Here is a 121,896-nt window from a genome sequence, read left to right on the forward strand (position 1 = left end):
CTTTTAAATAAATGTACTTTAGTATTCCACAGTATGAGTTCCAATCACTGCAACTTAAGTGTAATACAACTACAAACACTTGCTGTCATTTTTTCCTTTTTTTTTTAAACTATAACAAGAAATATTTTATGATTATACATATTCTTTCACTTTACACAGTAAAGAGACATGCAGAGGTAATATGAGATATTTTAATATGTGGGGAGGAAAGAAGAATGTGATGTTGTTAGGATCAACATACTTATAATAAAATTATTAGAAATAACAAAAATACATCAATAAGGGAGTTGGGATCAACTTTAAAATTGTACTAGATAGATATAAAATATAGTTTCCTCACCTACCAGAATAATTTCCAATTTTTTATATATGAGGAGAGGGAGAGAGAGCTAGTACCACTTAGCCATGAGAAGAAAAATTCAGGGGAGATTTTATGAAATTGTATAAATATCAGACGCAAGACAGTAGAGAAGGACAGAGCCAGACTATTTCCAATAGTAACAGTGAAAGTTAAAGAGGATAGTGGATCATAAAATAATGGAAATGCACTCACATGTTAAAAAACCCCCTTTTTTAATAGCAGAGAAGAACACCAGAACAGGCTGCCCAGAGAAATTTTGAAGTCTTCACTCTTGAAGATGTTCCAACCGACCTACACACGGACATGAACGATGTGCTGTAGTTGACCATGCTTTGAGCAGGGAGGTTGCTCCCTTACCACCTCAATACTCTAGGATTTTATAGTAGCTAATTAATTACTTGAATTTATACTTACCAAAGGAAGTGCAGTGGAATTATGAACACTAGCAATAAGTTTGGTAGGTGGACAAATCTGAACAGCAAATATACTGTATCTCTTTCCAAAACAATCAGTCCCACCCATTCTAAAAGAACTTTGAAAGCAAGAATTAATTTTAATTTCTAGGTCTAACAAGTAGCACACACATGTCATCTTAAAGTACGTTCAAAGCAATTTAGCTGTATATTTGATGGTATCCAACTTTAGCTATTGTTAACACCATCTGCAATGGGTTGGCCTTTACTAAACGAAGAATGTGACAGAGCACTGAGATGATCTAATATTCTTCTGTCCCATAGGACTTCTACTACCTTTTCTTACCTATTTAAAGAATTTCAGTGTTGATCATTCTCATTATGTATCTGAACTTCCCCAAGTTTATGTTGAATTAAAAAGAAGTTGCCAATTAGCTGAGACAGAAATTACCTTTTCATGATATATATCTTGATAGCTTTGCCATAAAAAGGGAATTCCACTTCCATGTGAGAACAAACAGGCAAAGGAGGTGTCACTAGCAAGATGCCTTCTAAGTTGAAATGTGACAAATCTTTTTGGTTTTACTGCCAAACTTCACATAAGTTAAATGTAGACTGGTTGTTATCAATTAGGTGCAATCTGTAGATGTTCAACATTGCAGAAGAATTACAGGTTGTTAGAATGTGCCAAGATGCCTCTGAAGAAAATTCATTTGAGTCAGACCTGTGTAAATCACAGGAGTGACGTGTATCAAATGTAGACATTTTATGTCGACATGAAAATTTAAAGGGACCAGTTTTATTTCTGGTTTCCCCAGCAAAATAAAATGAAGTCATAAAGAAGAAAATTTAATCCATCAAAATAATGGAGAGCCATCAGAATTATAAGAAGAATATTCCATTGTTTCCAAGAAGATTTTTCATATTTGGTCAACACACACATTCCCAAGGTGGATGAGCCTTCCCCAGTATTTTTTAACATCTTACTTGACCTACATTTGAAACCAACACTGAAATACTCACATTCCTGTGTTTGCAAATTAATAAAATTCTCCTAGAAGTTTCTAGTCCAACGTCCTTGAAAGCACTTTGATGATGAAGAAAGCAGTAACCAGCTGCTGCTTCACAGATGCTGAAAACGCATGGAACAAATGATACTGATTGTAATGATATGTTGCAGAAGCAATAGCAGTGGAGCACTTCTGTTGAAGACAGCCTTCCTGTTAAACAGAAGACCAAGCACAGACTCTTCCTCTTGTTCTGTATAATATGACTGCTACAGATTGCAAATCTCTTAAAAAGCCAACAGGGTTTCTGACTGAAATTGAAAAGAAATTAGAAGAAATCCAGCTAAGGGCCAAACAATACGAGCTGAGACTCCTGTGTTAGTGGAAATTATGTAAAGCTTTCAGTTAACTGGTAGGAAATAGGAATTGCAATCAGACAACACCCAAGTAGAGATTTCTTAAATTTAAGTTAATTTACTAATGTTAATTTATTTTCCTTAACTTCTGCTTGAGAGTAATTTCCACTGACAGCTACAAATCTTTTGAGTAAAGCTTATTTCCTCTGTTCTAAGAGAAATATCAATTTTTCTTAAAACACACAAGTATATTTGATTGAAAACTGGAGATTTTTTGCTGCATAGAAAATGCCAACACCAAAAAAAAAAAAGTAAAAGCAAAATAAATATCAATCAAGAATTAACTAGTCAAGAACATGTGTTCTTACACAGTGTTTGTTGGCCTAGACTAGAAACATAATTTGACATGGTGCAGAATGAAGTCATACTAAAATCTTGGAGGAAATACAGGATGTTAGCCATCTTAAGAGAAATAATTAATTGAATCTTGCTGCAAAATTTTACACATTTGGAAATAATGACATTGATTGTAACACTTAACATCTTTTAAAAAAACATTAGTTGTACTGAAGTAAACTCCTTTGTGCAGTTTTCAAAATTTATCAGATCTGTCCAGTGAAAATAAATCTGCAGACAGTTATTACAATTGCTGCTGTAAATGACAGTTCTCCAAAGAAATATATAACTTACAAGCTAGGAATGATGAATTATTTTCAAACATAGATTTTATACTCTACACAAAGAAAAATTACTGGGTAGATAGTTTTATAGAAGAGAAATTCACATTTCTTGGTGAGAGAGTATTACAAAGTTTGGATCATCTCTGAATGGTCAAGGAACATTGGCTAACTAGAGAGAAACTCATTTAATAAAAAAAGGGAGGGTAAAAAATGGGAATAGGTGAACACTTAGGACAAACTCAGGTCACCAAGAACAGAATGATGTCATGAAAGACATCTAAATTCCAAAGAATTTATCTGCCTATCACAAAGGCTCCTAGAACTCTGATATAAACTACAACTGGAATTTTTCATTTCTGAACATACATTTAACCCAGTCGATATTACTCAAAACTAATGAGATGAGCTGCATGACTGAGCAATATCATCACTGTGTCTAAACTTTTTAAGGGAAATCAATCAGATAAGAAGCGGAGAGCAACATTTTCTGTCAAAAAAAGCCTCTTTGAGATTACTGACAAACCTGACAGATAGTCTTTAAAGCTTATTAAAGTCCAAGATGCAGTTTCTGCAATAGCTGAACCAAGAAAAGAACTCTTCAACTTTACTTTGACTGAATTATGTCACAGCTGGGGCAAGTTCAATCTATAAACACTTAACTCACTGACAACAGCTAGAGAGGTCAAAAGCCCTTCGGAGTGAAATGAGAAGCAACAACTGTACTGTCTATCTCTGAGAGAAATATCACCTCACTGTGCTGTCTATGCCTGGTTTTGGACAGATGATATTATATGAGTCTCCCAAAATAAGATCAGTTTTGGTAGGTCAGCAGGTGTATTTTCTGAAAGGCCAAAAGTGCTGCCAGACTTTATACGGATCCTGACAGAGGCAGACAGAAGCTGAGTCTTAATTTAAGGTCTTACAACTTACTTCTATTTCTGAGTTGTAAGGACTGTATCTGAACTAGATGTCTTTTGATAGGACTCACTTAATCTATATTCCACTTTTCCTGACAATCTTTTTCATTTGCTCATGGTATAGGAGATGCAATAAAACTTCAGTGACCTTAAATAGTTTTGCTTCATTCAGGAAAATTCCACCTTGGTATTCACAGCTGAAGGTTTTCAAAGCACAAGCTCCATTTTTCTGACTTTACTGTTCACAGGTGGGCCACTTCCTAAATTCTGAAAGAGCTGATTAAAAAACTGAACATGGATTTTTAAACCTGCTTTCCATTATTTAATTAGCATTTTCATGGGATCCTTTCTTAAATTTATCATAACTGCAGATCCTGCCCTCTGCCTGGGGACCCAAAAGCCCATGCTAACCTCTGAAACCAGGCAATGCAGTAGAAGCTAGGTGACTATCCAAAGAAATACAGAACTACTTAGGTCTCTGACAAAGTTCTACATAGTAGCTGTAGGAGAAAAACTGTTAAAGATAGTTTTTCCTTTATTGTGGTCAATTTTAAAACGTTTTAAAGTATTTCCTCCAACCACAAGGAGGAAACTACATTTTCATACAAGTCAAGATTTTAATTTAAAAAGTTCTGTTATTTATATACATATATATATATATATATATATGACTAATTCTTACCACATCTGAAATTTTTAGTGCTTTAATTGATTCTTCAACTTTTAGGAAATTTGCTTAATAAACATTATTATGGGCAGACAAGGGAGATAGACCTCTAATGACTGTATTCAAAAATTAAAGAAAGGAGGACATATGAGTCAGAATTATGAAAAAATGCAAGAAACTAAATCTAGTTGTTGGATCCATGTTCTAAACTTGAATTCATTCAATTATTTTTGGCACAAAATATGGCTAACTATATTATTTAATAATGAATTGTCCTAACTATGCATTCATCTGGAAAAGGGACAGAAAGGTCTCTGGCACAAAACAATCAAAAATCTAAAATCCTGGGGTCAGATGTTTATTTCATTAAAGCAGTGACATGCAAAATTAAAAGACAGTGATGAACATAGCCATGACTGACTTAAGAGATTGCTACAGACAGCAATTCTGTGACCTTCTCTTACAATCTTTTTCAGTGTTTTTGCATCACACTGAAATCCACAATGTACTCCAAGAAAACAAATATATTATTCTACTAATTACAAAATAGCTAGACACAGTGCACATGCTCTTCTGACTAGCTTTTTGGTGTTAAATAGAAAAAAGTTAAGATCTCCTTAAAAAAATGAAAAGGAAGGAAAATGAGACTCTCTTAATTGCCAAATAAAAGAAATAAGGTGCTCATTTTTTGTTGCTATAAAAACGCTATCATAATTAAAGGAAACTTAAGTGATAAAAAGCCAAAAACCAAAAATTACTTTCATCACCCAGATCAAGTCTCACAGGCACAATTCTTACACAGAGTTTACCAAAAAGAACTAATGAGGATTTTCCATTCATGCAGCTATTAACCTGAAAAACTCAGCTGTAATTTAAGTATGCCTTTTTCCTTCTTATACTTCTAGTAACTTTCTAGACTTTTGATAGTCATCCAGGTTCACTAGTACATAGCAGCAGCAAGTAGCTACAGCAAAGTTAGTATCTTTTCTTGTAAAATAATATATTTAAATTCATAATAACTTCAACTGGAGTAATTATTGTGCTTCCAAATACCATAATTTAAGCAACTAGACATATTCCAAAGACATATTTTTGGACCATACTTGAGCACTTTTAAACAGGATTTGGAGCCCAGTTTCAAGCAAGTCTGAATTTAACTTTAAGCAGCTCTGACCTACCCGATGCACACTGATCAGGATTTTTGGGGTCGGATTATGATTTTGGTTGGTTTTGCTGTTATAAGAAATCAAAAAACATTTTTAAAATAAACCAGCACATAAGCACGTTGTAAGAGATGCTAGAATAGTATAAATTCTTATAAATGTTTAAGTGCTTATGGTAAGCACAATTCTGTGAGGTGTTAGGACCTTGCACAAATATATGAAGTTATCTGCTTGTCTCCTTTAGGCAGCTGGTGCTATAAATTCTCTCTCAGAGAGAGAAACTGTGGAAATATTTATGGTGAGGAACAAGCTTTTGCCATGCTTTATGCTCTATTACAACTTGCCTTGAAAGCAAAAGAAGTTGCTCTCTGGTGTGTTACTTATGTGTAAGAGAAAAATAAAAATCCAACTTTGCAAAAGTGAAGCTTAACATTAAAGAAATAGTTATCCGGTGAACATTCCCCTTCCATTAAATGTATATTAAAGTGCCCATGCTTTTAAAAATTACTTATGAAGCATAAAGTCAAGAACTGTCGTGAAACATGAAATACCATAATCGGTACATATCATGATTATAGAACACAAAAACATCAAAAATATGTATCTTCAATGCTGTTCATATCACTGAATCTACAAAGTCAGTGACAGACTTCCAACAGTGCTACTTTGGGTAGATGAGGCCTCCCAGCAGTAGAGATTTTTAGCAGTAGCCTTTCCTATTACTGTTCAGTCTGGGGAGCTTGTGCTAAAAAAGTTGATACTATCCCTTTTTTTTCATTCTCTACATGGTTGCAAACAGAAGAAGTCTCCAGGAAAAAGAATTAGCCATGACAGTGTTATGAACACTGGGTACAGTAAGAGTTCATGAAGTTTGGGGTAGAAATAACTGAAAGGTTAAAATAGGTGTGAGGGATATCCACCCAGTTTTTCACAACACGTGAATAAGAAATATATTCATATATAATACCTATCAGTAAACAAATCTCAAGATGTAACTTTATCTATATTCAAGATCCTAAACAATCTGTTGCTACAGGTTTACATCTAGTTATACTGAACATTCCCCATCTACACAAAAATCATCCTATTGGGGACTGTTGTGTCAATTCTAGTATATGATAATCAAAGCTTATTACTTTGCCAAAACAATTTATTTTATCTGTATTTGGCAAAAATATTGTAACTTATTCAATTAACAGATACTATATTTCCATGGGATGATCCCTAAATTGATTTTTTTTTTCTCCCTGTAAATTAAATCACAAAGGGAAAGACCTGTGTATATCAGAAAGCATTGGAAGTTACACTTATAGACTGCCAAAAAAGCACACAGTAAGTCAGAAATGAAGATATGCTCAGTCTTCTTAAAGGGTTATCTTGCCTCTTAAAGGAACTAAGGTTTAACTGAAGACTAACTTTTCTTAATCACCTGCTAATATTGCCATCATCCTCATCATATCAGTTCCTCTCACCCATTAGAGCAACAGGAAAAGTGAACTCAGACACAGCAGCAGCAGGGGTACCACTGTGTTCTATTGACAATAGGAAAGCATGACGGCTTCAACATGAAGCTCAGAAGCTCACCATCACTGGTCTAGAGTCACGGGCAAGGCATACCATTGAATCATGTGGGGAAGATTGCAATTCTGCTGCCTGTACACAGACACAAATTGCTGCTGCCTGTGCTGTGTCTGTTCAAGGGCAGAGGAAAAGTTGCAAAACTCCGAGTCAGTACCTTTTACCAGTGCTAAATTCATATTTTGGAAAAAAACCCAAAACAAAAAACCAAACAAAACAAAACAAAGACATAAAAAGGCAATGAGTATAATACACTAAATGAGATGCACTACTCTTGCCAAACTATTATTATTTTTCCTTCAGGTTGCAATTTTTATGACACTAAGACTCTGGTGACTCACACCACCATATTGTACCAACAATGCTCTCAAAATGCAGATTGTTAATGACTTCTTTTAGCCCAATATAAACCTAGGAAATAAGTGCAATTCAATGGAGTATTTCCAGTAGTACCATAAACATCTTTCCACATAAGTTTAAACTAATGGCACTCAAAGTTTTATTTTGTCCCTAGTTATTGTCATACAGAATAGCTATGATTTAATATTTGGAAAAGTGTGGCATTCTGCATATGGTACACTACTTCACAGATTTGAATGTGTATCAATAGAACACAATAAATGCTTTCCTTCTTAAAATATATTTCTAATATTTTTGTGACTCTACCATTTTATAATATTTGCCTTACTGTGAGCAAAGGCAAAATGTAATATTTCAATTTTCAGGTTTAAAGTTCCAGGTATATTAAGTCTATGCATGTTATTACATGAAAACAACAGGATGACAACAAGTTATAAAATAAGTAAAATTTCTCTAAGTTCTTAATTTCACTGTATATTTAGTGCAAGGTTTTGAAGCTTACACTTCACTACTTACAGCAAAGGAACCTCAACTGCTGTTTTGTAGGTTGTATTATGACAATAAACTTTGCAACTTATACAGTTAAATCAAGATTTTTCATTAGACACTGAACTATAGAAACTCAACTTATATAATGTAATAAATGTTAAAAGATTATGTAGTTTTTTCAAGTATAGGAAGATAAAGGTTTTAACACTATTTTTTTTCTCCAGAGTAGTTAGCCAACAAAGAGATTTAAATTAATGATCAGAAACTAAATAAACTCATATGAGAATTAAGGAGTACACTTTCAGAGTGGGGTTTCTTCTTTAATTTGAATCTTCAAACAAGGACGTAGGAGATATTTAAGATCCTTACTGAAGGTTATTTACAGATACGCCTGGCACACAAATCAGCAAGTGGAGTTCTATCACCTAGGATATGTATGAACTACTGTGGCTTTAAATGTTTACAAACAATTTTGAAATTATCATGGAAAGTATTTTAGATGCTGAACTTCACTCTCCCCAGTCTTCCAGATACAGATGTGAATTCAACAAATGTGACATGCATGATTTTTACTAATGAGTTTATAACATCTTTTCTGTAAAACCTCCAAAAGCACCTGAGCAATACAGAAAATGAAGATCCATTTTCAGGAGAGATTCAGGCTCTTAGATCTTGACAGGGGAGGGAGAGAGTTACCAGAAGGTGTGTGAGGGACTGAGGGACCCAGCTGGCAAAGGGCTTGAAGTGTTGTGAATGAAAGTGACCACAAAATAGCTTAAGCAGGATCACCTCAACAATTGGTACATAAGCATGGAAGCACTTATAAAGCAACAGTATGGAAAAAAGTTCCAACCCTTTCTGGGAAATCAGACTGTACACTAATGCCTGATGAATGGGCAACAAACATGAGGAATTAAGAGATCTGTGTGAAGTTGCAGCACTATGATCTTGTTATGACCATGGTATGATGGATCGTGTATCTATAGTGTTTCAATGGATGGAAACAGGTTCTTTAGGAAGGATAAGCCAGGAAGATGAGGCAGTGGAGTTGACCTCTATGCATGGAGGCAACCAAGAGTTTATCAATAAGCATTAAAGATCAGATCTATGTGAGCTGATATTGAATATCTGCTCTAAGCAATCTGGCAAGGAAGAACTAGTGGATGAGACCTTCTGCAGAAAGGTATAACGTGAGCTGTGATCATCTGTACTATTTTCACTCAGGGAAAAGTAAAAGATGTTCCATCAAAACCAAACAACATGCAAATTGCCTGACCACTGAGCCACGGGTAGAAAGAGAATAGCATCGTGTTAATTTTGTGCCTTTTTTCCCCTCTTTGCAGATCAGATAAGGTTAGTTAATAAAATCTGTTTCTATCCAGATACAATGTTAAACCACAAGTACATTTCTCAGTGAATAATCTACAGGTGAATAAATCACCTAGGTCTAGTGAAGCACATGTAAAACATGTAGTGTAAATGCTTACTTCCTATCAGTTTCTGGAGCCAGATAGATATCAATTTAAGAACTGAACAGGATGTTGCATGTCAGAGAGAAGTATTGTTCCTCAGGTTTCTGCTAAACCATACTTTTTTTTTTTCAAATCAGCGTAGGATAGTATTACACTAACTTTTTTCTTTTAAGGATAAAATTAAATGCCAGTGACAAGAAATAATATTCACCATCATTGTACTTAAATTTCTCTGATTAGGTATGAAATCATCAAATGGAACAGGGAAAGAGCTGTTACAATGTTGCTGGCAATCCTACTGTAGTACACTACCTGCTATACTGTGGCAGATATACAGTGACATTAAAAAACATTTTTATGAACTTTGATGGCAATAGAACAGTGTAATCATTGTAAATGGAGTGTTTAAACAGCACCACCACTGTAGAATGCAGGAGTTACAAGAGTTAATCACTGGTTATACTATTGACATGAATAACTTAGAAATGGGGTTAAGTGCTTTGTTGATATAAATCCATTTTGCTTTTTATTCTCTAAACAGGATGAAGTAAAAGTGATTATTTACCATCTCATTTGCAGCAGTTCTTTGTCATCCCTTTCATAAATAGTATTCCTGCTACCAGTAGTTTCTCACTTTCAGAAGCACTTAGCACAAATACACTTCAACAGAATAAATTCGTAATTCTTTTTTACATGAAAGGTCACACTACAGCAAGTGTTCTTGTTAAAACATGATAATTGGATATCTGTGAATGCTTCAGACAGACCTTATTTTGACTCTTCTGCTTAGTGCTTAACTAACTCATTTCACTTCTGAAAGTGACAAATGAACCCTATGAATAAATTACAAAACATCTAGTTATCTTATTTACCTCGCCAAAACCACCATACACATCTGGGAAGTCAAGAATAAAAAAATGAAGTTATAGGATATAGCTTGAAGCTTCTCTTGTTAGCTAACTACAGGTCCTTTTAAACTTTGCCATTCACAGTAAAAACTCCTACCACTGAATTACTCATTGCCTTATTGATTTTAGAGGACCTAACGCTCCAAACTCAGAGAATTTTCAAGGACTGCAAATACATTATGTGGTAAACAAACAAATTAAGAAAAGAATAAAATGTGTTCTATAATTTCCTAACTTTTCTTTTTTGTCAGAATTATTGCCCCAAATCCCTTTTTAACCTATTTCAATATACAATTTTAATACTGCCTTATTATTTGTAACCTCTGCTCCTTATAACTTTAAAAGATACAGTATACATAGGCAACTACAATCCCCCTGTGTTTTTCACTATCCTATGGCTAAAACAGTCTAATCCATATCTTAAGATTTTTGAAAGTGAATTTGAAATATGCTAGAATAATGGCAAATTACTAGAGCAGACACAGAAATTATTTGGAGAATTTTACAAGTTTTATTACACACAAACAAAAACCAACCAACCAACCAAACCAACCAACGCCCCCAACAAACAAAACACCCCACAAAACAAAAACCAACCAACCAACCAACAAAACCCCACCACTCTGCCAGAAATTATCATGAAACCTTAAAGCTACAATGTTTCTTATAAAAAATGCAAGGATGCTGTATTGGAGAGAGCATTCCAATTCTAGGAATATATAATACAGAAAAAAGTGGACCATGTTACACTAATGAAGAAATGATAAGAGATATAGAGAAAAATAAAGGTGTAGAAGCGAATGAATGGTTCATAGTATCTGGAAACAAACTTTTGTATGTTGTATGCCAGAAAAATATATGCAAAATCAAATATAACACCTCTTGCGTACCTACCTGTAGCAGACGAAAACCAGAAGATCTCTGGTTGTTACTGTTACCATTCAAAAACAGATCTTCTATTCTCTTAACTCCAAAGATTTTTGCTCACATGAAAAAAAGCAAATGCTGGGCTCCAGTCTTGCCCACAGATATGTGTATATGCACCTAATCATCTATGCTGGTATTTCTTCTGTTAATGGGATACATCTTCCAATGGGTGAATACGCAGTCAGTCATGCTAGAACACGATTTTTATGCAACTACTGTGCAGTTCAGTTTCTTGCTGTTAGTGTAGCCATTTGGACAGTTCATCTCGAAATACAGCGACTGCAAAGACTAAAGAGGGGTGATCTCTCATTAGTTTTGTGACTATCAAAGACCATATGAAAAGCTGTATAGAACATACTTCCTGCTGACCCAAGTTTTATATGGTATAACAGAGAGAATAAATATATTTCTGTGTTTACTTTTATTTTTGGCCTTAAAATTGATTTGCCAATTAAGTCTCCTTTCTAACTGGAAAACTTACAAGAACAGCAAGTACATAATTTACCATAGGTGTCTATATGAACCTCTGATTAAACTGAGACTGATCTATCAAAGAAAGCTCACCAATTCCCAAAAGCACAAGGCCATCTTCCATGAACTTCCAGAGTCATCTTGCATTTTCAACTTAATGTTAATCCAAAAAGTGCATTTCTTTCCTAAAGTGTATTAAACAAGATACAGTTCCATTGATATTGGAGCTAATAAGCATTCTTGATTGTGATTTACAGGCTAACCAGGAATATTAGGAAAGAACATACAATTTAAAAACAAGATATGTTTATAAGAAGTGATCACAGAAAAATGAAGGATTATAATTTTTGCGAGGGTGAAGAAAAACAGAAACCATGGTTCTTTTCACAGCTGCAAAAATGATGTTAGACCTGCAGGTAACAAGGTACTATCAGTAGGTAGGGAGAGCTTCTGTTTGTTCAGCATGCAGGGGTCACATCAAGAAAGGTCTTATAACCACAGATAAATATAACCCTTTCCTACAAACTCACAGTTACAATTAATACTGAGATACATATCTGATATCTTACTCTTTTAAAAAAGTAGCCAGCTGTCTCCAAGATCCAGTATTGTCAGACACTTAAACAGGATGCACCATTACAAAATTTATTACTGATCTTTGCATTATCTGCCTTTTGACACCCTTTGTCAATAAAACATGCCTAGAATTTGGGGATTTCAGTAAGCTAATAACTAATACTAGTAACTGCTGTTATTAGTATCAAATATCATGACAGAGAAATATTTACACTTCTCCATGTGAATTCTCTGTAGATACCAAATACTCCACCTCTAGCTTGAGTTCTCTGCAGTCATACGCCAACAACATTTCTTCTAAGTTTGTGACATTGTAACATTTAGGACCAGACATGTCATTGTCTGGCCAACGCAAAAGTCTCAGTGAGACCCATTTTCCAGTCTCAGATTACTCAGAAAAAAACTAACTTTGCTATGGTTTTTATTATGTGCATGTGTACACAGATAGTTTTACTTTAATGAAAAGTTATTGCTGGTCAGTATCAGAAGTATTTTGCATTTATATTCATTTTCTACATCTGAGGTCTTTTGGACTAATACTAATTAAATATTCTGTCTGCTTTTGACCTAGGAATGCAAGAAAGTTGCATTCAGACCTTTTAATTCTCAAAACAATTGTTCTGTAGGAGATGGTATATACAGAATGTATTTGATGACTCTACTTACATATGTCATAGATTTGACATCTTTGGGACCCTAAGAGCTCAGAATCCCACACATGGAATTTCTCTACAACAGAGACCCATTGTGTTTGTAAATTATTGTAAATCTTGGCACGTACACACAGGTTACATTGCATTTTCATTTGCAGGCTTAGTTCATCATTTATCATACTTTTCAAAATAAATAAACAACGAAATATACCATCCACAAAAATGCCTTATATCTGTATTTTAAACTATAATTAGCAATTAATTTTTATATTAGTAAACCCTACTATTTCACCACATTTTCACTATTCTAGTTCAATATCTGATGATCAAAGTCTGCTGTTTTCTAAAACTGATATATGTCTAATTATAAGTTTCACTTCAGTGACCTCTTTTGGTTGATAAATGCTTACTGATTTGATGAGCCTAATCTCTAAATTATTACAAGAACTAACAAGTTAGTGTTTAAAATGGGAAGGAAATGCTATTCAGCTTCCCTTGGTAATTAAAACCAATTTTTCATTAGGCACTACAGCTCTCACAAAAATATGTAAAGTTAATGACAATACCTAGCAAAACGTAGAGCTTGACTATTTCTAATGAAAAATTATGTAAAGAACTGCAATTAAGTCATCGGAAGCATGATTTTGCACAATCATCATGTGGAAAATACTGCAGGGATGATCTTATTCAATATAATCAATGTCATATGTAACTGTTTAGCTTTTTGCACCCATTTTAGTATGCTGATGATAAACAATTTCCTTACCATTCTAGAAATGTTTGCCTGTTTATGAAAGAAAATTCGACAACAGGAAAAAATCTAGATGATTGCAACTGACACATTTTTCTAACACCAAAATACTGTTGGTTTTTTATGACTTCATCCACAAAAATACTCAAGAGGTTATGTAATCAGAAATAATGCTGCAGGGAGAGTTCCAAAAAAAGGACTAATACGTAATTGCCCTTAAGCAGTAGTTTACTATCAAAATATCACAATAACAGTAAGAAACATTTTTTTTTTTCTCTTTCAACTTACCTGTGTAAGGAGGAGGCAAATGAAACAGCTTGACCTTTAACCTGGACATTTTCATATCTTGCCACCAGTTTAGAGCCAATATTACATATTATGCATAAATAAGAAATCGAGTCAGATTCAGAAGCCAAGTTGGTCATGTTCGTTGTACAAAACTGACAAAAAGTATAGAACTATACCACGTGAGTTAACTTCTCCTTATTTTCTTCAACTTTTGTTTCTAGTCATGCTCAACAACCCCATGAATGTAATAAATATGAATTTGTTGCACATTCATTAAATATGGGGACAAAAAAGCTCTTTGCCACTTTCCACCAGTGAATATATATGGCTATATATGTGGCTCTTCATCATTTCCCACTAATAAACATAATGTTTCCATAGTCAAAAGTCTTGTGTTACATTATCTAGAATGTTCTATGACTTTATTAAATATATTGACATAAAATACATTAATGAAATTACATTTTAAGATAAACATCATGATAAATGTGTACAAGGTAGAACTCGCGAGTATAAATGCTGAGTAAAGTTGTTGATTATTAAAATGGTTCATGCAGGGAGCAGCAATATTGACAGAGAGATATTTTTTACTTGCAAGACAGAGAGAAAAAGTTGATCACTTCAGGTTAAAAGTATTTATGCTAAATGTCAAACTCAGACATTTATTCATTACGTAAATAAATGAGAATAATTTTCATTACAAAAGATCAGAGAGAAAACCAATTCACTCCAATCACTTACAGATCATGTTGTTATTGAACTTGCTTATACTCACTTTTACATCCTAAATGAAGCATTTTTGTTGAATATTAGATTCTTTTCTAGATGAACTAATAAATCAGGTAGACAATGCAGGTTAAATATAAATCTATTGAAGCAGGAGATAGAAATGAAAAAAAGTTAAACTAATATTTAGCATACCATTTTTTAGAAAAATCTAAATTTAGCAAACATATTCCACTGTGATGTAAAAGTGAATTGAGAATTTTAAAATAGTTGAGGTTGGACTGGACCTTGTTATCTTCTAGTCTAACACACTGTTCAAAGCAGAGACACCCCCCCATATGTATGTCCAGTCTCTTTAAAGGTCCCCCAGCCAACTTGATTCTTCTCTACAGAAAAGTTCTTGCTACTCCAGATGCTCCCCCTGGACTTAAGAACGTGGGACCCTTGAGGGCAAATCCTATAAAGTCTGCACTGAGTATCCTCATTTTTCTGTCCTTTGGTGCCCTGCACCCTTCTCTATTCAGTAGTAGACACATATTTTCCAAATTCTTTCTCTTTTTCTGCCAATAAAGCTGTAGAACTTATTTTTGCCCTTCACTCCCCTCACAAGCTTCAATTCCATCTAGTCTTTGTTTACTCCAAGCCAGTTCACACATATTCAGGCAGCATTTCTCTCTTCTCCCAAGTCCCTACTTCCACATCCTGTATGGTTTTGACTGAGCTTTCTTAGGAGCTTCTTATTGACCAACATAGGCCTCCCATCAACTTCTCCTGATTTTCAGATGGACAAGTCTTGAGTTTAGAGGAGGTGACCCAGCAATCATGGATCCCTCCTCTCTCCCAGACAATCACATGGGTTTGTCCCAAGCAGAGCTCTAAACAGAACAAAGTTTATTCGTCTGAAACTCAAAGTTGTGATCTTATTTGCCCCGTTATCTTTTCTCAGGGTCCTGAACACCATCAATTTATGGCCACTTCAGCCAAACACATAACAATCTTCACATCCAGTTCCTAATTACTGGTACCAGGCCCATTAGAGTGCTTCACCTCATCAGCTCCTCAGTCAGCCTGTGTCAAGAAGGCATCACCAGTTCACTCCAGATGTCTCCTGGAATGCTTGTGACCTGCTGTGTTGCCCTTCTAGCAGAAAGGAATTTTTAGATTTTATGATAAAAAACTCTGCATTTCCCTTGCCAGAAATTGCCTAACATGTTTATTTAAAAGTAATGATTACAATTATAGATGGCAACTCTGAACCAACAGGTTAGTGGCCACCAAATTTGACCATGACTGCATATTAGTAATATCTTAGAAATTTTAAATTAGTTCAACTGAATCCAATTTTAGCAGTTCAGAAAAATAGCTAAAGGCTAAAATTTCAATAAACAGCAGTATTTACTCATGAAATCTGTGAAATTATTAGTAGCTCAAGTTTCTACATATTTTTCAATTAGGCATGGGTAAGCAATGGGTAAATGCAATCTTTGTCTCACATTTTGGTCAAGAAAACCATTTGTCAAAAACATAGGTGAGATTTCAGATTGTACCATCCCTTCATAATACCAATAAAGACAGTAGTGGGGATTACCCCCCAATAGTCCCATTATTTTGAAGGGCTAGATGGTTTGCAGTGGGATACAGCAAACAAGGGTTCAGTAGATGGTGAGGAATGTTCAGGTACTAAGTAGAACAACACTGGCAAATCACTATGTATTCAGAAAGAACCACTATCCATGCAAAGTAGCAACGAGTCTTCTGGTTGGATCTGTCACCCATGGTGGCTCTGTTCTTTGCATATATGTAGCACTTCCACTTAAAAAAAAATTTAGATCTCATATAGAAATATCATGTATATTCAGCTGCCTCATACCCAAATGTACAGCATAGAGGGTAGGAATCCTTGCTTACTTTGCTCACTTAAAAGTCACTCACAACTCCATGTCCATAGCAGGCAGTGCCAGTAAAAATGAAAACAGAGTATGATATGGGATGCATGTTGTAACACGTCAGAGAATCAGACAAGTAATTGGCAAGTAATTATTCTTTGAAAGTGAATCAATGTGGATACAACCAGGAATGGCAGACAGCATCCCTCAAAATGGAGAGACAGAGTAATTTCAGCTGCAAATAACACTTCTCACCAAAACTTGGTGTCTAAATGAATGACCGAGTTGAAGTCATAATGTCTGGCAAAAGTTATTGAAGCAGCACATTTATCAAAGAACATAGCTGATGCTGATTGCCTTTGGGAAAATGACCCTCAATATTCAAAATACAGAGTATGCAAAACAAGTGCTAAACATAGGGATATACTAGGCTAACCCATTTTAATTTTTTGCTTGGAAATGACTGAGCCTTATAAAATACACAACTCTGGATAAGATGAACTTTGATTCCAGAGCAATACAAATAATAATGGATATTTCACTAACAATGCTATCTTCCATAAAAGACATCCCTGATTAAAACAGCATTAGACCTTGTGGTATTGATCTTTGTAGACCTTTATGCTCATCTGTCCAGTGGGCTGTTGCCACAGTTAATCCTGGCGCCAGTGTTTATAGACTTGTTCAAAGCTTGCAGAAAGCACTGGATAACAACAACTCACCCATCTGGATTGTCAACACTAAAGAAGCTGACGTATGCCAGAGTAATTTGGCTGACTCCAACAGGCCCTCACTTATGGGAATTACAAGGCACGCTGGCATAGAGGTACGTAATTTGTCCAGAAACTTAGCTGATTTCTCCTGGACAGCTTCCATGAGAACCTCCAGTGTGACTGCCATTCTGTGCAGTTACGCTTGAAAACTTTCATAAGTATCTGGCTGAACTTCTGAGCATCAGTGGTGGCACAGTCTCATCTGCAGACAAAGGTAATACAGAGCAGAAACTGTACGATTAACAGACTGCAATTACTCTTCCTCAGAGCCTGTGAGACAGATGTTTCAATCATACATGAACTTCACATGCTTGGGATGAAAAAGACCTGACTGTAATTGGTATAACTGAAGCAGATACATTCTGGTTAGATTGCTGGCATAGGTAGCAGTAAAAAAAATATGTTGCAAGGATACAATAGCCACTAAATCATAACATCACTCCTACACTTTGAATAACAATCAAAAGCATTGCAATAATCAAGAGAACACAAACATTTTAACATTCTGTACACCATAGTGCTAATACCATATGGATGGCAGGAATAACATCACAGAACACTTTGTGTTGGAAAGGACCTTAAATATCATCTAGTTCCATACCCCTTGTGGAGGAAACAGTAGACTAGCGATGCCAAGGACCAGTGTGGCAAAGCAAAGAGAGAATACCTGGTGGGTCCTTTGTAGGTTTAAATTTCACTTCACAATACGGAATTTAAAAAACCTAATTCCTTGTGCCAGAATGCAGGAGGAAAAACCCAGAACCACACATTATGTATGTGACTCAGCTTGCCACGTTAAAAGAATACTAGAGCATTTCTGTATATAAACGCCTCTGACTTTTGTGTTTATTTAAATTACTTACAAAATAGCATATCAAAAATGTACCTCACATCCAAAACAGAGTAAAAGTACTTCATGGACTTGTAATGTTATTGTTTCACAAGGATTCACAAGATTCTTAACAACTGAGGTTTATACTCCATTATGAGAAAAAAAGCATTAGTAGAAACAATTCAGATGAAAATGCAATTTTTTCAAAGAGAATGAAATGTAAAAAAAAAAACCCAAATCACACCAAAAAAACCACCAAAAAAACCCCCAAAAACTAAATAAAAATTAACATTATTGGATAAAAAAATATTGCCAAGTTATTTTGATTTTTACAAAGAGCCAATTTACTGTACAGTTGCTCTGAGAAAGAGAAATTGTGGTAGAGTTGGTTTCATTCCTCTTATAGGCCCACGAGAACAGCATGTCAACTTTCATCATGCAAATAGAGGATTCAGCTGAGTAAGAGAACCTGTACTGACCTGTGTGGAATAAAAGTACAACTTCTGCAGAATTTATGGATAAGACCAGTGACAATACTGGTAGTAACATTCTTTTACCTTATCTGGATTTCTTTCATGTAATAGCAAAGAGAAGAACTGTTGCTCCTCTCAAATGCAAGCCATGGTCAGTCTTACGATTGTGTAATAACAGAATTCACTGCCATTTAGAGGCCTTAATCCACTAGCAGTCCCAGTAGCATCAGTCAAGAACTTGCAAGAGACAATACTTCTAAAGAAATTCTCCTGCCTTAGTGTTAGTTGTGCAAAAAAAAAAAAAAAAAAAAAAAGACTCACCTCAGCACTATCAAAACCACATGAACAGAAAAGATGAGTAGAAATCACAGGAATGTTAGCAGACTTGCACCGGATAGCCGGTTTCATAGCCTTTCCCAGATATCCTGTACTCAAATAAAGTTCAAAATTGCAGTTGTACCTCTTGCTTTTTCCTGTATTTTTTCTTGGCTGAAATCCTCTCATCTGCCTGCAAAGAAAAGGGGCCCAGTCCTTCTTATTCTCTTTATTATTCTCATAAGAAGTTTCTGCTGTTGGTTGGTTTCAGGATAATTGACAGTGGCTCATCCACAATAATTTTGTGCACTAGGGACTTCTCTCAGAACCACAAATTTTTATATGAAAACAGAATATTTCAAACGCTTTTTAGAGAATATAAATTTAAGTGCGAAGAGAGACATAAAATTGTACTTGAGTTTCCATGACCATGTTTTGGTAGTGAGGACAGAGGGGGCTACAGGGGTGGCTGCTGTGAGAAGCTGCCAGAAGCTTCCTATGTGTCCTTGAAGCCAATGCCAGCTGGCTCCAAGACAGACCCACTGCTGTCCAAGGCTGAACTCCACCAGGAACAGTGGCAGTGCCTCTCTGATAGCGTTCTTAAGAAAGGGAAAAATAACCCCTGCACAACTGCAGCTGCAGAAAGGAGTGAGAGCATGTAAGAGAAACAACTCTGCAGTCGCCAAGTTCAGTGAAGGAGGTGGAGGAGGTGCTCCAGGTGCCAGAGCCGAGATTCCCCTGCAGCCCGTGGTAAAGACCACGGTGAAGGAGATGTCCCCCTGCAGCCCACAGAGGTCCACAAGGTAGCAGAGATTCACCTTCAGATCATTGAGGACCCCCTGATGGACCAAGTTGATGCCTGAGAGGCTGTGACCCCGTGGGAAGCCCAGCCTGAAACAGGAAATGTGGGTCCATGGAGAGAGAAGCCCTCACTAGAGCAGGTTTGCTGACAGGACTTGTGACCCCACAGGGGACTCATGTTGGAGCAGTCTGTTCCCAAAGGACTGCATACCATGGAAGGGACCCATGCTGGAGCAAGTTTGTGAAGAACTGCAGCCCATGGGAAGGGGAAGCTTATGGAGTATTGTCTCCCATAGGAGGGACCCCACCCTGGAGCAGGGGAAGAATCCAAATCCTACTGCTGACGAGTGAGGAGCAGCAGAGAAAACATTTAATGAACCTACCAAACCCACCATTCCCTATCCCTCTACACTACTGGGGGAGAGGAAGGGAAAAAAATGGGGAGTGAAGTTGAGCCTGGGAAGAAAGGAGGGTTGGGGACAAGGTGAATTTTAGATTTGGGTTTATTTTCTCATTATCCTAATCTGATTTTATTGGGAACAAATTAAATTAATTTCCCCTTGTTGAGTCTGTCTTTCTCATGACTGTAATTGCTGAGAGATCTTTCCCTGCCCTTATCTCAACCCACAAGCCTATATTTTTTCTCCCCTGTCCAGCCAGGGTTAACCACCACAAAGATATAGCTTTTTTATGAAGTACAATTGAATTAAGAGAAACAAAATAGTCTAAAAAGATATACATAAAATCAGAGCAAAGTATTCTAAAGGGAAACTGAAGTTAATAATGCTTAAAAAAATGATACAACGATTTCATCTATACTTTAAAGTCCAAAGTTATTATTTAGGTTATGATACTAATAAGGTTTTCTGCTTACAGATTTATTGTGAAGCCAACAGCAGATAAAAATTTATCTGTTGTAACCAACAGGTCAATGTTTATAATTCTGCTGTTCAATTTCTGCCTAGTAGTCTAGTTTTACTCAGCAAGTTCATTATCACCACTGCTTTTTTCTTAATTAAGAAGCTAATATTGCTTGAGGAATCTCCCCTCCTCCTCTTTCCACTTTACTGATTAATTGGGAGTCCCTTAGTAGACTTACATATGGACTGTTTTGCAAAAGGTCCTTCAGAATAAGAAACTCAGTTGTTGGGGGGGGGTGGATGACACAGGTTTTAGAGGTTTTTCAATTATTTTTAAACAGTAAAAGGAACAACTCAATTAATTCTAAATATAGCATATTGGTAAATTATTCCTACAACAACAGACCATTTCATTGTATTATTAAGGACATTATGTACATTTCTATGCAGTTTCTCCAAATGAAATTCTGAAATGCCTTTCAAAAAAACCAGCAGAGAATATTTAAAGTTTTTCCAACAGTGAAATTAATTGTTAACACAAACAAATGCAACATTTCATTCTATAAACACATAGACAATAATTCAATAGAGAACTGAAATGGCTACTCTGGATCTTGGGCAGAAATTCACTAAAATTCATTTAGTTTGTGGGGATTTACCCCCACTCTTCTTCTTGTACATTCTCCAGGCACATATACAGACAATGACTTCACGTTCTCGAAATATTTGGAGCTGTGCTCCTGCACAAGCTCAAAGTTGTCCTATTATAACCATCCTTGTGCCTACTTTACGCTAAATTAACTTGCTGATTCAGCAGGGAAGGACAACAAAATGGTGCTAGGCAAGAGTCTTAATTTCCTACAGTCAATATAATGAAGCATGCTAATTACCTCTGATATGTCCTGTGAACAGTTGGTAAGTTCTTTCCATTATTGCACAGAGAATCTCCACTTCAGCACCTGCTCGTTGGATTTGGGGTGGGAGTGGTTTGGAACTAAAACATTTAGGGAGTTAGATGGACAGTCTGTATCATGGGGGTATTGAAAGCAAGTACCCACTTCCTTAAGGAAGTTCCAGGATCTGGTTCCAAAATGAGCAAATGTATGAGCAAATACAATTGATACAGCTAACACCCAGGAAAGGATTAGGTTTTCAGATACAACTCATAATCTCATTACTTCCTACTGAGTGGTTGTAGCCAGCTTCTTGGCAAATGTACTTGCTAGATTTTATAAATCCTTTCTGGAATATTTTTACCTTCATTTGTATATCAGTGCTAATCAAAATGCACAGATCAATTTATACCTCCATTCTATTCTTTTTACTGTGTCCAATATCACAAGAAAAAGTTTCAGGAAAAAATAAAATCCACGCCTGAGAAATTAAAACAGTTTCACCTAGGTGTCTGACACAATACAGAATGCATACTGATAACTCTACTGCTAAAACTCATCTTTTAATAAAATTCATGCCACAGATTTCTTCATTCTGCTACAAAAAATATAATATATTCACTTATTTATCAACTGAAGAGGATGTTATGTTGTTATTAAAAATAACCAAATGTTTTAAGTAGCCTGGAAATACACATTATGCACATAACTCCATGTTTTTACACTCTGCAGGTATAAGAAGGAGTCTGCATTCCCTCCTCTGCTACTAGAGGATCACACAAATGAACAACTACTATGAAGAGTTTGGGTTTGGTTTTAAATCAGTCTTCCAAAGTTTCAGTATGCGTGGCATTCCTTCAAATGTCAAATATCTTCTAACTGCACTCTAAAAGGACTAAAATACAGCTGTTTGCTTGCATAAAATGTACAAGATCCAAACTAAAAATAAAACAAACAAAAAAACCCCAAACCATCTTTTAAAATCTGAAGTAGTATGCCATTGGGCATATTAATATTGACCAAGTATTTTTGTGCTATTTTACAACTCATTAAAATGATTTATTAAGGTTGCTTTAATAGTCTCTCTTGCATTGCAAAGTTTTTCAATTCTGATAATAGGGGGAAACAAAATAGACTTCATACCTGGTTTATTTATTGTTCAGTCAATACTAGGCATTAGGTTCAAACACTTGCATATGGCAGTTACAGTAGTTACAAGGCTAAATGAAACTATTACAATTGTTTTGTAACCCATTCCTAGAAGAATTCAAAATGAGTATGGGAGAAATTCCAGGCACATTGTCACCTGGATTTTATTTACTCACATATAACACGTGAGATTTCGGACGTTAAAGAGTTTTTATTTTGTTGTAACTAGATGTAATGTAGAAGCAAGAAGAGTTTCTCAAAATAATTGTTATTGTTCTGGAAGCAGTACCAGGTTACTGCTTACTATTTAAAAATTAAAAAACCCCCACAATTTCATAAACAATGATAAACATAGAAGCTGATATATTAAAACATTATACATTTGTACTAAAATTGAAAGTTGCAGAATGAAAAGGAAAATATGTAGACATCAGAGTATTAGGTATGAGGTATGATGAAGAGCTGTACTCGGCCACACACATTGCAAATCTGCAGTTTTGTACAAAAGTTTTCTGCCTGCTCAGAGCAGTTTAGATAAGTCATTGAATTTATAGACATATGCTCTTGATTTCTTAGCAGTCTAACTAGAAGGTTCTACTAATTACCACTAGAACCACCTTAGATATCCAACAAAACTTAAAATTAGCAACCAGTTCAAGAAGCAGTAGAGTATACTGGGGGGAACACCACAAGTCTGCCCCGATCTTATATTCTTTCACAGATATGGGCTTGTGTCTCATATTACACAATTAGACAGACACTGTAGATGGGCTTTCCAAATGATCCAGGCCAGCTGTACTCATTGGAACTGTTCTTTGTATTAAATAAGAGAAGTATCTGAAAGTGAACTATGTGTGATAGACACTGATTACCTGTGCTATAGCTTCAGATAAGCTCATTTCACACACACAGTTATTGGCTTGAGAGCTTTTTCCCCCGACTCCTAATGCATACCAGAACATAAAAAGAAAAGTTTGCTGCCAACACAGCTCCAAAGCACTCCTCCAGTGCTTTATTAATTGAACAAAACTATACAAATATGTAATACGAGGGAAAAATACAAAGCAGCAAAAAGAGATTGGATGACATATTTTGCCGTGAAACTTCTTATCAGGAAGTTACTTTTGCAAGGTAGGCGCTTGTCCAGTGATCAGTGCTCTGATCACTGGTGCACCAGTGATCAGTGCTCAGTTTCCTAGTGGTTTGCCTTGAATAGCAGGATGTTTGATATCCTGCACTAAGCTAAAAGATAAAGCAAACATGAATTACCAGCTAAGAGGCACACAGCCGCTGAATAGGTGGTTTGTATCACTGACATTAAGAGATTAGCTACATTTCAGCTGGCCCCTTTGCTTTCCAGATAAGGCAAAAAAACCCAACAAACCCCACATGGCATGTGGAAATTTCTACATTTTCTTCCACAGGGTAACAGATACATTTCAAAGACTTTTTAAAGGAAAAACTGAAAATTACTTTTCTTTCTACATTCTTAGCAAGCATATTTGACTATGTTATATTCGTAGATGAGAAAAGTCCACTTTCAGTAAGTAAATGAAGACAAAGACAATACTATGTATTAATAAATATTTCTAGACATTAACTCTGAATAATGCAACCTCATACAATGGACATCAAAATACAAACTAACGATTTCAGCTCTAACACAGTAGCAGCCTAAGCTATCATTAAATTTCAAGATTTTCAACTCTTTAGTGAATCAAGTTTTGATCAAAAGCTATGATAGATCACATCTTTACAACAGTCTTTCTTACTTAAGTAGATTAGTTCCTTTTCTCGAACTGCCTTAAATGGAAGTAAGGCTTTATAAACATCACAAATGGACATCACCTTTTCTGTGACCTTTGTTGTACCGACCCATCAAAAGGAACTAATCTGCGCTGTTCTGAAAACATACAAAGAAACAAATTATCCATGATAAAGAAAAGTTTTAGTTCTAAACAACAGATGGGATTAGGAGGATTATAGAAAAGGTTACTCCTTAATATGAGTCATTTTAAAAGGGTGAACTCATCAGCCACTGAAGTAGTTTCCATTCAACCTGTAAAATATATAAAGTGGGCACAAATGGAGAATGTATTAATTTACAACTGGAAAAGCTTTCTTAAAATTTGAGAACTGCTGAACGTCTATGCAAGCTTTAAATAACCAAGAATGTGTATCTCATCCTACATGTTAATTCTCTCTCTCTCTCTTTTTTCTCAAGGTTTTCTACTCTCTGTTTCAAAATCTCTGCAAGAGGTAGAAGATGAAGATATGTTGCTAACCACACTAAATCTAGGAAAAACTCTTCAAAATGGAGATAGAGCTATGAAGAGAGGAGCTATACCTTTGCTGAAGCATTACAAGACAGAAGACAGCATTGTCTTCAATGAAAAGAATGATGGAAACATGAAGTTTTTGGTGAGTTCAGTTTTACGTTTTGGCTTAATTATAAAAAGGAAATTTCTTTATACCCCTTTAGAAAACAAGTACAATAATTTAAAGCAACAACCCGGTAAATATACAAAAATATCAGTTTAACATACCATAGTCAAGAATAAATTTTCAGCTGTAAGTATCTAGTGCCAGGATTTTGAATGTGTAACTTGGACAGTTGAATTAAATCTGATTTTTACAGAACTATATGTAGCCAAAGCTTGTGGGGGAAAAAAGCCTATATTTTTGTTTGATTCAGCATGTCCCTATATGCAGCAACAGGTTTTTAACTTCACCAAACAGGAGGCTCATTATTTCATTATGTTTTTTATCATTAAAACTTTTCAGCCAAATATGTAATGCAGGTCATTACTTTTAGCATATGATCTTGCAACATCAAGTAGTTGCACTGCGAAGTATAAAGTATAAAATTTGAACACAACTGGCTGTGAATAAAGATAAACCACTACTCTTGTTTTCCCTCAAAACAGGACACAGGTTCCAGACGTGATTTCTTAAATCACGTTAGGCCAATCAACTTAGGTAGAAAACAGCTACTGAAGGGAGCCATGGCTTTTCCAGCTGATGCTGAAATTCGAAATATTGGGTCAATACAGGAAAGAGAAACCACAGATGAAGAAAATTCAGCTAAATTCCCTATAGGAAGAAGAGATTTTGACAGTAAATAAATTTTATTTTTACGCAAAAAATCATTTCATTCTGGTAAAGTATAGTGCAATGTCAATATAGCAATTTGATAAAATTTCATGTAGAAACTCCATGTCTGTTGTGATTCGGTGCACAGGGGAGGGAGCATTTTTTAAATTACTGTTTTCAGAGGCCATAAGAATTCTCATTCTTTGAAGACTGAAACCTTCAGCATTTTTTTTTTCTCCTGTAGTACTCAGGTGTATGCTGGGAAGAGTCTATCGACCTTGTTGGCAAGCATGAAAACTACTGATCTGCACCACCATCTTTGAAGATTACATATTTTATTTTGAATTTAATGTAATTTGAATTACTGTGTTTTAGTGTGGCTATACATATGCAACCAAAAATAATTTCCCATCTCATTGTAGAGGGATACATAATTCATTACCAAAAACAACAAATTGCAATTACTATCAATGTGTTGCTATTATAAAATAAAAGACTTCAGCATAATCCAGACTTGTAATAAGTTGTCTAATATTGTACACAGGTTACTTTCAGTTATTTCAGTATGAAAGGACACAATTCATGAATTTCACCCTTTTTCTCACAAAATTCTACAACTGTCAACATACTATGAATGTCAAAACAAAAACCTATAGTCGAAAAAACTCAGTTAATTTTGCCTGACCAGCAATCAGCTTATTCTTACTTGAAGTTTTGGTCTGTTTTCTTTTTCCACCAATTTTGGTGTCCAATTCCTTCTGAGAGTTGTTTGAAGTCTTAAGTCTTTTAGCATTTTTTTGCAAAGATGGTTCACTTTCCTTGTCACAGATTACTTTGTCATTATTCAGATTCAGATCCATCTGTTCATTCTTGGAGTTCTTGTTCCTTGGCTGACAACTCAGCTTTCCCATTTCTGTACAACTTCTAGTCTGGTGAAGACTTTCAGAAATAGTTCCAAGCACTGGTACATCAAGACATGAATTTGTACCTTCTGTCATGTAAGAATATAAAAAAAAATTATGTGCAGAAATAAAAAGTTACCTGGGAATATACATCCTTTTTATACCAAGACTGCCAGGTTATCTTTTTTAATTAAAACTAATGTTCCCTCAATAAAACAAAGCTATACTGGCCATGGCAATTACATTTGCTATGTGTTCATAACCGTATTGCCAATTTGAAATGACATTGCTCAAAAACATGTAACAGCAACTAACTTAGGGAAGTGGATTCATAACTTTAAGATATTGGAAAAGAGGCTTTAAGGGCATAGAAATGTTATGTACGATATAATTTGTAGTGGATTAAAACAAATTTCTCGTCCCTTTTAATGGCAAAAGTGAAAATTCACTTGGTTTACTTTTGTAAAAAAAGAACAAACCTTATGTAACATAGGTAACACATAACTTTTTTACCTCAAGATAGCATCAACACGTAATTTTGAAACATTCATATTTTCAAAGTGTTAGCATTACAATTTTAATTCAAAGAGATTTAACTGACTATAGCATACACTTTTTTTTCTTGAAAACATAGTTATACTTGAGTTCTACTAAAGGCTTTTTGGATAACATTTGAAATATTAGCTCCCACATTTACTTAATCAATCCTACCACAACCTACCTGTCCCATATCCGGCTTTCAAATGTTCCTTTGGTGCAGGATGTTTGCAGGTTGGAATTTCAAGGGAACGATGACGACTCATTTCACTCAAATCACTTTTATATGTACATGCAAACTGGGATTTAATTGAAGATTGCTTCATCTGCAAATAGCAACCTGCTGTTAGCTTTAAGTATTTACAAAAGTAAAAAACAACACCTACAAAATTAGTAAAATAAGATTTCCCATTCACTTCACATAAAATACCAGAAAACAGAGTATGCTTACATTAAAACAAACAAACAAAACAAAAACCTAAACAAAAAACTAAGTGTTCATTTACAAAGTTAAGGGTTTTCAAGCATACTCATTTATTATGCTATTAAAAGTCCTAGAATAATTAAAAAACCTTTTTTTCAGCTCTTTCAGAAATTTACACTATTAGAACTTCAACTTAAGGCTTTCTGCCTTAAGTTAGACCCTTCTTTTGACAGGCTGCAGACTACTATTCGAATTTCATAGCTACTACAGTCAATTTTTATACTTCTATAGGTCTTCATATTTGAGATGTCAGTTCATAGATGCCAAATATAGGATGAGTCTCTCCACTTAACCAATTTATACATAGAGGAAAGCATAATAGCAACACAGAAAGTGAATGATAGATAATATAAACTAATATGCTATTCTCTATACTTATACCTAAAAGTGGAATACAAAGTATTATTTCAGACTCTCATTTACTCACAAAGCCATTTCAACACTGAATGCCAATGTCTAACTCCACGTTTGTCAGACACACCTATAATAAATAGCCTAAGTTGCCAGAAATTTACAGTACTGAAGAACCTGTATCTGATTCTGCTTGCTCATCTCCACCTCCTAGTCTCAGAAGCAGGGAACATAGTCTTATAGCACAGATAAATCAAAATATTTGCCTCAAATATAAAAAAATTAAATGAATTTTTTCAGTATATCCATACATAATGGAATGAGCGGTTACAGGTCAAATTTTCACAGTTTACACTTAAGTCACAGCTTCACATCAGCTTAGAATTTTAGGTCAAGCTTTGTACTTTCTGTGCAACTGATCATAAATGCTGTAGATTCTGAAAGTCAAAATCTGCCTCACTTCAATTTGAAAGTGTACTGGATTATACAAATTATGTTGAAACATATAGCATAGAGTAGATAATTATAATAAATCCAGATTTTTAGCTAATACTTCTTTTACAACAGCACAGGTGAATTCAAATAAATTTGAGTTGAACAGGTGCTACAATACAAACATCAGGAAAAAGAACAAGAAACATTGTTACAGAAGAAATGTTGCTATATAAATGGATAGTAGGAGTAATTTGTTGAATAAGAGGTTTATAGCCACTTTTCTGATTAAGAAGATTGCATTATGCAAGTCTACTTTTCTTCTTAACATAAGCATGATTAAAACTTTCAGTTCTGATTTGACCCTTAGAGATATAATTTTCTTCCAACTCAAATTCTCAGATTTAGACAGAAGGAAGAAAATGGTGTTCTCAGAAGCCTCCTTTCACAGAGGATTCCATCCCCAAAATTCAGTCACAATTTATTCCACTTTCATCAGATACCACTTTCACGCATATAAGCTAATAGACCCAAGCTTATCACTGAAATGCAACTTAATTATCTCTTCACGATACTGCTGTTGGTTGGGTGAACACACCTAGTCTATTTGCAAAAAATATTTTCATTCATTTACAGAAACATAGTTGATCTTTCTAGTTTAATATGTCTCTACATATGTAGTTTTACTTTACACCTCGGTATTCCCTCCAAGAGTTAAAACATCCTAATTCTCCCCATTGTCCATCACTCCCAACCTGCAATTTATCTGTGCCAGATAACAGACTGAGAAAGAAAAGCAGATTTAACAGCGTGAGCCAGCTAGCCTGACTCTCAACAATTCAAACATTTTTTCAGTGTTAATCTGCTCTATACTTAAAACATTTACCAAAAAAATAAGACCACATACATAGTTTATACATTTAAAAGGTTTTGTACGCTTCAAGATCATGCCTCAGCTCACTGACTCTTTAAGTAGAATCATCGAATATCCTGAGTTGGAAGGGACTAGCAAGGATCATCAAGTCCAACCCCTGGACTTGCACAGAACAGCCCCAACAACCACACTACGTGCCAGAGAGCATTGTCCAAACACTTCTTGAACTTTGTTGAGTTTAGTGCTGTGATCACTTTCCTGAGGAGCTGTTCCAGTGCCCAATCAGCGTCCAGGTAAAAAATTTTTTCCTAACATCCAATCCAACCCCTCAAAAAGCTCCATGCCATTCCCTCAGGTCTTATTGGCTGGTTGCCAGAGGGAAGAAATTGGTGTCTCCCTCTTCGCTTCCCCTTGTGAGGAAGCTGTAGACTGTATATATCATTAACTTTATACTCTTTTTAAGGATAGGGCAGCTGTCTAGTCTAAATTTAATCAACATCCTATTGTACAATTACAATATTAAGACTACAAAGGACTTACATTTCCTTTAAGCTTAAGGTTACTGTAATATAAATGAAAAATATTTAATCGTGTTTGATATGTTTCTGAAGAACTTCATTTTAATCCTCTAAAAATTCCTCAATTTTCAGTTACTGTTCAGCAAATGACACATCAAAAATTATGCAACAATAACTTGCACAGATTTCTACTGCATATTCACATTGTAAGAGGCAAGTAAGCTACAATTTGTGCTAAGTTGATGAATCTATAATAAATACAGCATGAAGAACACCAAACATGAGCAAGCAAGCCTGATAGTTACCATTCTATAACTAACAATAAATCCAGTTTTTTTTTTATGAAAAAAACCCATCAGGGTTTCTTTTTACCACTCCCATCTGACACTTCACTGATTCAGTTTGCAAGGGTAGAATATGTGGAGTCAAAGGACAGCAGTCAAGCTCAAATACTGAAAAACTTGCAGCATAAACCCATGTGTTTCAGCATCACTGAACCTTGAAATATGCCTCAAAACTTCTCTCTGTATTGCATGACATACCATTTAGTCACTTGCAAACAGTACACAAAGCTCTACAAAATCAGACTGTTGATGCTAATGCTAATCTAGAGGGTATATTTAAAGGGTGTGAGACACAATTTGTTGAAGGAGTCAAACTTTCTAACTAGTGTAGAAATGTATATTCAGTAATCAAAAGAACTGTATTACATTGGGTGAGCTAGCAATAAGCAAATTTTAACAGCCTGAAGGCAGCACAAAGGGGCACAAGCCTAACACTGAACTAGGAAACAGAGCTTCACTGGAATGTTTTTAAGAAAGATCAGCCTAAAACTTGATTGAAGCACACATAATGAAGGCAGTCAGCAGCTTGAAAAAGCTCTTAGAATAAAAAAAAAAGCTTCAAAAAAACCTCTTAGAAAAAGCTCTTAGAGTTCTCTTATATTAAATTCCCTGAAATCTACTGCTTTAAGAGCACCACCCCAACAATCCACAGCTCTGGGAGAGAAAAAATGTTGGGAGATCAGTTTGCTAATTGAGTAGTTGCACGCAAATGGCATGCAATGAACTCAAGATTTAGTATCCCCTCTCCTCTTCACGAGCAAGTGGGATGTTGCTGTTATCCCTACACAAAGAAAGAAATTCTGCTGCATTTAAGAAAAAAAGGGTTCACTGTTATCACTGTTCAGCTGGAAGAAAGTATAATAGAATTTAAGGCAGTGTTTCAGCACAAGTTGGTCAATTAGGAGTCTTAATGAGTAGATAATGCAGGACATTCTTTCACCTTGATATCTGTATCAAAAGCAATTTTTCAGTTGTTTGAGATGCCCATATAAAAGATTCATTTTTATATGAAATATTAATGGTGCATGCTCTATTTATTTCTGAAAGTTAGATTATAATCTATTCCAGATCTCCTTCCAGCATCTGCATGCAGACAGTACTGCCAATATTTAGTCACTAAGAATGTTGAGATTTGGGTTTTATACACTGGAATGGCATAATAGAATTTGAAAACCTGCATCAGTAACAACAAACACATGTTTTTATTTTCTAGCCAACCAACTAGAGCACTATTTGGATGAGAAAAAGAGATAAAAAGAAAATTTATTTTCTCCACCCTTACCCTTGTCCTTTTAGGAAAAAAATATTCAAGGTAAGTTGAAAGAGAAAGTTGAAGAAGGGAAGAAGGTCCAAGGGGAAGAGTAACAAAACAATAAATGGTATCATTGCCAAACCAAGGCATCATGTTATTCAAACACAAAATATATCCTGAATAGCCCAGGTTTTAATTGTACCAAAACTATAACTTTATTTTTTTTTTTTTAGCATGACATTGTAACAGCCTTGTGCTATCCCAAAATAACCTGCTACCATTTTGAGAACATAAATCTCAAATCATTTCATTGTTGGCCTTTGAAAGTATTCAAAACTCACAGCCATGGATCCTAAGTAATTTAGGGGTCTTGTAGAAACAAAAATGGTGTTTTCTATATAAATGTGGTTTATCAACTGACACCAAGTCTTTCTTCAGATACTGTGCTGAACATAACCTTTTCCTCCCCTTCTATCCTCTACCAAACTGCTAGTGACTTTAGTGTTCTCTGTTATCCATAATTATAGTCCACTTAGGAAACAAATATTTCTTGGTACAATAGATGAAACTACTACCTGAGGAAGATTGTCTTCTCTATTGCTATGAATTTTCTGTTCACAATTACAGTGGGCATAAAGAAACCTCTTGAAAACTTCCTGTTGACAGTTTTCCAAGTCATAGTTTATTTGTACTGGAGTCACAAACAAGCAAAACAATTCTCTCAAGTAACAGCATTTAGAGAACTAAGCGATGAAAAATAAGAGCAGTGCATGAAGCTAGATATTAAGTCATTTTATAGAGACATGAAAAAGTCACATGAGAAAGGCAGACAGAGATTTTTTGCTTTGTGGAGCTTTCTTCTTGGAAAGATTTCTATACACAGTAAAATTACAATGAACTTCAAGCATGCCAAGATTTGTTAGAGTTCTTAAGCCACAAATTCTTTTTAAAACTAAAACTGCAGTTATGTTCCCAACTGGAGGGAAATAGTGCCTCATATAGGAAAGGTTGTCTCCGGTTACATGAAGAAAAAAAACACGCCAAACTACTGAAAGTCCTTGCAGCTGTTTCAGGGTAAGTGTGTTAACAATGCAGCAGGATTTCTAAAGCAATATATCAAAAGGCCAAAACAGCCTTAAGTTTACAAAAAAAAGATCTGTTACTCTCTTGTATACTGCATGCTCACAGCCTAATAACTTTTGTCCTTCCCTTCTTAACTCCTGAAGTTCTCAGTTTCACCCAATCTCCTTAGTTCAGTAACAGTACTTTACCTACAACTTGAAAGTTTCATTCATATTTTGCAGTGCAGAAGAAACATGAAAATCCTATTATGCAATATTTTTGTTGTCCTAAATTGCTCTTCAACCAAAAAAAAGCAGCTTATTGTAGCAGTTTGTCCATTCCCCTCTCACACCACTAAGCAGGACTTTAATAAACCCACTGAAATCAACAAAATAAGTAGTCAGACAACGGGGTACCTACCCATGTCATAAATAGAAGTATGATTCAAAGAAGCAGATATAAGGCTGGATGAACCCTTTTCAGATAAAATAATTCTCTCCTATACAATTAAGTATTTTACATATTTCTGAAAAGCAGAAAGGAGTGATAAGGACAGCTGACAAGACATAACTCAATAGATGTTCTACAGAACTTTCTGTACTAAAGATTCCTTCTACAAAGTACCATTTACCTGAAGACACTTTACTTAAACAATAGATAACAAACCTGAAACTAAATTGTCTCTCAAAGGTAGACTTTGAAAGGAGTTTATTGCTTTTCTTACCTACTTCTGCTAGAGAAAACGAAACAATGCAACATGGTTGTTCCCCAGACTTCTTTCTCAACAAGGAGTAAGAGCAACAGCATTTCTTCCTAATAAATGCCATTATAGTTGGGTGATCTTTCTGCATTTCTTCCAGTATTTAATGAGGATTGAAAGACAAAAATATTTCTTTGTCACGAACTGTTGCCAGGCATTTGTTTTGGCACAATGGAAATATCCACAGACTGTTGTTTGTTTCTTTTTTAACAGGAATTCTAGTTCATAACTAACTACCTGTTTATTTTATCCACTGCCCATATTTTCAGATACTAAAACACATATACGTGATGCTGTGCCCTAGGTCTAAGTAGTATCAGTCTGCATTCCTCCACATAATTCTATGGAAGTTGAGAGATCAGTTCCTCTTAAAGAAGGAGAGAGCATAATGATTTTCTCTCTCACCATTTTTTTTTAAAGTTTATTTTTAATTTAGTTGTTTCTCTTTTTAATTGTTTCTCTTTTTAATTTCTAGATTCTCCTAAATTTCTTTATTCAGCACATACATATTGATGGGACTCAGCATACAAGCAAACTAATCACCACTAGTGTGTTTTCCTTCTTCTCTCAAATATCATGGAAAACAAAACTTTTGTGGGACAAGTTCTAATGAGAGATCTTAATTTATACTATAGACTAACCATGTAACACCTAGCAGAGGCAGCATGGTAAAAAGGTCCTTAGGGCAGTCTTTTGTAACTAAAGCTACCATCACCAATACAGCAAAAGAAACTTCTCTGAAGAATCACAGATTTTGAAAAGAAACATCATACTGCTATTCTCTTGTTCAAAAAACAAATGTCTGGTATCTCTTCTGAATTGATTGCTAACACAAGTGCACTATGCATAACAAAATTTATAACTGTGAATTTTACCAGCAACCTGTACCCATTTCAAGAGGGTTGCGTGGAATAATAACGAAGACTGATACTCAGTGTATGAAGGTGGTACTTATTACTACAGGACTTCAGATCTATGGTCATGGACAAGGACTTCTTTGTGCTATGTGCTCTACAGTAAGGACAGAACAAAATTTATTTCCACCAAGAGACAATACAATTCGTGACAAGAAATATATGGATTCACAGAGTAAGGAACTGAAATTAGTCACTGTCATAATAGACATCCATCTCAACACAAAGCACTGCTAAGGTTTGGGGAAAGGTTGATTTAAAGGTACTGAAAAGGTTTTAAAGGAGTATAATGAGTTCTGCAGATCACTATAGGAAATCCCTTCAGCCATAAGAAACAGTATAAAAGACAGCTAAAAGGGCTCATCTGAAAATTAAAAAATGAACAATGAATACCGGTATTGCAGGCCAAATGTAAGCAAGAACAGATACCTCAAAGCAGCAAATCAGAAGTAATCAATAGGTTTGGAGAAGTTAAAACAAGTAGGTTTATATGTACCACAACAAGGAACAGACTGAGATACAAACAGTAAATGGCATCTAGTGTCTAATCCCTTTGATTACAACTTTTTGTATGGCAATCTCAGTGCAGAAGGATAGGCCAAAGCCACAACTATCAAGTCCAAGAAAAATACACAGCAGCACCTCCAAAAAGTAAAATGAGCACTTAATAAATTACAGATGAGCAGACATACAGATAGACAAAAACATATCCCAGAGGTGTTATGCAGTGAAAATACAACATGTACAATACCAGCTTCAGTGTTAAATATACCAGGAAAGACAGACATATCACCTCAAGATCAAGAGCTGGGTATCCACAAGATGATATAGAATTAATAAAATATATCAGTTTTGACACAAGAGACACTTAAGTCAGTTGTAGGTGTGTGAACTGTTGATAGCTGAACTTCCATTTGTAGATGTATTCAGCCACAAAGAAGGCACATAGAAAGAGAAGAGAAAGACAGGGATCTAAAAATGTCTTCGTATAAAAAGAAAGAAAAGGAAGGGATAGAAACATGTAAAGGAAATGTAAAAATTATTAGAAAGGTAGAGAGAGAAAAAACCAGAAAAAGACAAAATGGAAGATCAACATTTCAAGAAAGAAAGTAGGATTTTATATGAGAGGATGGAGATCAAATATGAATGGCAAAGAACTATGCAAGTTTTAGTTACAAAAGCCACCAGTTTTTTGGCAACAGCCATTTTAGTTGACTAGAAGGAAAAGCAAGACTAAGGTGAGCACAGGAATACCAGAAGAATAATTCCATACTTCACAGGAATATAGTGTAATTTAGATACCAATGTTTGGCCAATACATACTAAAAAGAATTGCAATGATAATGTGAAACACTCAAACATCTTATCTTGAGTAAGAGGACCCTACACTAAGGGTATAACTGAGGAATATTTACACTCCGACCTGAACGATTTTATTTTCACTTTTTTAAATGGAAAAACATCTTGAGACATCTGATCTCAGTTTGATGCTGTACATGGTCTCACTGGTACAATGGGATACAATGGAAGAAAGCCATCAAGAAGACTGATTGTGGTTACTAGAAGCAGTTAAGCAGCCTCAGTGTTGCTCTAAGATATGACTTGTATAGCCCCAAGCAGCTATTCAGCTCAACATGTTGATCATGTTACCAGCCACACTGCTAAAGTAGGGAAGAGAGTTCACCATCACTAATTTAATCTAGAAAAGATAATACTAAGTAACTTTTACAGTCATCTAAGATGCCAAATTAAGTTTAGGAGTGTGAACCACAGACTTGGTTGTAACCCTGTCACTTGTTCTCTTTGAATTTTGGTTTCCATAAGACAAAAGGTAATTTTAATATAGTCTCTCTCGATTATATTAGGCATCTGGTGGGCATCAAACTCAGTTCTACAAGTTGACTGAAAAATCTCAAAAATTATTGGCTAAAACCAGATGTTTTGTTCTATTTTGCTACAGGTACTTCTATTTCATCAATCACAGTGAAGCAAGGTTAGGACAGGTATTAAATTAACAATGATTATAGGAGTCACAGAACCCTTATCAGAGTCAGGCACCACAAAAGCAGCACAGCAGACCATCATAATGAACTTATGCAAGCAATTCCTGCTCCTGAAGTAGAACTCATTTGACTATTCAGAGACCTCTGAAAGAACTACTATTTGCACAGAAATTAGAGTAGTTAATCTATTTTTAAATTAATACAATTGTTTCCAAAAAAGTTAAAATATTTTTGTAATATGAATCAGTCTCTAAACTCATATTTTCGATTGTTTCTGTTAAAAACCCTATATGTTCCCAGCAAATGTCTCAAATGTGACAGGTAATTACTTTTAGATAATAATTTTTGCACTTTGATACTGAACACAGTTGTTCATGGATCCAGTTACAAAACCTCAATTTAGATAAGGAAATTATATAATTCAACATTTTATGCAAACACCATAACACATTTTTGCTATTTGTTAAGTAAAGCTGCAATTTAAATGTGTTTTTCATATAAAATTAATATAAAGAAAATTCTTTATCAGATTCAATCTTCCATAATTTGCCTGTGGGTTTTAAACTAAATTTCACCATAATTAGTGCATGTGTCTAAAATGCCCATCATTCACTCAGTCCCCAAAAAACCCCTCAGAATGAATTTGGAGCATATTTAAAATGCATGCTGGAAATACTGACAGTGCTTTTCATTTTAATGTCTATCTGCTTCATAGATATGTACTATTGTGTTCAAGGTTACCTCATGTCCAGTGACAGAAAGATATTTTCCATTGTTCTGGAACTAATTCTGATGGCTTAAAACACCCCTTCCCCAGATACTAATTATGTTTGTGTTTTTACATGTTGTCAGTTTGTAAAAAATATTATGTCACTCCTTTTATTTAGCTCACTGTTGATATAACATGGAAGACAAGCTCTGCCTCCCTTCATAGTCACAACATGCAAGTTTGGCAATTTTGAAGAAAAAAAGACTATGTAAAATGCAGTACACTGGAAGACTGCAATTTTCACAAACATTGAAGCTGTTCTTTTGAATAGTGTTGCTCACAAGACCAACATATTCTTGTAATGTTCCATTTCCTCTACAAAATAGCAAACATTAACATCTTTATTTTATTGTTCAGAGAGCAATGTTATGGAAATATCCTCAGAGTGGTGCAAACAAAAAGCATCAAAAGAAAAAAAGCAATGAAAAAGTCATTACTACACTTCTGCAATGCCTGTATCATCAGAACTGAAATCAGGTGCCTGTGTTCAGTTGTACCTCTGTTTTCAGATAGCTTGGTTTATTGCTATGGTCCTGAAATACACAGATGGGTAAATGAAGAGATAAAGATTAAACCAGTATACCTCCATTAAGAAATCTTCATTAGGAAGAGTTTTTAAGTTTAAAGCCTTTCTCTTCTGGAATTTTAGATATTTCCAGTCATATTACAACACTGTTCAAGTTGGGTCACTTACCACAAGTAATCACAATTACAGTTTCTTTAGCTATGGGATACATTTCAGCCAGGTATTTGAGTATTTTAACACTGTTATTTTCATTTTATCTCTATTATTTTAGTGCCTTCATATTTGCATAGCAATTTCTGGACAGTACCTTAATTACTTTCTCTTCCACAGATTTCTGAATACGTTGTCTAAGAGGTTTTGGAGAAGATCCACTGGATTGTACTGGAGATCTAAATTAAAAGGAGATAGGAAGTATTTAGAACATGTAAGCAATTAGTTAAGGAAAACTGTTACCATACCAAGTTCTTCAGGAACAAGAAGGCAAGTACCTTCTCTACCCTCCTAGGCAGCCACATGTACTGTGACAACTGAAGAGAGTATAATGAAACTAAACCTGCAGTTCCAATTTCTGGTACCATTTTGCAGTATTGTTTACAATATTGTAGCTCTGCAGCCACAGGATTGTTATATGTCATGCTGGTGATGAGTTTCCAAGCCACCATTCTATTTACACCCCCTTCAACAGCATCTGGTTGATATTCAATATAATTTTCCTCATATTTACAGATTTTTCAACAGAAACCCACAAAATGTTTCCACCCTCTTACGGTGCAGTATGTAAATAGTTACATCAATGAAAATATTTGATGCATATATAAGGTAAAAAATTACTGATGCATATAAAGCAGGATTTTTTTGGTCTTGAAATAAGAATGAATCTGTGCATTTGTCAATAACTACTTCCCATGGCAGACCAGTGTGAGTACGAGGACAAGCTTTTCAACAATAATTCATTCTTTATTTTATTTATTTAGCTAATTTTATCCAATTTTTCCATAAATAAAATTTCTTTATTTGTTTATTTCTAGCTGCCTGTTGTGAAGAACTTCTGCAAGGCCCTGCAATGGTTCTGCTATTTTAATTGCCGATAGATGTAGCTTCATCATGCTAAAGTCCATGATATGGTTCTGGTTCATGAATCCTCTTTGCAACCCATGAAAAAAATTCTCAGCATCTTGTTTTTTTCTGACAACTGATGTTTCCTCAAGACAAGTGATTGATTAAGTCATTACTGCTTCTTCAGTGCATGGATAGGTTAGTTTCTTCTCAGTGCCCACAGAAATGGGTTTTCAAGAGATTCTGTGTTTAGAACACCACATCAAGATGGGTATTCTTTAAATAAAAGGAAATTTTTAAAAAAGCAAGAAAATAAATGAGCAGGAATTAATTACTGGCTTTAACATTAGCAGGACAGAAAGATGATGGGAAGGATATAAAAATCCGCAGTAAACATGATGTTGCCTCAAATGTTGAATACCTGTTGAACTTGCAAAAACCCAGAAAGAGAGAACCTTTATTGCAAAAAGCCATAAAAATATTTAATCCATGGTCATGCAAAACTTAACTCTAAAACATAAATAGTATGATTAATTACATCAGAATCTCCTTACTTTGATTTCAACATCATCACTACATTTCAGTTCAGGAAGGATATTGAGGTGCTGGAGCGGGTCCAGAGAAGAGCAACCAGGCTGGTGAAGGGACTTGAGCACAAGTCCTATGAGGAGAGGCTGAGGGAGCTGGGATTGTTTAGTCTAGAGAAGAGAAGGCTTAGAGGTGACCTCATCACTCTCTTCAACTACCTGAAGGGAAGTTATAGCCAGGGGGGGGTTGGTCTCTTCTCCCAGGCAACCAACAACAGGACAAGGGGACATGGGCTCAAGCTCTGCCAGGGGAAGTTTAGGTTAGATGTTAGGAAGAAATTCTTTACAGAGAGGGTGATCAGGCATTGGAACGGCCTGCCCAGAGAGGTGGTGGATTCACCATCCCTGGAAGTTTTTAAAAAGAGATTGGACATGGCCCTTAGTGCCATGATATAGTAATTAGAGTTGGACCAGGGGTTGGACTTGATGATCTTGGAGGTCTTTTCCAACCCAATCTATTCTAGGATTCTATGATTCTATGATTTTTATATTTGCTTAAAAAAAACGTAAAATACTATGGTAAAAATAACACACTTCTACCTTGCATACAGCTTCAAAATACAAAATAAAAATAGCAAGAGAATTTTGTTTGAACTTCTATAATGATATCTAAGAAGAATACTTTCCAGTAGATTGGAATGAGGTGCTTGCAGAAGGAAAAATATGTGAAGGATATACTAAATTGCAGATAAAGTAAGAAAAACTTCAGTTTGGTTTAGGAAGCTCTAAAACAAAGGGATGTATTGTAGGGCTTATATTTTCAGTTTCCAAATAAGCATGCATTTCCAAGCTACAATGAAAATATTTTTAATCACAGCCTGTAAAATATGAAACAACAGAGTAGCTGCTTCTCAGTAGCAATTTTTTTCAAGATTTCACTGGAGAGAGATAAATCTACCCAACCCATCTAGAAGTTTATTAAGAGTAAAGCAAAGAAAAAAACTTCCTGCAATGCTGACATTTTGAGAAAAAAGATGCTCTCATATAATCTCAGTCTTCACCTGAAAAGTAACTGTTACTCTCTCCAACCAGAATCCAGACAAAACTACTCACAGTATATTAAATATATTCAGAGATTCATGAGTAATTAAATTTCTAGAAACAACAACAAAAAAAAAGCATTTTGAAAAACCTCAAAATAATAACTATTATATGATCAAGAAACATAAACCAAAAACTATCATATGAGGTGACCAACCATCTGATGCACAAACTCAGATTAGCAAGAATCCAAAGATACTTCCACAGACAGGGGAAAATGTTCTAGATTTCCTATTAATAAGAGATTGACAAAAAAAGCCGCAGACATTCTTGATCAAATACTTGAGACACAGGCATTAACAAGAAAGTGAACTGTAGGGGTGCCTGGGTATTAACAAGAAAGTGAACTGTAGGGGTGCCTGCATAGTGACACAAATCAGAGTGACACCTTAGCTGCTAACAAGTGGAATATTGAAGTGTTCAGCATTTATAAAGCAATTGGAACCTTACAGCTGCTAGGTAGATGAAGAACACAAAGATTTGATAAAAATTAAGGATAGGTGTTGCTTGCAAGTTCCATTTTTATTCCTGAACTAATTATTTAAGATCAAGATTTCAATTCTTAGAGCGAATTAATCCTAAATCCAATTTGTAAAAGAAAACACAGAGATAAATATTTAAGAAGTTATATATTGGAACATAAAATCTAAACCAAATTGACCAATAAAAATTACTAAGGAAAACACAAGAATTATCTAGATTATTATATAAATTCCCATACAGCAGTACATGTTTGCACCTACACCTATAAGATTTGAAGTCAAACAAATGTCTTATCCTTTTGGGCAATATCCAAAGAAAATTAATTCAGCTGAAAAATTAAGTAAGGTAAGTGAAGTCAAAGAACTCAGTGGGCAATATTCTTCAGAAATAAATGGTTTAAAGTCTATTTTAGTTTGGAGAGATGCTTTAAAGAGGGAAAAAAAAAAAAAGTCAAGATTCTAGCTCTGAATAGCAGTGTTTATTTCAGAAGAATTCAGGTGGGCCTCGATTCTATTCACATAGAGCATTAACCTGAATCTGAAGCAATGAAAAAACAAAAGACTGAAATCAGGGTTATTTTAAGTTTGTTACATAATGAAATAGGAATATATAGCTAAAACTATCCACAGGTGTTTGAGAAGTGAAAGGAATATTCCATGGTATGTTGTTACATACTGTTTTTTGAATTAAAATTATTATAGATTTCTTTAGAATTCTTAATAGTAAAAATTTCTTTTCAAGTTTTATCAGAATGTACTTGCTCCTTTCGTTTCATAAAAAGGGTTGAACAACAAATCTAGTGGGACTCTTCAATTCTTCAACTTTTAAGATCCTCCATCTTCCAGTTTAGGCATCTTGAAATGGAATATTAATCTAATTTATCAGTGGAGAGCCCATATTTGAACATAGGCATTCAAATTCAAGAGATGAGGATCTGGAATGTTTGTTGCACAGAATTATCTTCATGGGATTTGTGAAGCCCAGAAATGTACTAGAAGTCCATGTTACAAAAGTGTCTTGAAGTTACAGAAAATGCAAATTAAGAGGAAGAATACTTTTGAAAACTCAAGACTGTTTTAAAAACATTTTTCTTTTACATCTAATTTCACAGCAGAATGCACTTTGGTCATTCGCCTTGTGTAAGAAACATCAACACTTTGTTAGACACTCAGTATTATATCTTTTAAAAAATCCAAACAAACTAGCACAACACAAACACAAAAAACCTTTTAATACTCACCTGAAGAGTGTCAAAACAGAGGTGATTCCAAACAAATCTAAGCTTTCATTGTCATATAACAGATCAGCTTTGTTCTGGGTAGGAGGATGGACGGATTCTTCATCCAGAAGAACTAATAAGACCTTTACAGTATCTCTGCCACAATATGCAGTGCCATGATTTATGGAATGCAGTTTTGGCTGAAAGTAAATAAGAAGGAACATAAAAAACAGGAAAGGTCAACAAGTCAGACCAATACCTCAGCTCCAAAAGCAACCCACATCAGCACAAGGTGTGAGAACCCCTTCCTTCTCCTTTGCAGTAAACATGGCAAACCTCTCCACGGGAAAGCTTTTCTTATCCCAAGCAATTAGTAGAGTTTAGATCACTACCAGCTAGAAGTACACACTAAGCAAGTCTGATGAGCAAGTCACACAGAAAAATATACAAATCTGTGATGAAACTGTGCAGCACAAATTAACATACTCTGGTACACAAACATTTTTTGCTGAAGCCCAACCCCTCTGACTAAGTGAATCTGCTAAAGCAGTTGGTTAAAAGTGAGATTTCCATTAACATTGGACAACAGAGGTACTTTGACACAATTTCATGTTGTTTGAAACAGGGTGAATTCCTCACAATTTTCCACAAGAATAAAGAATTCCTTAAAGAAAATAATAATCCACATCTGGAAGTGCTCAATGCAACAGTCAGCAGTACAGATGGAGAAATCCATAGCCACTGTGGGACTGTAAGAATTGCAAGTTTGCTATATTTTTATTTAAAGGTACTAGGAATTCCATGGAGAAATTTAGGGCTTAGTACACAGTAGTAGTTTTTAAAAAAACTATAGGCTTTCTTATTTACTAATACACAGAAACACTGAATACTCTGACTGTGTTCTGAAGGACAAGAGAAGCAGCGAACAGCATTTATCTAATCAGTTAACTGCTTTTAAACACAGTCTTGAAAAGATAAAATTCTATTTCTCTCTGTATTTGATTACATCAATTAGTGTATGTAGCTTTCAAGAAACCATAGCAACACATGTCAGTCAGCCACTATAAGTTATAATCAATAGCTATAAAAAGCAATTACAGAAATGGTTGTTACTCGGCTTTACAGAATTGGCCTATTTCGGTACTGCTTGATTTCCTCAAAATTTATTCTGAACCTTTACAGTCGTTACATCACTGCAACATAGATTTTTATTAAATGTCATGTGTGTCATGGTAAACTTGTCTTAATGACAAAAGTATAAATTTGGAATCATTTTGACTGATAATACAAAAAGGAAAAAATAATCTTTAGAAAATACCATGACCTCCTAACTACCAAAAAATAATCGTCAGAAATCTCAAGTACAACAACGGTGCCTCGTTGAATTAACTCATGGACAATAATCCTATTGTCCAAGGCACAATAAGAACTCTAGGTAAGACAACAAACCTTGCAATAAAAAAAAAAAAAAAACCTTGTTAATAAGTAAGCTTAAAATCATGAATCAAATTATTTTTTAAATAAAATAGTTGCTCGGTCTTTCAAGGCTAATGACCATTGGCTACTCCAGATTATTCTAGTTACTTCCAGAAACACCAGCCAGATTCCATTTACAGTAGTAATTTTCTTAGGAAGAAATTAATCATAATTCCTATGATTAATCCATAATTCCACTCATGCAGGCTTCAACATGAAGTAGTGCTTCCTGCTGAATAAAGTAATAACTATTCCTAGAGCTCTAGATTCTTATAAAACAGGTATTTGCAGGAAAACTGAGCAATGAGGGAAGAAAACTGCCACTGCCAGGAGAAAAGCAAATATTTTTCTAACAAAGTAACTCTTTTCAGGTACATTTTATGAGGAAGCAGCCTTCCCAGGAGCTAGTGGAGGCATAATTTTCACCTCTATATTTAAGATCATACTGTAAATTTGCACTCAAAGAAATAATTCAACCTCTTACATATGAAAAAACATAACATCCTATCAAAACCAGAACTTAGTCTGAATACAATAACTTTTTCTGAAAAAATATAGCATCAGGGTTTGGGGGTTTCTTTATTAAGTGAAAATCAAAACAAAAACCCCTAGCTCTATGTAAAACTCAGCACAAAGAGTTAATTTTTGCTGTCCTGAGATCATAATGGAACAATACAGATGTTCTCTTTTTTTTTTTATAGAACTCTAATTAATTTGGAAAACTTATGGGACTTTTTCAATTTTGCTTTCTTTTTTCATTACTAAATGTAACCTACTGCTCTACATATTTAGTAAAATGTTCTTCCACACCAAGCTCCACTAAAATATGCCATTTGATATCACTGTCTTAACATTTGCCTAATCTCGCTTTTCCACCCCTCGTCTCTAGGAATCACATGTTTAAGAACAATCATTAAAATATGCCTTCATCACAAATCTTCACAAGACTTCATTTACATCAGCAAAAAGAATTTCCTACCCCCAAACCAAAACAGCATAAACACAACACTGACAAAGGCAAACAATTTACAAACACTCTACCCCTCGTCCCTTCACAATTACAAAAAAATGCTTACACTGCTCTCAATCAGTGTTCAGTCCACATTTTGCCCATTACCTCTCTAAACTACTGTCCTTTTCTCTAATTCCTCAAACCTGCACTGGGCACCCCAAAGGGCTGTGATGGGTTGACCCTGACTAGCTGCCAGTTGCTCGCCAAGCTGCTCCTATCCTTCCTCCTCCTACACAGAACAGGAAGAGAAAATATCTTGAAATAAAACTCACGAGGTGGAGATGGGAACAGGTTGTTCATTTACCACTTAACATCATGGGCAAAACAGACTTGACTTTATGAAATTAATGGTAATTTATTGCCAAGTAATCAGAATAGGACCCCTCCATTCCTTCTTCCCAGACTCCTTTATTGTGCTCTCTACACTTGTCTTATAGGTTTTTAAATATCCTGATTCCTTCCATGATTAAAATGAATAAAATCATTAAGATTATTTAAGTCATTAATAGTTTCATTAGTGTCTTGAAACACCAAAAAACTTATACATTAAATGCTTGAGATTTTTATTTTTATTCCCCTCCCGCTCCACATTTCACCATATTTTAGACTTTTTTTCATATTTAACCTTATTTTGAATGCCTTACCCTTAGAAATACTTGATGCTGAACTAATTAAAACCAGTGTATTTTAATCAAAAATTACTGATACATGTTCTCAAATCTTAATTCTACTTTCATGAGGTTCTTTTGTTTCGAAATTTGTTACAGATTTACTGCCTTTAAATTAGTGGCAAACCCAACACATCTAAGTACTTACATCTATAGTAACTGCACAAATAAATTAAGTTTTGGAGAGTATTTTGTTTACAATATTGAGGTAAGAAATTCAGTTTAAGCAAATCCGCTATTTGAAATCCACAGTGTAATCCTCAAGGATAAGTCTTTCAACAAGTTTAAAATCACAGTGTAGAGGAAATGACACTACTCTGTACTGCTAGGAAAAGATTATACTCTATAGATAGTCCTTTAAAAAATGAAAAAGAAACAAAACAGGCGAAAGACATTTGCTTTCTTATAAAGCTAAATAGTTAAAAGAACAAAAGAAGTCCCATTACCCGTGTTGGACTGACTCCAGTAGTGCTAGCAGTCAAGATTTCCTGTTGTGAATCGATAATATTTTTAATCTTCAAATCCAAATCTTGTACAACTTCCTCTACTGCCTGACAGAAAGGATCCCCATTGCTTCGGCCTTTTATCAAATGCATCTTCACTGTTGACAGAATTCGCCCCCCTGCGATTCTGAAAATAGGCACAGGGTCATCTCCACATTAATCTTGGCAACACTTTAATATACCTATTAATGCTGAACATAGCCAGTCTTCACAGTTAATCAAAGAGAACAGCTTTGATCTTTTAAATCAAACAGCAGTGTAGAAGTATTGTCCAACATAATAGTTCGCTAAAAAATAAGAAAACCCCAACGATTATAAGGTAATGAATTCAGCGTTTAATAATACTCTGAGCTGCAACACAAAACTAACTTTTCCTTAAAGTTCAAAGAAAAGTACATTCTTTAAACCTACAGTTAGTGTTTTGTTCATAAACTGTTAAGAATAAACAACATTTTTCACTCAAACGTGCATTCCCATTTAATACCCTATTAGATTTCTGAGCCTTTTGTGCTTTGTGAAGGTGCTTCAAAATTCCAATTTGCTTTCAATTTTATTTAAATAGATAGTAATTAGACCACATGAACATCACTGTTTGCTATAAAGGTACACTCTATTAATCTCTTTCTTTAGCAAATGCGTCTTGACTAATTAAGACTTTGTGAAAGACAGAATAAACCCCCCTGAGTTAAAAGCTTAATAATTTTGTCCATTATCTGCAGAAAGCATTAAGTTTGTTTTACTATTGCTTGAGTTTGGGCAAAAAAAATAAGGCATTAAGAGAACCACTGAACTCTCCTACATCAGAACATATCTCTTCCCAATTTTTGTTTAGTTAGGTTTATAAACCAGATCAAAGCAGAAATGCAGCATGTTGACTGTAACCTAACATCAGTCTATCTAGCTCAGACACCACAGATTTAACCACACTATGGACAGTACAAAACAACTCCATATTTACTCACAGACCTTGAACTCTTGAGCTGCTGTTGGCCTTTACACTTGAATTTTTAGATACATCTATAACACTGCAAATCACGGTTCTGTCAAAAACCCAAAGCCATGGTTTTATTACTCCAGGTCACACAGCCAAGGGTGACACGGTGACTCATTTTCAACTTCCTCTATGCTTACTGGTGTCCTTCATGCTCCTACTGAATTATCCTAAAAGGTAACCTTACAAATTCCAAGAAAGGTATATTTTGTACGCATTAAATTCTGAAGATGAATTTTCGAATTCTAGTTGGGAGAACCCCCATCACATGACACTCTGCATGTCTACATTCATATAAAATAATTGGGCAGAACTAGGTAAGAATAAGAATTGAGTCAGAGGAAAAATAGCTTGTTGATATTGTTTCCAGTTAAAATACACGGAGAGAACTGGGCCAGGGACTTTACTGTTTTGGCTTATTCTGGCTGAACAAGACTCCTGCAAATAACTTAGAAAACTTGAAGTTAACATGAAACTTTTCTTTTTTTTTTTTTTTCTGGGTAAAACCCAAGTATTTTCACACAATTCTCAGCAATTCCACACTTTTACAGATTAAAGATTATTCAGTTCACATCAGATTTGCAGCTTCATTAAGCAGAAAAATTTACGCTTTTCAGAAATTTAAGCACAATGTAAGCACTTGGCCAAAAGAAAAGTCACCATGTCAAGTCTCTCTGTACAAAAGTCAAGACCCATACAGATCTTAGAAAGGATAGTTAAAAAAAAAAAAAAAGATGTTGTTGTACCACTGCTCCAAACCCCACAATTCAACCTAACCACAAAAGAATGAAAAGTTCAAAGGGAGGAAAATAAAATCCACTGCAAGCTGTCCAGAGGTAAGAAGAGAGCATTATTGAAGGAGAGTTCTGTTTCAGAGATGCACATAGTAATTGTAGCCAAGTCTCCTGATGCTTCTTGCCAAACTGCTCTATTTTCCTCAATCCTAAACTTACACTTTTCAAAATAATATCCTCAAAAGAGAAAAGTATTGTATTAAATGAGGAGTATCTGCTCCATAAATACTGCGCTGAACCTAGAACTCCAAGACAAACAAGCAGGTGAAAGGATTGACTGAAATTCCCTGAGAAAACCAGGTTCAATTCTTTCTGTCTACAGATACATTGACCTTATCTACATCTTCATCATTTCCACACATTTAACATATACATACATGTACGTATGCTGGAAGAAAAGATATTATTATACAACTAGCACTTGGCACCTGCACAGTTAATTAAGATAATTGCTATTCTTCATTTGCCTCATCAGCTGCAAAGGGTCAAACAGTACCTTCTTCCATTACACAGTCTAAATCTACACTCTTATTTCCTATCCACAACAGCCAGGACTGCTGGGTGGGTGGACGAGGGGAAAGCATGTGATTGCACAATTAAAGACTACGTTAATGCACACATCTCAGGCCACTGAATTAAGACTTCACTAGCAGCCAGTTCGTTTTACAATGTCAAATTAGCTTTTTTTTTTCAATTAAAAAATTCATGAACATTTTAGATCAACTGACAGACAGAACAGCTTAACTTTTTCAGCTTTAACCAGCACTAAAAGAGTAGACAGTTCAGGTGGGATTCAGCTCACCTGTCTTGTAGCTAGATAAACACAGATGTCTGCATGTAGATAAAGTGAATCATATACTAAAAATGCCTTATTTGAACCAGTGTTTCTAAAGAGAGTTTAAAAAAATAGTACAATGTAAAACTCTACCTGTTAACTAGGCATCACACAAATCATATCTTCTATCATTGGTTGCTCCTACTAAAAATATTCTCAGATCTTGTGGTCACTTGAACCCTTCTCACCTTAGATCATTTCAGTTCCAGCTCTGATTATTTCTACCTCCTTTTCCTTAGCAAACCATCTTTTCTTATGTAGAGGTAACTAATTTATAAGAAACTAATACATGCTTTGTCTTTTGGTTCCTACTGAGATTACACTTAAATAAGCTGCTCTCCTTACCAAAAATCTAAATGGCATTGGCAAGAGCTCTTCTTACAGAACTGAGGCTTTAGTATGAAAAATTAATATGATGAAGAGCACTCTTATTTATTTTCTAGAAATAGATCTTTTGTGGAACAAACTAAAGTAGCATAAAGAAGAAAAAAAAGTTGAGGAAAATGGACAATACTCAAAACCTGATAAAAAGTAGAACAGGCTTCTGAAGCCTTTTCCAAGAACAGAAAAGAATATATAAATATTCTATTATACTAAGGTCAACATTTTTATTCATTCATTTCAACTTCAACAGAGGTAAAAGACAGATGACAAGTACAGAGCTATCTGACTTAGTAGGAACAAATGTCTTACAACAAAAAACAAACACCTAGTGATCACGGGGTGGGGTGGAGATCACAGCCTTTTTTCTTTGTTATGGATTTATAAGATGTCTTAGAACTTGATAAGAACTGAACAGTTATCTAAATTTTTTAATTTGGAGCTATAGAAAGAGAGCAGCAGTAATTCCATTCTCAGACACAAAGCAGCAGATTTCAGCTAGAGCTTCATCTACCTGGGTAGAAGAGTGGACAAAACGTATCTGGGAGATAGTACAAAATACAAATGCTCCTAACAGAGCAGTAGCTGTGCCTTTAAAGCAACTCTAATGTGTTTTTTTTTCCAGTTATGTTATACAGAATAAATTAAGAAAATTAGTAGTTCATGTTAATTTATGTATCAAAATTTCAACAATAAAATCATATCAGTGAACTCATCTAGATACTAAATATATTTGAAAAATACAAAAATATAAAAATACTTATAGTGTTTTGATGGAATTTATATAAAAATTCCACCTCAAACAATGGATGCCTGCATTATTACTCTAATCTCTTAAACCCTACAGAAGTTTATACTAGGTGAAGACTCTACCTTATACCCTTTGGAGTTTTGCAGATCATTAGATCCACAATAAAAAACACAGCAAAAAAGAATTCTGTTGTTGATGCTGCTGATTTTGCTGTATTGGCTAAAATTTCTCTTTTAGTTTGGTGGAAGAAACTAGAAAGACTCTTCATATTCTCCATACCAAGCTATGCTACTGAAGTCTGGCAATGGAGTTACTGTAAAACTAAACAAGTATTCTTCCCAGAACAAGATTCTTGATAAGTAGCCATGGAATCCCATGAGAGAAAGTTATAAGAGGCAAAGGAGCTCAAGAAATCTGATGCTATTAATTATAACAACATTAATTATATTATACAAAAATAATACTACAAGCACAAGAACAGTTCATCACAATGCTTAGGAAAATATGTAGAAATATTGGTAGACCGGCTTGGCTCTAACAGTGAGCTGATGACAGTTCGAATGCAAAAAGGGCTTCACACAGGATGGTGAAGAAGGGATGGGTTACAAACTATCTAGAAACATTGCCTGGGCATCTAGGATTGTTGTCAGGAAAACCAAAGCTCAGCTGGAGTTGAGAATCACAAGGAATGTTAAAGCAGCGTCACCTACTGAACAAAGATAATGAAGAACCTTTGCTGAAGGACACAGTCCAACAGTGTGGACACAGATGAAACAGAGGTACTCTGTGCTTTCTCTCCTCAGTCTTCACCAACATGGTCTCCCAGGCCCCTGACTAGAGAAAGTTTTCAGAAAAGAACTGTCAGAAGTGGATAAAGATCAAATCAGGCTTTACTTGCCAGTACTGAGTACATACAAGTACACAGAACCAAATGGACTGCATTCAAGAGCATCAATAGAACTGGCAAATGCCCTCATAAGACCACTCTATACTATCTTTGGAAAGTTAGGGTGACCAGGGGAGGTCCCTGGCAAATGGAGAGAAACAAAAAAAAAAAAAGATAGTCTGGTTGGATGGACAATTAGATGAGGAAAAAACTGGTTGGATGATCAAGCTCAGAAGGTAGTAAACATGTACTTTATCTGAAGGCCAGTAAAAATGGAGTACCATGGGGGCCTATCCTGAAACCTGCTTTTTTCTATTGTCTTTGGCAGTGACTCGACAATAAAAATACATGTTCATCAGGTTTGCAGATGACACCAAATTGGATGGAACTGTCGATGTGCTTGAGGGCAGAATTGCCACGCAAAGATACCTAAACAGACAAAAGGAACGGGCTGACAGGAACCATATGAAATTTTAACAATACATGCAAAGTCTTGGAAAGGAATAGTCCCTTGCAATGATACAGGCTGGGGAGCAGCTCTATGTAAAAGAACCTGGGAGTCTTGGTGCATGTTCAGCAAGCTAGCCCTGAGCCAGGAGTATGCCTTGGCAGCAAAGAAGGCCTACAGTATCCTTGGCTGCATTAACAGTAGCGTAGCCAGTAGTCTGAGGAATGTGATTATCCCTCTCTAATCAGCACTCATTGGACCAAATTTAGAATACCGCATCCAGTTCTGGGCCCCCAGTCCAGGAAAGACACTGATAAACTGGAGTGAGTTCAGCAGGGGGCTGCCAAGATGGTCAGGGAGACATGCCCTGTGAGAAGCAGCTAAGGGAACAGCTTGTTCAGTCTGGAGAAGAGAAGGCTTCAGGAGGATTTACTGACAGCTTTCCAATAACTACAAGGTGGCAACCGAGAAGACAGAGCCAGCCTCCTCATGTTGACAGTTAGTGAAAAGAAAAGAGACAATAGACATAAATTGAAACAAGAGAGGTCCTAACTATATATAAGAAAGAAAACCCACAACTTTTCACCATATGAGGACACAAGCAGAGGAACAGGTTGCCAAGAGGGAGTTTGAAAACCTCCAAGGATGGAGCCTGCACAAAGCTTAACTGAATAAAGCCCTGATTAACCTGAGCTGACCCTGTAATTGACCCTGATTTGAGTGGGATGTTGGACAAAAAACTTCACGATGTTCCTTCCAACCTGAATTACTCCATGATCCTAAGTTTAAGGAATCCTATATACAATGTTTTGCATACACTCACACAACTTTCCAGTAACTTTAGACCCCAAAACTCCAGTGCTGTGTGAAAGCTGTCCAATTAACTCAAACATCCAGCACAAGTCCAGATAAAGCACAATATGCTGTCTCTCCCAAAATACTATATCTCCAGATGCAATCACAGTTTCACAAAGGCAACATACAAGAAATAGCATTTTTCTCTGTCAAGGGAAAGCTGAATGCACTAATCCAGATGATCAAGGCGAGCTGTATAACTGCTTTAACCGGCTGCAGGAGGCTGCTCAGGGACCCGAAACGCAAACCCGCTCTGAAGCTTCGCTGTCGTTCCAATGAGTTGAGTGAAACAACACGGGGAGCTCGAACCAGCTCCGATGTGAGCTGGGCGACGGTGACACCCAGTGGTCGCTGCCTGCACCGAGGGCAGGGCCTAACTCCAGGAGAAAATGTGCTGCTAATCTCCCAACTTTCCTACTGCACGAAATCAGTATATATATGTATATGCACACCTCCCCTACACAACCCACCGGCTGCAGCAACCAGTACGGCAGAAGACACTTTCAACGAACTTGAAAAAAGTCATTCCAGAAATATATTATGTTCTTCTGGCCTTAAAGAAAAGAATTTTCACAAGGATTAATTAGGACTGCATTTTTTCATTCATACCAACAAGATTTTTCAGATCTGAAGGTGTATAATAGTCATCCACTTCACTGACAAATACATTGTTGATATGTTCCTTGACAAGAAGCAGTCATAAAGAAGAACATCCAAGCTCTCCGTTTACTGTATAAACACTGTCTAAGTCTTATATGTACACTATCTATAAATAGTTTTAGCATTACAAGTTTAACAGCATCCTCAAATGTTAAGGAATGTTCATGTTACTGATTCTTGAAAGATTAGTGATTTCTTCTAATCTTAGACATCTGGAGAATGAGGAGAGGCAAACTTGAACTATTTCAGCATGCCAGAGATTTGTGAGAATGTTCGTTCTGCTCAGTGAATACACCTTGAAACTGCTAAAGTTCATTTTGTCTTTCCATGTCTCCTGCTATCAGGAGTGCCATATTTGAACCAAATCATCATAGTTTCACTAAATTTCCACTCTGTTTGACAGATTTTCCTTCCCTCATCTCATCTACTATTCACTTTCTTAGCTAAATGATGAGGAGATGAGAAACACATTCTTTTAGTTCTCCACAGATTAGGAGTTACTTGGTTGCGCAATATCTCCCACTATGTTCAAGATATCCTTAAGCACATCCCACCACTCTCCAACATCTTCAGTTTGGTTTCTAGATTTCCAAAGCAAAGGACTTGATTGAAGCAGACCAAGAAAACATGTTTTCAGCACGTGCCCCACATTGTCCCAGCACTTTTTTAGCTACTTTGTATTTTGTGCAGATACAAGTTTCATAAGATCTCCACTGTTACCAAGATGAAACTGAAATAACAGACTTCCAATCATTAAGTAAACAACAAAAAATACTGCATTTTTCTAGTGGCATAGCAAATACAGAGACCTGGTTATTGCAGGTTTGCTAATCTCTGCAGCAGAGAAACAGTAGTGCAGCAGACAGGTTGTCCAGTTTGCTACTGGGTTTCTCATAAGGTTTCTGAAGACAAAGCAACTGAAACTTCTGTTGCGCTGCTGCTTTTTTAACTCTGCTCTTTAAGTTTGCAGGAGTTTTACAAATTTCTTGTGTAAAACTGCATCCCCTGAAATTTGCAACAACTGCCACATCACAGGCAGGACACACAGACAGTCCTCCTTCATGTGACATACCAAACACCTAAAAACATCTTTTTGTTGACCAGTGCTGAGGCCTCCACTGTTCCTAAGCTGTATATACCAGATCTATAACATTTGAGAACATCAGCATAGTAACGAAGATTCTTTCAAAGACAGTCATCTGATTGGTATGTCTCTATAAGCACTGAGCTACTATATAGATACATATATAAAGAAAATAGTAGTATTTTACATTGTGAGGTTATAAAGCCCATATAGAGAGATACTAGAAACACCACAGGACCATCAGCTTCCACTCAGCAAGATCACCAGTGACACCTGTATGTGTTTACTCAACTTAATGAACACACCAACTTGAACTTGAACTTAACAAGTTTGATATCCCAGAATAAATGGGACAGTAAGTACAGCAGGGAAAGCTACAAAATAAATATCTCAATGCCAAAAAGAATTTCCAAGCTCTAGAGAACTCATGTAGTTAAAAACTAATAATTCCCAGCAACTAGACGTAGCATTTTATGTTATACTTTTCTGAACTGTGTATACCTGAAAATGTGGTCTTGCCATCCTAAAAAGTAAGCTCATGCACATAAATGTTTTTCCATTTCTCATTTTTCAATCAATGGACAGTGTCAGATATGATTTAAATAAAGAGAAAAGCATATAGTATACATTGAGCTAAGAGTTTTCTTTAATCATCAGCACAGACAGTACGTTTTTGGCATCCAGAATGTTGAAATGAAAGAACAAAGAAGCAGAATAAAAAAGTAAGACAAAAACTGCAAAACAACTTCAGAAATACTTCCACTTCCAGCTTCAATGTAAACTGAACTTAAATAACACTTATGGTTTTGCTTATAACATTTTGTTTTCTGCTGTGCGGATTAGATTCAATTCAAACTAAAAAAAAACAAGAGTCTTTAGTATAAAGGACAGAACTATTACAGCTGATTTGCTAAAGTTTTGTATGGAAAAATTACTGATTGTAAATGCAAAAAATTACTAATTTCTATAAAGCTTAAGAAAATAGCTCTTCTGTCTGTAGCAATGCCAGCACTTATCAATTCAAATCCCTGTGTTACATTTACCCTTCTCTAATTAATCACACATTTATAAGCCTGCCCAAAAGACTAACTTCAGGTCTTCAAAAACATTCAAAATCAGCTACTCCACCAGAGCCTTCCTAAGAAATAATTCATATGTTTCACTTATGTAGTTAAAAAAAGAAAAAATAAAGGCTAAATAACCAACATTATCATTTTTAACAGCAATAAAGACTCCTTTACATAAGGGTAAATGGAATGAAATGACAAAAAGGAAATCATTAACTAGCAAGAAGTAAAGCACTTGTCAGTTTATGCACTTACCAGACTCAGAAGATAGAAATCTCTAAGTTCATTTACAACTAGGGAACTAACCAAATCACCATACATACATAGATTTGACAGATATTTACACAAAAAAAACACCCTCCAAAAAGCCATAATTTTACCCCAATTCTTTTTCAATTAGTTATATTGTATAATGAGATTTAATTTTCAAACACTTACTGTGAATTATTTAATAAGTACATTATTTAATTTTGCTTTGTTCCTTCTCTTTGGGACACATGCACAGGAAAAAGAAGTGCTCAATGAGACAAAAATATAACAGAAAATCTATTACCTGGGATTTAAGATTTCACCAACAATTTCTTGTAGCTTGTCAATAAAATTAACAAAGTTGGAGAGCCCCTTTACATGGGCTCTTAAAGGGTCATATAAAGAAGATGCACAGTCTCTTCCTCCAAGTTCTATGGTTCAGATAAAAGATGTTGCCATCTATTAGGAGAAATATTCAGAAATATGAAACTGTAGACATACATGAACTGTACACACGATTTTTGTTTGTTTTCTTTTTTTTTGTAAACAGCGTATAACAGCTGGTTGACAGCAGAAATAACTTCTCTGAAGTCAATAGAATGCCTCTAAATGACAAGTTTTGTACATCTCACCATAAATATCTGCAAGATCAATACTTAAATACTACAATACTATTAACAAAAGACAATACAAGCCAAAGTTAAAATGACCCAGTGAATTTGAGATTTACATTAGCCCTTTGAAAGCTCAGAAAAAAACCTTATTAAAACAGGGTATAGAACTCTTGCTGTTGATGCTGTTTAAATGCTCATGCTGGCCTCACAAAAACTACTCTTCTATTGAGTGTCTGTGACCCAAGAACAATTTTAACATAAGCATGTAAAAGTTGACTTCAGTATTAAACCTATTTTTAGAGATGCAAATGATGTATACTCAAACCTTAAGAAAAATGATGACAAGGTTTCTATCATTCTAGACATTTCTATATATTTTAATATGCTATAAGATGATAAAAACAAGAGATGTGTCAAAGTAGTATACCTTGGAGTACAGCCCCTGAAATTTTAAGGTAACAGTCAGAACAAAAATCCTAGCAGTTGTCCAGAAAGGTGAAAGTAAAGATAACAATCCAATGCATTTGACACACATTCAGTAATATTAATTCTACACGTAAATTTTAATTTCCGACTGTAGAGCTAAATCATAAAGATCTTAGGACTGGAAAGAGCAAAACTGGAATTACTCCAGCAAAGAAAGTAAACCTGCCAGTATTCTTGTCTTTGTATTAAAGATTTCCTGTGGATCAAATACACAGTTCATAGGACTTTGCCTTCCCAATGGAAAATATTCTGGGTTTGCAAGATTTCTACAAGACACAGATGCCAGAAAAGAAGACTTCTTTACATGGTAGAGAAGTTTCCCCTCTGGCAACTGTGAAGAAGAGGTAGTATATCCTGTCCAAACCCATACATTTTTTTTATAATGTTAACAGTGCATTAGGAGCTAAAATAATTAATACTGGACCTGAGATTTCTCAAATTTTCCATATTTATTAAACCATTAAAATTGAGAATGCAGCTGCTTCAGTGCCTGCTACATACCCTTATTGTTTTTTCCTTGGACTGCTGTTGTCTGCACTGAGGCCATTCTGCACACAAAATTTGATGATTATTTTGAGTATGAGGGACTACAGTGACTCTTTGGAGAAAAAATTCTTATTTACCCTATTTGAACTACTTTTGAAATGGCTCTGTGCTGACTATAACTACTGGGAGGATAAATGCACCTCACATACCAAACTAGATTCTTTAGCAGCAAGCTTCTAGGAGCACTGCATGTTGATGCTGTAGCTTTTTTAATTCCTATACAAGGGCATTAAGAAAGACTATGCTACTGCCTGAAGGTCTTTTTTCTAGTTCTCTGCCTTCAAGAGTAAAATGAGCAGAAATGTCCCATATCAATCTCATCTTAAAGAGTATTTCAAGATTGATCAAGCTACAAGTGACTAGAAAGCATTAGCTTCCCCAAATTCTGAGTCAAATCTGAAAAAAATGCAATACTGCCCTTACAAACTTTGGCCTCTGTTCTAGTCTACATTTCAAAGGAGGGGTTTTGTCACCAGCTTGCTCTAAGAAAAGAAATTTCTACACAGAACTACTGTGGGTTCCAGATGTCTAAACTTTGACAAACACACCAAAAAATGCTGGTTTCTGATTTAACCAAAATACCTACAGCACTTCAAAACTGAAATACACTGTAATACATCATTAATGGCTTGGTTTCATTACTATTAATACTGCATTCTGATATTTACTGAACTCAAGCTCATTGTTGTATTGGGCTTGTATGATCAGGTTTTTGGCAGGAGGGGTGGTATACAGGAATGGCTGCTGTGAGAGGCTGCCAGAAGCTTTCCTTATGTGTGATAGAGCCAATGTCAGCCAGCTCCAAGACAGACTGAGCTCATCTGCAACAGCTCCTGGAATAAAATACTTAAGAAGGGAAAACTAAAACCAAACCAAACCTGCACAACAACAGTTGAAGAGAGGAGTGAGAACATGTAAGAGAAACAGCTCTGCAGTCACCCAGGTCAGTGGAGAAGGAGGGGGAGGAGTATCCAGGTTTCAGAGCTGTGATTCCCCTGCAGCCCATGGTGAAGACCATGGTAAGGCAGCTGTGCCCCTGCAGCACATGCAGGTCCACAGGGGAAGCAAATCTCCACATGCAGCCTGTGGAGGGTCCCACTCCAGAGCAAGTGGATGCCTGAAGGAGGCTGTGACCCCTCTAGGAGGCCAGTGATACAGCAGGCTCCTGGCAGGACCCGTGGATCCATGGAGAGAGGAGCCCATGCTGGAGCAGGTTTGCTGGCAGGACTTGTGATCCTGGAGGGTTCCCATGCTGGATCAGTCTGTCCCTGAAGGACTGCATCACATGGAATGGACCCACAGGAAAGAGCAGTTTGAAAAGAACTGCAGCCTACAGGAAGGAGAAGTTTGCAGAGAACTGTCTTCTAAGGGAGGGACATGGTGGAGCAGGAAAAGAGTCTGAGGAGTCCCATCCCTACAGAGGAAGTTCATTGACTCTGATCTACAGCAAGTTTCATTTGACACACATACCAGGAAAATGGACATTTTCTTCTCCTGTGAGGCATGTTTCAGGTTAGTGAAGGCTTCTCTACCAAGTCCTCTGTCAGGAACATTTAGAACATGAGCCAGCGACAGATCATCCTTAGAATTCACCAACAGACTTAAATATGAACAGACAGACTTCTTTGCCAGGATTGCTGCCTGTATAAGAAAAGAAATTGGTCATCCCACTGCTAAATTATGTTCCATTTTATTTTAAAGCTAATTAGATATGTACTGGTATGATTTCTGTAAGAGCAAGAAAGAAGAGTAAGAAATTCACCTTGCATAATTTCAAAACGCTACTTTATTCATGAGGACTCTGGAAGCCTTGATGAAAAGTAAACATGAAAAATAATTAAGAATTACATATACTATTCTTGAATATTCACAAAATATTTGAGGGTTGGACCTCTGGTTATTAAAATTGGCTATAAATTTCTAGTTAGAAATGTCTTCACATATATACCTATTCTATCCTAAGGCAAGTATTAAACTACATAAGAATTTGTCATTAACTTCAAATAGACTAAGATTTTAAACTATTTGCCAGCTCTGTGACAGATTCAGCGATTTTTCTCTTGGCTTCCAAGGGATTTCAATCAAAGAAATTCCACTGATTGAGTTTGGACAAAAAATTGTGACCCAGCCTGACCCACATAACCAAAATACAACATTATAATTGCTAATATTGCAGCACTGTTCTGGACCCTGTAAGAACAACAGTCCAAGGACAGAAGAATTTGCAGTTTGGGTACAAGCAAAGAAAAATTAAAAAAGGCCATTAACAGAGGAAAGTCTAATGAGAAAACTTATATCTGCTATGCAATGTCTTCTGATTCAACAGAAAGTATACAACAAAAATGCAGACAGTATCAAAACCTAACATGTATGTATGACATCCTGCAAAGACAGACCTAAGAGAAAAGAAAAAAAGCAAAGAATATTTTTACTGCACAAGTCAGAGCAGTAAGAATGCCATTATGTTAGTGGTGCAAGTGCTATTTAGGTGAGAGTTCAGAAAATATTTTCTTGTTCAGAAATATTCAGTTATACCAAAATATTGATTTGAAATTGACACTTATTATGAGAAAAGCAAGTTTGGAAGTGAGTAAAGCTACAGCATTTCAAGCACTGTTACACAGCATCCAGAGGTTCTTATTTTGGTAGTTGAAAGGGTAAAAGGAAAGAATCCAGTACTCCTGGAGAGTTCTCAATTCCCTTAATGGGACAGTCAAACTTTATTTGCTTTGCTACAGCTGCCACTACAGTGGCTGTTTAGATTTCTTCTGTATATAAGGGAGTACAAATTAACAACACGAAATCAAAGAAGTTTACTTCGTTTTGCAGCGTTGGGAAAATCACTTAACACTTAGTCAAGACAATGTCTGAGGGATGGTGTACTTGCAGAAAAATTTATTCCCTGGTGTTTCAATGCAGATTAAGTCTACATCAAGTGCCTGCAAAAAAATTCTGTCTCCCAGAATATAAATTTCAGCACATAGCCCTGTATACACCTACAATGTACTCAAATGATACAGAGTTTGAATACAGAGGTTGCATATTTTTTAAACCAGTCACATTTCAATACCATTATTGAAAAAGGAAATGATACTATATTTTATCTTTCCAACATATACAGAACATTACAGCAGACAGAAATAATTTTTACCTTCACATTCTCCTGGCCCTGTCTGTTGACTTGTGTAGAAGGAGTAGAAAGAACAGAATCATTATTTTCTTGTACATTCGTTATGCCAGAAATGAATTCCAACAGCTGAACCTTTAATAAAAAGATCAGAATAAACTTCAATATGAAGATGACTAGAAAGCAAAAGTGGTTTTAAAACCTGGTGTAAACCTGCATCTCTGCCAGTTTGGTTGTATTTGAGGTTAACGCAGACCTTACAACCTACTTTTGGTTTTAGTCTTTAAAAGTACAACCTATGCTTTGGAGAACATTTAATATGTTATGCCAAGTTTAGGAAGAGCTCATTAACCCACTCAAGTTCTCTGTCTTCCCTGTGAAAACAGTGAGGAAAAAACATATTAGAAAAAAAACAAACGAAAGACCTGCAACAAACTGCAACTGAGTGGCTGAAGTGGAATATCTTTTGGTTTCTGAAAAAAATCTAACATGGAACTAAACATAATAAACAGAAGTTTTTGCTTAAAGAGCATAGTATTTTCAAAATGGTAATAATTAAAAATATTATGGTTGCATATCAAAATACATCCAAAACTCCATGGCACGTGTTAATTACGAAGTTTTGTTCCAGTTTCATCAAGTCTCTACAGTTCATTTTTCACTTCCATTTATGGCAAGGAGTAATATACTCATAGAAGAGTTGTGAGACTCACCCATCCAGCAGGACAAAAGGAATAAATAATTTTTGAGTAAATTTAAAATTTCTTCTAAATATTTAGTAATTTAAATTCAAATGCTATCCCAACAGAAAAACTAAGTAAGTTATGAAAAACTCAGAGATCCTGTGTATAAGTGTCGCAAATCCATGGAACAAAAAATATGCCAAAACAATATTAGAGATCAAACAAACATAATACTTACAGGGGTTATGCTTTCATCTTCAGGTAAAAGTCCAAGACTATAGCACTTCTGACGTATGTCTACTAGATCTAACATATTGCTTCTTGCTAAGAAGGTGTGATAGGTTTTTTTTACATCAGCATAATTTTCAGGTTCTTTCATGTTTTCATATGATAATCCCAGTTTGTCATGTAACAAATAGTTCCAAGTTTCCAGCACATCACTAAGTGATACTGTGAAGTCTCCATGGTGCTAATAGAACCAAAAAAAGGCAAAAAATACTGTTTCATACTCAGCATAGCTTTAAAAAATAAATTTAAAACAAGTTGCATATTTATTTTTGAAAAACCTATTATCAAGTTTATAATAAACAAATTCTTACTTATAGTTGAACTTCTTCCAGTGCTTTGCATCTACAGTTGAATTTTGTTATATGCAGTATTTGTTCCAGATCTTCAAAATACCAGATATGTATGTTGGTCTTTACTCATAACAAAAGACACTGAATGTTGCAGGACTTCTTCTTGCCTGAAGTTATTTATTTGCAGAAATAGTTTTCAGCATGGCAGGCATTTACTCCCCAAAGGCAGTAAACATGTCTCTCTTACCTTGCTTCAGACAGTAATCCAGGAAAATATGTCCAAAAAAAAGGAGGTTTTTTTCCTGTGTTAGTTTTATGTGCCCCTCTGCCTTCTCCTCCTTGCTCTTACCATCTTCTCTTTCACAACTGGACTCCTCATTTTCACCCACACTCTGCACTTTGATCTACGTACCAGGCCCCGCTTCCTGCTGCTAAAACTTTTTCACCCAAGTTCCTCCTATTTGAGTTAGACCTTAGAATACGTGCAATAAGTAATTTCACAATTGTTGCAAATTTTCCAGTTTTCAGAGAAACAGAGTCCACACTACTGGTGTCTAAAGCACCCTCCAACTTACAGCACTAAAAAAAAAAGCTGCTGTGTAATTCATCATGTAATAATAATAATAATGGTCAGTCTTCGCGAGCGAAGATCCAGGGAAGGTCTTTCCACCTTCCAGCCTGCGCATTGGATTTTTTAAGTGAGACACAGTGTGCGCGGAACTGAGCCCACCCTTTAATCCTAAGGTTCATCTGCCGGGGCCAAGCGAGCTTGGATGGTGGCAGCGAGGTCCTTAGGACGTAGGTGGGTTGCCTTTAAGGGCTAACGAGCTCCATCTGCCCAAATTCATCATGTAACACAATATAAATGCCCTGTAACAGAGCAACAAGCCTTGTTTTGCTATGTCCATAATGGCAGATAGAATTAAATCTTGCCATTAGACAGGCACTATCTCATGACAATTTCACATTAGGCAAATTAATTACCTGCAAACACCATCAGCAAGGGAACACAACACTAAACACAAAAACATGAGAAAGCCTAGCAACTTAAGTTGTTCCAACCCAAATGGTCCCTCCTGAGGGTTCTAGCATATTTAGCACAACTCTCCCAATAGACCTGGTTAAACACAGGATTCCAAAATCCTGAAAGTCAATTATTTTGATATTGTCTAGGAAAAGAACTAGGAATGAAAATGAGAGCACTCATACATATTATTTTCAGAGCACTTTTTTGCCTTCTAATTTGTGCATGGGTTATGACAAATCAGCTCTATGAACTTACATGCCATTCCACATATCACCAGAATATTAAAATGTAATATGTTTTCTGAAAAGCACTTGACTTTCATTTTAGCCTCTTGAAAAATTAAACATGCAATCATATTATAATCCAATTTAAACAGATCAAAACAGCAGTAGATTGGGGAAAAAAAAAGTTTTCTCACTTTGTTTTGAAACAAAATCCTCCAGAATTATTAAGCTAAAGTACTACTTCACATAGTATCTAATAAATCAAAACCTTTCCTCACCAGATCAAGGGCCTGCAGAGATCAGTAAAGTTTATATTAGTGTTGCAAAAATATTTTAAATCCAAATAAAATCGCATTCCAGATACTAACCTTCGTGATCAGGTGTTCACTGTGATGGTGTATTCTATTACTTACACAGTCTATTAGTCAAGTATCTGGTTTTAAAATTAATTAAAGAAATAATGTGGTGTTTTGCAGTAAACATATGTCAGCTGGCTCATAGCTTAAGAAAGTTCAAAAAGCCCCGTGCTTTCATTCCATTATAGGCATGGCAAGTATTTCATTTCATATGCATAGAACCAAAAAGATATTACTGGTTCTATTCACTTCAGTTCCTGGTAGTGCCATGTATTAAGTTTCCTTGGATTCTGAAATACAGTAGCAATGTTACATGCCTAAAGACACCAGTTTTTTAGTATTTTTGTAGGTTTTGCGAGCTTTCTAGGTCTAACTACATTGTACATCAACTCTTTTACTTTATTTTGACAGAAAATTGTTTTAACAAACAGGAAGTTGTGTATTTCGGCAATAACATGTTGTCTCCCACCTTCCCCAAACATCATCACTAACCATTTTTGGAATACGTGTGTAAAAGACTGCTGTGCTTAACCACCATCCATGTGTTGTCTCTAGTTCTATTATTTTTAGGCATGCTCCTAGACTGCAGTATTGTTCCTGGCTTTGTCCTTGAGTTTCTGTGAGATTCTGCAGTCTTGTCACCTCCAGTCCTACTAAGCCTTCATTGCTTGCGTACACCCTCACACAGAGAAGTTCCCAAACAGTGGTATAAAAAGCACATTGAAGCAGTATAAAGCAGCATTTTGAAAAGTATCCTATAACAGTAAATGTTGACGTTGCTATGCACAGATTTAGAAACCGGTTCATGTAAACACAAGTGTATGGACATCTGATAGGTGTTACATTGCAATCTGCAGAAGCAGGGAAGGTATAGGCTGATACCCCAAGCTTAGAGGAATTACAGTATTACTTGTCATGGGTACTGAAGATCTTTTTTTGTTTTGGGGAAGGGAGGGTGGAGGGGTGGACAGTGCCCTAAGGTCAAAGAGAGTAGAAGTATTCTCTGTTTAAGGAGGACTAAAGAGCTACTGTACATATGGGTCAGTGGAACAGTAGTTGCAAAAACAGAATCACGAAACAGGCAAAGTAAAAACTGTAGTCATCCGACCAGCATATCAGTACTTTCTAAAGTCAACACTATCAACTATAGTGGTAATAAAAACACATGACCGAAAATTTAGAACCCTCTTGGCTAGAACCAAACAAAACAAAAAACCCCCACACACCACATCCATGCTCCCGCTTCTAGCCCTCAAAACAGACACCTGTAATACTATAGAGGAGAGGGGTGGGAAGCAGAAAAAGACATCAGTCCTATTGATAAGTTGGGGAAGATGCCTCAAAATTTAGGTATCAAGAGTTTTAACACAGTTAAAACAACTCCAGTTGTTAAGCAACACAAAAATACAAGAAACAATAACTTAAATATTTATGATTCGGTTACAGAGGTTGTGGGAAACTACAGTAGAACAGTCTCAGTATATCATTTGCTTTTAAAAAAAAACCAATTAAATATTTATTACTTCAACCTTTCTGCTAAAGAAGAACCTGCCCCTTGTAGAGGAGATTACTCAGCACTGGTGAGACCCCATTCAAGTACTGTGAGCAGTTCTGGGCTCCTCAGCACAAGGGAGTCACACTGACAATACTGGAGGGAGTCCAACAGAGCTCAGTTATTCATCCACAAAGATGATTAAGGGACAGGAGTACCTCAGGTCTGAGGAAAGGCTGAGAAAGATGGGGCTGTTTAGGCTGGAGAAAGGAATGCTCAAGGAGGATCTCCTCAATGCATTTAAGTTTCTGAAGGGAGGGTGCAAAGAGGGTGGGGTCCATCTTTGGCTTTCTTAAGGTGTCCAGTGGTAGGACCAGAAGTAATGGGCACAAACTGAAGCACACAGGTTCCCTCTGAAAATTGGGAAACGCTTTTTTACTTTGAAGGTGACTGAATATTGGCACAGGTTGCTCAGGGAGGTTATGGAGTCTCCATCCTCAGAGAGATTTGAAAGACATCTGGACATAGTCCTGGGCAACTGGCATTGCCAGGTTGCTCTGCTAGAGGGAGTCTGGATAAGATGACTTCAGACCATCATTACAGTATGTTACAAGCAACATATTAGATAAAATTGCTTCCAAGTTGATAGGAGAGTCTCATTACCAAAAGGGAGACAGATGCAACAGATTAAGGCACTAACGCTGTAAACCAACTCCGTGTTTTTCTTCATTTGCCAACATGGAAGCAAGACAATTTGGGAGAACCATTTCAAAAAATACAAGGTACCGGGCAGAACACAATATTCTTCAGTCAGCATACTTAATGCACTCACAGAAGCACAGAGTAGAACCAAACTACACACCAAAACTGCTTTTGTACAGACCAGAAATATACAAACACAAATTTCCAAAGGGAAAATATATTTCTAAAATTAACATTAAAGAACTTTTTCTTCCAGTGTCACAGCTCTGGTCCTAGAAGAGATTTACAACACCTTTAAGAGTAGTCTGAGAATTTAAACTCACAGTTTCAGGAAAAATAATTGTTTTATGCATTTTGGTTTTACCCACTACTAGCTAAAACAACCATGGCCTGAAAATTACAAGCTAATTATTTGATCTAATAACCTATTTTCTACCCCTTCTGATCCCTAAGTGCACAAATGCACTCAAAACAATTAGCCTCAAGTGAACTTCATCTTGAAAACTGTTATTTCTATTTAAATCTTAAGAAAGGTTCTTCTCTTGAAAGTGTACCTAGATTTTAGATCTATACTAACAAATCTAGGAAAAGGTATCCACTTTCTCCACAGATTTTATGCCACTTGTCTTTATGCTGTATGGTCACGACTGTGGTACAAAACAAAGTATTTTCAGAGGAATTCAAAGCATAGATTTTCTTTTTTCTTTCATCCCTGCTATTTGATCAGTGTTTGCCACACTGGCTGGCTACCCTCATTCTGGTGAAATTTAAGACTAATAGATTATGAAACTTTTAAAATTTTCAAAAGTTCTTCAAAAAGCTTTGTTATTTTTCATTTCTACTGCAGATAGAGATAAGTTAAAACACCTAATCCATTAAAATTGTCCAGTCTGCTAAAGAAAGAAAACAGGTTTTTTGCCGTTTGTGGTAGGTTGGATTTTTTTTGTTGGTTTGTTTGTGTTGTTTTTTTTTCAATAGAGCCAGTCAATAGCCTATTAGCAAAATTACTTTTATTACAGTAATTGACTTTATTATAATAGATATCCATCCTACAGGTGTTATGTTAATGACACAAAATTATTGTATTTAAATCAGACATCTAACAAGGAATATGCCTACAACTGTAATGCTCTACATCTAAGTTTGACGTTTCAGTTCTGAACAAAAGAAGACAGACACATTTTAATCTAACCCTATGAACATATACCCATCTGAAGAAACTGAACTTCAGAAGCAGCATGGGCAAATGCTAAAATAGTTTTAACCCACACACATCGTTTATACACATTGACAATTTGTCTTATTAGACCAACTAGTATAATCAGAAAAAACAAATCAGGTCCTAAACACTTGGTCTTTCTTCAGATCTGAAGTAGAAGCTATATATTTTAAAATTCAATTAGTTGAAAATAACTGCTATAATTTTTGTTAGATCATCTCTGAAAGAAAAGATACTTTTAGAAGGAAGGAATCTTCACTGGGGGAAAAAGGAAATAGTTGAATAAACCAGATACCTCTGGTAGAGGGGAAAAACTTACTGTAAGCTGTTAGGAAACACGGAGCAACAAACCATAAAAATATCTTTTTCATGTCTGTAATTTTTGGCATCAACAGAACACACTTTAGTTCTCAGACTTGGCTTTGGAAAAGTGTTTGTAGCTTTCCCTTAGAATCACAACAAACATGACAAACAGTGATTGCCTCCAAAGGTAATTAGTTTTCCAGGAGTTCATTTTGATGCATGCTAATCTTCTGTTTTACCTACACAGGTATTGTGAGGACATCAGGCTCCTGGTTGGAATTTTATGGAGTACAAATGCAGAATCTTGGGATTCCAATTTTTTTGCTGTGACATCTATTACATTGGGGATGAATTGTCTAGTTTTATACTTAATCTTTAGACATGAGATACCCCACTCTGCACATTTTAGACTACAAAGTTTTTTCTGGTGATGAACTCAGTTACACTAAAAAGTGGTTCTGGAAATATTTCATCAGAGACACAACCTTCTTCCAGTACAAGTGGTAATTTTTTAAATAATATGTTGCAACCAGGAATGCACAGACTAAAGCAGGTTTTCTGTTTGTTTGGGTTTTTTATTGGTTTGGAGATTTGACTTTGGTGTGGTTTTGTCATTTGTGCTGTGTTTGTTGATTTGGTATGTTTGTTTTGGTTTTTCAAAGTAAAGATTTGTACTCCATGTTTGATTTACTTTGCAACAGTTGGATAAGTCGTCCAACAACGGACTTATTTTTTCATCAATAATTAGGTTCATTGACCCAAAAAGATATCTTTAGGTTATGAAAATGACTACTGCAATAGTTCTTATTAGTTGAAACACATGCAAAGGCCTGATTGTGTGCTGCAACTGTTTCTGATATGTTGCAGATGACTTTTAACACCCAATCGTCCTGCTTTGACAAGTCATAGTGTTTATTTCAGAGACATCTTAGGGTTACACCTCCACATCATCATTTGACAGACACCTCTTGCACATATGCAAAGAAAGCCATATAATTCCTACAGGTACTGGGTGCACACTCACAACTTACACGTCCATATAGGTCTTCATCTGATGAATGCCAGGAAAAACAGCAGCTAAGAATGGACTCAGCAAGTACAACTCGTGCAGACTATACCAAATCAGCTTTATAACTGATATTCTTCTCATGTCATTCCAAAGAATTTTTTGAGCACTCAGGAAAAAAAAAAAAGTAACCCAAATGCCATAGTTCTGCCACTCTGATCTACAGCACAAAAGAAATATTTGATGGAAATAAATAGAAGCTACATGATCAAAAAAAATATGCTAATATTTAATATTAAATTTTGGAGCTCAAATATACACTTAAAGCATTTCCATCCTCCCATCTGTCTTGCAGTCCTTTTTTCTAAGCCCTGATTCAATAATCTTATCGATTTTAGTGTCCTGTTTCATCTGCTCCTCAGATGCACCCTCTTTTAACAAACAGCAATGAAGTGACCAAAACTGCCATTTCACGTTGGTGCCTAAGCAGCAAGTGAACCAAGTTTGAAATCAACTAAGTACCAAGAACATACTGAAAAGAATGCTAACCTGTTTATTGACTTCAGCCATGGACAGTTGCAATGCCATCAGCATGCAGTCTGCTCCACATACCGTAGTCCTTTCAGAGTTTGAAAATAAACACCATTGTCTTCTGAAACACTTGACCAAGTTTAAAATTTCTTGCTGGAAAGTAATCATTGTCTAGAGTAGGAAACAGAGATAATCAAGAGAAAAATTAACATAACTATGCAAAAAGCATACGCATGCCTTCACCTTCCAATAAGCTGTGCAAATCCTGTTGTATCTTCTTAAAGATCAAGTTCCTTCAATAAACTCTTCCCACTAAACCAGACTTGCCTCACTGTGACAAAGCAACTGTAAAGATATATGGTTAAAAGTATGTCACGCCTTCATAAAGATCCTTTATTTTCCTTGTACGTTATACCAACATAAAAGAATGTTATCACAAATATGACGGTCTTTTTGTCTCCAAAAGCAGCCTAGAACTGTCTTCTGTAGTTTCTGCGTTCACCATACATTCAGATCAGGGTATATGAGGATGCTTTAAACCTGGAGAAAAGATATTTAGTATTTCCAAGACTTACTAACAAAGACAAGTCTAAATATTTTTGTTACCTGTGCAGGGAAGATTTTGTTCGTTTGTGGAGTTGTTTGTTTGGGTTTTGTTTGTTTGGTTTAGGTTTTGCTTTTTAATTCTCTAAGTCATTATTTCCTCTATTTCCTTTGGCAATAGTTGGACTTCTTCATGCTTTGGTTTTTATCACCTTTTATCTTCTTACATTTGTCAAGACATAAGTACTAGACACTGTAGTAAAAATTTGCCTTTAAAATTTTTCTCTTCTGAAACAAAGTTCCCCAATACCACAGTGACCGTAAAGGAGCAATACCCATACTGATTACTTCCAGAACACAAAACCAACTCTTTGCTTTATTTCACCTAGCTAAGGCAGAGCCCACGTTTGCGTTTGTTTGTTTTTGTGATTGGCACGACTAGGAAAAGGGATGAAGCATGTGCGAGGGGCAAGGAAAGCAGGAGACATCAGGCAACAACCGAGACTGCAACAGCAACTACACCTTCCCACTCTCCAAAACGACTGAAGACGACAACCTACTTTATTGTTTTGACGCTGACACGAAGTCACATGGGGGCCACAGAGTTCTGAAACAGCGGGGCAGCCGCCAGTCAGCGTGGGACACACTAAAACCTCTCCTTTTCTCTTTCTCCCTGCTCCGAGAGCTTTCCACGGGACAACACCTGCCGCCCCGAGCAAACTCCCGGGGAAACAGCCCGAACAAGCCCAAAACCCTGCGGAGCAAACCCTAATCCCTGGGAGCCGGCATTGGCATCATTAATACCGCTCCCCCGGCCGAAAGCTCCCGCTGCGGCCGCCCCAGGGAGCCCCTTCCCCTCTCCCACGGTCCCACCCCGCGAGCAGCCGCGACCCCCGCGCCGCTCCCGGAGAGCCTTTACCCCCGAGCCCGGGCCGGCCGGGGCGCTCCCGTTCCTGCAGCGGCTCTCCCTGCGGGAAAATCCCGGTCGTGGCGGAGCGCCGCGGGCTCCGTTCAAATGGGCCGCGCTGCCCAATGGGCGCGGGCCGCGCTGCCCCGGAAGCACAGCGAGCGCTCCCGGCGGCGGCGGCGGCGGGTGGCGGTGTCGGAGCGGCACCGGCGGCGGCTGAGCGGGGGCCGCGGCCGCGGAGGGGCCTCTGAGGTGCGGGTAAAGGGACCCCCGGCCCGGGGGAACCGGGGCAGCCTCCCCTGGGGAGCAGCAGTAGCTGCGCCCTGAAGGGACAAAGCGGGAAGTGAGGGGGTAAAGGAGGCGGATGGATGCGGGGGGAGGTAGCGGGCACCCCACGTGGATCAGCTGCCCAAAGCGTGTTTCCTGGAGAAATGGAGCTGATAATGTTCTTGGTGTTTTCACTTAAAGCTAGTCTGATGGCTGGTGGTTCAGGCTGAGAGAGCTGGGGATGTTCAGCCTGGAGATGGGAAGATTGCGTGTAGACCTCGCAGCAACCTTCCACTTGGGAATCCTACAGGGAAGCCGGAGAGGAGCTCTTTGTCGGGAACTGTGGTGACAGGACAAGGAGTAATGGGTGCAAACTGGAAGGGGAAGTTTAGGCTAGATATTAGGAAGAAATTCTTCACTGTGAGGGTGGTGAGACACTGGAACAAGTTGCCCGGGGAGGTCGTGGATACCCCAACCCTGGCAGTGTTTAAAGCCGGGTCGGATAAGGTACCTTGAGCTACCTGGTCTAGTGGGAGGTGTCCCTGCCCAGGGCAGTGGAAGTTGGGATCTTTAGATGATCTTTAAAGTCCGTTCCAAGCCCTTAACACTCTATCATTCTATATCGGCTTGTGTTTGTGGGAAGCCTTAAAGGAAGAAAAGTACAGCTAGGGTTAGAACTTGCATTTGGCCTTAGGAGCAAAGCTATGCAAGTTACATGGCTTAACTGTTTATGGTGGTGACTTGTTGATGAATTGATAAATAAACACACAGCTATGGAGAACCTCTCTGGGTCTGAGTGATGCCCATGTCAAACCTGGCTGGCTCCCAACCAAAACGTTCAGTCCTACTTGGATGCCCAGGCCTTCAGATCATTAACACATCAAAGGTCTGAGATTTCAAGCTGGTTTTCCACAAGATGTATAGTTATAAGTCTGATTTCCCAAAAAGGCATAAACTAACATCAAATCTGTACTGGTACTAAAAGGAGTGATTCTGAAATCAGTTGAGTATCTCAGCCTCCTGTGTTCTAGCACAAGAACCCGATTTTTAAAAAATTGGTTAAATACAGTCAAGTACAAGTTCTAGTACACAGAGGTACTAGGTGCTCTGCAGTTGGGGGGCCTTAAATCATGAAACCGTGTTTAAATATTATGCATGATTACTTTGTAGTTCTGTACCTTTGCTTAACCTGCTTCTAGTTAGACAGTCTTTAAAGAGGTAGACAAGCAAAGAGAATTTTAAGGTTGTAATGTATAATTTCTTGTCATTTCTTGAAAATTTTAAAATACAGTATGTGACTTGGTGTGTGCAGTTACTTCATTTCTTGTATTGTTGGGTTGCCTAGAGTAGCACAAAATCTGCAGTCATTGCTGAAGTCTGTAGAGACAGCTTTGAACGTATGCTAGGTTAGTAAATATAGTGATTGATGAAACTACATTACATCTAAAAATAACCAGCTTAAGTGCAGCTTTTGTGTTCTTAAATATGATGTTACAGGAAATTCTGATTTGCTCTGCCACAAATACCTTTTACATTTTTTCTTTATGCAAATGAGTAATCCTTACTTTTTAAAACTTTCTGTGTAGGAATGTTGATTTTCATCCTGGAGAAGACATTGCTTCTGTGACACCTTGACTTAGTCCACTGAAAATGAAGCAAGATTCTACTAGAAACATTGCTTACACTGTGGATTGTGAAGATTATGTGCATGTGGTAAAATTCAATCCCTTTGATAGTGGAGATGCGTGTTCCCTCATTGCTTATGGTGGCAATAATTACGTAGTTATTGGGACCTGCAGATTTCAGGTTAGTCTGTGTTACTGTTGATCTTATTAGCTGTGTCCTGAAACTTACTTTGCCAGCACCTCTACTGCAAGAAGACTGGCCACTTTCCTCTTTCCTCCTCTCCCTGTGTAAACAGGGGGCAATTTTACTTGTTTATTACATTAACAAGTCTGGAATACTTGTTCTTCAGGAAAATAAATATATATATATGTGTGTGTGTGTGTATATATATATATCTGAAATACACACTGATATGATACCATGCTGCTGAAATTAATGGGATGGTATAAAGTTCCTTTGAATTAGAATCATAGAATCACAGAATGGTGTGGGTTGGAAGGAATCTTAAAGATCATCTAGTTCCTTCTTCCACTGGACCAGGTTGCTCAAAGCCCCATCCAGCCTGTCTTGAAGACTTCCAGTACGGGGCATCCACAACTTCTCTGGGCAACCTTTTCCTGTGCCTCACCATCCTCACAGTAAATAATTTCTTCCTAGTATCTAATGTAAACTGGCCCTCTTTCAGTTTAAAATTATTATCCCTCATTCTATCACTACACTCTGAGTAGACTGCAAAGAAATCAGAAGTGGTCTCCTGGAAGAATAATCTCATGTTAATATCTCTTGCTACTGGTGGTGAATGTCTCAGAACTTAAAATGCCCAACTTTGGAAATATGTGACTTAGTCTTTGCTCTTTATAATATATATATATTATATATATATAAAATAATCATTATTACTGGGAAATTGGCACCTTTTTGCACAGTTATATTTTGTTCTACATAGATTTGCTATTTAGAATGATTTATCTTCTAAAGCTTTCAACTAGCCTGTGAAACAGAAAAGATTACAACCACTTTCAAGGTTAGAACTAACATGTCCGTGCTAATTTTGTAGGTCTTTCTTTTAGGGAAGGACTGTAGAAATAATTAGCTAATTTTTATGTTTTTTCTTTCCCAATTGTTTTCATTGGATCTCCTCACAGACTGTTGGAAACAGTAAAATGTGCTTTCTTACCTTGAAATTATTTAGTCATCATATTATAAAAGTTTTTAAAATGTGAAATACTATATATTATGCTGTATAAGATGTTTTTAATTCAGTGGAGCTTTTTGCCTAGATGCTTGAAAATCAATTGGAGACAGTGGTTGGAAATTTTTAAACGTTTTTTCTTCATCTCACTTCTCTATTATACAATATTATTTTTGTACTTTGTCTGTTATGAATAAGAGCATGACTGGTATTTTTTATTATTGTTATTCCCTGGGGTCTTACTGTTGGAATTTTTTCGGAAAGGCACCTAGTGCTGACCACAAAAACACACTGTCATTTGTATTACTCTCTACCTTGTTTATAGCGTAGGCCTTGAAAATGAAGTAATTAAAGTTTTGACAACCACTGGCTCAAGGTAGTTTTTCTATAATTTTCATATCTTCTCTCCCACATGTGGAGTCATTGAGTATTTCAAAGTAGGGGAGGAAAACGCTGTTCTTGCTGCCTGTTGAGAAGCATTGAAAACTGTGGATAATGTCGTGCATCCTCAGCTAGGTGCTGCTTAGCCTCTACGTTATGCAGAGGGCATACAGGAGGTTCTTTACCCTAAAGCAGAATTGTGACATAGAGAAAATTTTGTAGAAATATCTATTAGATGTTTTGAAAACTTATAAAAGTTTTTTAGAGGTCAAATGATTGATGGCATCCACAAAGCCAGCTCATTCCATTTTTCTCACCATCCAGTGTTCTCACCAGTAGGAAGAATAAACAAGTTTGTAATTATGGTTAGATGACAGAGGGCACCTTTCTAGCTCCTGCTGTTTGAAGACTGCTGTTCTGAAAGTGCCAGCATTTTTCCATAGTGTAAAAAAGCAGCTCGGAAAAAAGAGAGCTTAAATGACATGTTTGCTTTTGCTCACATTGTTTCTCCTCACTGCAGTGTGTACTTACTTACCATGCTGTTAGAAGTGGCTTTAGTTGTGTCTGTGAAGATACCTGGACAAAGAATGGGCTCAGCATCTTTGCAGCTCGATTCTTGCTCTGCCCTGGACTCTGGCTCAAGGCTACAGTCATTTAATGTATTTTTAAGTGCTTAAATATTTCAAGTTAATACTTTCCTTATGTTCCAGGTTTTCGCTTTGATGGTGTTATGATCTAAAAAGATCCCCGATACGTGTAATTTTGAAAGCCTTTCCATTTCATATCAATCTGATTTGTTAGAAGTCACCAAGATATTCTGAATCAGCTAACTGCAATATTTCTGTAGGAGGAGGATGCAGAAGTGGAAGGCATGCAATATAAGACACTAAGAACGTTCCATCACGGAATCAGAGTTGATGCCATAGCATGGAGCCCTGAGACTAGACTTGATGCTATACCTCCCCAGATAAGGTACTTACAATAAACAAGAGCAATAAGTCCTTGTCTCCTACCTGTTTTCCCTAGTTCCTTAATATTGGACTCTTCAAAGCTTATGAGTGAAATCTAGCTCTTGAGAAATCACTGATGAAGTCTCTGAACACTTGAGTAGAACATTTTTTTTTGTTGATTTGTTTTATTTTGTTCATTTGTTTGTTTTTTTGCTCTACTTCTTGTGCCCCTTGACCCTCTCCCCAGTGAATAAGCAGTAAATAATACTTTTTTCATTATTTTCATGGACCTCAGACATAGTTAGTTCATTCTTTGTATATCTGTGAGAAAGGATTTAAGAACTTTTCTAAGTACGAGATCATTGTAATGGCCTCCTCTATAAAGCTGTTTATTTGTAGTGGCTTGCATAGCCTGTGCTCTGTTTTAGAGCAGGTCAAATACTATTTGTGAGAGACACTGAGGTGTAAATCTAGAAAGATGGTTAGCTATTAAATGTGCATTTAAGAACTAAAATGTTCTCAATAGCTGGTATGATTCTTCAGAATTATGATAGTTGCTTACAGTTGCATTTTTTATAGTGTTTTTGGTTGCAATATGTTAGAAATTGGTTTATGAATTTCATGTTTTGTTATTTTAGACCACTGATAACAAGGGTTCTTTTTTGTGCTTTGCCTCTTAACTTCTTACAAGGGAAGTTTCAATGGCAGTTATGAAAGATATTTCAGATAATGGATAACTGATAACTAATTGAAATTTAGCTTTCTGAAATGTTTTGCATTTCTGTCTATGAAAAAATATTCTTGGCACTTGATACACATTATTGATAAGTTCCAATTATAACTCTGTTTGTTGCCAAAGCAGAAAAGTTAAAATAGATGCTTTTGGTATTTTTCAAAATCTGATTTTTCCTTTGCGTGTCACTTTGCAGGTTTAAACTGAAGGGAAACTGCTAAAAAGTCAACCATTGCAATGTTAAATGACTGAAAAGCTTTTTTTTGTCTGTTGAGTGTAGGTTTTGTACTGCAGCTTCTGATAAAAAGTTAAGGCTGTTTACTTCAGACCTTCAGGACAAGAATGAGTTTAAGGTAAGGGCAGCTAAGCTGATTTTTAAAAGATAATTTAGTCTTTAGTAAAGTCTAATCTGTCATTCTAACTGTCATTCTTCTTTTTGCTTAGTGTACTTTATGAGATAGAGCACAGAACTGTGACGTATCTTATATCCATAATCTTTAGGGATAATTGTTGCATTGTTATATACCTTTCTGTTTTTAAAATGGGAATAACTGTAATTATCAGCCACGTGATCTTTTGATTTTCTTCTTCTTTGAAGTTCTTCCTTTGAAACAATGTCCCAGTCCAAGTATTACTATCAATTAGATATTTGTGCTACCCAGTTTTAATTTTTTTTTTTTTTTGAGGTCTTAGCTAAGAATAAGCAAAGCTAATTAACACTGAGAAACCTGGGGGAGTGTTCCTTGGTTTTTACTGCTTTAGAATATGATAATGCCTCTTTTGGTCAGAGTGGTTTGTTAGATATAATGGAGAAAATAATAGACCTTTTTTGTGGTTTGTTAACTTGTATTAGTAAGACAATTTGCCATGCAGAAACTAAGCGAATTGTGGATGTCACTTATCTGGTCATACAGTAGAATGAATAAAAGCTTGGCATAAGAAGTAAAGTTGGATGTTACAAAGCCAAAATGTCTTTAAAGAAAATGCTTTTTATGTTGCTTCATACATGCACATACCTTTAATTTCCTTCTTTCATTTTTAGTCAATTTATGTGACTTTGCCACCAGGGCAGTGGGATAACTGACATACTTATTATCAACTTGGGTAGCATTTCTGACAAAATAGTTCTAAAAGTTCTGTCATTCCTTGTTAAAGTTATCTATTTATGTGATATCTGCCAGTTTTATGATATTTCAGACAACAGGCTTCAATGTTGTGAATTAAATCTTTTAACTTTTTAGCAGAATGTAAAGTTACTGTAACATTGTAACTGATGGATGGTTAATAAGTGGAAATAATGCAACAGTGGGATGAGTCTGGTACTACAGACTCCATTGAGTTAAATTCAGATTCTAAATTCTATTTTTTTTTATTTATTTTGGATTAACAAGGCTTGTATGAGAAAGAGTGTGGCCAGCAGGACTAGGGAAGTGATTATCCCTTTGTACTCAGCACCTCAAATCCTGTGTTTAGTTTTGGGCCCCTCATGACAAGAAAGACGTTGAAGGTGCTGGAATGTGTCCAAAGAAGGGCAGCAAAGCTGGTGAAGGATCTGGAGCACAAGTCCTATGAGGAGCAGCTGAGAGAGCTCAGGGTGCTTAGTCTGGAGAAAAGGAGGCTCAGGGGAGACCTTATCACCCTCCACAATTGCATGAAAGGAGGCTGTAGCTGGGTGGGGGTCAGTCTTTTCTCCAGGTAGCAAGCAACAGAACAAGAGGAAATGGCTTCAAGTTGTGCCAGAGGAGGTTTAAATTGGATATTAGGAAAAATGTCTTGTCTAAAAGGGTGGTCAGGCTGCCCAAGGTAATCACTGCCCCTGGAAGTGTTCAAAACACATGTAGATGTGGTGCTCAGGGACATGGTTTAGTGGTTAATGACTGGACTCAATGACCTCAGAGGTCTTTTCCAACCCTAATGATTCTGTAATTGTTTGGTGTGTATTCAACACAAATGGCTTGAATTTAACAGTAAAGCTATCAGCTTTGTTTATGTCAGCTCCATCACTGGAATTAACAGTCTAAGAACTTTATTAAGAATGTACTGTGATAGGTTTTTTTATCTATTAGCAGGGAACTCAATAATGAAAAGAAAGAATGTGAACTAATATGTTTCTGTTGGTAAAAGTCGTCTTTGAGAAATGTCTTCTGTGTTTTTTTGATGAAAAGTTTGGAAAATCCTTTCTCTGGGTAATGATCTTAATTTCTTATCCCTAGACAATCATTAGACTTCTTGTCAAGAGAAAAGTAACACCTAACTCTGATTTAAAGCACATGCAGAGTCTCAGCTGTTCACAAATTCTCTGTGAGCTGGCTTTCAATAAAGTTTGATACAGTGGCTTCTTAGTTAACTGATACCTCAGGAAGCCTATTTCATAAACCTTAGGTTGAACTGAGGATGAACACATGGAAAACTTTTATCCATTATATAGCGCAGACTTACCACATGGGATTTTGCAGGAGAGGTACAGAACGTGCAAACAATGCTGAAGGAAGTATGTGATTACAGTCACAATATAAACTCTGAACATTTTGTCTTTTATAGTAAACAATTTGTATGTGTTGCTTCTGGAGGGATAGACTGAGTAATCTTACTCTGTTTTCCCCATGGAAAGGCTGTCTTGATGTAATTATCAAGAAGGAACTTGAAGCACACCGAGTTTTCCATTACTTTGTCAACACAACTAATCCAAAATTTATGGGTTGGATCAAGCCCAGAACAAAAAAAACAAAAGGTAAAATATGACTGATGGATCTTCATGAAACCTTTTTCTTCTTTTGAGGTTTTCATTTGGAAATGAGTTATGGCTTCCTTCTCCTGCTTCAAATTTTGTTTAATAAAAAGCATATTTCGTCAGAACTGTGGGAGTAAAATCAGGCATTTTTCAGTATGCTAAAAGTTTTAAAAAATGGGCATTTCTGTCTAAATAGTTTAGCATCATCAACCTAGGATATATTCGTTCTGGTATAATCCATTAGATTTTAATAAAATTAGGACTATTGGAAAAAATAAAGTTGGCTGCTGAAAATGTTTGTTAGAGAGGGGGATTTAGTTCTTGTGTGTGCTTGAGAGAAATTTTTTTTTATCAGTTCTGCATTTGTTCTTCAGAATAGCTACACTTGGAGGATAGATAGTGTGTTTTCCTTTCAGAAAATTGTGACACTTGTTTTCCTTTGACCTTGTTTTCCTCTGCAATCTCTCCATCCCATGCTATTATCCATAGGATATTTTTGTCTCATTTTTATGATTCCTTGCTGGGCAAAAGAAGAGCAGCTATGCCTTGAGACTTAATCAGTGGGACTGAATAGAAGAGGATGGAACAATACGAGATATATCTACATGTGGACATTTGCCTGTCAAAAATACCTGCATGTATTTAGTGAGAGCAAATATGTATAAATGCTTAGACAGAGAAAGCTGATTTTTGCTAATTTTGCATACCTAGCCTGAATGTGAATGAATTTGAAAGTACTTTAAACTTTAACTGGACCCTCAATGAGATGACTTTTGCCTACTTGCTTAATGCTAAATGTGTGTAAGTTATTTAACTTAGGTTTTTGATGATACTGTAAACCTCAAAAGATTACTGATGTCTGTAGATAAATACAAAACACTTAATAGAATTAAGGGAGGAGGGAAAGATGTTTTGATATTATGGCCAAAATAACTGAAGAGTCTTCAAAATACATAAGAATTATATAACTTCTAATTTTTACTAAAACTGGGATTTTTGTTTTGCTTTAGAAAAGCGGTGCTGCTAAATTGGCTTTTGTTACAGATAAATTATTTGCAGTAGTTAGAAATAAAAATGTCATGATTAAGAAGCATCAGATGAGAAGAATTACACAGTAACAAGGTTTCCACTGAAATGACTTCACGCTTTCTGATAGAACATCAGATGTTTGCTTTTGAGTGACAGTTCACATGTGCGTTCACGAGTGCTTGTATCCTATTATTTGAGAATGGATGATCTATTAATTCATAATAAAAGCAGAGTGTGAGCTATACCCCATTTTCTTTTCTCTTAAGCACAACAACTTATAAAGCAGGGAGCACAATGCTCTTCTCAAATGCTTAAAAGAAATTGTGGGTAATTGCTGAGGTACTGTATGGCTTGCTTGATTTTGCTTCTACTGCTTTTCCTTATTTTTGATTTTCTCAAAGTCTTAATGGTGTGCTGTCTCCTGTTTCTTCTTCTTTCACTGAGAGTTTTTTCACTGTTTTTTCTAAAGGCAGCCTTTTGTCCTGCCATCTTTAGTAGACATATCCTCTTAGGCAATTTGTGCAGTGACTTCATGTGCTGGATAAGTGGCTGGTTTGTTGCTCCTTCAAGATAAAATTTATTGCTGCTTGCAGGAACCCCTAGGAAAAATTACTATTCAGAGATCAGAGTTACTTACCAGTAATCACAGTTCTTTAATATAGGTAGATCAAGTGCACATTCACTTCCTGCTCATTCTCCTCTTTCTTTCTGAGATTTATTATCTTCTACCTTCAAAATTCAGTGGTCAAAAGAAGGATAAAAAGCTCTAGTATGATTCGCTGATCTCTGTCAAGCAAGAGCATCAAACTGACCTCAGTGGTAACTACAAGGAATTTTGGGGGGCAGGGGAATATTTTCATCATTACAGTATGGACCTACACATGACTTAGATATTTTAAAGAAACCCAGTTACCGATAAACATTTGTTTTACCATCTATGAAAATGATAGTTTTATCTTAACACACATCTTTCCATTAGCAGGTCTATTAAATACATTGTGGTCTGACGGAGCAGGCAGCTCTAAGGTAAAAGTATTTATTTTTTCTGGTTGACAGACATTTGATGGCCACTCAGATTACATTAATGATCTGGTGTTTGCTCCCAATGAAGGTCAAGAGGTTGCAAGCGTAAGTGATGATCACACCTGCAGGTATGCATTTAGTTCAAAACGCTATTGAAACAGTAGTATTTGACTTTTCTGTGTATGAATGCCTTACATGTTCACTTAAATAAATAAGTATTTATTCTTTTAGTTGGCTTTCATGGCCCACTGCCAAGACCAGTCCACTAACAAGACAAAAAATAGACTATTCTTATTAACTCAGGTTGCAGACTGACTTTTTGTTGTGACTTGGGGATGTTTTTTTTTTCAAAACAGTATTTTGAATCAACTAGACACAACGTGAAGAAAACTGTTCTGTCTTGGAATTTCATACACTACTTTTTCCCCTACTGGACAGGAATAAAAGCCATGTATAGCTCAGCTCTGAATTATATAGACCCTCTCATTCTGTCATCAGACAAGTCAAGTTTAAAATAAACAGATGTGAACTTGTCTGCTTTCCCAAATTTAGTAGCCTTACCAGGAGGTGGGATGACATAGCCTAAAAACATTACCATACTTACACAGTGGTACTGGCAGCTCAAAATACCATGATTACAGCTGCTTCAAACCCATGTATTTAGATATATATTACTGAAAGTAGGAGGGAAACATGGTTTAATGCTTTGGAAAAGGCTGGTTCAAGTTTTGTAGTACAGGAGTTTTTCCTTATCAAAAGGTCACCCATCTCTACTCTACTCTTCTAGTAGAGTGCTTGAATCTGGCAAAAGCTGCTGTTCTTATCCCTCTAAAGCAGTTGGAGAGATCAGGAGGGCAGCTGTGCAGGCTTTGCAGGTCACTGCAGCAGAGCAGCAAGAGAGTTGAGAAAGCATCATCTTTTCTCTGTAATAGCTGTGATAATTCAAAACTTTCTCAGTTGACGAACCGTTTAGTTCTTCTCAGTATGGTGTATATTTGCTGCCATCTAAGCGGAACTTGACTGAGAAAAAAGTCATTTTTCATTTAAGCCACCTGTTGCCAGAAAGGTGGACTCTTCATAGTTTAGTAGCTTTAGTTGAGCTGCTCTGTCCTACCTAAATAGAAAATCTTAAAGGCCTGTGAATTTAACACCTCTGAGGAACTCAGAAATGCTGCTTTGACAACTAGGCAGATTCTCCGTAGATGCCCCATCTATATTTCCCTCAAAATCATTAGGAATGAATAGTAGAAATGTATGACATATGTGTAACTTGTTCTGATTTATTTCCTCTGCTTGATTTCGTTTTTAGATCTAAACTCATATTTGGCTTATTCAGCAAAAAGTTGTTTGACCGTGGGGCCTTTTTTTGTTTATTTTATGAAATGCTCAGTGTTCCTGGGATGAAAGAAAACCGTTTTAAAACCAGTAGTCTAACTGATACTAATTTTAAAGGAAATAAAAATTATATAATTAATATATACTAACAAGATTTCAGCTTAGTAACTATGAAGGACATTTTATGCCATAAACCATAAAATCTTTGGTTAAAATCCATGGGAAATAAGTAGAATTTTTTTTGGCTATTTGAGTTCTTGTTTTTTCCATTCATACATGTGGGGCATGAGGACTTTGTCTATTGAATTTAAAGGTTACACTTTCAAAACTAATGGAAAATGCATTCCTTGGGACTTACCAAAATCATTCTTAACTTACTATGTAATTTGCTTCAGCAGTAATGTAAGAAGAGGAATAATTCTTCTGTCTGTACTGAGTTTCCATTCTGAAATTGTTCTTGGGATACATCATCTGTTAATACCTGTGGAATAAAGTTCTGGAACAGTTAGTGCAAGGACACAAAGTTTTAAGTTCCACTTTTAAGTCTTAATAAAGTTTTAATACAATATTTCAATATGTAATGAATATATACAAACATCTTTAGCTCTTCTCTGGCTTTCACTCAGTAGAAAGTTTAGTAGGAGATTTTGCAGAGACCTCGAAGGAAAGTGAGATTTTCAGTGTTCATGCACTCAACAGTCTTGTCACTAGCTGCTTCAACAGTGGCATCTCAGAGCTGGGTTCAGTCGTTTTGGGTGGAGGACGGAGAGTGTAAGTCAGAAACTGGTTATATTCAGTGTTCTTACCTTTCAGCTGCTGCTGTGTCACTCAGGAACTCTTGTTGTTTCTTGCATGTTGTCTTTGTTGGCCTTAATCTCACAGCACAAGACTTTTTTCCAGCTGTGAAGTACAGCTGAACTAAAAATACCCTTGCATAAAAGTATTTGCAGTGATCATTTGTGTCAGGTGGTTGTGAGTAAAAGTTGTGAGTTATGTGTGTTCACAGACAAGTAAATTGCCTCTTGAATTTAATCTAATTGTTTTCCTTTAAGTCTAGTTCCTCATGATCTTTCATATCTCATTTTCAAAATTCTGTGTAATGTTTATGTGTAATTAAAGTAATCTGCTTGTCCATTTCTTGGTATCATAAAAGTTTGTATGTTAAAAAACTGAAAAGGACTCATCCCTTTCTCTCCCTCACTCTTTCTTTTTTCTTTTATTTTAATTATTCCTTAATCTACATCCTCTTCCTCTCTTTTTGTGGGCAAAAGAATGTACAGTTGCATTATCTTTCATTTTATCTGTGAATATACTTGCCCTTTGATTCCTTTCTGAGTTCTGTTCAGCTACTTAGGCCATGGTTCATGTCACTTCATGGAGAAGGATTTTGTGAATTAATTTATCAGTCACTGTCAAGTTCAGTGTTATGTTGCACGTAACACAAGTGCTAGTCCATCAGAAGGTTAGCTTTGCTCCCTGGACAGAGATGTGGGAGAAAGGTTTGATATCACTGAAAACTAAATCAACTAGACTCTCAAAATGTGTTCCGTCTGCTCTTAGGGGGGGTTCATCTGTAGCATTTTTTTTTTCATGGTACTCTTATGCCCCAGTTATTTTGTGTAGGTTTTTCTCTAGACAATTTGAAGGAAAGCTAATGGTAGCTCTTGTTTATTTCTTTTGCCTTGTGTTCTTTAATGTATTGCCAGCAAATATTGCACATATTACACTTGAATCTTACCTTTTTTACCCAATAAATATTTCAGTCTTTGGCTGTACTGAAAAGTTGTCATTATCACTTATTTCTACCTCTAAAAATTATATTCTATTTGTATCTTCCTATTTTAGTGCAGTCAATTATGGATTTTTACCAATGTTTTTATAAAAGGTGTCTTTTTTCATGTTGTTCTACCTTCATCCATTTGTGTTATTGGATTCTCCAGTCTCTTCATACAAGAAATGTCATACCTAAATACTTTGTCCTTTCTGAGCTATGCTCGTTGCAGTTTATCAAGCTGGTTATGCATTATAATTGATGAAAATGAAGAAGAAAGAGTCTTGAATTTTTTTTTTAAGAGTCTAGTTTTTAAATTTGCCCACTTTCTACATGTATCCCTGTTGCCCTGAATGGGGTCTTACACAATTCTGTTATACTTTACAGCCACGATGCAGGTATTAAACCAACTGGCGTTGCACTTCACAACCACAGTGCGAACATTAACTGCTCTCCCGTCAGCTTAAAAAAAAAAAAAAAACAACAACAAAACAAACACTTTCCGAATCAAATATTTGGAATGTTATTTCAGTCTAGTCTTAAGTGTGGGTGAATAAGCTTTTAGTTAGGAAGTCTTCAAAATACGAGGATGATGTAGTAATTTCCTGTGTGGCTTATTATTATTTATGTTAAGGGTCATGCAGTGCTAGAACGTAGTCTAGCCTATAAATTGTTTTTAAATAGAAATAATTGCATTAGATTTGTTTAGAAGTTCATTTATATTTTATATTTTAGAAAGCCATTGGCAGAATTGTAGTTGAGTTTCTCAGTAAAAGCCATACCACAGCAGCATTTAGTTTTACATCTACATTGGAAACAATAAGCTGATAACTCTTAGCAGGTTTTTTTTGGTTGAAAGGATAGAAAGGAAGCTTCACACTTTTTCAGAAATGCTGTGTGGTCTCTGGTTTTGTGTTAGATAACTTATTAAATTCTTTGTTAGTAAAATACAATAAATTACTAGAAATTATCTTGAATGTTTCACCTGACCAGACAGAAGGAATTTCTACAGTTCCACTTCAGCCTTCTGTTCCTTCATGTCCTGCATAGTACCCTCCAGATCTTTGATAACCACCTCCATATGGAGTTGGCAGAAGACCTTAGATAAGGCCAGTGTTGGTTGTATTCTCTGCAGTGTTAACTAATCTGTCCACTTCCATTTTCTTTTAGTGAGATTTCCTCACTCCTTTCTGTTAGTGAGGAACAATTTCACTCTACCTTTGTGTGAATTCAGTAACAGGAATCCTTCCCTTCTCCATAGTCCTCTAGGCTTTTCAGAAGTTGATAGGATTTTCCTCACACATGGAATATGTCTGATGGAGGTATGAAGAAACATATTAAAGTTAGATGTTAAAACCCCAACAAAACAACAAAACCACATTGGATATGAGTAATTTCTGAGTAAAGGTTCAAGTATAGTTGATCATTCTTTGTGGTTGGGAATCTTATCAGATGTCAAGGTTTGTTCTAGCCCCCACCCTACTCACTAAAATTGTTTGAAATCTTCTGTTGGAAGAATTCCTGCTTTTACTTCCATCTTCTGGGGATTTGAGAAATGCCTGAAGATTGAAATATGTTTTTTTTCTTTTACTATTGCAGTAAGTCCAGTTAGGATTTGATTCTGCTAGTTAGAATTATTCATAATTCAGAAAATTAGAATATAAAATAAGGATCATCTCCATTGCCACAAGACAGGTTTTCAGAATTCTAATAAATACTTTACCAACTGTAATAAAAGTCCATTGTATGATGAAATTAATGCACATATGCAGCATGTCATTATCCATATTCATGCATATGACATAAAACATAGTTGATCCAATGGAGCTTGAATATCTTCAAGCTTTGAGACAACTTCAGTTGTCATTTGTTTAATCAGAGGATGTGAGTGACGAGAAATGTTCTAATATCTCAAGAATTTTCTTTAACAGCATTTGCAACTATCTGTCTTTTGTGTTTGTTTAAATTTTGAGAGTGTTGCAGTATATAATTTCTCAGTCCCTAGTTACTTTAAAAAAATAATTAATTTACTGAGCAGATTACATATTATTTTTGAGACTTCCCATTAATCAAACTTTGGCCATTATTTCAACTGTGATCATTCAAACTTTTCCCCATTAAATTTTTTGTGGAGGTTTTTTTAAATATCAGAAAAAAATACCACAAGCCCAGTAATAAGTCTATACAACAATGGCTGATGGAGGGAGGAGGAGAATTAAGACAGTGACACGTTGCAGGTTTACACAAGATAAGGATGTTTGGAGAAAAGTAGACAGTAGTTTACTTTGGTATAAAATTGTGGTAATATTAGTAAAGTTTCAAGAGCTTTGAATGGGAGACAAAATGCTCAGTCGTCTTGGATTGATTTACATGATAGGAATGTAGACAAAAGTAGAAGGTTTTTTTAGCATCTGTAGCTGATTTGGTTATGATTACTGAGTAACTGAGTAATTGAAATTCATTTTGGCTAATTTTTGGTCTTTGCACATTTTTTACTTGGCTTAGTCACAAAGAAATTGAACACATATGTAATTGTATAGATTGGCTGCATTCAGAGAAAGATCTATTTTGATATATATTGCCTGGTTTAATTTTTGGGGGGTTTGTTTGTGTTTTCTTTTTTTCAAACCTAAATTAGACCATCTTTGGTGTCAATAAGGAAAGAAGAAAATTTAAGAGGGGCTTTTATCCCTTCCCCTCCCCCCTCCACTGTTTGTTACAAGCAGTCCTGCCATTCTTTCAAAGTACAAGATACAAGTTTGGTAACTTTATAAATAACAAAGTTAGGGAGGTAAAAAGCATAAATTTCTGTTTCAACACCTAATAAAATCACTCACCTTAGGGAAGGAAGCATCATGGCTTGGTCCTTTTGCCAAAATGATTCACCATCTTCTCTTGTATCATAATTTTCTCCTTGCACAGTAAATACACATGGAAAGTGTTGATTTGACTTGGACAAATCTACAAGGCAAAATTTTTGGCAGTAGAAGAAAGTATTGTATGTTTCTAAATTACCTAATCAAGTAGATATTTCATTTTTTAAACACTTGTCAGCTTTTTGTTTTGACTTTTTTTAATAAGGACACTGATTCTTCAAGATTAGAGACCCTGTGTTTTCTACTGGGAGAACAAATATTTGATCTGTTGTGGTTTGGCACAAGAAAACAACATTGTTCATTAAATATATTTACTTTATTCCCATATATTTTGTCTAGACTTATGATGTATTATTTAAGAGTTTTTTGAAATCTCTTAAATATAAGGCTCTAAGCACCCTGGTGAGATATAAACTGAAAAAGTCTGGAGGAAGTCAGCAAAAATCCTCTAAAATAAACAATAATAGTATGTAGCCACTCATCTAACTCAAAAGACTGGGCAGAACACTACTTTAAAAATTGGCTGTTTCTAAGGTTTTGCATGTCAGAGAGGAAGGATATATGTCTGTGCTTCAGTGTCCAAATACATATAAATAGTATGCAGCCTTGTGGTTCAGACTGATATTCACAACTGTGATGTCCTTGTCCTACAAATGAGCTACTGATTTTGTAGGAAAAGAGTCAGTTGTTGTGAGATAAAATAGGCTCAGTTTTGGTTTTGTTGCATTTTATAAACAAAGTAGCTTCATGGCTCATTAACACTCATTTTAAATGTGTCCAAAGAAAACTCAGTCATCACCTAATTTCAGTGTTTCAGCATACACTTCCCTGTCAATCCATATTGTCCAAATATTGCTGATTTTTTAACATTTTTATGGCTGCTTGATATTTACTGCTAGTCCTTCTAAAGGAAAAGAACAAACTGGCCCATGTGATTTATTTGTTGAAAGCTTGTCAAGACCCTTTGTTGCCTCATGTTACCTCTGCCATAGATCTTTCTGTTTACTTTGCTTCATTTCTGGATTCTTGTATTTCCATTACTCAATCTTGTCTTACCGGGAAATGCTGGAAATTCATATATTAGGCAACAAAAATACTTTACTGCATGGCCTTATCCTTTACATGGCAATGTGGATGATTTAAGTTGCTTGGTACTACATTCTAGGTTGCTTGTATTGACTGGACCAACACTGACTTTATGGTACAGTACAAAGGCTGTAGTGGTGACTTATGAAAAAAGTGAGAGCATCTCATCAAGATTTCAAATTAGTTTGATACTTAAACGGAGGCTCTGGCTGGCTCATCAGTGTTAAAATACATTGTCTGTAGCACTGACCACTTTTACCGACTTCTGAAATGATACAGCATGAACGCTATTTGGTCACTTCCTTTGTGAATGTATTGAGGCACTGAAAGTTAATGTTTGTGCAGTCAATTTTTTGAGTGTTTTCTTTTTTTTTTTTTAGGGTCTGGGATTTGGAAGGAAATGAGAAGGCCCATTTTGTTCTACGTTCTCCTGGAATGAGTGTTTGCTGGCATCCTGAGGAGGCTTTTAAGGTTGTGGTTTTCAGCTTCTCACCCTCATCACCTTTAAAAAAACAGGAGGGGGACTTAACTAAACTATGAATCTTTGATGTTGTATAACATTGAAGTTTGGGGAGCTAGTGTACATTGTAACTGGATATTGGTTAGATCTGCTAATGTGAAGTGACTGTAAATTAATTCTCATTACCATTCTTGTCACTTTACCCTCAGTCCCTTACTCCTCCCATCAGAAATATTCCTTCTTTATTACATACATCTGTTGTTGTTGATAACTGTTCTGCTGATTCCACATTAACTTACAGTTACCAGAGAAAAGCTTGGGTTTTACTCAGTTATGATAACACAGTTCACCAGTAACACAGACTTACAGAGCATGCCAAGCTTTGAAAAGTATCTGTTTGAAGTTAGCAAGGGATTTTTTTGTTGTTGCTTGCCATATATGAAATATGTTTTGAAAAATCAAACCAATAGACTGTAATTTTGTACTTATCTGATTATTGTACTGGGGAGGATTAATCAGCTGATGTGTACCCAAACATCCAGCTTCATTAAGGGTCTAGTCCCTGCTGTCTTGGATTTATTATTCCTGTTGTGCCTATCAATAACTGCCTTAAGCAGCTACAAATAGTTGCTCAGGTTACCACAAAAACATACTTAAAACAGAGAAAAGCAGTCAAATGAGATATCAAAGTATTTACATAGTAATAGTAATTCTCATCACATTTCCACCAATATCAGTATCTATCCTTACTAAGAAATCCTGGAAAACTGTTGATCCAGACAGAATCACGCTTGAATGTGTTAGCTGCTATTTGTTAATGGCCAACTTTGTTAGCACAACAAAATTACTAGATTTGCTCAAAAATATTGCAATAGTACATGATCTTACTTATTATTAGCACATCTTTTCTTTGACTGTTATCAGAGATAGGCACAGGATTTTATTTTTTTTTAAAGAAAAGCCCCTTCAAAAGGCTCACAAAACTTGACAGACTTAGCAGTTGCTGAAAAGCTTATTGCAGGTCAAAATGCTTACTGCACCATGTCCCTTAGTTTGCAGAAAAGCATGTTTTGGTGACAGTTCTGTTTTCCAAACAAACTTGAATGTTATCAGAGTAGTGTTTCTTATGCTTCTTTGCCTTTCTTAGTTATTGTTCATGACTATCTAAGAGCCGGTGCTCCTCATGGAGAAAAATCTCATTTTGTCATCTGGGCATTGGAACAGGTTGCTCAGAGTTGTGGATGCTCACTCCATGAGGAGTTCAAGGACAGGTTGGATGGAGGCCTAAGCAACCTGGTCTAGTGGAACATGTCCATGTCTGTGGCAGTGGGATTGGAACTGGATGATCTTTAAGGTCCCTTCCAACCCAAACCTTCTATGATTCTATCATTTAATCAGGAAGCTCTTTCTACAGTACTTAATTAACAACTGCTTGAATGTATTACTTTAATGTAAAAAGTTTAGATTAAATCTGTTGCAAACTGTTATAGGATGAAGTAAGAGATGTTATATAAATTAGTAAGTGTGAATCCAGATTCTACAGCTACATTGATTAATACTGTGTTTAGAATCACAGAATCATTCAGGTTGGAAAAGACATCTAAGATCACCTAGTCCAACCTTTGACCAGACACCACCATATCAGTTAAGTGCCAAGTCCAGTCATTTCTTAAACACCTCCAGGGATGGTGACTCCACCACTTCCTTGGGCATCCTGTTCCAGTGCTTGATAACCCTTTCTTTTTTACAGCACTGTGTCTGTCAGTCAGTTCTTTCAACTCAGAAAAGGAACTTTTTCATTTTAATATAATAACATTTTGCTTTAAAATTCTAAAAGCACAGTGCACTGATGGTTAAGAACCAGTGTTTCTAACCACCAAAATTATATACATAGATATCTACAGATACATAGAGATAAAATAATGTATTCATTAGGTGTAACAGTGTACCAGTAGTATAGATTAAAGTGCTTTTTTTTATTGGTAGAAGAGAGTCTGGGAGAATGTTTTCTGGTACAAAGTGAAAAATTGTATCTATTTTAGTGTTATTAATGTTTGCTTGAATGTACTCTAAGTTTGCTATAGAGTAGAAAAGGTATTAAGTTTCATTACATGCCAAGTTTACCACATTCTATTAATTTCTCTTAACAGCTGATGGTAGCAGAGAAGAATGGAACAATACGATTCTATGATCTAATTACACAGCAGGCCATTCTCTCCCTCGAGTGTGAACAAACACCACTGATGTCAGCAGACTGGTGTTTAAAAAATACTCTTAAAATCGGAGCAGTTGCTGGAAGTGATTGGCTGATCTGGGATATCACTCGCTCCAGGTATTTTTATACCCATGAGAGAGGTTTCTTTAGTCTCTTCTTTGTCAATCCATGAGGAGATGCAGCTACTTGGCTAATACAGCATGTCAGTCACAGAGTCACAGAATGGGTCAGGTTGGAAGGGACCACAGTGGGTCATCTGGTCCAACCATCCCACTCAAGCAGGGTCATCCTAGAGCACAGGGCACAGGATTGCATCCACACAGGTCTTGGATATCTCCAGCAAGGGAGACTTGACAACTTCTCTGGGCAATCTGTTCCAGTGCATGGTCATTCAAACAGTAAAGAATTTCTTCCTCTTATTCAAGTGGAACTTCCTGCGCATCAGTTTCTGCCCATTGCCTCTTGTCCTATTGCTTGGCTCCACTGAGAGGAGCCTGGTCCATCCTCTTGACACCGCTCCCTTCAGATACTGATAGATTGATGAGGTCTCCTCTCAATCGATTATCTCTTCTTTAGGCTGAACAGGCCCAGCTCTCTCAGCCTTTCTTTGTTAAAGAGAGATGCTCCAGTCCCTTAATCATCTCTGTAGCCCCAATGCACTATATATTGTATAAACTATTCAGTAAATAAATGAACAATTATCAGTAATTACTATATCAATACAGACCATTCCCTGGTATTCTTTGTTTCATCTTTAGCTATCAATATTTATCTGTTAAAAAGAACATTGTCTGTCTTTTTTGTCCATTTGAGACAGAATGTCACTACTTTTTACCCCTCACTGTGTGTTAAAGTTTCATCCTAAGTCATAAATAGATAATTATTTATACATAATAAACTGGATAACTACTTCAGTTTTCCTACTCCAAATTGAGATGTAAGCTGCAGGAACGCTCTGGTTTTAACTCAGCTGCTTCACAGAGAGTTAGACAATGTGTCCCCTTCACTGTTTAAATGATAGATGCTTTTGGTACTTACAGCATGAGCTGTAGTTTTTTTGCAGGGCAGTTTTTTACCCTGAGTGTCTGTTTCAGTTATCCACAGGACAAGCGACCCGTCCATGTCGATCGAGCCAGGCTGTTCAGGTAGGTGTTGTCTGTATGCTGTGGGGTTTGTCTGTGTAAATGTAAGCAGTTGTGAGTTTAGAAACCTGGTCTCAGTTAAGGCATTTTTAGGGGGACTTGGTCTATGAACTAAAATGTATAGACCCACATTTAGTATATATGTGTAACATTCCCATGATTTTTTTCTTTTTAACAACAGCATTCATATGGGGCTGTGGGTGCTGAATCATTTACAAGACATTTGGCTAAATTTATTCCTCTGCTGTTAGCAGAATATCTGACATCTTCACACTGTCACAAGGAAGAGAACTCCACTTTGTGTGCACTACTGATCATGTGACAGGGGTATTTGAAAAGTACATTCATTTTATTCATAGGTGGTCCCGAGTGAATGAAAATCTGTTTGCAACCACTGGATATCCAGGAAAGACAACTACTCAACTGCTGGTTCATCATTTAGGACATCCCCAGGTACATTTTTGAGTTCAGTTATTGACTGGAGTCTCATCTGTTCTCATATATACTAAAAAGCTACAATTAAAAACTAGCCCAAATCATCCAGAAATGATTCTTGTTGTACCTATTTTATTTTGTTTTGTGACATCCATACTAAGGAAAAAAAATTTGCAGCACACTTAACCTGCTATTTTAAAAGCTTGATCTATATGTTTTAGTTTCCTTTGCCATATCAGTGCTAAGGGCAAGAAAAACACGTTTAACCTGTTATTTAATAAATTTGTCAGCCTTTCTAATACTAAGGAAGCTAAAAACAGCTAGTTATGTAGTTTACTGATTTGAACTAATTGGATTTAAAATCATAAATGAAAATGCAAAGCAAAGGAAATATTTTGTTTTTCTGGAGTCAGTATACATTTATAGCAGTTACAGTAAGAGTATCACCTTCAAACATACTAGTTGTAAGTACACTGAAATAACAGAAACAATTTCATTTTAAAAGGCTTTTAGGTTTGAAAGTATGCCTTTAAAATAACAATAACATTTACAATAATACAAATAGTTGAAACAATTTGTTATTATGGACTATTTTGCTGTACTTAAATGTGGCAAGTAGCTACTGAAACTAAGCAGAGAATCAGATTTTTCCGTTGAATTTCTGTTGTATTTTAACTGTATTTGTTAAGGAGTACTTAATCCATAATGTTTATTTGTCTATGCAACTTGGTATATGTGGTAGAGAAATCATCTATAAGGGAAGTTGTACTGATATTTCTCTCTCTCTCTCTCTGTCTTTTTTTGAAGCCCATTCTTACTGGAACTGCAGCAGTAGGGTCTGGTTTGACATGGCACAGAACTCTTCCATTATGCGCAGTCGGGGGAGATCATAAAATTTTCTTCTGGGTAACTGAAATGTAAAATAAGCATTTCCCTTTAATATGATACTTTACAGCATAATGCCTGTTTTCTAGTAAAATGAAAACATTTACTCTTTGTAATGGTATTTATTCACTTGGAGAACATAAGAAAGGAACAAGTAAGATATGAATCATTTCTGTTTGAATTTTAGCTTGCAAGTGTAAGAGCTTTTGTAAAATTGATTATCTTACATCTGAGACTTGTTTATTTCCCTTAAAATAAAATGTACTTTTTAAATATAGTATTTTGTGTAAAATTAATTTTTAAGTGTTTTTTAGGAGTTTTTATGTCCAGCAGTCCCAGTCTGGCAATCTCACTAACACAGCTCAAATACTCTGAAATTGTCCAGAGTACCTACAGAAAGAACACGTCTCCGTATTAACTTTCCCAACCATCACTATCTTATAAGAAAAAAAAATGCAGTAATGTACTGTCATAAAATGTTGTCCCTGAACGTTTTTGAATTAACTAGTTACCACTAACAGTGAAGAAGCTAATGGTAAAATCAGAATGATTGCAGCAGTATTATTTCTCTTAAGATGACAGAGGATTTACTTCAATTGTGTCAAACAGCATGGTGGGGTTTTTTCTGTTTACAGCCTTTTACTTTCAGCCTTCACAGGAAAACCAAACACATTCTGCTTTCTAGAAGTGTGTTTTTCCTGTCCTTCCTATACAAGATCCAGAAATGAAGTAAAGAAGAGAAAGACAGACATAACTCCCATCTTCAGTGTCTTTTTTGCATGCTTTTGCAAGTGAAGGCATATCAAGATGTTCTGCTAGTGCAACAGTTCCTTATAGCATCATAGCCATCCTTATTAGCAGTAGTTAGATTTTAAAATATTCTGTTGTTTGTTCCTATTTATGCAGGACACATAAAACCAATTCAGAAGTAGGACAACAGTAAGTGAGACTACAGTCACCTTTTAAAATGTAAGGCATATTTTATTTCTCATCATTCCTTATTCTTGAGAACTTTTGCTTTCCAACTGCCATCAAAATTTACCTAAAAGATGAATATAAAGTTCCTTATAAGTTCCAGTCTTGATCAGTGTGTGCTTAAACTGTAAAATAAGCAACTGTAAATTGACCAGAGATTGCAGGCATAACAGGAGGTTTGATTTGCTTACAGACACAGATAAAAATCTTTGTGGGTCTGGGAGGATGGATTGGCCTGGGGCACTGCTGTCCTTCTGGTGTGTAGTGAAACTGAAACAGATTTGGGTTTTTTTCTGTCCACTCTCAGAGCAAAGCTTTACAGAGCTCTGAGCTATGCAGAATATCATACATTATACCCAGTACTCATATTGACAAGGGCAATTTGCATTAGGTATGTGCTGGTGTACTCTGACTGAGACTTTTTTGATTTAGAATTGCTTAAGATTCAAGAGGGCAAAGGGCAGAAATTCTATTGTTCTGTAGTTAATTCAGAAGCCAGGATGCTTAGTTTTAATACTGTTTTTAAGGACTACTTAAAACTGTTTACCAAAGAATGATCTTGCCAAGTTTCAGGCTCTTCATTTTATACTGGAAAAAAGTAATATGGATATTAAACAAAAAAACCCAAACAAACAAAAAAAAACCAAAACCCCCCAAAAAACAAACAAACAAACAAACAAACCCAACCAAGCAGCTAATGTTTTTAGCATGTTCTTCCATACAGAACAAAATAATTAGTTAATCCTCTGATGTTGCCTTAGCACAGTACTTGGAAAACTGAAACATGACGAGCCATCTTCAGAGAACTCCAAACCATTTATCATTTACTTTCCTTTTTTTTTTTTTTTTAATAAACCTACATAACACCTAACATTTGTATTTATCAGTCTGTTTAACTGTCAAGGGTTGATAATTCTCTGAACTCTGTACCTACTCTGACATACCAAGATCACTGAGATGGAGCGGTGGTTTAGCTTAAATTCAGTTGAGAAAAAAATCATTGAGACAATATCAGTTTCACACAGAAAACTTTACTAGAATACCCTTTGCAAGCATGGATTTAGAAGACTCAGTGGGAAATCAAGCAAATGTTAATCCACACTGACCTTTTCAGCTGTTCATTGGACCACCTTATTAAAAGCAGCTCTTGTCCCTTGTGGAGGATCAGGTTACAGCGTGTCTGGAGATTTTTTTGGATCAGCTTTTTGTTTCTGTTTAACTTGTCTCTCAGTTGTATAGCTATTTGAGTTCTGGGCTGTTTCTAACCAGTGTTGTGTCCTGGGATCTGTAGCAGTATATAAGCACACAAGATGCATCTGAACCTTGTAAGCTGCAGTAGCACTTGCCAGTTTTTCTCAGCTTGTGCAGTTTTCTTTTGCAGTTGACCAGAGGCTCTGATTTTGTGCAACATAAAATTATATGTAGCTGACCAGTTTCAATGCTTTGAAACCCATGTTCTTCCCTTGACTTTTCAGTGTACCCTTATCACAAGACAAGTATTTTTTTACTAGTGATGAAGACAGAGCTTTGATCAGTTTTCTGTACACATGGCTTTTGCACTACAAGTTAGCCTCAGCATCCTGAAAGTTAACATCTTCAAAATACTAATGTTCAACCAGACTTCATTTTGGTAACTCTTAAACAGTTTTTACTCTTTCCTTCACTGAAAGGTGAAGTTACCTAACAGGGCCTTTAAATGCCTCCATATATATGAACACATACATAGGGTATAAACTGCCAGCAGTTAGGTACTAAATCCTCAGTTTGACATTTATCATTCAGTATGGGTGCTGGTACAAAGTATATTTTCAAATTGTACACACAATAAATCTAGATATTATTATTCAATTATTTTTTATAAATCCTCTCATCAGAAGATCAGTCATTTATAGTTATAGTTGGTCAAACCAGTTCAATTAAAACTTCTGTAAGAGGTTTTGGAAAATTTGGATCATTTTCCTCTGCTCTCTGTTTTTCACTTTTCATACCCTGCATTTCCTAACTCCAGCTGGGAGAAAAAGTGCTGTGTTGCACTTTTTTATGTAGTATTTTTGGCCAAAGTAAAAGCAGGATGTACCAGAAAGTTCACAGTAGAGCATATTCTTGTGAGATTTCTTACCCAGCTTTACAGACCAAAACATTCAGATAAGATCTGACTATGCACTTACATTATTAATTTTCTGTGCCATTGCCTGGAAAACTTGTATTATAGACACTTCATGATAAATGAGATTAATTCTTGAATATTATTTAGTGGGGGTTTTGAGGTAATTAAGGTGGCAAGATAATTCACTTAAATAATTTAAACAAGCAGCTTTTTTGCTCAACACCAATTTGCACAATGCCTATAGGCTAGGAACTGAAAGCTAAATCCACTGAACTTTGTAGATTAGCCCACTGTCCTTCCTTTGGGAAAGGCGAAAAATTGCCAACACCACATCAGTGCTCCAAAGCATAGTATGAATCACAAGTTGTTCAGTAATTCAAGCAGTATAGACAAAAACCTTTGCTATACTGTCTGAGTAATAATGATGTGCTTTTGACAGCAGGTTATTAGTAAATATATTGTGAAAGTAATAAAGTAAAAAAAAAAGCTGCTTCGGTAAATAAATGAGAATTTTATGTAAACCTGAGTAACAGAACTAAGTGCTGTAGGTAAGCCACCACTGTTTCTGTATGTGGATTTGTAGAATGCTTAACAAAGTGTAATAACTTGGAAGCAAATTGAGAATTTTGGTGAATTTTAAACCAAAACTAGCATATTACATTTGGGTTTTAATCTTCAGAGTATTACAGTAATTAGTGCATCCTTATCCATCTCATCACATGAGAAGCTTTCAACTGACAGCTTCAGACTATGGTCGTTTCTTAACTGCCCTGAATTCAGGGGGGTTTATTTAATGTAGCAGTATTTAGATGTAACCATGGAGAATTTTCACCAAATATTTTCTCCACTGCAATCTATTTGGATTTCCTGCTGTAAACAAGGACTCCAGACCACCCCAAGTTGTCTTGCCTTCCAGTAGTACAAAACCTTTGAATTTAAATGAAGCAAAATTTTACCTAACAGATTGAACTGTTGGTAGTCTTTTGTTCCAATGTTATAACATCATCATTCTAGGATTTTTTCATTGCTTAGCCTAGATTCTCCAAAACTTAGCACAGGCATAAGAACTGGGAATCCAGTGTTCAGTTTGACATCCCATGCCTTTTCCAAAGGATAAATTTTTACAATTATTCCTTGTTAATGTGAAAATGAATTCTGAGAGTTAATGACAGTTTCCACGGAATAACTCAGTAAATACTATTTCCACATACTGTTTGAGTTGGGTTTACTTACAGATGCAAGTGCATGTAATGTTCTGTCTGGAGCCACATCTCTGGGGATTTAAAGGTCATTTCTCATCTTTCATTCACAGTTAATCAGTTTGGGATGGGGAGTGGGTAAATGCATGTTCTGTATGCATTTTATGACTCTCCATAGAAGCAACATGTCCTCAGATTTTTCATGACTTGCTGTTTAATGGTTTTGATCCCAACCAGTTGTCTGGCTGTCCCAGAGAATAGACCTCTTAGGTCACAGAAGACCTGTAGAAGATGCAGAAATTATTTAATATACAAGATGGGGTTGAGTATACCTTCTATTCAGCTCACAATCTGTTGTATGTAACTGTGTAGAACTGTAGACATCGCATTCAAAATTTTATTAGCACAGATGGCAGACAAATTGACAGTACCAGGAGTTCAGGTCCTGTTCCTAAGCTTTCACCGTGCCCATCAATTTCAGCCAGTAGAGCTCAATCAAGCACAACACAGGAAATTTTTCCAGAGGAACATCTGAAAACCTTTGGTCTAGTCCCCTCTAGGGTACCCTCTGAGGTTCCTTGGCTGAAAGAGTAGTCCTACCTACTCCCTGAACATGAGGATGAGCTGAAAGCAGTGACAGGTACTGCTGAACAAAACAAAACAAAACCTTATAGACAGGCCATGCTTATGCTTACCTACTCCTTTTTTCCTTTTCTATAAGCATTAAGGTACTGGAATCATGTATAACATTATTGCAGCCATTCTTTCATCCTTTTCAGAAAAACCCAAGGTCATTCAGTTCTCCTTATTTTTATTCCCCGCATTCAGAGCGAGGCCCCTCCCCACCCAAATTATGCATACGAGCACAGACGCAGTTTCTTCACTGGCTTTTCTCATTCTTTCTTTGACCTTTGACCGCAGGGGATGACACTTTATCTCCCCAAACAGCATTATCCAGAGTCACTTCCCGAGGCTGTGGAGTGCTGTGAGCCAGCGGGATCCCCAGGACCACGCCAGCGGCTGGGATCATTTGACACTACACAAGCTCGGCGAAAAGCGGCGCGTTTATCCTTAACGCGCAGCTGGTGCCCGACGGCTCCTGCCCGGGACTGCGCTTCCCAGGAGGAACTGCGCTTCCCAGGAGGAACTGCGCTTCCCAGGAGGAGCCGCGCCGGGAGCGGCCGCGGCCCCGCCCCGAGGAGCGCAGGGTTTGTTTCCGGGCCGAGCGGGTTCCGGGGGGCGCGGAGCTGCTGCGGGTGCGGCGCTGCTGCCGGCCCCGGCCCCGCGGGGATGGACGAGGACGGGCTGCCCATCGTGGGCTCCGGCATTGACCTCACCAAGGTACGGGCTGCTGTGGCCCGGGGGTGCGGAGCTGGCCCTGGTGCTGGGCGAGGGGAGCTCCCTGTGGGATGAGGGGCCGGGGCCGCCCTGGCACCGCCGGCCGAGTTCCTGCAGCCGGGACAAGCGGGAACAAGCGGGCTCCTGTCCTTAGCTGTGTCTCCGGGAGGCACATCTCCTGCATGTCTCCTGGGTTCACCTTTTCCAGTGGGTTTGGCCACAAGGTCTACGATAGCTTAGATAGATAGATAGATAGATAGATAGATAGATAGATAGATAGATAGATAGATAGATAGATATAGATATATATATAAAATCCCGTGCAAAACTGCTTATTCGTGTATTTAGGGATGCAAAACCTATTTAAAAACAAACAAACAAAACCAAACCAAACAAACTAAAAAACACAACAACAACCAAAAACAAAAAGTTTCCCAAATACCGAGGATAAAGACTGAGCAGTTCCAGTTGCCCCAATGGTCCTTCCATCCTCTGTGCCGCCCCACAGATTTCTGCTAAAGTCATAAAGCACCCTTTGACTAGTTTTGGAACCACAGAACTGAACTTTAGCAAACCTGCTATACTGGCTGAAGCACAGGCTGAAGACTTGAGATAGTAGGAGCAAAAGTGTCGCTAAAAAATCAGGACATTTTAAGGTTGTCACAGTGTAGTATATAGTTCACTGTTCACAAACTGATGTTCAGCACAGCTGAAGCTTGGCTGCAAATATTTTCCCTTGTAAATCTTTCCCTTCAGCCACTAACAATTTCATACGCATATTTCCTCTGTGAAGGTTAAAATTTAAAACAATTGTCCACAGTAATTAACCCTAAGGCACTATAATTTTATACATAAACTTTTGTGTGAAAGTTCCTGATTCCAGTCTTCTGCAATGATTTAAATAAAAATGCCAACTGTCTGTTACATTTTGGGCACTAGACCTTTTTCTGACAAGCTTGAGATTCTACCTTTTAGTCTGAAAAGTACATGAGTATCGGATCTCACTTGGAAGATAATTTTTGGTAATTTTAGGGTAGTCTGGGCTTGCAAGTAAGAAGCAGTAGGGGTAACCACTAAATATTGAGACAGCAACATCACTTTATTTTTGGTGATGCTGTTGGTTGTAACTGAGTATTAATATGGATGACCAAATTTGCTTTTCCTTCTTAAAATTCAGAAGGAAAGGTTCTAATTTCCTCACCAATTTTAAAAAACGTTACCACAGATTTTCAGGAAATTTCACAATTTCATCTAAAGGCATTTTCCTAAACAAGATAACAGTCCTACACTTGTGTAGGTCTTGTTGCCTTTTCTGTGTATCCTGCAAATTCTTAACTGTCATGGTAGTAGATTTTTAGTGGCAAGGGATTTGTATGAATGCATATATATGTATCTATGTATTAAAAAAGGGTTTGTATACATGTGCATTCATAGCAAGCACACTTAAGACAGATTTCCAAAGTCATTTCATCTAAAGCATTGGCATTTTTGCTACTGATATTTGAATCCAAATCTGAAAATTGACATAGGTGTGTAACCTAATTTTCTTGTATTTTTTAATGCAGGTTCCTGCTATTCAGCAGAAAAGAACTGTAGCGTTCCTAAACCAGTTTGTGGTTCACACAGTGCAGTTTCTGAACCGCTTTTCTACTGTTTGTGAAGAGGTATGTTTATTATTTTCCTAGCTGTCAATTTTTACAATTAAAAAAATTCTAGAAATGAGAACCATTCATTTAAATACTTTTGATGCAGTAACACTGGTAGCTTACAACAAAAAAATTAGTCTGCTTTCTATTCAAGGTTTCTATTGAGTAAGTGGTTAAGACAGATTTTTTTCCCCCAAGGAATCCACATGAACTGTTGGTTATGCCACATTCAGTCCTGTTTCCTTAAACTTTTGCATTTGGCAGTGTCTTTGAACTTTTTGATACATGGAATTTGTTCTGAGCAGCTTCACTTGCTGTAGAAGAAGGATGCCATATTGCTATGGTGCATCAGAACTTATTTTCAGATTTTACCACCTTTAATTAAAAAGGGTGATACTCTGAGCTCTGAATGTAAATAATTTCGATGTACTAAAAATGACGTTTTTGGTAAGTGGTTAGTATAGAACTTGAAGCCCTTAACTTCAGTTTGCTTTAAAAAAAAAGAAAAATAAAAATATTTACGGTTAATAAATTTTTGTGGTGACTTTGGATTCAGTGGAAGTATACTAGACCAACAAGACTAGAATTGTCCACTGAACACAACAAGGGTGCTTACTCCCTTGTAGAAAGGGTGTTTTCTAATGCGGCTTTGAGCTTAACCTTTTTATCTTTAGTGGTTTTTTTGTAACTGTTCATTAGTTTATTCAACAAAGACTTCTATACAGCCCTAGCCAGCTGGGCTAGGGCAGCAGTCAAATCCAATTAGGCTAAACCCTGTAATCTGAGAAATTCTGTTACTTGTTAGTAAAGTTTAGAGCCAGACCCGTGACAAGTATAAAATTTGACCACCACATCAATATATGGTGCTTCAGAGGAGAAAAAGTAATTTTTCCTAGATTTTTAAACTCCTTGCAGTTTGGTACGTGGGACAGTGTAACCGCCTGATGATGCTGTTGTCATTTGTCCAAAACTCCCTTGTCACACAGTCTCAGTATTGCCTTTTATATAGGCACTCTGGGAATCAGAACACGGATATTTAAAGCCACTTTGAGCATGGAGCAGGCTGTGAAGTCTATCTAATAAAACAGTTATTAGCTAACCTAAAGAGACTAAATAGTTGCTTTATAAACTTGAAAAGTTTTTGTGTCTATGAAGTACAGAAATGGTTTTAATGTGAAAGGTCACGGTGTAAGTCAGCAGAAGCCAAGAAATTCAAAGTTAGGGCTGACACTGTCCTTAACTCCAAATTTCTTGGCTCTTTTCTAGTCAAATAGGCCCATAAAGTTACATAATTGCCTTCTGTACATCTTTCCTCCCCCTTAGCCAGCTACATGTAGGGCACATAGTTCCTTCCAATATGAACTAACTCCTCTTCATGAACAAAGGACCATCTGTAAACAAGTCAGTGCACTATCCAAAAAGACTAACTCCTGTCAGTCTCCTTCTACTTTTTCTAGCATGTTGGCAGAACTGTCTTTTTCTTAGGGTGTTAAAGTTCTGCCTCAGAGCCAGGCAGAATCTTGCTAGCATGCCAGAAAGCTGTCAGAGTGGTACATATCTGCCAGCCAGGGTGCTAGCCAACTTCACTTGGACGGGTCTGGTGGAGTATGGTAATGATTAGTTAAAAGACTGACAGTTCTTATAGAGTAATTTAGAAAAACTTGAGTTGTATTTAAAAAAGTGTCGAAATTTGATTGAGGTGCACTTGGAGCATATAAAGTGTCTGGTTAGTTCTGATTCATTGTGCATTTTGACTGTACAGGCTTTGAATTATCTGCTGTATTTATCAGATTTTCTCTTTGCATTTGCCCTGTTACATATGCACGCATCACATCTATTCATCTTCCACATTTGGAAAAACCTTTGAAGAAAGATATTTTGATAACTGTGAGAGTACAGTATGTGTACCATTAGTCTCCAGTTCCCCAAAGGAATACCCTATTTACTTTGGCTTTCTTTTGTACTTAGTCTTTCTTCATTTCTGTCAGTCATTATTTGAGAAAACTAACTGTAGAGTAAAATTATTTAAAATTTGAACCACTGTAGCTACTGTAGTAAGAAGGGTTGTCATTGCTTCATTTATTTCATAATGTGATCATCTCATTTACACTCTACTCTGCCTTCAGCAGGTAGAAGACAAAAGTGATATATTTTTTTAACTAGATGCAAACTGTTTTATATGTACAATTGCCTCAGGAAGTGTTTTCACATCCTAACCGTTTTCTGTTGTAGAAATTGTCAGCACTCTCTCTCCGTATTCAACAGATCGAAACAACACTCAATATACTGGATGCAAAGGTTTGTAAACTTTGTCTTCTAGCAGTGACAGCCTCCTAGATTACATGAACTAGCTTCCTTTTCATAGTCTGAATTGGGCAAATTGGTTTTCGTAATGATTTGAAGGAGCTAATATGGAATCCTGATGTCAAAAATTCTTTCTGTGCCTGCCTTGCTACTTATACCGTGTAACATTTGAACATGTAGTTGATACGGAAGAAAGGAACCAACAGCAAATAGTAGAAATGTTGAGTTTGTTAAAGCATATGGAACAGGAAAGGACCACATGGATCTTGAAAAGGCAGCTGAACTATATGGCACCTTACTTGTGTTGATTTTATTGCAAAGTTTGTTTTTAAGAAAATGGAGAGACGTTTTCAGATATTCTGATATACAGCCTGTGTTGCAGGGTTGCAGTACAAAATTGCATTTGCTATGCAAACTCTAATAAAGACATTTTTGCTCCCTTTATAAAACAGAATTATCTTTGTATGGGCTGTAAGGATTTCAACTAATATAAGTAACTAGATGGAAGCCTTGTAAGTGTTTGATGTTGAAATGTGAGTCTAAGCTACTGCAAATGGGTCTGATGTATCTTCTTTAGCTGAAATGGCAAAAGGATCTTATATCTAGGGTCTTATATAGTATATAATTTCCTAAAAGAAAAAAAAAGATCAAAATCCCCAAAGACAATTTTTTAATCAGTTCTTTTTTCAATAATGAGGGAGGCAGTTTTGGTTGGCTTTTCTGGGAGCAAGGGTGGGACATTTTGAAGCTGTTCATTAAGATCTTTGGGAAAAAAATAGCATAATAATACAAACAGTGCTTAATAACTCTTTATTTATTTCCAAATATTTATTAATTTTCAGTATTGATGATTTTTGCGAATTCTTCATAATCGTGTTAAATGGAATTTTCTTCAAATAAATATGCAGTGTGTTTAATATCCACTCTCAGCTTTCCCTTAAAATAGAGTGAAATACGTAGAAAATTAAAAAATTTGTAACCAGTCATCCATCTGTTAGGTGATAGAGCTGTTCTTGTCAGGATTTCTTTCACTGTAGAGGAAGTAGCAGAGATGGCATGGCTCTTGTGTGGTTGGTGAGAGCAGTAGCAAAATTTTGGGAAGGTGTCTAAGCCTTTCCTGCACTGCAGCCCTGTGTTAACAGTGAAAGCTCCCATCAAGTGTTTTGAGGTTTTTATAGTAGAAGCCACCTGAATAGAAAGATTTTTGGGTTTTTTTTCCCCGCAATGAAAATACCAAAACTATCGATAAAGAATTACAGTTTTACTAATGTAAAATCTAGCTGAGCATGATGTGGTAGAGCAGCATGCTGCAGGTTTTATTGTGCGTGTAGATTTATAATGTGCTCATTGCTTATTTGATGGTGTTTTATGCATTCAGTTATCCTCTATTCCTGGCCTAGAAGATGTCAAATTTGAAGTATCCAGTGTAAATACAAATAGTGTTACAAATGGTCCTGTGGCACAAGCTACTACAGATCAACAGACAGCTGTATCACCTCAATCTGGAGTAAGTAATGAAGCATAGATACATATTCTATAAATAGTCTATCATATAGTCTATGTATTATTCTATATGTACAGAAAATGCCAACTTATTAAAAGCAATCAACATTCAGATCCTATCCCTGCAATTAATTTTTTTGTTGGTTTGGGGGTTTTATGTGTGTGGATAGTTGTTTTTTTAACCCAAACTTAAATCCTGTGGTCACCACTTAAGTGAAACTTTTCGGTCCATCTGTAGGTGGACTTCTTTTCCCAGTTTCCTCTTATGGTTTCTTCTCAGGGAATCTTCAGTCTCTGCTCATTCTCTTAGTTGGTGGAAGCTGCTGTGGAGCAGCAGTAGCAGGAGTGCTTTGCTGCTTCCACCTGCCTGATTTGCAGGCAGCGGCATGGGAGACAGAATGGACAGCACTGTGTGTTTCAGCCATGTTAGAAAATGACTCACCAGTATTTTATTTTTCTTTAAAATGTTCCTCCTCACAAATATTAAAGTATATAAAGTATATTTAAGTGTATAAAGTTCACATATTTCTGAAAGGAGGTTTCCAGCGCTGCTTTCAGATGGTCAGTTTTATAGCAAAAATACAGTTTTCTGTGTTCCTTTAAATAGTACTAGAACTTCTTGTCATTTTTTATTTTATTTAAATTAAATACTTTCAAGGATTTATTGATTTCACTACGTTATCCCTTAGATAATGATTTATACTAAAAGGTATGGTTTAAAAGTTATATCATCTGTATGAAACACTTGTTGGAGGAGATCTATAGATATAATCCTTAAAAGTACTTTTTTATAAAAGGAACATTTACATTTAGTGTTGTTATTCACTAAGTACGATTTTACAGGGCTATTAGAGGCTTTTTGATTTTTCATATATTGTTCAATAACTTAAAATTGTGACTAAAAGTAAACAGACACACTTGTAACGGTGAATAACAAAAGAGCTGGATTTTGTTCGTTAATACATTTTGGAAATCTCTAATACTATGAGTGTAGATCAGAGTAATCTTGATGAAGAAGAGTTGCACTTTACCTTAAATATCAAAATTCATGGATTGAAATCTCTTCATGCACCTGGTCTGTACAACCTACCCATTAAAGGTTGTCTTCTTCTTATACAGCAGAACAGTGTACAGGAAGAAGGGTTACAGAAAACGGAGGTAGTTACAGAAAATGTTACAACTGTGGCCAAGGATCCAAGATATGCCAGATATCTCAAAATGGTACAAGTGGTAAGTCAGTTCTCATGTCATTCTTTGGCTACTCTTTTATTTTTAGGTGGAACGTCACAAACAGCTGTAAGTGAACATTAAATGTCTGAAAACATATATTGCAGCAGTAATCTTTAAGCTAGGATAACATCACAATATTTCTAGCACATCTTCTCTAATAAATGAGTTAATGTCATATATTCCCTCAGACAGCTCCTGGCAAGATCTTTCTACAAAATTCTACTGATATACTTGTGAACTGAAGGTGTGAAATGTGTAATGCAAAGTGATATTAGCTGGAGTCACAGAAGATGCCACTGAAAGTGTAGTTATTCTGGCAGAATTGGAGTCATTCCCTACATACAGACGTGATTACAGTTTGGTTTTGCTGTAGGGTACAAAATACAGCTTTGCTAGTATAATCCAGAACAGGAGTACTTCATATTTTTGTAGGGACTAAAATAGAGATACAAGGATTGCTTCACTGTGTGGTTCCACTTCAGTTTCCTGTTATTCACGATGCAGGTTTTGTTAACTTCTTTATCTGTGTTCTGTTCTACAGATAAATAGGAAAGAAATGAATGTAATATCAATATTTACACGTGTGAAAGCTAATGAAGGAATGGAAGGATGAATGGGAAACTATTCGTGACTTTTTTAAGAGCTCTTTTTTTCACATTCACAAAATTATAAATGAGATTGGAAGCAAAGAAAATAACCTGTCTTTATTTTCAATCTGTCAGTGGAAAATTTCCTCTATGATATATATTATAATTCTGGAAAGTGTGACTATGTCATAGTATTAGTAAAATGTTAAAACTAACTTCTCAATTTCACTCACTCTTCAGAGAAATTATCACAATTGGTGTGGTTGGTCCTTTGAATGATGTTCCAGACCTTGTTTTTCACTTGAATCACAAATTGGCACTTTATGGGTAGCTTGTTACAAACCATTTGGAAAATTTAGCAGTGGGATAGTAGCAGAGTTGAATACTGTGTTAGTGTTTTGATTTAATGCCAAACTTCAAAGTCGATGTGAAAGTGCTGGATGGTCTAATTACTTTGAATTTTTTGTGACTGTTAGAGGAGTGAGATCTCACTTTCCACACTTCTCCTTTGTACTGGCAGTTCCTGGTGACTCCTGTGCCAGTTGTAAACAGTGTGGTAGGAAAGTCAAACTAACATACTACAATTTAATGTGTCTTTTTGTATTTGCCAAACTTGTCTTCTCCTCCGGTCAAGTGTTTCAGTTGATGTCATTTATTTGCCCAAATTAAGTTTCTAGCTGAAGATTTGTTTGAACTGGTGATTTATTTATTGCTTACTATATTTGTAGTGTATAAGAATTAGCACCATTCCACATAAAGGTAGTTCTCCTGTGAAATAGTAACAAACTCATTTTGATGGAGTGCAGTTGAACATACCAAATTCTTACTTTTTAAAATATACAACAGTATTATTCAAACAAGTCTTTAAAAAGCAGTATCGTATTTGCTACAATAAATATTCAGAATGCTTCTATTGACAGTGTGACAGGAGCAGTCTGTGATTTGAGATAAACTTCGTGTTTAAAGTATAAATAGTCTTACTTGATTCTAAACACCAGAAATGACTGTATAGATGCCAAGACCCTGACTGGCCTGATAATAGATTGGTCCTTGCTTTAAAGGACTGAAATAAAAAACAAACATGGAGAGTGCGTGGGATGTGGTCTCTTTGTGCGCTATGGAAAACTAAAACCCATATTACAACAAGATTGCTGCTTGCACTGTGGCTTCTCCAGGACCTGCACACTTCCTGATCTGCAGGATCTGTCTGGGAGTAGGGCTGGAGTGCACTGTTGAGTATGTTGGTACTTGGATTATTTCAGATCTTAACTGGACAGAGACAAATGCGATGGAAATTTAATACTGGGTTGTAGGCTAGGAAAGTACACATGTGCCATTTCAGTGGACCTATATCCTCAGTGTAGTTACTCTTTGGATTTAAAATAGTTTTCTGCTTCATTTTAGTAAGATTTAGCAGTATTAGAATATTAGTATTAGAATATTTTTCCAGATTAAAACTTATGAAAGCATGAAAGATAAAGTAATTGTAATGTCTTGATTGTATTATAAACAGATATAGGTTCAATCTGAATCGTTTTCCTTCAGGGAAAGAAGTCCACTGTTAAAGGGTATTTTGATTAAACTTCGCATTAGTTTTGTGGATCTGTGACATATGAAGGTACTGAGAGGTTTTCTTCTTGCGGATTTTGATGCACGCAATGTTGGAATAAAACACTACTCCAAGTGGGAACATAAGAACAACCCATTCTTAGAAGTTCCTGTACCAAGTTCCCTTTGACTGAAAGCAAATACGAATTTTACTTTGCCTGATCTAGCTCAATTTCTTTTTCTCTTTAAAGAGCATTAGTAGAAGATGGTGTGTAGACACACAATCCGTGCTGTCCATATCTATACTATAATAAGTGAATTTTTAAACTGTCATGAAATATTCAAGTGAATATTCGAAATATTCACCTCCATATTGTACATTGGTTGTGAAGTACTGAGTTCTTTATTTCAGGCTATTACCATGCAGCTGTTAGAGTGACATTTTTGCTGATATGCCTGATACCATGTACCTGTCTGCGTGCTATTCCAGAACGTTCAGGCACAAGTCTTGATTGTGATTCTTACAGTGAAACTGCACAAGCAAAACACAGCAAGCAGCTACCTTTGCCAGGTTAGCTAGTCAAGAATACCACATATTCCTCTGGCTGCCCATTATTTTATCACTATTTTGCTTACTTTTGGACTAAAGATACTTGTTCTATGCAAAAAGAGCCTTACACTACTTTCCGTTTAGCTTGTGAGGCCTCTCCTGCCTTTTCCTACAATAGCTCTAGCTTTGTCCCTTTCAAATCAGAAATTGTATCCTTCTTTTCCACCCTGCCCACCCCCACCCCGCCACAACCATATTCTATATTGGCATGGAGTGATCCAGATGGTATTTCTGATGGTTTCCAAGGGGAGATGGCAATGCAACAAGTTCCCTTTGAGAGGCTCTAGTGGAAACATAGGAGCAGTTTGTTGGAATGTATCTCTCCTAAGATGAAGTGGGTCTCGGGTATGTGATCCAAGATGAGGGGATGTTTAGGTGTTGATGAATAAAATAAAGTGCAGAAGCTGTGGAATGACTTGCAGTGAAAGGAAGGATTTTTTTTAACATGTACGTAGTTGTCTGAAATCTGTCCACAAGTCATAGAAAATTTAAGCCTGACTGCACAAGCATTTGTGATCAGACAAGTCACTTTTAAATTGCGCTTCTATTCTCATGTCCTGCTTGCTGTTTTCTGCATGCTTTTTAGACTTTTCCAGTTTTTAGCACTGCCTTAAGGTATCCTTCTGGAGTGGTAGCAGATGCACTTTCCTGGTTTTCCTCTCTCTCTTGGGTATACCTTCAGCATGTCCAAGTCTTCTTTATCTTCCTAGCACAGCTGTCCTCTGGTGTCTTTGTGCTACTTTGTGCTTTCTCCACATTCTTATCCATACAGATAACTTCACTTTCCTGGTTTTGTCTGCATGATATGCAAATATAGGTATCCAGTCTTGATTCTCTCGCTGCAACTTTCTGTACATGTTTCACCATAAATATAAAATGGATTAAAAGGACCTTTAATCTTAATCATTCCTTGCTTCTAGGTTCATACTGATGGCAGCTAAGATTATCGTTCCATGCTCTTGTTTGACAAGTGACCTGCATAAATTTGTGTGAAAGTGGGGCTTAAATGAACCTGTGTCATTTAGTTCATCTGTTTGTGTCCAGCAGTTTCATGTTATTCTTCCTCCTGCTACACAGGGTGTTCCTGTAATGGCAATACGAAACAAAATGATTTCTGAGGGACTAAATCCAGATCTTCTCGAGTAAGTAATCTGTAACTTTCTGTAGGTCTGGTGTGCAACACGTGTTTAAAAAACTTGGGAAAAAAGTGTGCTTAGAAAATCTTGTTCAAGATGTCATGAGTCTAAATTATCAGCATTAAAAGAGGTTTTGAAGTCTTCCATGAAGGGTTTTTTTAGCATTTTACAGGTCTGAAGGGGTCCATCAGTACCAAAGGAGAAGGGATATAATCTCAAGTATGAGCTGTCTTTTCAGCATTGTCTAGTCCAAGGCATGTCCCTGGAAATACAGAGACTAGAATGTGGGTCGGGACTGTACCCTCCCAATAGCAAGCTTTTTTTTTTAGCATCCAGGCTTAAGAGGATATGAAAGCACTTCTTCCAAGCCAAGCAGAGGTGGTGAGATTCACGGAGAAGGATATAGCAGTGGCAGTGTAGCATTTGACAGCATGCATTTAGCAATAAGGAATCAAATAAAATATCAGTAGCCATTCTCACTGCACTGTTTAGGGTGTGAGGTTTTTCCCGGATATTTTCTTTCAACACTTCAATAACAAAATGTCAAAACTGTAGACTAATAAGAACAAACTTACTTTTTTTGCTGAATGCATGAGGGACAGCACAGTTGTTTCCAGATTCCCTCAGTAGATGGAGTGTACAACTTGACTTCAGCGTTGTCAGTGTAAATTGAAGTCAGCCACTTGAAATTTTGACTGTTGATTGAGTTAACCTGATGTGAAGACTACTAAGAATAGATACTCATTTTCAAAGCTACTTGTCATAGTGGCTGTAAACATTAATTTTAGGATTATTTTACATTTGACATTTAATTTAGCTTTACTGTAATATTTCACAGAATTTGTTAAATTGATGAAAGTATTAACTGTCATTCTTACATTATAGCCACCAAACTGTTTGAAGCACTTTTGCATCCTCTTCAGAAACTGTCAATGTATTAGAAAGTCCATCCCTCCTTTCCAGTGAAGTCTTTTTACATTTTGTAAAGGCTTATTCTGAAACTAGCAACTTGTTTAATAAAATTAACCTGAAGTATCATCATGTGCTGAGTCAGTTTATCTCCCAGCTACTTCCCAGTGTCTAAATAAACCTAAAATAGTTATTCCTCAGTTGATATTTTTTACTGATTGAATGAGAAATAGGAAAAAGAGTAGAAGTAAGACCCTGTGCAAGTCTGAGGTAGGGTTATCAAACATGTTTTTTCTATATGTGTATTAAACGTGTTATATTTTTTACTCGGCATTTCAAGTCCATACCTTTCTGTAAATGCTGCTGTTTCTTTATGTTTGGGTGGATTTTTATAGTAGATTAAAAAAAGGTTAACATTTCAAAAGCTGATTTTTAAAAAGTATCTGCTTCCAGGTTGTCTGGTTTGGGTTAAGACAGAAACATTATTACTGTATATCGAGGCTTGCAGAATATGTTTGGGGTTTGGCCCCAAAGTCCATCCTCAAAGATTCTGTGCAACAGTAATGCTTAGTCAGATTTTCTTTAAAATGTTATGGGCTTGAAAACTAGATAAAGAAAGCTAATTATTTGGCAAGGTGCATAATGCAGAGTATTTTAAGGAGTGGGGGTGACCATTCTTTCAGTTTTCTTGTTTTCTTGTCTCGATATTATAGAGTTCTTTTTTTATGTGTATCTTGCCATTCACACCAGAATTCTTGGGTCTTCAGGTTCCTTAGACCTACTCACTCAGTCCCAGAGAAAATCAGGAAAATGTACATATTGCTGTGGGCTCAGTCACTTACTGCACACTCTCCCAGCTACTTGACAGTGACTGAGCAGGGGTTTTGTGGCTGTAGATATGCTAATTCTAATAATACGGAGTTGTTTCTCCTCTCTTCTTTTGGCTGTTCCACTACTGTTATTGATCCTTTCTCAGCTTTTTATGGCATTTGGTAACTGCCTATTCCATCAAGCTCCCAATTTATTTATTTTTAACTTTTGGTTTCTTACCCTTCCTCTCTTGCCTGCCTTCAATTCCAGAGGAGTTTGTCCACCTCTCACAAACTAAAGGAATTCAGTGCCATCTTCCTCTTCTTATTAGAGGAGAAGTTTGCACTGTTCCCTCCAGATCACATGTCTTTGCACAGCTCTTCTGTTTTGTCATTACCACGGCAACAGGGAATAATATTGTGAAGTGGTATTTGCATGAGAAAGCAAATGCTTTCTTAATTTGTTTTAGAGGTGTGCAGGGAGAGAGGGAGAAGGCTCTTCTACAGTTCTTTAACACACTTCTTCTCATCTTTGCACCCAAAACATTTAGAAACACTTTAAAGGTACCTTAGGGATTCACAAGAGAACAAATTATAATAAATAGAACTAAAATTGGAAAAGAAATTCTGTACCCCCAAGATAAATAAGAACAGGATGAAAAATACAATTATCAACTTAGTTTAAAATGTAGTATTTTATCCAAGAGATGTTAACTGTCATACAGGAAGCTAGTTTCTCTGAATATCATTCTTTCCCAACTATAATTATGTGTATATATTCTACCTTGTTTTCAGAATTTATCAGGCTCAGTCTTGCTTGTATGTCAAACTAATTACATACTTAGAAGGGAAACTCCAGAGACCCAGAATCTTCAGGCAGTACTGTTAGTTACTCCTTAGATGGCTTGCTTCTCTCCCCTTCATTTCCAGTAGATTCCCCAAGCAAATGTTTTGCCATGATATTAAGATCCATCTTAAATATTCCCTTTAAAACTAAATACAAGAGGTTTGATCATTTGTAGTCCATAAAAATCCCATGGCTGTTCTTGCATGTCAGATTTAACCCAATGTTCTAGCCAAATTCCACTGTGAGTAATTCTTTTTTTGCTTCTCTAAATTATCCCTGCAGTTTTAGTTGGATACAATATTGTTCATTTCCTGTCTTATTTTTTCATGTACTATTTACACTGCTCAGTGGTGTACAGAATGTTCCTTTCAGCCCTAGAACCTCTGAAGATTGAAAAAAATTGAATTAATCATTACTGCCTGCTTTCAACTCTTTCTACAAGTGTTTGCCACTTCTTAGTGATCTGTCGTTACTTCAAATAACCTCAAAGGTGTGCATTCAGGCTGATGTCTACAAAGTTTTGATGTCCAGTGAGGTACAGTTTCTAGTGTTTATCTTTCAGTTGTAGGTGAAGCAATACCACTGAGGTGTGAGTCTGTGAACCATAAACAGTTAATGTGTTAAATGTTGTGGAAATAAAGTGTATGCAGTTGTAGTGAAAGCATGTTAGCTTTAAATGCTAAGTTGCTTGTGTTCTCAGCTGGATTTGCGACACAGAGTGTTTTTGTTACCTGCAGGACCCCAGATGCCCCTGTGCCTGCTTGGGGAGATGACGGCAAAGCAGAAGACAGTTCTGATAGTGAATCTTCATTTAGTGACTGAAGAGACTGATTTCAGCCTTTGGAAACCCCTGTTAAGTGTTCATGTGTTTGGAGCTTTAGCAGACAATGGTTTTGCGTGGGTCACATGGGTGACATGATTTATCCCACAGCGTTTTTAAGAACTAAGATCCTCTGTGCTCTCTTCCAGAAAGTTTGAACAGGCAGCATGTTTCAACCTGAACCTTTCCACCATAAAAATGAATCATGAGATCCTTGCAGTTTTTATGCTGCATCATTTCAGATTCGTTTCTGATTCTTCAGAAACTACTTCACTGAACTCTTAAGAATTCCATACCTCTAAACCTCCAGATCTCTAAAACCGCATTCTGGTCATTGTTAGATTTTTCTATGTAACACATTTAACCTAAGTTGCCTTCTTCCTGCCTCATAACTTACAGGTAAAGTAACTTTTGAAAATGAAATTGTTTCATTGATGAATTGTACTTTTTTCCCAAAACACTATATCTGCAGTGACACGACAAGAATTACATATAAGTCAGCTATCTTATAGTGATTGCAAATCAGTGATACTCTGTTTTGAGAGAAACTAAAATACAAGGGGAAAAAATATAAAAACCCAATCTGAATCTATTATCAAAGCATATCCTGCTATTCGATGCTACCGTAGAATCTGTACAAAGTTGTTAAACAGACTCCTACTCTGTAGAAGAGTTGATGTATGAAATTCAGCTTACAGTGTTGTAGAAAGCTACAAACATTGCAAGATTGGTTTGAAGGTGATTCTGTGACAAAAGCAAGGGACTGGGTGATTATTAATAGGATACCAGATTCTCAGTACTTGTCCACTGTCATGTGGGTCTGTTGAAACCACTTTCTGGCTGCTGTTGGGCTTATTCAAAAGAAGCTGTGGCTGAGCAGTTTGCATAGGATGAGGAATCACCTCCAAGTTGGTGCCTTTGCTGATAATTTTGGCAAAGAATGCAAAATTCAGTTTGTATAATGATAAAACTACCTTGCCACCTCTTGAGGTGTGCATTGGGGAACAATATAAAGAAATGCACTTGGACCCTGACTGGCCCTGAAGACTTTTTTACCACGAGTCAAAAATGACATTTCATTAAAGAATCTTCTTTAATATAATTTGTTCCACATTAAATTCTTTGGAATCTATTTGAATTCCCCAGATTACTGTGATTATACCAGAACACTGTGTGACAGGCAACCATTAATTTTGTGGTATTTCACATTCTTCTGAGACCAAAAAAGACTAAAACTAAAGTATGTAAGTTTGTAAGCCTTACAACTGAGTCAGTACCTTCTCTCTTAGTTACTTATGCCACTTCAGTAGGTTAGCTGCCTTTTTTTCTTTCTGTAACTTAAGCATGGCTCCTATCTGAGCCTAGCAGATATATTTATGCTCTCCATAATCTGTAAATCAGAGGCCTGAATCCGTAAAAAAGCATATATGCACTAGAGAATGTCTAGAGATGGTATTTCAGTGATGGGTTAATTACTGAAAACTTAAACAAAAATACTGAATAGTTAACACTTGGTAAAAATTGACATATGTTGACATATTAGCAATAAGTATTTCAGAAGTAAATGTGATAATGTTATTTCAGAAAGTATATATTGAAACACTGGTGACTTTCTAAAATCTATATTTGAAAACTCATTTAAGCAGTCTGTATAATTAAAGCTTTACTTTGTAAACCAAAGTTGTGGTTCTATTTTATTCCTGTATGTTGTTCTGAACAAGATAGTGAAAATTCCTCTGAAATCTTTGCAATTCATGTGTCTCTAAAACTAATCATGCTGAAGTTACATCAACCTGCTAGCCTAAGGGGAGAGTGTTGAAAATTGGGTTTGGAGTTGAACCTAACCTATGGTGGTGCTTTGACTAGAGGAGAACTGAACATCCCATAAGCACTATTTTAACTATTTTAAGCTAATTTAAGGAAGGCTGAAATTAACAAGGACTGTATGTTTGATACTTTTAAACTGATATGAACCTATATGAGGAAGTAGCATGATTTGAAGAGTTGACTTGAGACATAGTAGTTACCTATTTTTCTAAACAAATAAACAAGGTTACTGAAAGACATTTCAGGAGGTATAACTTCAGTTTACATTTTGAAAAAACTTTTTGTGTAAAATAATTTTAGTCTGAAAAAAATCTCTTTTACATCACTGCAGATGTACGTTTATGAGGAACGAAAAAGCCTCTAGCCTACAGTCACTTGTTAAAGTAAGGGATAATTAATTGGTAATGATATATGTCACTGAATAACAATTTCATTAGTAGGCGTGGTAAATTTAACTGCTTAAGATTTTCAGGTTGTTTTCTGGGTAGATTTTTACTTTGGAATAGTGCAACATTGGTAGACTGGCAGAAACATTAAGAAAAATGTTGCCACTTTGTCTCGCCTCCCAGTTGAGCGGTGGCACACTGCACAGAAAAAATCCAAATGTCTAAGTTGTGAGGAACCAGAGGAAAAGATAAAACCTTCCCTTTTTACATTCATTGTATCAGCAACCATAGTGCTTACACTACCTTCAGAACCTCAGACCACATTAGGCTCCTCTGTTCCTGCCAGTATCATCTGCTAAACACATCCCCTTACTCTCAAGCTGCAGCCAAATTCAATCTGAGATGTTTCAGCTTAGGACACATGATGACACAGGGATCTATTAAGTATGGGAGGGTTGGTTTGAGAATGAATTATGTCAGCTGTGCTAGTCCTCCTTGATCTACAGCAGTTTTCTAGTGAGATGGTGCTAACCCAGAAAGTTGGAAAGTCTTTAACCACAAGCTAAATACTATAAGCAGAGAATATTCCAACTTGATCATTATTTGCCATCTGTTTTGGAATAGAAGATGGAGAGAGTATTTCAACTTGGCTGCACAGTAATCAGATACACGTAATACTTTCAAGGGAAGAAGTCCATTTTTAAGAGACTTTTATTTTTAAAAGCTTCAAAGAGCAATGAACTTTTAAAAGATGCAGTATAGATTAAGAGGCATCAGTAATACACATCGAATATACCCCATTTTTGCATGGATTTAAATTCATCATCTGGAACAATATTACAATTTGTAGGCATGAAAACTACTGCAATATGTTGCTGGAAAAAACTGTTGAATGCATCTGTTACTAGTAATTAGTAAAGTCTATATTAGTAAAGTCTATAAACAAACTTTTTTTATCCCATCACCATACTCCTCATTTGAGGGTGAACAGGAGTGCAGAATGCATGAAGGCCAGTTTCTTAAAGGCATTACAGGCGTTTTAAATGCATGTAGATGCCCTTAGACTAGATGCATATCTGTATTTATGTAGTGAAACTTCAAAAAACTGTCAAAGGCAAAGCCAACATCTGGACATGATAATAACTTGATAGTGAAGTCTTGGTTTAGCACTTGTAATCATTAATCTGTTCCCTCTCAACTCTTCTGTTCAGATACATTTGAAAAGAAAATTGATGGTTCTTTTTCCAAGCTGAGTCTCTTCCTCTCTCCTGTTTTTCTTTCCAGTGTGTATTATTTACACCAGTGAGTTATAGTGAGTATAGTTTGACATTTTGTGAAAAAAAATTATAAGAAGCTATAGCCTATACGTGGAGAAAGAGAACATCACTAAGATCAGAACTTTGAGTTGCATGTGATCAGGTTGATTTTGCTTTCCATAGTGTTGTGTAACATGAAACTTAAGTTTATCACAGGTTTAATCTTTCTGGGAATCCAGTTTTCTCTCTGAAAAGCTGATATGAGGTAACAGTCTTACAATGGATTTGTCTGCAAAAAAAGGATGTGTAGTTTCTTACCCTGGAAAACATTTGACATCCTGTTGCCTGAGACGCCTGCAGGTCAAAAGCTGGCGTTAGTGTCCAGAGCGTTACTCTGCTGCTTCGTGTAATGGTGTCTTCATTCAGGCCACTTTACAAGCAAAACAGGAACTGCCACATTAGCTGGGGCCTGTGGCTTGCTTAATTTTGCACTTCTGTCTCTGGTAAAAATCAGTAGAGTGCTTCAAGGGAAGATGTGAGGAACACCACAGTGTTCCGGCAGTCCCTTTTCCTGACACCAAGATTTTACTCCAGCTGTGAGCAGAGACTGATGTTCGGTGCTAAATTACAAGTTTGCTAGTGCTTCCAAAAATATTTGCATTAGTTCAGGAAGCTGTGGATATTCCTGCTTTGTTTTTGACTGTCTAACTTTGCTAATACAATATTGTTTTAAGGGAGCTCCATGGGTTAGTTCATTATGAGGGAAACCAAGCAGAAAATTTAAATAATATACCTCAGACTATACAAAAAATGAGCGACAGAAACAAGCTTAGCAAAGGATGTGTCTGCAAATACTTATACACATTCTGAAGAAACTAGTTGAAATGGCCATAAATTAAAATGCAGGTCAGTGGGTGAGAGCAGATGTAGCAAAAAGCACTCATTTTTATTTGCATTAAAAAAAAAAAAAAAAAGTTAAGGCAATGTCTTGATCTTAAACTAGTGGATTATTTACTCATTCAGTGTATTTCCCATTTTCAGGTTAATAGGTTGAAAGGAAAAGTCTTAATAAACATTCACTTTGCAAACAGTTGGTTTTCTTTGCTTCAGACTTCAAAACTGGTGCCCTCTCCCTGAAGGAATGAATTGGTAAATAAATCCCTGATTTAGGTAATAAATTTTTGCTTTTCAAACTCTTGTATGTTCTAATATATGTACAGTAGAAATTATCGCTTCTGTCTTGGTCTGTAGAGTCAGAAGTTGAAGTAAAGTGAGTGCTAAGCTTGGGACCTGTCTTTTACTGAAAAGAGTATGTGCCTGAGTGCTGAAAATACAGGGCAGAAGAAAGGGATTTGAGAGTAATTTTTTACATTTATAGGAACAGTTGTTTTTATAGGTGATTACCATGAACTGTTTAATAAACCTTATCCTTAAAGTCACTTGTAGTGGTGAGAACTTGAGTACACTTGAATTAACAAACTGTGAAGAATTGGACAGTGGAAAAAAAACCTTGTCCTTTTTAAATAATAACTCTCCTAAGAATTGTGATTATCCTTTTTGCTTTCAAACAAATGTTCTCTAGCATTCAGTTGATCCCATGCTCCCAGCAGATTCCATAATCCTGGTGGGATTTCTTGTAGCAGAGTTTGGACCATTTTTCCAGGGCATGGGGAATCCTTCTTCGATAAGAACATAAGATGTTCACAATGAACATCTTGCGATGCTGATTTCTCTTTAATGCTTCCCAACAGCTTTTAAAAAAGGAATACTTTTGCGTGCTGAGATCCAGTTCACCTACTTTTAAAGTAGATCAGAAGTAGGGAGGGGAATAAACAGAATGAGTAGCATTTTTCTCAGTTGTTTCATCACTGGCTTTTTCCTCATGGGACAGCCAGTATTTTTGTAGAAATGAATTAGGTCTGTAATACCTTATCATGTCTTTGATGTGGTTTAGGAAATTGATCTCAATAGCTTGTCTGCCTGCATAAAAGCATATGTCAAGAAGAAAATTTCAAAACAGCTGAATACATTTAAAATATCATGGGTGGGAGTTTATTAGTAGTATTTTTCTTACTGTAACTTCTCCTTGCCTCATATTTGGCTTCGTATTTGCCTCCTCCTCTGTTGTACATGTGAGGCTTCGTTACTGTTCTTCAAGCGTCCTGGCATCCTTGCTCTTCAAACATTGCTGAGCTGACCTGTTACCCTATTTAAAACCAAGCTCTTTTTTGAGCATTTCCATTTTATAGGAATACTCCAATGGCTTCTTTATATTTTAATAGAGGAAAGTATTTCAGCTGGATTTACTATGGGAAAACCATCACTATATACATGTGTCTGTCCTTAGTTTCCCTCAACTTTCAGAACATACTGGCTAGTTTCAGTCACATTTGGCTGCTGGGGAGAGCAAGACATCTCAAAGATCAGGGTCCTTATGGGTTTGATGAAAATAAATAACTAAGTAAACAGGAGAGATAATGTAAGAGTATTTGAGCTGAAGCATCCCTGGCTGAAGCCTTCTTAGACCCCAAGTGGTCCGTGACAGAAAGAGATGCTACCCAGTACTCATTCGTGCTTTTCCCCTAAGGTTAGGGCCCCTCATGAGTTAGAAGCTTTTAGACCTCTCTGGTCACAGCCCTAACTCAAATACAGGGTTGTCACCTGGATTTTCTTCATTCAAGCCCTGTGTCAATCAGCAGGACAGCACAACACTGATAAATTGCCAGTGAGATTATAACCAGTGGCAACTGATCTTAGCAGCAGCTAGAAGCTGAGGTGCAGTTAAACAGGGTTTCCATTGTGTTCCATAGCTTTTTGTGAACATAAGGCTGTGGTCTGTAGCCCTGCTGTAGGAAATATAGAGATTGCATCTTAGAAATCAAAGCCAGTCAGGCACGTGCTCGAGCTCCCTAGGAAATCAAATTCTGTTCATTTCCCTGAACTTCTTGCTCTAAGGATTCAGTTACCAGAAAACATTTCAAAATGTGACCAGCTTGGATCAAGAGAGATGCTCTGCTTTTGTGGTGACTGAAGCTTTGGCAGAGAGGACAGGAACAATAGGACAGTTCTCTTTGGGAATTATTTATATTGTGCTCACAAGTGGACCACGCTGTGCTGGTGTTGTGTAAGGCAGTCCTCAGGAAATCAGGTGGGAGTACAAACTTTCCTTTTTGCTGTATAAACAGTGGGTTGCATAACTGAATTTGACTTTCTCCTGTTCTGGATGTTTTTTTCCATTTCAATCATTGTGCTTATATCGTCATACATATCAGCACACCCTGCACTAGCTGTTTTTTCCAGGACCTGTCTCTCCTGGGCATCCATCCCTTTGCTCCATTACATGCTGTTACTCTCCCCAGGATCTCCAGGCATTGCAATGAGCCTCAGCCACCAGCAGTACCAAATGCATCTACCCATCCTCCGGTCCCAGCTGGCTGCTGCTCCCTGTGTTGCTAATCTCATCTCTCCAGGGGACTGAATTGCTCAATCTTGCCCAAGTATTTGGCACTGGATTCTTTCCTCAGATGCCTTTGCTAGGACAGTGTGATAAGTAATGGACGTGCTTCATTAGGCAGGGGCTGCCAGATGATATAAAATGGGGGCTCTGCTGGCCCAAAAACTTGACTTCAGAAGCCATGAGCCCCACCTGGCCCTGAAAGAGCTTCCTTTTGCCTTTCTGAAAAGAGGTTGTAATTTGTGTGTGTCTGTTAGCTTTTAGTATGCCTCTGCTGGGCATCCAAACTACCATTTTATTCACACACAGAGCACACAGTCAAGCCACAGCCACAACTGATGTCACACAATCAGTTCAGGTAGCAGCCATGCAATTTTGGATCCCATACTTCAGCAATTTTTCAGTATGTATCCCTGTTGTGGGAGCCTCTTTATCACGCAGGAATCACCTGCCAAGAGCAATGTCCTGCTGTAAGAGTGAAACTTGGGATCAGCTGTCATTTTGCTCATCTGTGTCAGGTTTTTTATCTGTCAGTGGCAAGCAATTGTTCAAGAATGCATTTTATGTCCTTTCTCCCATAACACATTCACCTGAGCTTAGCTAGAAGATAGACAGCATTTGTGATTTTAGGTTTGCATAGCAAATTCTCTTTAGTGCCAGTCTTCACTTAATAGTTTTGCTTGATCTCTTTTTGTCTAGCCTACCTATGAAAACACAGTGAACTGGGGAGAAAAAAAAAACTTTTGTTGATGCTTCATCGTGGACAGAATCTTTATCCTTAGATTTTGAAAGTTTTTGTTGTATAAGCTCTTTCACATCACAAAAAACCTGCATCCACACATGCACATTCTCACATACGCACCCCTAACTTCCCAACATGTTTATATTTTTAGTTCCAATTTGCAACACTTCATCTCTTCCTGGACAGTGAACATTTTTTATCTACAGTCAAGATCCAAACAAACAAAATTCCTTCAAACATCTTTCTGAATTAGAGAAGAAATGACAGTGAAAAAAAGCACAAAACAATTAAATTCTCCCTCACTTAAATGAAAATTTTACTGAGGCTTGTTTTGTTACATGGTGTTATAGTGAAAACAGATGATATTTGAAACTTGGCTTTGAAGCAAGCCTCTCTTCAGCCTCCACAGGCGACCAGACGTTCCCCCTCTGCACATCACTTCCAACAGCTCTTCAGTGCAAAATATTTCCCTGTTTATCCTCCAGACAAGTTACAATTGCTGATCTTAAGTCGTTTGTGTACTAAGAAAATGATGTGTTGTCAACCCCAGATCCAACTCTTCTTTCTAAATTCTTTCTATCATAAAGAATTAAATGAAACAAAGAGGGAATTCACTGCATTTCTTTCTTTTCTTTTAAAATATTGGGATGGCTTCAGTGGGATCAGCTCGCCAGTGGACAGCACAGTGAGGAGCATAGACAATTCGCCTGCATAGCTTGCCTATTGCCCAGGCAGAGGGAGCAGAGGTTCAGCAGCACTGCTGACACTAGAAGAGCAAATCCTGGATATACCTCCCCTAATCTGTGTTCTTTCTAAAATGACTGTGAACCATTTAGCAAGATGTTTAGCTTGTTTTGATAGCTGGACTAAATTGTAAACAAATGGTAACCACATGTTATTCACGGCAGAATAATTTTGCTTTGTTTGGTTTTATGACAGCATTTACACAGTATTTTTTGCAACCTTAGTGACCTACATAAGATTTTTGTCTACAAGTACTACTCTTTTTCTTTCAAAACAATTAACAAAGTAGATTATGACAGGATTTGTTTTTAACCATAGCAGCTGGTAATCTGATGGAAACTCCCCAGTAAACTTCAGTGTTTTCAGAGATCTGAAACTCTCTTTCTGCTGCCCCAAAGACCTTTAAAAATACTCAGGCTTGTTGTTGAAGTTTATTAAGTCATGGAGTGATGGCAATACACATTGCTATCCCTAATTTCAACTAAGTTCCCCTAATTCCTGCCATCACAAACCATTTTCTGGCTTCTCCTCACCTTGCTCTGAAGTGTTTTTTTCTTTGGTTTATAGTGGTTTCTTACTCAAGATTTGGGAAGAAGAGGGAACATTGTGATGAAACCTCCTTCTATAAAGTCACTGACACCATTACACCGCAATTACAGCTTTGGTCAGATGGTTCTAGATTGGGAAAGAAGAAATGGGGAAGGGAAAGCCACATAAAAGATTTTTTCTCCCTAGCACTTCCATTCAAGAGTCCCACAAGAAATCACAGATAGATTAGGTCAGCCTTACAAAACTTGTTCTTTAACAACACACAAGTGAAAAAATAAACAAGCCCCAAAGCACTAGGGTATTCAATATCTGAATTATTTTATAGTAAGGTTGGAAAAGTAGTAGCAGAATGGTTTTGTGGTTTGGTTGTTGTTTTCAAGACGAGATAGTTTTGTAAATTTGCATGAGAGGAAACAGAAACTTCTTGGTTAGGATTTGTAAATAGAAAACATCCTAAGTCTGCTGTTCCTTTCTTCTTCTCCTGGTTCATTATTCTCAAGAAGCCACCTGTAATTCTCTTTGTAAATGATCTATGCTGCATGTGAATGCGAGAAGGAAGAAAGGGAAAGAAAAAAACAAAACAAAAAAATAAACAAAAAAATATTTACTGAACATAACACAGTAAAGTAAGTATTTTTGAAAATATTTAGTTTTTCAAGGAGGGATGTCTCCAGTTTTCAGTTCTCTAGTATGTGGGGAAGGGAAAGTTACAGCTGCTTTAAGCACTATCAGCTGCATTTTACTTCCAAGATGGTATATGTGCGTATTGAACTTACATTTGAACCACAAATATAAGAAACACCAGTGCTAGTATTTCTCAGTGTTTATCTGTGAATTTTGTGTCTCACATGCAGAAGCTTTTGCAGTTAAAGACAAAAGAATACCTCATGAACAAAGGCTTTCTTTTCCTCATAGTTAAATCAGTCACTGAGATTAAACAAAGGCTTAAGTTCAGGAATCTGACTTAAGAGTCCTTTTCACTTCTATTACCCTACTCAGTGCTGTGTCTTGTAGGCTGTCATATTTTTCATTCTTGCTGAACCCTTTTTGCATGACATTCATTTGCATAAACAGTCCCATGGCAATAGCAGGAATAATATTTAGCTCTCTAAACCAGTGTTCATCCATACTTCCCAAAAGTACATCAGCTCTGAGTGCGACTGGTCAAGATGCCACTTGAAATTCCTGACTGCTCTCTTACACCCTGGTGGTGAGTCTGATCTTCTTGCACAGCTTGAGTCAGTTTTCAGTTCATGTTTCTTTCATAGGAGTGACTGGAGCTCCTGCAGAGGAGAGACTGACCTGCTCCTTTTGCTTCCTCTAGCTCCTCCTCGATGCCTCACTGACTTACCTAGTCCCCTCTTTCTATGCTTCTCCTCATCCCCTGCACCCATTTCTTGCAAAATGCCAGGGAAGTATTTATACAAATATTGGACCCACTTAGGGCAGATTTTTAGACCTGCCACGTTCCAGCCAGTGGGGCGAAATGTTCCAGACCAGGTGCCCTTCTTGGGATTACTTGTTCCTGAAACTTCTCATTCAAAATACCTTCTTGAGAAAGTTAGGGGGAAAAAATGAGTTGCTTTTTTTTCCTGTATTTTTTTTTTAAATATATTGCTTTTTAGAAACTTCAGTGTTCTTTTGTTTAGATCAGAGGGAAAGCCTTTGCCAGGGAGCAGCAAGGGCAGGTTCCCCTCCCCTGAGGGAGGGAAAGACAGGAACTGAGGCTGGTGGCAAGGCAGGAGCAGAGCTGGTCAGCCCTGGCACAGTGCCACAGACCCTGGGGGAGGAGAGCAGACAGGGTCCAGTGACTGGAGCCAAGTTTGACCAAAAGTCCAGGTCACAGGCAAGTCTGTAGTGGTGAGTCAGGTTTGAGGTCAGGTTGACTTTGCAATCCAGCATCCAGTGCAGACACAAACACCAGGTCATTGCACGTTCCAGCAATCACCAAGCATGTTCATAGTGTGGAGGAAAGTCTGAAGCCAAACTAGAGAATCAGACCCGAGGATCTTCTTAAAGAGCTACAAGACTGGTGTTTGATCTCCTCAGTTGTCTTTCTCCTCCCAGTGAGGTCCAGCCCCACCAGAACTTTACAACCTTCGGTAAAACCTTTGTAAGCCCTATTTTTCCCTGTGGACAGAGTGAGGACAGTGCCCGTGGTAGCACCCAACCTGGCCACAACAGTGGGAGCGAGAGGGACACAGGACCTGTGCAGCAACCACAGCCTGTCCATTTCTGCTACAACATTTTCTGCTGAGCTCCCCTTCAGCTTAAAAG

The 121,896-nt window shown here is 36.5% G+C and overlaps 4 protein-coding genes across 5 annotated transcripts; 3 read left to right on the forward strand and 1 right to left on the reverse strand.

Moving 5' to 3' along the window:
- The first annotated feature begins 24,917 nt into the window (after positions 1-24,917).
- On the forward strand, positions 24,918-26,132 carry PMCH (pro-melanin concentrating hormone). The gene is made up of 3 exons (XM_050324043.1): positions 24,918-25,166; positions 25,673-25,862; positions 26,083-26,132. The coding sequence occupies exons 1-3, from the start codon at positions 24,918-24,920 to the stop codon at positions 26,130-26,132; spliced, it is 489 nt and encodes a 162-aa protein (XP_050180000.1).
- Positions 25,633-67,674, reverse strand: PARPBP (PARP1 binding protein). The gene is given in 10 exon segments (XM_050324042.1): positions 25,633-26,829; positions 27,462-27,603; positions 37,874-37,955; positions 41,974-42,152; positions 45,555-45,738; positions 54,917-55,071; positions 57,729-57,899; positions 59,410-59,520; positions 60,307-60,537; positions 67,525-67,674. Coding segments are annotated over 10 exon segments (1,746 nt in total). The 3' UTR covers positions 25,633-26,488.
- A 1,467-nt stretch (positions 67,675-69,141) lies between these two features.
- On the forward strand, positions 69,142-92,939 carry NUP37 (nucleoporin 37). The gene is made up of 10 exons (XM_050323845.1): positions 69,142-69,208; positions 70,810-71,029; positions 73,270-73,394; positions 74,386-74,458; positions 78,922-79,016; positions 86,337-86,427; positions 88,567-88,748; positions 89,726-89,776; positions 90,133-90,226; positions 91,016-92,939. The coding sequence occupies exons 2-10, from the start codon at positions 70,874-70,876 to the stop codon at positions 91,127-91,129; spliced, it is 981 nt and encodes a 326-aa protein (XP_050179802.1). The 5' UTR covers positions 69,142-69,208; positions 70,810-70,873; the 3' UTR covers positions 91,130-92,939.
- A 3,645-nt stretch (positions 92,940-96,584) lies between these two features.
- Positions 96,585-112,343, forward strand: WASHC3 (WASH complex subunit 3). 2 transcript variants are annotated; one of them, XM_050323847.1, is made up of 7 exons: positions 96,585-96,715; positions 98,278-98,376; positions 100,591-100,656; positions 102,041-102,169; positions 103,288-103,395; positions 107,218-107,282; positions 110,579-112,343. In XM_050323847.1, the coding sequence occupies exons 1-7, from the start codon at positions 96,665-96,667 to the stop codon at positions 110,661-110,663; spliced, it is 603 nt and encodes a 200-aa protein (XP_050179804.1). In that variant the 5' UTR covers positions 96,585-96,664; the 3' UTR covers positions 110,664-112,343. The 2 variants fall into 2 exon arrangements, with proteins under 2 accessions (XP_050179804.1, XP_050179803.1); XM_050323846.1 differs by having other exon boundaries at positions 103,285-103,395; positions 110,579-112,341.
- Positions 112,344-121,896: the final 9,553 nt, after the last annotated feature.

Source organism: Myiozetetes cayanensis, unplaced genomic scaffold, assembly GCF_022539395.1.
Source record: "Myiozetetes cayanensis isolate MyiCay16 unplaced genomic scaffold, myiCay2020 scf3, whole genome shotgun sequence".
NCBI lineage: Eukaryota > Metazoa > Chordata > Aves > Passeriformes > Tyrannidae > Myiozetetes > Myiozetetes cayanensis.

Excerpts from the sequence above, each read along its gene's own strand:
- PMCH (XM_050324043.1), top strand. The coding sequence starts at position 24,918 with ATGTGTATCTCATCCTACATGTTAATTCTCTCTCTCTCTCTTTTTTCT. Across the intron at positions 25,167-25,672 it reads ATGGAAACATGAAGTTTTTG|GACACAGGTTCCAGACGTGA; the intron begins GTGAGTTCAGTT and ends CCCTCAAAACAG. Across the intron at positions 25,863-26,082 it reads AGGAAGAAGAGATTTTGACA|TACTCAGGTGTATGCTGGGA; the intron begins GTAAATAAATTT and ends TTTCTCCTGTAG.
- WASHC3 (XM_050323846.1), top strand. The coding sequence starts at position 96,665 with ATGGACGAGGACGGGCTGCCCATCGTGGGCTCCGGCATTGACCTCACC. Across the intron at positions 100,657-102,040 it reads TCAATATACTGGATGCAAAG|TTATCCTCTATTCCTGGCCT; the intron begins GTTTGTAAACTT and ends TTATGCATTCAG. Across the intron at positions 107,283-110,578 it reads CTAAATCCAGATCTTCTCGA|GACCCCAGATGCCCCTGTGC; the intron begins GTAAGTAATCTG and ends TGTTACCTGCAG.
- NUP37 (XM_050323845.1), top strand. The coding sequence starts at position 70,874 with ATGAAGCAAGATTCTACTAGAAACATTGCTTACACTGTGGATTGTGAA. Across the intron at positions 79,017-86,336 it reads AGTGATGATCACACCTGCAG|GGTCTGGGATTTGGAAGGAA; the intron begins GTATGCATTTAG and ends TTTTTTTTTTAG. Across the intron at positions 88,749-89,725 it reads TGGGATATCACTCGCTCCAG|TTATCCACAGGACAAGCGAC; the intron begins GTATTTTTATAC and ends TGTCTGTTTCAG.